General features: G+C 36.9%; 2 protein-coding genes across 2 annotated transcripts; one reads left to right on the plus strand and one right to left on the minus strand.

Annotated features, from left to right (window-relative positions):
• Positions 1–23,760: 23,760 nt before the first annotated feature.
• On the plus strand, positions 23,761–47,202 carry LOC114652135 (cytochrome P450 1A1). The gene is made up of 7 exons (XM_028802350.2): positions 23,761–23,834; positions 29,277–30,087; positions 38,933–39,056; positions 41,745–41,834; positions 41,968–42,091; positions 45,640–45,726; positions 46,262–47,202. The coding sequence occupies exons 1-7, from the start codon at positions 23,824–23,826 to the stop codon at positions 46,542–46,544; spliced, it is 1,530 nt and encodes a 509-aa protein (XP_028658183.1). The 5' UTR covers positions 23,761–23,823; the 3' UTR covers positions 46,545–47,202.
• Positions 47,203–58,513: 11,311 nt separating this feature from the next.
• Positions 58,514–75,551, minus strand: si:dkey-96l17.6 (uncharacterized). The gene is made up of 8 exons (XM_051928571.1): positions 75,463–75,551; positions 74,552–74,744; positions 72,656–72,836; positions 68,926–69,136; positions 68,035–68,195; positions 63,599–63,801; positions 63,065–63,143; positions 58,514–58,633 (listed from the first exon to the last, which is right to left on the minus strand). The coding sequence occupies exons 1-8, from the start codon at positions 75,479–75,481 to the stop codon at positions 58,514–58,516; spliced, it is 1,167 nt and encodes a 388-aa protein (XP_051784531.1). The 5' UTR covers positions 75,482–75,551.
• Between the last annotated feature and the right edge of the window lie 68,628 nt (positions 75,552–144,179).

Consider the following 144,179-nt stretch of genomic DNA (forward strand, 5'->3'; position numbering starts at 1 on the left):
GGCTTTTTGAAGTGAAGCCTCTTTTTAATTTTGTGGAAGCCTGAAATCACAAAACGGACTGTGCAGTCCATTGAAGCAAGGATAGTTCACTGTCTGTCTCCAGAATAGTCACTTGTTTTGTCTATTCCAACGTTCATTTTGTGAGCTGGGGGGTTGATCGCACCCCTACAGGATATGGACGCTCCTCTATAAAATGCTGAAAGACTACCTTCACATTGCTCCTTTGCTTGCTGGGCTTACTTGCGGCTGCTCTGTCACGCGATATGCTTCCCGCGCGGTACTTTGCATACTTAAAAGCCTGAACAGCACCAATCGGTTTTTGATTGATTGCTATTCTCTCTCTCTCTCTCTCTATCTGACATTCTCTGTCTCCTTTGAAGAGGAAGATATGTTTGCATTATTTTAATTGTGAGATGGAACTGTCATCTCTGTCTTGTCATGGAGCACGTTTAAACTTTTGAAAAAGAGACAAATGTTTGTTTGCAGTGTTTGAATAAAGTTCCTGTCTCTACAACCTCCTGTGTTTCTGTGCAAATCTATGACCCAAGTGTGACAAGTGGAACCAGGATGTGCTGACGAAGATGGATCCTTCCGATGACCCAGAGATGATTCTTTTAGCTTTTGAACATGTGGTGACTTTGATAGGATGGGACAAACCAAACTGGGCTGTTATTGTCACCCCTATTTTGTCTGGGGAGGCCTTACTTGCCTTATGGAATGTGCCTCGCGATAAACCCGGCAATTATGATTTCTTGAAGTGGCAGGTTGTTTTACGTAAAACTATGAGCTTTTTGGCTAAAGGTTTTGTGCTTCATGATTGGAAACTGAACATGGACGGTCCCATTCGTGCACAAATACAAGATTTGATTCATACAGTTCATTGCTGGTTAGAGGGAAACGAGTTATAGCGCGTTGTGGAAAAGGTTTGTCATGAATATACTGCTGGCAGGAATACCTGCAGTTCTCCAAGATGAATTTCTTTGTCATGATGTTGAGTCGTTGACGAGTTTGAAGGTTCTCAAACTGCTTGGAGAAAAAGCTGTGGATTTGCTGCTCCTTATGCTGTTCTGCAACCTCTGAGGGATCGCCCTGGGAATGCTCGTCGCATTGAACGGAAGTTAGAGCATCAACGAGCTGTACAACCTGAAAATTGTGTTTACTCAGGAAGACCTCCAGGGGATCCAGCTGTTAATATAGCACCCACATCTGGGGAGGCAGGAGGCCGTGGATATTTTGGCAGTGGAGCTGAACGAAGATGCTTCTGGTGTGATCAACCCGGCCACTTGGCGAGGGAATGTCGCCTATCCCCTGCTCAATTGATGGAAATTAGTCTGGCTGAGGTTTGTTGCTCCCGTTTTCCTTATTGTTCAGATAAAAAGGATGGCTTAATGATCTTGGTGAAGTTGGGGGGCTGCGAGATCTCGACATTATTGGACTCAGGAAGTGACCTTTGTATTGTCAGACAGGACTGTCTTGAAAACAGGTGCCTATGTAACACTGAAACTGTAAACGTACGTTGTGTACATGGAGATGTTAAAGACTATCAGACATTGCTTCTTCCTTTAACATATAATGTTCTGCATTTTAAAGTTTGGTCTGCCGTTTCGGACTCCTGCCCCTGGCCCTTACTGATCGACAGGAGGAATGCCTTTTTTCCTAGACTCATGACCGAATGTCAGGCACCAGTCAGTGAGCGCCCTGTCAAGCTTAGCAGGGGGGAAGAAGAAGAACTGGTGGCTGTTGGGAAAGATCTCAAGCCCTGATTAGATATTGAACCCATGGTGGCTGTTGGGGAAGATCTCGAGCCCCGAGATATTGAACCTAATCTCTCCAGCGAGACCGAGGGAGACACCCCAAATATCCTAGAGCGGCTGGTTGGCCCATCTACAACTTCTCAACTTGCAAATGCCTCCGAACAAGAACCGAGCACTGGCAAGCAGACAGATTTTGTGCTCTCGCAGCATGCCGATAGCTCATTAGAATATGCATTTAAACAGGCTTGCTCTGCTAGTGACTCTTATTACCAAGAGCATGCATCCTGGGGCTTAAAAACCCTGCACTTTCTTGAGAAAGACGGCTGCCTTTTTAGAGTGATATCAGATCATTTAGTGGAGGAATTTATTGAACAGTTGTACCTGAAGTACATAGGGACATTCTTTTGCAGTTAGCTCACTCTCACATCTTGGGTGGGCACCTGGGGGCTGACAAGACTAGAGAACATTTATCGAAACGATTTTATTGGCTGAATATGGGGAAAGATGTGGAGCGATTCTGTACTACTTGTCCTGATTGCCAGATCGTCTCTGCTTATAAACCTCCTCAGGCTTCCCTTTCTCCTATGCCTATTTTGGAAGTCCCCTTCCAACAGGTGGGATTAGATATAGTAGGCCCTCTACCTAAGTCTAAAAATGGGTATCAATACATGCTTGTGTTGGTTGACTATACAACTCGATATCCGGAAGCGGCTGCTTTGAAAAAAGCCAATTTCTCCACTGTAGTCAAAGCTTTGTGTGAGATTTTTACTCGTTTTGGCATCCCTAGAGAAATTTTAACTGATCAGGGCACACCTTTTACTTCTTGTGTGATGAAACAATTGTGTGACAGAAATTGAGTACCACTGTTTACTATCCAAGACTTTAAAACAGATGATCAGGCGAGTCGCTCATGATGATCCGACGTCTTGGGACTCTGTCTTGCCTTTTATTATGTTTGTGGTGTGGGAATTGCCGCAGGCGTCCACTGGCTTGAGTCCATTCGAGTTGTTGTTTGGCAGGCTCCCGAGAGGCATCTTGGATGTTGTATGAGAGGAATGGACAGGAATCGGGACAACAGCCCACGGGCCGAGCTTTGCAGATTGGGTAATTTCGTTGCAAGTCAGAATTTCTAAACTTTCTTCTACTGCTGTGGAGCATCAGCGACGTGAGCAGGAAACCCAGAATCTTTACGATAGGCGCTGTAAGAATTCAAACCTGGTGATCATGTTCTGGTTCTGATTCCATCTGACCCGCACAAATTCCTAGCGAAATGGCAGGGCCCTGCCATTATTGAGGAACGTATGGGGCCGTTGAACTACAAGGTTAGATCTTGTGTCCTCATTCCAAGTATTCCGGGGCATACCTCGATGATGTCGTGATTTTCAGTAATGATTGGCAAACACATTTAGATCCAGGCTGTCCTTGAAAGCTTAAGAAAGGCTGTCTTGACAGCTAACCCCAAGAAGTGTAAATTGAGTATGTATGAGACTCATTATCTAGGCTACTCTATGGGCAGGGGTTTACTCCGACCACAACTTAGAAAAGTGGAAGAGATACTTGCTTATCCACATCCAGAAACGGAGAAACAAGGATGTGCCTTTCTGGGGCTTGCTGGTTATTACAGAAGATTCATCCCTGACTTTGCAAATAGGGCTGTACCTCTTTCAGATCTTACTTGAGGCAGGAAAAACCGCCCTGTTTTATGGAAAGAAGTTTGTGAACGTGCCTTTTGTGATTTGAAACTGCTTTGTCTTCTTATCCGGTTTTGCAGAATCCTGATTTCTCCAAGGATTTTGTTCTACAGACGGAAGCAAGTGCATTTGGTGTAGGTGCCATCTTGTCCCAGGTTTTTGATGGGGAAGAGCACCCTATCACATTTTTGATTAGAAAATTGCTCCCTAGGGAACGCAATTATTCGACTATTGAGAAAGAATGCTTGGTGATTAAATGGGCTGTGGATGTGCTTCGTTATTATTTATGGGGTTGAAATTTCACATTAGTGACAGATCACGCTCCACTTCAGTGGTTATACCGCCAGATGGATACAAACTCTCGTCTCATGAGATGGTTTTTGGGCTTGCAACCTTACAGTTTTACAGTGAGGCATCGACCCGGCTCTGTTAATGCAGATGTCCTGTCATGTCTGTTTGAACCTGGTTTGGAGTGTTGCTTAATTCATGAAAATGTGAATAAAGCTGACGGAGGGGGTGTAAGCTGGGGGGCTGATCGCACCCCTACAGGATACGGACGCTCCTCTATAAAACGCTGAAAGACTACCTTCACATTGCTCCCTTGCTTGGCAGGCTTACTTGCAGCTGCTTTGTCGCGCGATATGCTTCCTACGCGGTACTTCGCATACTTAAAAACCTAAACAGCACCTGTCGGTTTTTGATTGATTGCTTTTCTCTCTCTCTCTCTGACATTCTCTGCTCCTGACTCCTTTGAAGAGGAAGATATGTTTGCATTCTTTTAATTGTGAGACGGAACTGTCATCTCTGTCTTGTCATGGAGCACGTTTAATCTTTTGAAAAAGAGACAAATGTTTGTTCAAGTGTTTGAATAAAGTTCCTGTCTCTACAACCTCCTGTGTTTCTGTGCAAATCTGTGACCCAAGCATGACAATTTGAAAACTAATTGATGCCAGAAACACTGGTTTATGGTACATGCTGCTATTACATGATATATGAAATGTAGGAATGTAAAATATGTGTGAAGGTAGAGGTGTATCTAATAAACTAGTACCTCACTGCATATTAGTAGTTTACAGACTTTCAGAATGTCAATACTATTTTTTAGCTGAATTAAAGAATCTTCCTTCTAACATAGCTAAAAAATATAATAAAGTAAATGTATGAGTATTTTCTATCCTTTCATGAATTTCTAGATGTTTTTTCTCTGACTATAAATATACCACACACAAATCTATTTGCTAGGTTTAAATTATCACTTATGCTGTTGGCATTCGAAATGTCATTATCGTTGTTGTTAATAAATTAGATATTGTTATGTGCTTACTTCAGAGCTACCCTAGTCCCTAGAAATGAATGTCTAAGCAAAGAGTAGAACAATATGTCACTTAAATAGTAACAGTAATCATGATTTATTGATACAGTAATTAAAACATCTAAACATTACCTAAAAGATAGTGTCACACACACATGGGAGACAGCTTAAGGGTTTTGATGATGATAATTACCTGCCAGACCAAGGGTTGGCACTGTGTGCTAATACCTTCTCTTCTTCTCCTACTGCAGAACGGAAGACTGTCAGTCACTCCATTGCTGACATCACTTTTATTATCCATCCTCCTGGACCCACTCCTTCATGCCTCTTGACCTCTTTACCCAGAAAACCACCATCTTGCTCCGAGTTCAAGATTATACTCTGGTCTGCAAAGACAAATCTGCTATTATTGCATGTTTTTTTTTTTGGTTTGTTTCTTGCTATCCAATCATATGGGGTCATCACAGTGGTGACCCAGCTCTTTATCTGTGTTTGTCATATTTGTTACAATAGTTTAGATATTGAATATTTGCAGTGTCTGTTTGGAAAAAGTCTTCTGTAATCAAAGTTATTTCACAGAGATATTATTATGAGTTAAATAAGAATTGTGGGTTCTTACTTGTACTTGCTTGCTTTGTAAAGTGTACTGTGATGGTATGCTCTGTGTTGTGACCTCTATAATTGTTCTAAATATTTTGCATAGAGAACAAGACTCAAAAAGTAAAACACAATTTATTCAAACACATGGTTGTAAAATTGACACATTAATATACCGAATACCAGTGGTTTCCAAGTTCAGTCCTTGAGGTCACCTGTGGCTGCAGGTTTTCATTTCAACAAACTTTTCCTTTAATTGAACTCCTAACTTATTTAAACAAGCTATTATTTTCCATTCTCTTTGTTTAAAAAATTACAAAACTGGATTTCTACATTTTTATTAATAAGCTTTTCTGTAGGTTAAATTGAGATACTTTAATGTTTTTATCTTTGCCTTTTAATATTTTCACCATCCTCATCATATTTTTGATTCCAGTTTTTCAGGTGTCCTGGCCATTATTTACTAATGAGCCCACTGGTGGGTCAGATACTCAAGCAGCTGCAGCCTTTCACCATTCTGTGTTTGTTTGTCTTGGTGTCTACTTTATCCATTAATTGTTAATTGTCACTATTAGAATGCATTTTATGGAGCAAAAAAAAAAAAGTTAATTAATAGGAACATTATAAAATAAAGAGGTTCTTTTGCTAATTTCTCATTCTATTACACATTTAAATCTGACACTAATGTGCATTTTCAAAATAAGGAAAAAGACTAGCTAATTCAACAATAAGATCAATTCAAGATAACGACTGACTGATTGAGAAGCAGTTGGGATAAAAACCTGTTGCCAGCAGGTTCCTCCAGGACTTAACTTGGAAACCACTGCTGTAGACAATGTGTCCCAAAGAATTCCATCAAACTGAACATATAATTTTGTTTCCGTACCCAGTTCAGAGTGCTTTATGACATAACAGCTCAGGCTGAAGTGGTTCATTGTGCCCATTAAAAGAGAAGAAGATTTTGGCTTAAATCTATTTCGAATGACATTAATTTAATGAATGCCTGTCAAATTCTAAAACATCTTTGAAGTATTCCTTGGAGAGAACATGTAATTGTTTGAGATTTTGATAATGTAAGACATTATTTCCCCTTAATTTATGGCAGGCGAGTTAGGGATTTTTGTGCAATTGATTTGGTGCAGGATACCACAGATGATTTTTCATTGCACAATGTTATCTCATCTAGGGCTACTCCAAATATTGCTGTTAGGGGACTGAGAGTAACTTTAGATACAAAGCTATGAGAGACTAATTTAAATTTAACAGTGTTTGGGATTTTGATGTTCATTGGAAAGTATAGAACTATAACACAATTATAAAAGTTTTTTAAGTAAATAAATGAATGACTCATCATTGGAAGGGGATCTAAAATAAGTTTGGAGTCATTTTCTGGTGCTTTACAGAATTAAAGTGGCTGTCTAGCCATCAAAATGATCCCAGATGATCACAGGCTTAAGTACTAAGACTTAATCTTAAAGTTGTTTAAAGTGAAACTTTCATTTCATTTATTTATTTTTTCCTTCAATTACCTTCATCACAATAAGCTCTACAATTTTAGCAACAAACATATTTTATGTAATATGTCCTATTAATTTGCTGAAGATTGAATTCTGAAACTTTTAGTTATTAAAAGTATTCAGAAATGACAAAATACTATTTTTATATACACATGATTATTTCTATCATCTTCTACAATATAAATTTAATACATATCTTTTCAACCAATTTTTCTGGTGAGAGTCACAAGCAGAGGGAACACATGCACATTAGACTTTTCTTTCCCCAGTAACAGTCCTCAGCTGTTCTTGTAATATTCCTGGGTTATCCATGACCAACAAATAAAGATAATATGTCGAGCATGTACTGGGCTTCCACCCAGTCAACAGTGATTGACATAATCCATAACCAATTGAATTGCTACTTAACTTCTCATTGACTAAATATACAACATGTGCAAATATCTAGAAAAACCTGAACATCATTCCCCCACAAAACATGCTTAGATGCTGTTAATGGTTAATGACAGAGCAGCCTATGATCCACTCTTGCAAAAAGGTGTTGCTTTTCAAATAGTGCGCATTATTTTAAGGGTGCTAAATACAGAAAATGTTCTCTTAGTCATTTAATCGAGTTATTATATAGTACCTTACACAATAGGTACTACTGAAATTTGTTAAAGAAAGAATGAAAGAGTTTTGGTGACCATTAGAACACTGTAATTTTATTAAACCAATGATAAAAATAGACCACCTAAGAAAACAAATCTGCCAAGGCACAATGGAAGATTAAATCAGTTTTGCTCACATGCAAGCACCCTACATAATTTAGCACTCGCACTGTGATTTGCTAGAGCAGTTATTGGCAGGTGTCTATTCATCTGTAGCAGGAAGCCAGAGGCAGGTAGCCTTGGAAGCCTTTTTTAGCTTCCAGTGTAAAATAAACTAGTGTATATGCATGGTATATCTGTATATCATCAGTATATCTGTATTTTAGATGGCACATTTCACAGCAAATACAAGAAAATGAATGGCAAGTGCAGTAGTGTTACATACAAATGTTTACAATATAATTTTCTTTTATATTAAGAATATATAATTACTTCATCATATGACACTGACTTAAATAATTAAAAGTGTCTTATGCTTTGTTTTTTCTTGTAAACCCCGCACCTGCACAGATTTTATATATATTTATTTCTTACAGTATTTCAAATACTATACAGCATTAATTCTCTTAGTATTGCCTCACCATCTCCATTCACATGGTGTTTTCCAATTATTTGATTAATAGATTTTGGAGTGAACTGGTGCAGATGAGTTTTTTCTAGCGCCACTTGAATCTAATGTGCTAAGCACCTATTGTGATGGTCCATTTCTGTCTGTCTGTCCGTTTGAAACAACTCATTCGCCCTTGGACCAATTTTATTAAAATGTTCTAATTTTGTTTTAAATTTCAAGATTTCCCTTTGAAAACCATTGCCTCATTCATCTTAACATGAAGAAGCATTCTGTATGACTTTAACTACGATTTAGTGAACTGCATCAGTTTTATCTTGACATCAGTTACACCAACTTGTGTATTTTGTATATTTTCCCTTTTTACACCTCAGATAGTTGTTGCTGACAGCAAACTGATGCCCCCAGTACAAGTTAATGCAACACCAGCAGACTGCGTGAGCGGATAGGAAGTCACTGTCACTGGCTGATTATATATACATGCAGCATGCTGCCTGTGTTTGCACGGCTTGAGCACAAGCGGAAGAGAAGCTGTGCATCAATACCTCAGCCCTCCCAATAGTTTAACTCATAAGAAATAAAGTAAGTTAAATGATCTGTTCTGTCATAAAAGTATAAAATGCAAGCAAGGAAAACTAAAAGTTTTCTGTGTGCATATGAATAAATAACCCTGGTATTTGTAAGTCAAATTGTACAGAGTAAATAAACATTTACTTATTATTAATTTTACACTAACACAAACTCACACCTACATTATCTGAAGATTAAAAACATAAACTATTTCACTGACACTATAATTTACTAGGGTGACCAGATGTCCAGGTGACAGGAACAGTCTTGATTTCACCGCTGTGCACCCCAATGAATAACTGAAAAAATATCAAAATGTATCAATTTTGACAGGCTATCGATCTAATAAAGTTTGTTAGTGCTACAAATGTCATCAAAATACATTTATAACAGTGCTCCTGAAACTCCAAGGGGGAACCCCGCTTGATTAGTAAATAGTATTAAATTTAAACAGCATAGTGAGGAGTACCAAGATGCATACTTAAACAGTCAGTATACTGTAATTAATTTCACTTCAACAACTGTGTGCAGTCATATGTGTTTACTTATGAAAGTGTTATTTTTTAATGCCATGATCTCTCTCTGATGATGATTAGAGGCATTAAATAAATAAAGCTTTATGTGTGGGCATACATGATGGACCATGGTCTAAGTTTGGGACTGAAAATCTGGTCACTCTATAATTTACCATCAGAGTGCCACATTTCCTTATAAAGGTCAGCTCCTGTAACAAAGTTTGCCTTTCACTTCTGTTATTCTGTAATATTTGCAATAACTGATTAGCTTTGCAAATTCCATTTCATGAAAATTACAACAGCCAGACATGATCAAGCAAAGAAGGAATTAATTACAAAAATGTTTATTTATTTATTTTTTTATTATTATTTAGGTTATATTAATTGGGGATTGCAAACTGTCACTGTGTGTGAATATGGTGTGTGTGTGTGTGTGTGCCTAAGTGCATGTGTGAGTGAGAGTGATCCTGTGATGGACTAGAGTTCAGTCCAGGGCTATTTTTCACTTTTTGCCTAACCCTGGCGAGATAGCCTTTGGCCCCAGCAAACCCTGAAATGGATTAGGAAGGTTCTAGGACCCACCTACTGAACTCAGCCCATTAAGGACTACAGTGCCTGCATAGCCCTCAAATGTACCTAAATTTTATATGATACAAACATTTTCTAACTTGTTTTTTCTCTCTATTATAGTTACTGACCAGCACAGTTCATCACACATTCCATCAAGAGAATGAGACCATGCATAGGGTAGTAGTTTAGGAGGACAGCACAAATGTAACTTAGCACAAGTTAGCTTCTAGATGTGTGAGTATTTACTGTGTACTTAATTGTGACTTAATGTTAACAAAGAATAAACTCCAATCCCTGGACTGTGTGTCTCTTCTGATCAAGTAAGGAAAGAGTTGGGAAAAATTTGCATGAACATAGCTTCAGGGCTACATGGAATCAGCCCCAAAGTGTTGAAAACATGTGCCAGCCAGCTCTGCAGGGTCTCTAGCATCTGTTCTCTCCTGGATCTTGGTCTATCAGACCAACAGACAGAAGTTTGTAAGGCTGAAAGACTGTGTGTCAAAAATGGTGTTTTGTAAGACTGGACCACCTCAGGAAACTGTCCTAACTCCTTTCTTGTTTACGCTCTACTCAACAGACTTGTAACACAATACAAGTGCTTGCCATCTACAGAAATTTTCAGATGACTCATCCATCATAAGCTGCATTAATAATGGAGATGAGTCAAAGTACAGGAAAGTTGTGGAGGACTTTATCCTGTGGTGCACGGACAACAGCCTGAAACTCAGCATCAGCAAGACAAAAGAGCTGGTGGTGGAAAGAATCCTCTGAGACTAGTTAATGTTCAGGGGGAGGATGTGTAAATGGTGCAGAGCTACAAGTACCTGGGAGTTCACATAAACAACAAACTGGACTGGTCTGTACAAGAAGGGTCAGAGCAGACTGTACTTGCTAAGGAGACTCAGGTCTTTTGATATGTGCAGCAAGCTACTGGAAAGTTTGTATCAGTCCGTAGTAGCCAGTGTGATGTTCTACTCTTCAGTCTCTTGCGGAAGCAACTGGAGCTCAAAAGAAGCACAATGCCTGAACAAACTTATCAAGATTAGATTGCTATCATTTATAAGAGAAAAAGAGAAAGCTAGCCAGATAGCCTAAATTTTATGTTTTTTTTGGTTGCCTTTTATGTTTATATTTGTATTCATTTATCCATTTTCTATAATGTTTGTGTTATTAGTAAATTGCATTATTTTTAATAATAAAACAAATGGGTTTGAGTTATTTTGGGCAAGAGCAGTCTAACATCTGCTTGAACCCTACTGAAGATACAAAGATATAAGTGGTTATGTGGCACTTTTTGTGGACAAGTACAAACGTTTGTAATCCCATCTCTTTGTTCTGCACACTGCATTGACAAGCAGAACACCTGCATTGAAATGCAATTGTGCATCAATGAATTTTAACTACAATACTATATACAGTATTTTTGGACTGGACTATCACTGAATGCCTGCTGAATGAAAAAAATTATAACTTGTTCAAATGACAGACTTAAATATTCAATATTTTTAAATAATTAAAAAATCTCCAGGTTATGCAGAAATTACAATTAAAAAATACATGAATCAAAAGGAGTACTGTTGATATAAAAACATCTGAAATGTAAAAGAATCTTTCTGTCATCTTTAAAACTGTGTGGGGTGCGATCATTCTCAATTGCTTCATTGGCTTCCTGTGGCGTATGATTAAGGAGCTGCGCCCATGGAGACGGGACTATATATATAGGTCGGCAGCAGGAAGGGGGATAGATGGATCAAGGAAAAGAGGAAGAAAAAAGGAGGTTAAAGGACATGAAAGAGCAGTCTTAGCAGGAGGATCTGGCCACCTGGAAGGAGGAGACAGCACGAGCTGGGGCCCCGTAAAGAAGCATTTGGCTGTAGCGCTCTAGGGGCTAGTCCACCCCACTGAATGTTTGGATGGAGTGGGGTGAGCAAGGCAGGTGTCCTTCCCAATAGATCTAAGGAGCGACTACGGGAGCACGAAGAAAGAAGGGAGGAGAGCCGACCTCGAACAGTCTGGCCGTGATGCCTGGAGGCAGCCAAGACAGAGGTCGGCCGAAAGGAGCTCGTTGCTGTTGGGACTCAGCCGGCTATGGAAGCAATGGGTGAGCCGGGGAGAATGAAAGGCGGAGGTGTGCCGAGATTGGGATGACAGAGACTGCATTTTAACTTCTGATTTTAACCTCAGATTTTTAAGAGTCATTTATTTATTTTTATCCCAACATTTCACTGTTTTTATGGATTTATTTATTTATTGGAACTGTGGAGCACTGCACTTTGGACATTGTTTTGATTTTTATGGTGTAATAAAAGCACTTTGGCACTTTTTGAAAATATCCCCTGGCTTCATTAGAGAATTGTCCTCATTTGTCAGCTCATCTCGGTGACATTACTGACGGTGTCGGGTTCAGGGCTCCCGGAAGGACGATGGGAGCGTGTAACGAGCCCACATTGTCACAATGGCATCACACATCAGCACTCATTGCTCATGTGTGGTTAAGACACTCAGGCTTAACACCAACCTTTAATAAATGAGCCTAAAGACACCATCAACACCCATGGTCATGTTATATCATTTTCTAACCCATTTAATCCAGACCAGAATCATGGAAGGGGCTGGAGCCTATCGAAGCTAGCACAGCACATAAGGCAGGCTCAAACCCTGGACAGGGCACCAGTCCATTGCAATGCAAACAAACACAAACACAAATACTAAGGCCAAATTTAGCATTGCCAATTCACCTAACACGCATGACTTTTGGACAGTGGGAGTAAACCGGAGCACATGCAGACATGGAAGACCTGGGATGCAAACATGGGTCTCCTTATTGTAGCAACACTACAACTGTACCACCCAGCAGCCAATGATGCATGTTCAAAAGCAGAAACAATGACAAAATAAGAGAGTAATGTAAAAAAAACAGGTTCAAATGAACAAACTCGCAATCTAACCAGTGGAAAACACATTATTTGACACTATTATAAATAAATTAAAATATCTGATTTAATATTTAAAATATTTGGAATTAATATTCCTCAAGACTAATAATATGGCACTGGTTTCACATAATTAATAATGATGTCTGAAGTCCTAATGTGCTTTGAATTTTCCCTGCTAAAGGTATTTTAATAAACAGATGAAACTGTTGTCAGTCCCAGACAGGACCAACTCTGGATAGGATGCCAGTTTAATACATGCAGGCTCTGCATAAACACATACAGGACTTGGAATTAAGACAAATTTCCTGAAGCTGCGCTTCAGAACGGTGCCAATATGCCATTTTTGGTCAATAACTCACCCAATTACTAGTGCAGCTTTTCCCATTGTTGTTGTATTTGTTGTTCGTTTGTGTATTGGCTAACATGTGCATTAAACAAATAAAATAATTCTGAAATAACATTATTTAAATACTTTTAAAATAATTAATCTATTCATGTCGTTGAATTTTATTATCATGTTTGAGAATGATATGCTAAAGTATATATTCATGGTATTGTATTGAATTTGGCATCAGCATATATTTTGTTTTGGTGAAATGTGTAATAACTACTTTTTGAACTGAAAAATAAAAACACTTGGATTGCTGTTGACCTACTGCATTATTTATTCTAATGTATATTATTAGGGTAAGAATATAAATAGGAAATATTCAAAAAACATCCAAATGTATTTTTAATCATGGAATTAATGTGAATTTCCCCTTGGGATTAATAAAGTATCTATCTATCTATCTATCTATCTATCTATCTATCTATCTATCTATCTAAAAAACATGCCATAATTAAAATCCACAAGATGGCGCAAAAGACTCCTAAAAAATATTACTGCCTAAGCTTAAATGTTTAATGGGCCTAATAAAAGTAAAAAATGCTTGATGTATGTATTATTTATCAGGTGTAGTCTGATTGTCTGCTTGCAGTTTTTATACATCCGTAACATTTATCATCTATTATATTTGAAGTGCAGTCCCACCTCATAGAACGCCAAAGTGCACTTCATCAATTATTCCCACATACTGAACCCCACATACTGATTTGTCAGTACAAGACTTTCATCATGCCCTGAACACCACATTAATATTTTAGTGTGCAAGGAAGCATTTTTCCTTTTGGGTGGACAAAACAAATAAGATTAGTCCTAAAATATGTATCTTACAGAGTCAGTAGGCTCAAAAGCCAACTTACTGTATAAAATTCCAAGGAAATTGCTACCAAAATTCAAAATATTACTTAGCTGGCTTTAGAATTTGCAAAGGTCTTTAGCATAAACAGTACCAAGGTTTTCAATTCGTGCACTATTACATTCAGTTTTAATAATTAGCAGAGAGAGGATGTGCAGCATTGTTTATAATGTCACTAAGTTTTACTTTAATTTTCTCCTTTGTTACTACCTCCAGGGGGTCCAGAGTGTATTCTATAACTGAGTCAGCCCTTGTAACTAGATTGTTGATTTGGTGGACTTCTCTTGAAGTGATGCTAACAGCCCAGCACAACACAGCATAGAAGATCACACTGGCCATCGCAGAGTTATAGAAGATGTGAAGTATGTCACTTCCCACATTAAAACAATAAAGACATCTAAAGAAAACAAGTCTGATCTTCCCTTTCTTATATAGTTCCTCTATGCTTATCATTGATATGGACCCATGAGTACTTGTACAATTGCATCACTGCTACATCCACTCCTTGAATAGCGACTGGACATTAAGGCTGTTTGATATGGTGAAAGTCAGTAATCAGATGTTTTCCACTCAACATCTCATTTGTAGAGAAAACCCTACAGAGATGTGAAAAAAATGATAGTGATCAGGTTGAGGTTTGAATTATGTCTCCTGGAGATGGAAGGTAACACTTTCAACTACTGAGCCACAATTTAATATACAGTACTTGAAGTGTAATAATTCGCATATATGGTAGACATTCATTTTTTGCTGTCTTACTGTCAAGGATTCAGATTCTTTGACAAAATGAATAACAAATTAAAGTATATATTTAATCCTGCTTCAGTACAAAATAAAATCTTTACTTTGAAATTCTTGATAATATCTAACCCTTAATTGGATTTTTTATTTACATCTTAAATTACAGTAGTGGCTCTGAGGGTAGGGATGTGCTCCAGCAATTGGAAGGTTGCTGGTTCGAGTCCCGTAAACACCAAAAAGTGACTCTGCTCTGTTGGGCCCTTGAGCAGGGCCCTTAACCTGCAATTGCTTCATCCTGGGTATGATGTTAATCTCCATCCAGCACTACAAGCAGGTCCTCCATCTTACAGGGAAAACTTGGGGGTTGGTGGCAGGAATGGCACTCCAGCCACCAAGAAAAAAAAAACTCACACTGTTCCGGTGTGGTGCTGAGGTGTCAACCATTGCACTCAAATCCTATTCCAGGTAGTTTGTTGTGTGGCGGGTGAGGCAACACGCAATCAGCTTATGCTCCCAATCTCTCCCATAAATTTTAAGTCTTAACTTAATAGAAAGAGCCGTCAATAATGTGTCATGCAAATATATTTCCTTTAAAATGCCTGAAAATAATTTAGAACTCACTACTATACTATGCCTTATAAGAGTCTATCATGACAGGTACTCTAAATGATGAAATGACAAAATAGGAAAACAAAGTAAGCAAGGAGCTCATTTAGAGACATAACCACTGATTAGTAGTTCCAGTAATGCACAATGTCAGCGACACTTCTCTTGGCAGAATTTGAAGTAGCTATCTTCTATCCCACGTTACAATAAAGCAGGAGTTCTTAACCTGAGGTCTGTGGACCCCTAGATGGTCCATGTATGGGTTTCAGGTGGTCTGTGAGGGTCAGATAAAAATTAACATTTATGTTTAAGAGTGTTTCTTTTAGATTGTTTACTTTAAAGTTTAATAATACTTTGTGTATGTCATATATGTATGAGACAATCAAATCTCGATAAATAAAGTACATTATATTTGCATGCAAAGTTGTGTTTAAGGGCAGAGTGGTGGCTCTGAGGCTAAGGATCTGCACTGGCAATCGGAAGGTTGCCGGTTCGAATCCCGTAAATGCCAATAGAGACTCTGCTCTGTTGGGCCCTTAAGCAAGGCCCTTAACCTGCAATTGCTGAGCGCTTTGAGTAGTGAGAAAAGCGCTATATAAATGCAAAGAATTATTATTATTATTTCTGGGAAAGGGGGTCCGTAGCTTTCATCAGATTCTTAAAGGGGTCTGTGACTCAAATAAAGTTAAGAATCACTGCAATAGAGCATTAAAGTACACAACACTAAGGAAGTTGTTATACATAATCTCAGATGATTCGGGTATGCGTTCTCAGTCCTTTATGCGTTTACACAATTGACAACACACGCTGAATGTTCCTTGAAAGCATTGCCATAGTAACTATCAACAAAACATTACACAAACAATAATGGTGTCGAAGAAAGACACAAAACTAAATCAACATTGTTAAACCCAAATTTCAATAGCAAAATTAAAATCAACATATTTGAAAACCACAACAAGGAATTAAATAGAACATAAAACACTAATAATATGGTCAGAAATAATATAAAAACAAAAATAAATCACAACAACAAGGAGAAGGAAAGCTTTTAAATCTAAACAATTGGTCAGCAATTTCAGGGACAGAGTGGGTTTGAAGGTGATGTTCTACTTTATATTTCCAATAGTAAAAGGCAGTAATTCTTAAACCTGGAAATGATGATAAAGCTCAGCCCAGGAGTAATCTGAGAATGTGATTTATAGTTGTCACAATGTAACAGGAGATAATAACATTTCGATCTTTATAAGTTTGTTTCTATTATTTATTTATTTTTTTTCCCATTTTTTGAATCACATGAGGATCACTTCATCTGCTTCTCCATTTTCAGTTTAGTTTTTGTGGTGTCACATTCAGTATTTCTAAGTTTGTGTCCTATGCACACTTACAGCTTGTTGTTGTTGTGGCTGTATAAAACAGAATGAATCACTGCGAGGAGGGATGATGAAAGAACCAAGAGATGAAATCCAAATGGAGCAGGCAGAATTTAAACTCTATGACCAATATAGGAGTTTGTACCAAACCAGGCAAAAATCAGTAACACAAAACCAAAGAGCCAAGGCAAAATCTACTGTTAAATAGAGAGTAAAAGTTAAAAGTCTAATAAGGTCAACTAACAAGTGTAACCATAAACAATATGGTCGCAACTATGAAAGACAGCCACAAAATGGCAGTGACTATGTGAAATTTTTATTAAATTGAATTACATCATCATCATAATAACAAATGTTCAGATACTTGGAAATAAAAATATTGAGATTCAAAAGAGGACATAAATGATTAAGTGTCATGTCATGCTGGCCATCTTATGTAGGAGTGAGTCACATCCACACACATTGCCTGAATTTCAAATGGAATTTCTTTTCAAGGCAGTTTTTGATTTTTAGTTTAATTTTGTTTTGTTTAATTACTTTGAGCTAGTAACTATGTTTTGGTTGATTTCTTTGACATTCTTAGAATTTGTGTAATGACTTCTGGATCATTTATGGAATGTTAAAACAGTTACAAAAATCACAAATTGAGAGTTGAGTCAGAGGCAGCACTGGGACAAAGGCTCATGTTGTTCTATTAACTCATGTGGGACTCCTTGAAATGGACATGAAGAGTAAGGACACAAGAGTGCTCTTCTCCTTTTAATCCATTAAGTCAATTACAGTAAAGGCATTTAGATTTTTGGAAGGTGTAATGACATGCTTGCTATGGGTTGGGCTCATTAAGTTCCCCCTTTTTAAGGTGTTTCTAGGGCCCACTGTATGAAAAAATATTTTTGGTAAAAGAAATTAAGAGATAAATTTAAGGAATATTAGTGATAGTCTTTTGGAACAGCAGGAGGTGGTTACATAACTGCACTTGTAAACAGCTATGAAATTGCAATGTGATAAGTTCTGTGATTAATAAAATTCCTCCATTCCCCAATTTACTAAACCATTTTTAGTACTAGGGTGTTGTACCATGTTAGCCAAGGGGCCTGAGTTGCCTCGAAAGCTTGCATATTGTAATCTTTTTAGTTAGCCAATAAAAGGTGTCATTTTGCTTGGCTTTTCTAAACCATTTTTTAAAATTTTATGATCACAGCCAGCCAAGGCCTATCCCACCAGCAGCATGAAGTAACTAAGGACATGATGTCATTCAATGGCCGAGCAACTATGACAAATAATTTTATTCATTTCAATAATATACAGTACCATAACATATCAGCTATACATTGTACCATTGTTAGAATCTTTTTTCCCAGCCTGTATGTAGCAGGCTAAATCATGATTAGTTTGAGTTGTTTACTTATTTTCAGCGTATGGGCATTGCTGCAATCTTCCTTTGATGTATAATGAAAAGTGAAGTCGAACTATAGAAGTATGTATGAATTGTTGAGTCATTGGGTTCTCTTTGGAATATCTTGTTCTGAGTAGACAGTACTAGTTCTTTGTGTAATGGCATACCTTATAAATTTAGCTGACTATTTCTATGAACATTGCATTTCTTTGTGAAAACACATTGATGTAACATTACTCATAATAACAAAATTTATGAACATGGATTTCATTTTAAGGGACATTTTACTACAAAGAGGTCAGCTTTAAGATTTTGACTCTGCTGATGGTGCTTGGCACTTCATTCATTAATCCTGTTAAATTTGAAAATTTTATTTGCCATTATTTAAATGAACTAGTACTAGGGAGTTGTACCGTGTTAGCCATTATGAATGTTGAGAAAAGCCAAGCAAAATGACACCTTTTATTGGCTAACTAAAAAGATTACAATATGCAAGCTTTCGAGGCAACTCAGGCCCCTTCTTCAGGCAAGACGAGGCAACTCAGGACCCTTCTTCAGGCAAGAACATCTTGCCTGAAGAAGGGCCCTGAGTTGCCTCGAAAGTTTTAATATTGTAATCTTTTTAGTTAGCTAATAAAAGGTGTCATTTTGCTTGGCTTTTCTTTAAATGAACTATAAATGTATTATTAAAGGTTTACTGGTAATTCAGTTTTCCCATTCTCCCATCTTCTATATAGTGTTTCCCATCTTTTACACAGTAAAGGATATTTTCAGTGCTAAACCCCTTGATTTTATTCCTTTCAATATGATTCTTTAAAGGTACATTAGATATATTAGTGTGCCATCTAAAGCTGTTCCTGCCTTGTACCTAATGCTGCTGGGATAGGTTCTTTGATTAGAATAAGTAGGCTCTAAAAATTTATAATTGAAGGAAAAAACCCACATGATGCTTACAGTACTTGTATTATAGCATTCTCAAACCCACCAGTTTAGGGCTGTGCATTGCAGAAGCCTATCCCAGCAACACGGGGCAAGGAAACATCTATGTTTTTCACAGGGCCTACTCACTCACACACTAATTTTCACATTCACATACTGTAGGTTCAATTTAGAGTCAATTAACACATTAACCACATCTTAGGGAACATGCAAACAACACACAACATCTCAAGCATTGGATTAGAACTCTTAATGATGTATTTGGGACACACAAACAGGAAAAGATGGTCTCTCATCTTATCCAATTACTCTATTTTAGTGCATCCTAATAAGTTGATGTGTCATCTATGTCATGGTGTGGTACAGTAGCACTTGTTTTGACATCGTTTAGTTGTTATCTGCCAATGTAGAATTAGATAATACAGAAAAAGGATCAGCATAGATAAAAAAGTGATCATGCAAATTTATGTCTGTATTGTTGTGGAAATTTATCTGTGCTTGAATATAGCTGCTTTACAGCACTCCACGTTGACAGCCTTATCTGTATGTGGTTAACTGCTTGTTAGCTTGGCCCAAGCAGACCAAATGGTGTCTTCAGATCTGTGCTACACCTGAACTAATCACTAAAGCAGGTGCATGCTCAATGTTCTTTCTGACGTCTCTTCTTAGGCAATAACCCCTGTAGAAATGTGGCAATCGCACACACTAGGCGCTCTTATCACTATACTTTGAGCATTTCATCATGATCATTATTTGGTTCTCGCTGTTAATTATTATGTTTATATGAGTGTTAGGTATATCTATTTTATAGTGCCCCATGTATACAGCCTTTTCTGCATGTGGACAGCACAGAAGCACAGCACACAAACACAGAAACTTAATAGCTCTGTAGAAGCAGACCAAATTGACCAAACATAAGCTATACCTGTGCCAAAGCAGATGCTCACTCACGAACTTCTTTCTATTGAAGATGTCCCATGTCAGCTGCTAACCCCAGTGGAAATATGGTAATCGTCTACAGCAGGTGCTCTTAACAATATACCTTGATGCAATCAAACCATATAAAATCAGTATTATATTAAAGCAAAATTAATTAAAACGGTAAACTCGATGATAGCAAAAGTAGGAAATGTATTTGAAAAGAGTCTTAAAAGGTTGGGAAATGTATCTGAAAAAGAGTGTTATTATAAAACCAGTAATGGCGCAGTGCACGATAATGTGCAGTGAATACACGTGACTTGAGCATTCATAGTTTTCATACTCTCTCTCTGTATGTTTAGCATTCATTTGCTCAGAGGTTGATGCGCTTGCTGGTTCCTGAGCAGCTCTTCTTTTCTCCACCCTAGCGGCCTGCTTCTTCTCTTCTTTCTTCGGCATCTTTTCACATTAAAACTGATTAAGTCAGTGTTTCTGTTGCAATTACGTAGTACGTTTTCCTTAATTTTTCACTTAAGCTGGCACTTAAGTCTTCAATCTGCCTCAAAAATGATTTAAGATGAAGAGGTAGGGGAACTGACGGCAAAAATGGTAGGGATGAGAACGGCGCCCGTACTCATGCACCACACTGCTGCCCACTGCCGAGAGTTGATTCTGCAATAAAATAAAATAAAAATAAAAAGGGGAATATCCTTGGAGGTCATTCATCTCCCCGAAAGCAGATGGTAGACGTCACGTAGTATATGTGTACCAAATTTCAGGACAATAGTTCAAACGGTTTTTGCAAGCTACAGGTGATTTAAAATCCTGGACAGACAAACAGACAGCCACAGTAGCGTATTATATAAGAAGATATTTATGTAAAAAATACAGAAGATATAAGTTGAGTCTTTTCTAGCTGCTTCAAATTGTTGTTCAGTCTGCTAAGGTCCTGCCAATTTCTTTGGAAATTTAGACTTCTTGTCTGGGTGATGATATTCTCTCTCCTGTTTCTCTTCTTTTTTGTTCTCTTTCTTTGCGCAGTATATGACAGACTTTAAAGGGCTCTCTTCCGGTAGATTTAACAATGATTACGTGAATAACTGATCTGTTTTTGTTTCTCAGGCTGATTGTCCATTTTGATACTCATTGCTTGTAAATAAAGTTGATTTTGCACATTCCAAGGAAATTAACCAAAAGATAAAAACTCAGATCAACTCAGATGAATAAAGATGTCAAATACCTAATATTCTACACTAATATCAGTTAGAAGATACAAAATATCAAATACAGATTTTAACTGTATGTTTGAAAGAGTTAAGAGTTTAAATAAATGGCTAGCAATCTTGAGTTTTATGGTTTGTTTAAGTAGTAGTAGTGTGTTGTATTGTGTTAGCCATATGAACTATACATAGCTCTCCTCTCCTGCTAAATGAATCTTATCCTGGAGAAGTCTATTAATTTTTTACATTGAAGATGGCCCACTTAAAGGTTTACCAATGCTGTCTTAGTGCTAGTGTCTATATAAACATGGGGAACTCCAGTTTCTCTATTACAGGTTGTCTGATGAAAGGGACCTGCGCTGCCTTGACAGCTTCCATATTGTAATCTGTTCAGTTGAGTCTGGGAATACATGGGAGAATTAAGACAAAATCTCAGGGGATTTTAGGAAAAACATTCAGACTCTATACAAACACTGACCAGGCTGAAACCCTTTGCAGCTGTGAAGCAACTGCACTAACCAGAGTCGAAGGCCTGAATGACAGTTTGGAATTGTCTTTGTGGAGAAGATATTTTGTCAATTTGTTTTTGCCAAAAGAAAGAAAGTTTGTGATGTCATTATGATTTTAATCAATAGTAGAGCTGTTGTGAAAATTAGATGTAGTATTCATCTTCATTAGTCACACACCACACTGTGTACACATGTATAATGTTCATACGACAGAAATGCCTGATTTACAGAAAAATGTCTCACCCAACGTATTAGTGAAAGAAGTCAATAAAAATCACAGCTTCAATTCAAGATTATGTAAAGAGATATAACGATTTTTTGTGGAAAATATTTTTTGCATTAGTTCACTACAGGGCTCATATTTTCACCTATACCTAAATGGATTTTGTGGCTTAAAATATATATATATTTCAAGACAGTGGCTGTTTTTAGCTCAATAATTTAAGGAGAAAACCTTGTTTTCATGCTAAGCTTGTTGACCAAACATATATTAGCAATCTATCCAAAAAGATCTATGCGCCTAAACCCACTTTTAACAACAGTAATTTCCATCCATCCATCCATTATCCAACCCGCTATATCCTAACTACAGAGTCATGGGGGTCTGCCAGAGACAATCCCAGCTAACACAGGGCGCAAGGCAGGAAACAAACCCCGGGCAGGGCGCCAGCCCACCACAGGGCACACACACACCGCAGGACACACACAAACACACCCACACACCAAGCACAATTTAGGATCGCCAGTCCACCTAACCTGCATGTCTTTGGACTGTGGGAGGAAATCGGAGCACCCGGAGGAAACCCACACAGACACGGGGAGAATATACAAATTCCACGCAGGTAGAACACGGGTCTCCTAACTGTGAGGCAGCAGCGCTACCACTGCGTCACCGTGCCGCCCCAGTAATTTCCAGCTACATTTTAATCATTTTAATCACTTTTATAGCATCACAAGCTTCAGGTACCCTCCATAAGTATCCTTGTCTTTCCTGTGTCTTTAAGGGTTTAAATATTTTTTAGAAAACATTTTAGCATTGGTTTGGTACACTGAATTCATCTTACATCTCAAAGAATTAGATCAGAAGTAATGGCTGTGGGTACGGAGTGTAATAGTGCCCTGTCAAGGGTGGTGTCCTGCCTTGCACTCTACAATCCTTTGTTGGAGTAAGTCACGCAACATAATATCACATAACATTTCAGACCCACTTAATCCAGTTTTGGGAATGGAGTTGACAACTTTATGTATAGATTTTTAAAAAGCAATTCTATTTTTTGGTATTTGGAATTGGTATGGTTTTATAGGAAAGTGTATCTGTTCACACTGGACTAATATACCTGGAACATTTTATCTAATTTGTCTGTTCTTTGACTTGGAGATTGCCATGTATTAAAAATATAAACTTTGCTTATGAAATACCTTTAAAACATAAAAACTATTATTGTGTTAATGTTTTACACATAAAGTTTATACATATTTGCTGCCTCCCTGCTAAATTAGCAAATTTAACTTTTCCTTGTTAATCGCTCAAGTGTAAGATGTCATGGCAGAGTAGAGCTTCGATGAGAATGTTTAAATATTTTGCACCCTTTAAAGGATGCAGATATTGTATTATTATTATTAGAATTTGGTTGACGCCTTTGTCCAAGGCGTCTTAAAACATTTGCTATACATTAGGTTACATTTCTTTTGTTTTTTCAGATGGAGCACAAACAAGTGAATTGACCTTCTCTCTCATTGTCGGTAGTTTGATGTGCATACGATGATCTGTGGCCTTCTGCCTCAGTGGCGCACATTTCAAGTAAGCCAAGTTAAGGTGTCCCGTTCACACACTTTCAAAGCAGGAATGCCACATCTAGCGTGCTTTATAATGTCGAGGGAATTGTATGCCGTGGAGAGGTGGGACTCTGTAAATGATTTGACCATAAACGGCAGCACATCAAAGACAGTTGCTAGCAAATCCTTCTCAGTTTTTATCCGTTGACAAGATGATGCAGCCAATACTGTTCATCGCACCCCCTTTGTGGGAGCTGGAGCCAATCTCAGCATAATCGGTGACAAGCGGTAGCGAACACACACACAAACACGCCCACATTCATGACTAAAGGAACGCCCATTGTCTTGTAAGAATTGCGGAGTTCCTTAACGGTGGGTGCAAGTCGGTCTTTGCGCTGCCTTCTGTTTCGTCTCCCCATTGCATATGAGGGATAGGTAAGTATTAACACATATGGTATTAACCCTGGATTTTTAATAAAGTTTATGCTTTGTTTAATATTTTTTGTAACTAACAACATAGAGTAGTGCATAAACGCAGACCACGGTTCTGTGTGGGTCTTATTCAAAGGGCAACACATGTGAAAATATACATTTAAAGCACAAAAGTACTTTAAAATTTAAATCACAAAATGGAAAACAAGTAAAACTGGTTTGACGAATATTAGTACTACTGTACATCTAAACTCGCAATGATACGCCCATTATGCATTCTATATTAGCTTTAATTAGCATAGTTTTCCTTTGTTGTTATATTGTGATTACTTCACACAAAACAGACGTGAACTGTAATCTTGTACAAAATCTGCCCCGCGGTGCCTTACGTGTCGTCAACCCTGCTTACTTCACTGTAGGAGTGTGACAATTTTATATGGCAGCAGGTTGAAGACTCGGCGTTCCACGCCCCCAGTGTGAAAGCCTGCAACTGAAAAATTCTACTTCCGGCGACGAGCACAACTTGCCATGTTAAAAGTACTGCCATAGATAGGGTGCCAGTCCATTAAAGATCCCATGTCCGGAAACATACATTACGAGGAGCTCAAACAGTGGCATTGCACTTGCGTGGGATTCCACCCCCTGTGTTTGGATCCATAAATCAGCAGCGCAAACTACTGTGCTACAATTTCTGAAGGTCTAAAGGCGATTCTTTAAAAGAAGTAATAATGGAAGATACTTTTAAGCTGCTCATTCCACTATATTTGTTGTAGTTGTTTTCTAAGTGAAAACTATTTTTTTAATTGCTTTCTGGCATGAAAATCGAAAACTCCAAATATTTGCTTAGACACATTATTAAGAACATTAAGTGAACTGTAGGAATTATGTACAAGAATGCAAACAATCAATCGATCCTTACATCTTTCCATTATCACCCTCATTTAGTGCACTGGAGGTTTCCGGCGACAGAGCACAATGCAAGTCTCATAACACACAGAGCACCGAGCGCACGGCTGAAACCAGCTAAAATCAGCAAAGTAATTGTTCGGTTTGCGTAATTCCAACTGTGTGTCACATGTTACGGAACAAACTAAGTTCAAAATTTAAAGCTAAGCACGTGTAAATTATTACATTTTTACACTGATTTTTTTTTATGTTTCAATGACTTATCATAAAATGTTTGTTAAGAGTATTCTGATTATGCTTTATCCAATACTCGTACTGCTTTTGTCAAACCAGCTTTTTGTTTATTTATTGATTGATTTATTAATATTATTCATTTACAAGGAAGGTTAAAGAAGATGAATAATTAGCATCCGTTAAGCCTCCAATTGTTTCAATTTAACAAGAAAAAAAAAAAATTTGAATTTTAGGCAGGCCTGTTTCTTGAAACATTTTCGCAGGAATCTTATTCCCTTTTTGAATGATCCATTTATGTGTTTGTAACATAACATGGCATTATGGTTACCAAACAGGCGCCTTGAGCATCGGAAAGGCACTACAGTATATAAAATGCATTATTATTATTATTATTTTATTAATAGATGTACTGAATTATTTTTGTATAATTTAGCCAACATCTAGTAACAGATTAACATTTGTGTAATTATATAATGATTTTAAAACAGAAATGATAAAATGAATAATAAAACAGAATAATCAAAATAGTTTAAAAGTGCATTGGTTATGAATACATCATATGTATTTTAACAATGTATAAAAATTGGTAATTGAAAATAAAACAACTTAAATTTAAAAATACTTTAAATATGTACTAGGGGGCTTTGCCCCCTGCTCGCTCCGCTCGCCAACCCCCGTATTTGGTTTTCCAGATACACACTTTGAAGATTTTTTTTTTCTTTGAATTGTTGCTATTTCATTAGTTTCACTTTTATTTCAGAACTTCTGTAAAAACAATATTTGTAATCTTGCGAGTCCCAATATGCTGAATCTTTTTAATGAGGTCAGGATAGGTTTCTCTGTTTGGAATTTCAGCACAGACAAAACGATCTACATCATCAGCATTTAATAATTTTTTTTTTTTACAAAGTAAAAAAGTAAGTAGAGTTCTGCATTGGACTCCTGTCTGTAAAGTCATGCTATTTTCCTCTCACAGTTCCAAAAGTACATGGGGTTACCAAGGTGATACCCCAGCTTTTGTCTAGGTTTTTGTACAAGGGCTAGACAGAACGTTTTTGACTCCTGGTGTAAATTTAGGTTTTTAAATAAGCAGACAGATAAATATATATACATTAACAAAGTAACCAATAAATGCATGCGCGGTAAACTCCGTTTTTGGAATTCTCAAGATTCTTTATTTGTCACATGCATAGTTATAAAGGACAACACGCAGTGAAATGCATCCTGATCCGCGTATCAAAAACTGTGCAAAGTTAGAAGAATATCAGTTAGATTAACAAAAAGTCACAGATAGAAAGATAACAATACAGTAATCCCTCCTCCATCGCGGGGGTTGTGTTCCAGAGCCACCCGCGAAATAAGAAAATCCGCGAAGTAGAAACCATATGTTTATATGGTTATTTTTAGATTGTCATGCTTGGGTCACAGATTTGCACAGAAACACAGGAGGTTGTAGAGAGACAGGAACGTTATTCAAACACTGCAAACAAACATTTGTCTCTTTTTCAAAAGTTTAAACTGTGCTCCATGACAAGACAGAGATGACAGTTCTGTCTCACAATTAAAAGAATACAAACATATCTTCCTCTTCAAAGGAAACTGAGAGGAAAGCAAACAAATCAATAGGGCTGTTTGGCTTTTAAGTATGCGAAGCACCGCCGGTACAAAGCTGTTGAAGGCGGCAGCTCACACCCCCTCCGTCAGGAGCAGGGAGAGAGAGAGAGAGACAGAGAAAAACAAAGTCAAAAATCAATACGTGCCCTTTGAGCTTTTAAGTATGCGAAGCACCGTGCAGCATGTCGCTTTACGAAGCAGCTGCACACAGAAGGTAGTAACGTGAAGATAATCTTTCAGCATTTTTAGACGAGCGTCCGTATCGTCTAGGTGTGCAAACAGCCCCCCTGCTCACACCCCCTACGTCAGGATCACAGATAGTCAGCGCAAGAGAGAGAGAGAGAAAGTAAGTTGGGTAGCTTCTCAGCCATCTGCCAATAGCGTCCCTTGTATGAAATCAACTGGGCAAACGAACTGAGGAAGCATGTACCAGAAATTAAAAGACCCATTGTCCTCAGAAATCCACGAACCAGCAAAAAATCCGCGATATATATTTAAATATGCTTACATATAAAATCTGCAAAAGAGTGAAGCCGCGAAAGGCGAAGCGCAATATAGCGAGGGATCACTGTATAGTAGAACATAATAAATAAGTAAAATTATGTGAATAAAGTAGAATTAAGTGTTAAGGTGCAATAGTGTAGTAATTATTGTGCAAAACCAAAGTTAGACTGATGCATAGTTAAATGAGGCAGTTTGTTTGTTTGCGCTACTGCGATCTTTACTTTTTTATATTTTCTAATTTTCCTACTTTCATATCCTTTAACTTTCTCCACATGTGTATAGCCCCAAGGTTTTTTTTTTTTTTGAGCCTTTATAATTTCCCTGGTTTCATAGTCTCTAACCTGCTCTGCATGTGTTTAGCGTCAACGTTTGTAAACGTCTCTATGAAGTTCTACTTTGTCTTTTACTCACTGTCATTTAATTCTGAGCCGGATTGGACGTGCTTTTTTTTCAATTCCACTTGTTCCGGGCTGATAATTACTTTCCTTATTTTCTGAATTTGCACCTCGATTATTCTTTTTTGCTCTTTTTTCTGTCCAACGCATTTGAGTCTCTTTTCTCCACGCTTCTTCGTTTAATCGTCGATGTTTCATTTCTACCCTATTCATTTCATTTCTACCCTATTCATTTCTACCGTACTGACCTTATACACTTTATATGCACTGAGAGCCCTGGAGCTGTGTGTACTGCATGACTGCCTTTACACTACTGATTTATTTTTTTTTGATATTGCTTGTAAGTAGGGTGTGTCTTGCAAGATTCTCGTTCTATGTTCCCGTGAGACGCACCGTGGCAGGTCTCTTTCGTCTTGCGGGTCTTTAAATTATCTTCCGAGAAAGATCACATATTGTAGACTATCAGGACAGGGGACAGGATTTCTTTTTATAATAGATAGATATAGATTTCAACTAACATTGAAAGGTATGATTTTTTTCTTGCCAACGTAATGGGTTTCTATTAAATAAAATTCATTAATGTGTTTTAATTTGTTCATGTTTATTATGTTGCTGGAGAGTTGGTAATGTGCCAGTTGGTCAGACATGAAAATAAGAATTTCATTGCATTCTGTGCATACATTTGACAATACTACTATCTAGTCTGCTGTTTTTGAATCTAATAGTCTAATACACTATTAACATTTGTTTCAAGTTATCCTATAGACTGCACCATGGTGATTATTATTTCATATCTTAAATCATGTGGGTATGTTAAAAATATATTTTTTGACCAATGTTCAATGAAGTGTAATGTCACCCACAGACTAATGTTATTCATCCAACATACTGTATTATATAAACCTGCTTTGTCTGAGTTTACATTTTTAGTAGCACTGAGTGAAAGGCAGAAACCAACCCTGGATAGCTGTCGAACATGCAGCTAAGCTAAGTTTACTGTCATGTGTACATAGTACAATGAAATTCTTACTTGCATGTCTTCTCAGAGCAGTTGACAATAATACAATATCAACAGAAGTCACAGACATACACTCAAAATATACTTAGTGCACAACACATACAGTATATAATAATATACAATATATGTTTGCACATTTTCCATTCATACAGTATAATTTACACTGTGTGTTATGTTATAATATTTGTTTGTAAGATTGGCTCTTTGGTGACTTTACAACTTCTGGATAGAAACCTTTGTATCTGCTTGTGTGAGTGCTGAAGTTCCTGTACTGTGTCAGAAGGAAGGCAACTGTGCAGGATGGCAAAGGTCTTTTAAATAAGGCAGCAAGTGTTGTGTATGTCCTGAATAGAAAATATCTTGGATGTGGGGGCAACTAGAGTACCTTGAAAAAAATTCATCCAAGCATGGTGAGAATTGAAAAACTGCACATGTGCAGTGATGGGGCTGGAAGTTTCATCGAACTGAGTCTCCTAGAGTAGCTGGTACAAAATGTTTAGGATTCAAAATATGCTGAACTAAAAAGTTAACTTCACTTTGTAAAATTTTGGCCAAGTTAATGATACTAACCCAACATTCTTCCGTATCACTGTATTCATTTAATGTTGAATGCAAAGTTATATATAAAAGGTGCATGATGAAAACATTAATTAAACTCTGATGTTATAAGCTTGTGCAAATCAGATGATAACATGTCTCTTCCCAGTACTGTTCTGTTGTAAATCATCTTTCTATATATTGGTGCTAGTTTAATCTATTTTCTTTGTTTTACAGGCTCACAAAAAGCACAATGTTTTACATTTCGGAAGTCACTGTTGGCTTCATAACATTTCTGTTTTTATTTTTGTTTCTGAAACAACAAAGAAATCGCATAAAGCTTCCAGGACCATGGGGCTTGCCAATGATTGGAAATATCCTGCAGCTTGGAACACTACCCCATTTAACTCTTGCAAAGATGAGAAAATGTTATGGTAATGTGTTTCAAATACACATTGGTACAAAGTCAGTTGTAGTAGTGAGTGGCTATGAAATGATTAAAACAGTGCTTGTAACGCAAGGAAAATGTTTTGCCAATCGCCCAGATTTTTACTCCCTGTCCCTAATAGGAAATGGAGAGAGTTTTACATTTAGCCTAAAGTATGGGGAATCATGGAAACTTCTAAGAAAAATATTAGGAAATGCTTTAAGGTCTTTTTCACAGGAAAAAGCTAAAAATTCTACTTTCTCATGTCTGCTAGAAGAGCATGCATCCGCAGAAGCTGTAGAATTGGCAAAGGACTTTGATAACTACTCAAAGGACAACAGCTACTTCAATGGTAGGGGTTTGATTAGCTGTGCAGTGGCTAATGTTGTGTGTGCCATATGCTTTGGCAAAAGATATGAACATGATGATAAGGATTTCCATAGCCTCATTGAAATCAACAATGAGCTTCAAACTGCATCAGGTTCAGTGAGTCTGTTAGATTTTATTCCCATTTTACGTTACTTTCCTTCAGCAACATTAAAAGCTGTCCACAAGTTTATTTCTGGCTTAAACAACTACTTTGAAAGATCAATTCAAGAACATTATGATACATATAATGTGGTAAGTAATAGTTTAAAATGTTTTTGTTTTAAAATGTCGGTGTGCAGCTGTATTTAAGCAAATAAACCAAGTTTATTAGATTTTAGCATACTTTGACATTTTAGGAATGTAAATTAAATATGAAGATAGTACTTATTAATTAAATGTTATATAATATTGTTCATACTGTAGTAGCAGTAGTGCTAATATTGACACATGTACAGTGATATTCTTACTTGTATGTCTGACCAGCTGTCAACAGGGCACCACTTGCTGATGCCATGAAAAACAAGTAAGTATTAATATCCATAACTTTTCTTGTGTGTTTTGTATACTACATGCATTTATACTGTATGTATATGTACATACGGCATAAAGCATGTAATTTTTTTTATAGCATTAGAGAGCAATACAAATATAAACATCTTTTCATATTTCTTTACATTAATATAAACTGGACTGTAGTGCAGTGCTGTGGTGCAGTTGTTAGAGCTTCTGTCTCATTGCTCTAGAGACCTAGGCTAGAATGTCTACTCACTCACCGTGTGCAATTTAAACATTTTTCATGCCTGAATATTTGTAGACTTTCTCCAGGCATTCCTGCTTCCATCTGTATTATAAAAGCTCTAAATTGGCCCCTTGTGATTATTGGTGTCTTGTGATGGGTTAGTCCCATCCATGATTGATCCCTGATCTTTTCTCATTTCCTCTAATGTATGCCTCAGCATCTGGAAAACCCCTGCTGAATAAATTTAGTTTATTTGTACCGAAAAGCCAAGCAAAATGACACCTTTTATTGGCTAACTAGAAAGATTACAATATGCAAGCTTTCGAGGCAACTCAGGCCCCTTCTTCAGGCAAGATGTAATCTTTACATCTTGCCTGAAGAAGGGGCCTGAGTTGCCTCGAAAGCTTGCATATTGTAATCTTTCTAGTTAGCCAATAAAAGGTGTCATTTTGCTTGGCTTTTCTCTACATTCATAATGGCTAACACGGTACAACACCCTAGTACTACGTTTATTTGTACCCAAAGAAAACACTCAAGTACAAAGGGGGGACATGCAAACTTCATACAGACATTGACAAAGGCTGAGGATCAAAGCCAGGTTACTTCACTGCACTACTATGCTGTTACATACTTACTGCATCAGGTCTTTGTTTACATTTATTTAATTGTAATGTTTTATCCCCAAAGCAAATAACACATTCACCTAATGGTAACATGTGACCTTTAAAGAAAATTTCATTTATTCACAACTAAGCAGAAGATATGTGCATATTGATGGGTATTTTTCTCATTTGAGTCAGCCTTAAGACATGGATGTTTATTTCTGTATTCTGCACACAAATCCTGGCTTGCCATAACAAATGTAATTTATTTAGGAATATTTAAAGTTTCTCAGTAAATAAACATTTTAATGAACAAAACCTCCACATATTATTTATTTTTGTAGTTTTTCCTTCCTGGATTATTAAAAAAAAGACTTTGTTTCCTGTAGTCTGTAATTCTGTAGTTTGATTACATGTACTGTTAACAAAACATGTAACATTTTTGCAACATTGAAAGAAAGTAAATTAATATTTTATTATAAAAGTTGTTGCACAACAGTTGTTGACTTACTCATTCTGTTTGGCATTTCTTGAAGTAGCCATATTCATAGAATCGGTCACATATAATTTCTTTTAGTGCTAAAACTTCCTCCAAGTGTTATTTCAGTTTAGGAATGTTTATTGGAGGAGCCTTTTGGCAGAGAGGTGAAAATCTGGTCAAAAGAAAAGCAATTCAAAGCCATTAACACGATGTAACCCTTCCTGGATGAGCAAGGACAGTGAGGCAGAGAAAAATATGTTGTAAAGTGGTCATAAATACACTTGGAGATGGCAAAGTGTGTATCAAGTAATGTTTCCAAGTAACATTTAATAATTTCAGACATGTAGTTCATAGCCATTACAGTAATGAATGTTAAATTATAAAATATTCCCAAATGAACAAAACAGTGGTGGTGTAAGAATGTGAACACCATAGTCAAAGCCAACAGCATTATTCACTCTGTATTAAGTATGTTATTAGATTTGCAGGTGTGTAGATAGCAAAGTGCCACATTCTGGCGGTCATATATTGGACCTGATCTGCACTTCTGGACTATCTGTTGCCAACATTTACAGCACTGATTTGGGACTCTCTTGACCATAAAGCAGTATTTTTCACTGTCTCATTACCTATCCCACCTCTTACCTGTAAATGACAAATTTCTTACAGAAACCTTAAAAATATCTGTCCCTCTATCCTTTCTGGATCCATTTCTGATCTTTTACTGTCTGCACCTATTCCATCAACACTAGATAGTTTTGTTGACCATTATAACTCAGCCCTTCACTCAGCATTAGATAAAACAGCTCCTTTAAAACATAAGGAGGTTTCCTTTAAGCGCTCAGCTCCTTGGTATAACTCAGAATTGCGATCTATGAAAGCAGCTGGCCGACGCCTTGAGAGAATGTCACGTAAGACTGGCCTCACCGTGCACATCCAGGCTTTCTCTGACCACCAAAGAGCTTACAGAGAAGCACTAACTTCTGCCAAGAACACCCATTATGGCAGAATAATAGAAAGTGGCCATGATAACCCAAGGGTTTTGTTCTCTGTAGTTAATAAACTACTCGAACCCGCATCTGGTCCAACTACTTCTTCTACTGAAGTCTGTGAGGAATTCCTCCACTTTTTCCGTAACAAAATTAAAGATCTAAATAATTCAACTAACATAAATATATCATCTGTTTATATCTCTCCCTGTTTTCCCACTCCATCCAGCTCCTTCTCTAAGTTCTCACCAATCACTTCTGCGTTTGTTAATAACCTGCTTTGTAAGATGAGGCCGACTACTTGTGTACTGGACCCCATCCCCACCACACTACTTAAATCCTGCCTTCATGCCATAATCCCGACTGTTACAACAATAATAAACTCATCCCTTGACACTGGCTCCGTGCCGCTCACTTTTAAAATTGCTTCTGTAACCCCAATGTTAAAAAAGTCTGGCCTTGATGCTGACAGTCTTAACAATTTCCGGCCTATTTCCCACTTACCTTTCCTGTCAAAAGTTCTTGAGCGTGTTGTAGCTTCCCAACTCACCAATTACCTAACCTCTAATAATTTGATGGAACCCTTTCAGTCTGGATTCAGGGTGCGGCACAGCTGTGAAACTGCTCTGCTACGGGTAACCAATGATTTGCTTATGGCAGCAGACTCTGGACAAACTAGCATATTAATTCTGTTAGACCTCAGTGCAGCATTTGACACAGTCAGACATGACATCCTACTGTCCAGAATGGAGAACATGCTGGGTATCTCTTTCACTGCCCTCCAGTGGTTCAAGTCCTATCTGACTGATAGGCAAGAGTTTGTTAGTCTTGGCAACAGCAGATCCAACTCCGTGCCAGTCACACAAGGAGTCCCTCAGGGCTCTGTCCTTGGTCCTCTGCTTTTCTGTATTTATATGCTTCCCCTTGGCCATATTATCCGTAGTTATGGATTGGGTTATCATTTTTATGCAGATGATACCCAGCTCTACTTCAATGTTAAAAGTGGAACTTCATCAGAGCTTTCTCAGCTCACAACCTGCCTTAGTGAAATTAAAACCTGGATGGAGCAGAACTCTTTAAAATTAAATTGCAATAAAACTGAACTCCTGCAAATTGGGACTAAAATGCAACTTAATAAAATGAGCTCCTTCCCAGTCCATCTTGGCAGTGATCTCATCAGACCTGCCTCTACTGTAAAAAATCTTGGTGTCATTTTTGATTCCTCCCTCACTTATTCCACCCACATAAATCACATTAAGAAACTTTCTTACTTTCATCTCCGTAACATATCCCGTGTTCGCTCCTTCCTCTCCTTCTGTAATGCTGAGAAACTTGTCCATGTTTTTATCACATCCCGCATCGATTATTGTAATTCCCTACTGGCAGGTGCCCCTTCTAATCTTATATCACAGCTCCAGCTTATTCAAAACTCAGCTGCAAGAGTCCTTACTCGAACCAGCAGCAGCAAGCACATCACACCCATCCTGCTCCGTCTTCACTGGCTCCCTGTGTCCTACAGAATCGAATATAAAATCCTACTAATAACCTACAAAGCTTTAAATAGCCTCACACCAAACTACATCAGTGACCTCCTCCATCACTATGTGCCTGCCCGCCCACTAAGGTCCTCTGATTCTGGTAATCTTGTTGTGCCCCTCACTAATCTACACTCTATGGGTGACAGGGCCTTCAGCTGTATAGCGCCCAGACTCTGGAATGACCTACCAAAATTAATCAGGTCAGCTGACTCCATGAATTCTTTTAAAAAAACAACTCAAAACTCATCTGTTCAGGAAGGCTTTTAGCTCTACTTGACTTTATTACCTTTCTCTCAGTTTACTTCTCTGTCAAGATGCCAATGTAACCTGTATGTGTGTGCTAGACCATCAATTATGTTGTCTGTTTTTTTTCAGAATTTACTGTCTTAATCTTCTTTATTTATTTATCTGGTTTGTACAATGCTATATACTGTATATTCTGCCGTTCTTTATTATATTCTGTAAGTGCCTTGAGCATGGGAAAGGCGCTATATAAATAAAATGTATTATTATTATTATTACATGTATTTTAAGCAAATAAAGTAGATAACTACTGTATAACACATGGTAGTAGGACTAGTTGAGTACTAGAGCAAGATATTTTATATAAATTATACGAGCATATGTTTAAAAAATCAAAATGTATGTATGGCTTGTTTGTTCTGTTGGCATTCTCTATGCATTTATGTGTCTGTTAATTATCTTGATAGTTCTTTTCCCTGAGTGATACAATAAAAAAGGACCCTTTCACAGCTTCTGTTGTAACCTGTGTTATTGAACTGTAATTGTATCATTCTGTGTTAATTTTATGATTCTCATTATATAACAAATGGAGGTTAACATTATATTTAGACAACAATGGAAGCAACAGATTTGTTCCCTGAAATGTATAGGATGCATAAGAAACATATATAAAGAATATGATACAAGTTAACAATAGTTTAACCTTATTAAATGTGGAGTAAGGCAACAAGTTTCCTTTTTAGCAGTCTTGTTCATTTGTTGTATTAAACTATTAGCTAATGAACTTACAAGTAATAAAAAAATGTATGCATAGAAGTACCATTAGTAATCGTTAGGTGGTAAATATATTATTACTGTATGTTTGGCTTGCAGCCCATGAATGTATACATAAGTGTCTAAGGCCCCGTCCACACTAATGCATTTTCATTTAAAAACGCATACATGACTGAAAGCGAAGACTTTTAAAAACATTCTCCAGAATTGTATACGTCTAAATATGTAGCATTAGCATTTCGGTGTGGATTTGTGTAAACAAGATTTCTGAAAACTATACTCTAGTATAGTTTTAGTATATAGTATATAGTCTAAAGTTCTGATTGTTTCATGCTTATTTTGTTGTCTCTCCCTGATTGGATTGTGCTCATTAAAACTGCTCCTTCCTTGATTGGTCACATTTCAAGGAAGAAAACATCTTCCACAACAGCAGGGAAAAATAGTTTCTTTCCTTGGTAATTATTATACTTCTTACATATATGCATCAAAATCGCATTTATAAAGTTTGAATGCTGCATACAGTACATGTATAAAAAGCTAGTTACTTACCAGGTGTTGCAGTTTTGTGATAAATTCAGTGGCAGGTGGTCTTACTGTTTGTAGTGTCCTGGATTTTAAATTTATTTTACTTTTTGCCTGCACAAACAAGATGAGCTTAATTTTACAAGGACAGTTAGCATCAAAAGTGTCTTCTCTTCCTGAGTTGTACCAATAATCAGTTGTTTAGTAAAGAGTTGTGCTTTTCAATTGTGTTGCGATTATACTCGTACGTTTGTAAGTGCTGGTGATAAGTAAATACTTATATAGAGACTCCTATAGAATATTGTGAGACATGTTAAGGCTCCATTGTCTATGCAAGGATATTTTTGTAAGTAAAGATAACATATTCTCCGTTGTCTATTTAAGGATATCTATGTATGAATGTGAAGGGAGTTCTAAGTAGAATATTGTGAGGTGACTGACTGTGATGAGTGGGCTGTGGCCCAGGGTGAGTTTTTAAATAAATAATTGTGTGTGGTCCTTCAGTTGATTGTGGGTGTGTGCAGGCACGCGTCGCTCTGAGGTTAATTTGGGTACTTCACTGTTTGCACAGCATACATGTGTGGAGGCAGGAGGATTGGTTGAGAACCTCAATTATACTGCGCATGTAGTCACTTGTCACCCCTGCACCAAATTAAAGAAGTTAGTTAAAAGGAATCTGCACAGGAAAGAGATGGGAGAAAGACAAGGAACAGAAAATAATCAAAAAGAGGCTCGGAGGTTAAAGGACAGAGAGGACAGGAGCGAGTGAGTAGGTGTGACAAGGAGGAAGCAGGGCAGACAGGAACATGAGCCCTGGGAAAGAAGCGTGTGGCCAGTGCTCAAGGGAGCTGAGGTTTGCTCCTGTTGAGCTTGGGAGCAGGAGCAACATGATTACTGCAGAGGGACTCCCAGGGAAGGCCGGGGAATGTCAGCTGGAGTCAAAGGGGTGGAGACTCGGCGGCACCTCGTGGAATGCCATGGGGGGGAGGCGGGTAGGTGACAAGGACATGAGCGGTTTGGAAGGTTGCCTGTGTCTGTTGGCTGACATCTCTCCATGCTGCAAGATCCGAGTAGGATAAGCCGGACAGACATCAGTTTTGAAGGGGTGTACCAGGGCTCAGGGATTTTAAAGGACAGCTTCCTGCATGTTTTTTTAACCTTGTTTTATGGAATATTTATTGACTGTTTTAAACCTCCATGTTCACTTTGACTTTTAAAGGTTTTTTTTTTTTTTTTTGGAGTTTTGACCTGTTAATTTGGATTGATTTTAAATAAAAGCACTAGTCAGTTTATGCAACTACCTCTTGGTTGGATGTTTGTGTCCTCATCTGCCTGGCTCATCTCAACTAAGGTATTCATGGTGATGGGTTTTATAGGCTTCCAAACAAGAGTGGGAGCATGAAGCTAACCATTACAATGACTGGCTTTCACCTGAGACTTTGTATATAGGATTCCTATGTGTACGTATATCTGTATGTGTGATAATCTTAAAGTATGAGAGTAGACCAACCTAGAAGGACTTGGGAAGTCCTACAGAAACCCATGATAATACACTGTTATACTGAAAAATTCAGAGCCCTGTGAAAATTTGATTGTAAGTAACTCAGTTGACAGCCTCAAATCTCCTATTCACTAAGAAAGAGTTCATTCCACAGCAAAATTAATAACAAATTCTTTAACAAAATGGATGGGTGTACAATGCAGCCGAGCTCACAATATTACAGGACAGAAAGAGACACAAAAGCACAATGCGGTAAAGCAAAGATATAGATGTATTTATTTATTTCCTCTGTTTAGTTAGCTTTACAAGTGTTGTTTGGGACAAGTTGCGCTCTGATTGCTGTGGACTGCTTATAATCAATCAACTCACGAATGAACATGGAGCTAAAAACATATTTTTTTCAAGTGTTACTTTAACATTGGTTTTTATTTAATGACAAGAACACTGTTGCCAATTCTGAAGACTGCTACTTTCAACTGTAGTCAGCACATTAATGTGACATGGGAGTAATTTGCTCTGGCTCTTTAAAAAAAATTTTTTCTTTTTCTATATTGTGAACATGTTATCACAGTCCTGCTGATAGTTTTGAAAGGGCATAAAGCGAAGAGGAAACTGATTTTAACAGGGCTCTAAATTTTTGACAGCACAGCCCCTTCAAGAAGTTTGCCGCTGATGTGCCTTTGCCCATTGTAGGTGAAGCTCTTCATCATAAGTGTTTTCTGTTGATTCAGTATGAACAGGGATCCATTTGAAAACAATGTAAAATCTCCATTATGGACGGAGACTTGTTTTTGTTTAAAAAAGTAGCACTGCTGATGTAGCTGAAGGATTTATTTAGAAGATAAACAAACAAAAAAAAAAGTTTGTTGGGGTGGAGGGATACTAGATTAGGTAGATATGATTAAACCTTTTAATTTATTATTTGCATGAAATATTGGAAAATGTATGGCAGCATATAACCTGAAAAAAATAAACAAACCCAAAGATGTATGGTGGAAGACAGTGTATGAATTGTTACTGTTCATGCACTGATAAAAGCATGAGGGACAAAAGAAAAATTGCAAACATGCATCAATAAAAGAGCACCATGAAAAATGCAGAGGAAAAATGTGTGCAGCCAGTCAAGTATTGCTGTACTCTGCATGTTATAATGCCATGAACACAACTTGCAAAATAATTCATATAACACGCAAACAAACACCTTGCACAGCTGGAGTGACAACACACAACCGTGTAAATTATAGAGAAACTATCCTGCACTATTTATGTGCAATCTAAATTCTAAACTAGGGGCCAGCTTAATAAGTGTGAATATGGTATAAATTGTACCTTGCTTATGAGTACCTTCAAGGTTTTGAATGGCCATACATTCGTAAGGTATCATTGAATGGGATCATAAATTAAAGGCATTAGTATGAAGACTGAGGAAGGCAATAAAAAAAATGAAAATATTGTGCTTTGGGTTTAAATCCCTGTCTCTAAGACACCCAGTATTATTTGTGGTCAGTAAATGGAAAGGGAAATGCCCACTTTTGATATATCATACACTGAAACTGAAGACTACTGTACTGCTAGTTTTCTTAAAACTTTAAACACTATTTTGAACTTTCCATATATTTTAGGAACATATGCTGTATAATTAGAATTTCATTACTTGGCCTGTTTATGTTTGGAATATTTCAAATGATTTTTGTTTTTCTTTCTTTAGAACCATATTCGAGATATAACTGATGCCCTAATTAATTTATGTCAAACAAGAGACCCAACAGGGAAGACTGCGTGTGTAACTAATAAACAAATCATAAATACTGTGCAAGACATATTTGGTGCTGGTAAGAATTACATTTTAAAATTTGAATGTAAAAAGCATCATATGTATACCATTTAAGCATAAGGTGCAATATTAAGGTCTTTTTGATTCAACCCTTTTCTAATTGTTTGTATTTACATTTTTATTGCACTGTGGGATATTGATACTGTGCAACTGCCTCTGAGTGTAAGGCCTGGTCACTGTCTGTGTAGAGTTAACTTGTGGCTCTTAAGTGACTAATTATGCACGGGAATGTGTGTGTGCTTATGCCCTCTGACAATCTGACACACCATCTTTTGGCATGTGCAAATGAATAAGAGCCTAGACATCGGACATGGTATTTAGAATAAATGTATATGACAAAAAGTGGAGTTACGTTGTCCGTGAGTATAAAGTACTACTTTGTTAACCCTGCCCCTGAAGCTTCCTTAAAAAAGTTGTAAGTCTTTTGAAAAGAAGTTGATCGATAATATCATTGTATGTTTTTTATTATTGATTTTGCAGTGGAGTGAACTAAATTTGTGAAAAGTTAAAAAGTAAATATAACGGCATAATGTAAAAACAAAATATGACAATTCATGGAAATAAGCACACAATCTGACACATTTTTTTATAATCCGACCACAAGAAATAACAGGCATGTTATAAAACAAAAGCATGCTTTTCTAAAGAACAACCTGTTCTTTACTTCTAGGTAGTAACTGAAGCATAATGTAAAAAACAACCAAAGGCAGCAGCTTCGTAATTTCTATATGCCGTATCTATGCCTATACCCAATGTGCTGGATTGTATTGTACCTCGGCTGCAGTCTGAGGGTTAGTTATGAGGGTCAAGGGGTAACTGTAAAGGGTACACGTGGTATAACCCAGTAGCCATGTCAGTAGCCATCCACCACTAAAATCCTAGTGTCTTTTCTTTAGACACACTGCTGAATTGGCTTAGTTGAATATATTGTAGATACTCACAGGGCACGTTGCCAGAATATCTGTAAAAAGTCCTTAGTGACTGCAAAATCACTTGTATGTTTAATACAGAGAACCTGTATGCTAATTGTACCGAGGCTCCAACAGACTGGGTGTATGAATGGGTATCTGTTACAACCCATTGGTTAAGGTAAATAATATGTTAGTGTTCAGTTCATGAGTAGTTGTTCAGAGACACAGACACAAAATTCAGTGAATCTTCTTCTGGGTAGGGTTCTTCTGGTTTTCTTTATTGCAGTCAAGCTGAAAATGCTTTTTATGAGTGATTGTATTGGTCACTACAGAAGACACTAATCAGGGTTCTGAAAAGAACCCTTCAGCTGAATGAGACTAGCAGCACACATTTTAAAGATACTTGATTGCTAAGTGTTCATTCAGTGACAGTTGAGCTACAGAAGCCTTTAATCTAAAATTTGGTAGCCTTTGCTCTGAAACCAAATGCATAGTGTATTACAGTTTTTTCAGTTACAAAGGAAAAACAAAGACCTAGCATTTCTGGAACCAAGAAACTCTTAATGTACGAGTTTCACAGTCTGAGGAAGAATTTTACTTTTCAATCCTGTTCCTCTTTACTATAATGTGAACACAATATCAGGGACAAATTGCAGAGCACAAAACATTGCACAAAGTATGACACCTTCTGTCAGGCCCACTCAAGGTACAGTATACTGTACATACATTAAACATCAGAGTGAAAAATGAGTATAGTAAACACAAAATTTTATCAGCACATACAGTATTTTAAAAATGTTTAAAGCAGAAACATCCTGTCTTTACAGTCAGATAAAACAAAGTGTAACCTTTTGGGCAAAAATCCAGTTACAGTGACTATAAAATGTTCTCACCCCCTTGGATGTTTTTACATTTTATTCTTATACAGCACTGGATCACTGTGGATTTAATCTGGCTTTTTGATGTTGGTCAATAGAAGAAGGCAGTTAAAGCAAAGAGATCTAAATTAATTACAAATGTAAAACAATAAATAATTGAGTTAAGTTAAATCATTGTAATCATTTGGTTTAAGCAGAGCCCTTTACCACTGTGTGTGATGTTTTATAGGAGCTAGAAATGGTCATATTTTCAAAGTTAGTTTCTTTGAAAAATTTAAATTAGATGCAGTGAACTTGGTGATTGCTATGTTTTCCTTTGATCGATTGCTACCAGAGATTCTGCCTTGCATCCACTGTTGCCAGAATTTTCTCTGGATACATAGAACTCTAAAATTGAAAAAAAAAAGCTTCAGAATATTGTTGGTTGATTTTGATATTATTAACCTACTGATAAGAATATTTATGGTTGAAGTTGCAAATTATTTATTTTTAAGGAAACAATATATAGAGGAGTGGAGAGTTTAGATATCGTAATTCCTCAAATTTAGGAACTGTCACAAGGCAATAGCTATTAAACTGAAGATCATTGCTTATTAACAATTTATCGTTTTTACATACTGGATTAGTGTTCTCTACATTCTGTACCATATTTATCAGCAAAAGTATTTTTTGAAACAAGTTTGTTCTTCTCTGAAAGTTACCTACTTTGCTTTCCATAACTACAGTAATTGTTATAAACATATCATATTTTGCAGCCTAGGCTTCTAAATGAATGCTGACTTCATTCATGATAAACACTAGCAACAAATGAAAAATGAAAAACAGCTGTCAGTCATAGTGGCGTCTTTTTATTTAATGTTTTGTTACACCTGTTTATTTTATATTTTTGTTGCACAGGTATTGATACAGTACCTACCGCTCTTGAATGGAGCATTCTTTATTTGATTACTTATCCAGAAATTCAACCAAGAATACAAGAAGAAATAGGTAATAAATTAGTTTGTTGATGAAACGACACAAATAATCATAAAATAAAAAGAAATGCATAATTGTTATATCTTGCTCTAATTGTGTTAACATTCAAAGTACAGAATGAATAATTTTGTTCTTGTTGAAACAGATACCTATATTGGATTTTCTAAACTGCCCAGATTTGAAGACCGACATTCCATGCATTTCACTGAAGCATTTATCAATGAAGTTTTTAGACATTCTTCATTTGTACCATTTACAGTTCCTCACTGGTAAGTTTTGCAGAGTTCTATATGTACAGTATATATACAGTCGCAGGGCACATTCCTAAAATGCCTAAATGTTTAAGTACTGTAGATATATTTGTATGTTTATAATAAATAATATGTGTTAATATATTGAAAACCAGTGATTCGGTAACAGATTACTGGAAGTACTCATGCCTGCCTTTCTTAGTGCAGAGTGACATCTTAAGTATTGTAAATGTAAGGTGGATAGGAAGTTTTTAGTTGTATAATAAAGTTAAGAGAGAGGTTGGGACCAGGCGCTGATAGCGTGTTGCCATCCCCACCACACGATGAACCACCTGGATTGGGACCAAAGTGCATCAGGTGACACCTCAGCACCACACTTTGGAAAAGTGTGAGGTTTTTTACAGTGGCTGATGTGCCAGTCATGCCACCAACCCCCATGTTTTCCCTGTAAGTTGGAGGACCCGCTTGCAGATTAATGTTATACCCAAGACAAAGCAATTGCAGGTTAAGGGCTTTGCTCAGGGGCCTAGCAGAGTAGAGTCATTCTGGTGTTTATGGGATTTCCTAGAGAGATCCCTAGCCTCAGAACCACCACTCCACCCTAGTACAGTTAAGAAAGATTTAAAATATTTTAGAAGACAATAATCATTAAAGTGAAAATTATACTGAAATATATTCTGAATGCAACGCTACAAAAGACACCAGGTAATTATTATAATGTTATACACTTTAAAATGTGGTGAAGCAACCAGGTATTTTCCTGATATCTGACAAATTCTCCAATTAATTTATAAGACACTCTCCATTCAGGAGTAAAGTTGTTGTTGTACAGTAGATATGAAAGTAAAATTCTGCAAAATAATAAATGCCGTAAGCTGTTGACATTAATAAACAATGCATCTAGGTAAAATTAAACAAAAATAATGAAACTGTGATATGTTTTCATGCTTTTGTTTTGCAGCAAATTTATTTCTTCAGTGCTATAAATGATTTATCACTGCTATAATGAAATTGCAGAAAAAGATAAAAACATGCACATATGAATTATTATTCTCACTGCATTGATTGGCCACTTTACTAGGGAAACTTCAAAAGCAAGATAGTGCCCTATTAGTCACAGCAGGCATTCAGCAAGGTTTTTGAAAGAGGAGGACACAAATACCAGCCCATGTTGACTCTATTGTGTTTCATAGATTTATCATGTTATAGGTTTGTGGTTCTCTACTCTGATTAGCTTGTTCTAACTCATCGCACTTAAGTTCTGCTGCACAGTTACATTGAACTCTTCTGACTGGCAGCACTGTTGCATCACACAATTTTCATTGTTTTATTCTTGAAAACATTCCAGGACATCCTCAGGCTTGTGGCATTGTGCATTTTGGCACCTAAAAAGTCCTTTCACATACAAGAGCAATGCAGTGCAATGCACTAATTAATTTCTGACCACAACACAGCTATTGATTTAATGCATTTTGAGTGGCAGCCCATTCTCCATACATAGGTAGCAAAATGGATCTGATATTTCCGGGTTTCTTTTAATCCTGAAATCATGTCAAAGTTGTCATTCCTAAGAGGTCATTTAACTTCGGCCAACCAACTCTAAAATCACTGATATCATAAAACAGGAGCTATATAGAAAGGCACATAAAATATATTGTTCAGTAAGTAAGCTTGTGGAAAAGTCCCAAAAGCTTAGTGAACACCTAATGCAAGATTTTTTAACTGTTATAAGAAGGTGCCTTTAATAAACATTTGTGCATATTATAGTCTGCGCTTTATATGTGAGGTTCATTTTAAAGCTGATTGACTGAAGCTGAATGCTTCTCCTGCAACAACAGCTATGAAGCTGTTTCAGGAACAAAAGAAACCCCACATTATCAGATTGGCCCCAATAGCCCGATTTTGTATAGAAACCTCAGCAAGATTGCTGTTTCTGATACACAAGCAGACATGGTTTGGTGCCCACTAACTTAAAAAAAATACTTATTCTTACAATATTGTACCTGGAAAACAGATTATTTATCAGTTCAGTGCTTCCATCAAAAATAATTGATATAGCTGGATGAATAAAAATAAATCAGACCTGCAGTGCACAAGTACAAAGTGACTCACTACAAGAAATGTCAATGTTACGAATAACATAACAGATCTGCTTTTTGGGCCACATGAGGCATTGATATTTGTTACTATAGACTGCTTCCACATTCTTATTAAAAGTGACTTACAGTTGAGTTTATGATTGCCCCAAAATATTCACAAATTTAGATGGGTCTGCTTGTCTTTTAAGATTGTTAATTTTAGAAGAAACACCACTCACAAGAGACAATCATTTTAAATATTTATTGATTTATGTTGATTAAAACATACAAAGAACAGAATTAAAAAAATACTATTCAGATTTCTTTAATACAGTTTATAATACGCAGAAGAAAACAAATGTCTTTCAGCAGTTTGTTCAAAAATCTGAACATGTTTGCCGTTTCACATTTATTGTAATACTCTTTAACACTACTGAAAAGGCAGGGATAAAGAAAAACAAATTTGATTTAGACTGTAGTGTGCTATTCAGAGAAATGTAGGCAAAATCAACAATGATGTGCTAAGAAGCCCCTCTGGGGGTCTTTTCTCCCCATTACTATCAGGCAATTCAATGCTTCCTCCTGCTGTAATTGTTAAGTTCATTATGAAATGTCAGCTCACCATACATTTACTTATTTCTTAATTGATTTATTGATTGATTGGCTGTTTTTTTTTTGTCCTGTGAATCTGTTTCCTTGTTATTTTTATACTTTTGCTGCTGTAAACATCTGAATTTCCCCATGGTATTAGAAAAGTTTATCTAATATGAAATGCCATCAATGTTGTAAGCGCCACCTGGTGGATATTTTAAGTGAGCATAGCCATTTCTACATTGATTTTTCTCAGAATAAAGCCATGCCAGAATCTATACAAACATGAGGAATTTAAATAACTACATCTGTGCTAAGCCTTTTTGAACTTGCTTCAAATTTGTAAATGTTTTTTTATGATACAATGTATTTCTAATATGTTTTTTAATCTGTTAATTCTGGTGTGCTGTGGAACAATTTGTCTTCTACAACAAACGTCATTGTTAGTTCAAATGAATTTTTGTTGAAGACTTTACTGCACTACATGAATAAACTTTAAATCCTATTTACAGTCCATTCTTTAATCATTTATGCCATCTTATGTGTGGCGTTTATGATTACACCTCATTGTACATGTAAAGTAGACAGTACTCTATTAATTATATACAGTATCTATTTTTATATTCATATGGTGAATTATTTACGGTCATTTTTTATTTCTTTTTAAAATTGTGTATTCATGTTGCATTCTGAATAAGTAAATATTTTTAAAATATTACCCTACTATGAAAAATTACTTGAACGTTTTTATACCTGGTCAAATTTTGTTACAAGATTCTTTCACTGACTGGTGGCTAGAAATTTACAAATAAACTGACAGTTGAATTTAAGAATTAAATCTGTTTCACATGTATTTCTTCAGTGTTTTCTATTCTTTTGTACTTTTTTGTTTTACAGTACAACTGCAGACACATTTCTAAATGGATATTTGATTCCAAAAGACACTTGTATCTTTGTCAACATGTATCAAGTGAATCATGATCGGTAGGTGTAAAGATAAAGTGCAGCTGTTTTTATTTGTAAAACATTTTCTTCTTATTTTCAGTTTCATGTTTGTATTTATACTTTTATGTTTTTAAGATATTCTGCTTGGTGTAAGATGCAAAACATAATAGGATATTTTTAATAACTATTTTATTAACAAGATTTACATCTTTTCAATAAATACATAATTACTAATTTATTCACTAAATAACTGACGATATGTACTGTATACTTTTTTCAATAAGTTATTAGCATCTTACAGTAGCTGATTATATCTGTTCTAAAGTTAATTAAAGAAACATATATTCAGAAATAATTAAATATGTCTAATGTACTGAGCTATATGATGTAATACACTGTATTTTATTAACAAGGTTTACATCTTTTCAGTAAATACATAATTAGCAGGTTCGGAATATGGATTCATAGATGGTATTTATCATACTCCTGCGTAGTGGCCAAATTTGTTGTAACATTAATTAACCGGATGTTTTGTAATGAAATCCATTGTTAATTTGTTTTCTGTTTATTGTAGAGACTTGTGGAAAAACCCAGAATTATTTATGCCTGAAAGATTTTTGGATGAACTGGGACAACTGAACAAGGAAGCTGTTGAAAAACTGTTGTTGTTTGGAATGGGAGTTAGAAAATGTATGGGTGAACAAATAGCTAGAAATAAAATATTTGTTTTTCTCACAACGATACTGCAACAAGTAACACTTCAAAAAAGGCTTGATGATAAAATTTGCCTTACACCACATTATGGGTTGGCAATGAAGCCAGCACCATTCTGTTTCAGAGCTGTATCTCGAATTTAGTAAAGTCATGAGCCATAACTTCACTTATAAGAATGTTGAGCCAACGCTTTTACTGACGACAAAAATGTGATTATATTTTTGAATCTTTACTATATTATTGATTTGTAGTTTTGACACATATCTTCTTTGCCAAGAAGTGTGTTCCCTGACTTTTAAAAATATTTATTACTTTGAATATTTCTGCTGCCACATAGACATATTGGACATTTATACTATATAAAGTATCACTGTTTTTTTAATAAACATACATTTTTGATTTAAATAAATGTGTGTTTTGAGCAATTCCACGCCAAACTTTTTCTTTCAGATATATTCTTATAAATGGTGTGTACTGTACACCTTTTACTTCTTGGCTAGTGAATGTCTAGAATATCTGTTGAGTTATGATATTTACAAAGATATGAACATAGTACAATAGTTTATAGCAACAAAGAGTGACAAATTTGACACGCTGTGTTTATTATTTGATTTAATGTTCAATTTTACACTAATTCAAGTAGAGATTTATGGTATAACTTAAAATGTAAGTTCAACCCTTCTTGACAGATGGGTTTGTTATTACTGGCAAGGCTTGTTTCAATACCAGACACCCTTTTTACCTTTTGTATTAAAATTCACAAAAAATCTAACTGATTTTACCACCTTTTAACAGGTTTGAACATGGTATAGTATTTTAAATTATTAAAAATGAAAAATACAGACACATATATTTTAACATATATATATATATTTATACAGTGGAACCTCGAGATACGATCACCTCTGTATACGAGAAATTCAAAATACGAGGAAAGTATGAGCGAAAAATTCAGATCTAAATGCGAGCATTGGCTCGCGTAACGAGCCACGAGCCAGGCTGTGGGTATAGCTCGCGGCTTAGCGAGGGGGCGTGGTAGCAGTTGCGAGCCGCGATCTGCGGTGTCTGCGTTTCTCACTTAAGTGCACAGGTGGGAAACTGCCCACATCCATGATTGTTCCTGTGGCTGATGGGCTGCAGCTGCCATGTCCTCCCCGCATATATAGAGAAGCACGAGCCGGTTAAGGGGGAGAAGAAGTAAAAGAAAAGAGAGGAGAGAGAGCGCAGGCAGGCAGGGAGAGCGAGTGCAGGCTCGCGTGTAGCTGGACAGTGAGCTGAACAGGCGAGCCAAACAGCTGAAGCAGGACGGTGTAGAGAAGGTCAGATGCATTAAGAGTGTCTCGCCTGTTGCAGAGCCCGCAGGTGAGACGCTAACAGAGAAGCAGCACCGGGGATTGTCATCTGTTTTTTAAAGATTGCATCCTTTTGACGTTTTAACCTCGTGTTAAAGGATTGTTATTCTTGTGTATTTTAAACCTCCACTTCACAACTGTTTTAAGGATTATTTATTTAAAGATTTATTGAATGCTCTACTGCACTTTGGACACCTGTTTTGATTCTTTTAATAATCAGTTATATTATTTACCAGTATTATTTATTAAAGGTAGACTACAGGTATAATAATAAAGGTATAATTTATCAGTGTTATTTGTTAGGAAAATTGATTTTTATGTTTGGGGTGCGGAACGGATTAACTGGATTTCCATTATTTTCAATGGGGAAGTTTGTTCTAGATACGAGAAATTCGCTATACAAGCTCAGTGCTGGAACGAATTAAACTCGTATCTAGAGGTTCCACTGTATTTAGCTAGCATATGACAGTATTGTTTTCACCATTTCTTTCTTAACTCACAGGGATTGATATGTAAGACTGGAAATAAGTATCATCTAATTTGGAAGTTACATAAAAATATTTTGTTAATTTCTAAACTCCAAAACATGAAGAACAAGTAATTTAATTTTAAGTAATGCAATAATCTGTGAGAATGAAATTATACTGCCACTCAATTTATTAGGACATTTGCTGTCATGGGGAAGAACAGCGTGACTTTATAAGGTATGCAAGATTGGTGAGGTTACAAGCATTTGTGTGAAAAGTGGCCCTGGTAAATGTTATCATGAACCCATGGGAGGGAAAAGTTGGATTTTCCCTTTTTCTACTTACTTCAAGACAAATAAATGTTTTATTATATTTAAATGCTTTTCTGGTAAAAACCATTAGTTAACAGAATTACAAGTATGGTCATAGAGTCATGAAAGAAACTAAACCTGTGTTAAAACACTGTCTGGTTTGTTTTGTGTGCAATATTTCAGCATATATTAATATTGTATATTAAACTTTATGCATTATATTAGTTCATCAGTATTGGAATATGTAAGCCATTGTGTTAGAACATTAGAACATTTTTTAACTGACATAATGAACTTTGTGGTTACTGTAAAGGACACTTGATGTTGATGTTATAGCAGAGCTTAATCTTCCAGGTTTGAGTGATCTGTTATGACAGAATTAAATCTGTTTTGTTCATTTTAAATGATTGTAGTAATGTTTGTGGGAAAGGAGAGAAACAGGTCTAGTGTTGAAATCACCAATAATCAAAGAATTAAAAATAAGGTATTCTGTTGATCAATGTGATTGTTAAATGTGAAAGAGAATTACAAAGAGTTTACATCAAGTTGTTTACAGTATATGCTTTCAGTCTGCATGTTTGTGCATAATTTGTTTTAACCCAGTATCTGATTTCTTTTTGGCAATTCATTTCTTTATGTATGTATGTTTATTGACTTTTATATCATGACTGATTATTACATATGTAAGTAAATGTAAACCATCTTCATGTACAGTAAATATCTTTATTTCTTTTGGAACTTGTTTTTGTAACTATTTTGGTGGGTTTTTGAAAATTTATTGAAAAATAAAATTAACATTCATAAACCATCAGTCAAAAGATTGACCATCATTCAGCCAGGGCCACTGTGACACAGAGACGCATCCCCAATGCAACACACAACAAATGAAATTCAAACAGTTATACACGTGCAGCAGCACAATTTCAAATTTAAACAATGCAGCTCCAGCAACAGAGAAAGTAGAGCAAAAGTATTTAAATAAAAGTACTTCCCATTAGTCGACTGCGAATGACAGGAGGTTAACCGTAGTTATGCATTCTCCAGCTGGCTTTTTTCTATTAAACCAAGGATACTGTATCACCAGGAAGAACAAGGCAAGCAGTTAGTGTAAGCAAAGGTTATATGGACATGGTCTTACAAATGGGACATGATATCCCATGGGCCAGTCACTTGGGGCAAACAAAAAGAGCAAACCGGGTTACCAAACATTTTTATTGGCAAAGTTGGTCCAAGGACGTAGCCAGTCATTGCAAGAACTATTTAGAATATCAATTGGTAGGGGGTGTAAATAAGGGAGACTGGACATCTTTGATACCATTGCCTGTGATAGAAGAGCAGGCATTGACACAAGTACTGTACATTCTGATCCTTTGCAACTATGCTATTAGATATCCTAAAGCATTTATTTTAGAGAAGATTAAATCCATGCAGGTAGTGAATGCCCTAGTGCAACAGTTTTCTCAAGTAGGCATTCCCGGGGAAATGATAATGGTGCAGGGAGTAACCTAATTGATTAAGCTGGAATAAGGGACTGAGAACCACACTTTACCACCAGCAAACCAATGGCTTCATTGAGCACTTCAGTGTGACAATGAAGCAAATGTTGAGGAAATGTGTATCTGAAACAGGAGCTGACAGGAACCAATGGCTTCGTTACCCTCCTTTTGCTTGCAGAGAAGTTCCTCAAGCATCTAAGGGACACTCTCCATTTGAGCTGGTTTATTGATGCTACATATGAGGAGCATTGGCTGCATTAGATAGATAGATAGATAGATAGATAGATAGATAGATAGATAGATAGATAGATAGATAGATAGATAGATAGATAGATAGATAGATAGATAGATAGATAGATAGATAGATAGATAGATAGATACTTTATTAATCCCGATGGGAAATTCACATTCTTCAGCAGCAGCATATTGATACAATAAATAATATTAAATTAAAGAATGATAATAATACAGGTGAAAAAAACAGACAATAACTATGTATAATGTTAAATATTAACGTTTACCCCCCCTGGTGGAATTAAAGAGTCGCATAGTTTGGGGGAGGAACGATCTCCTCAGTCTGTCTGTGGAGCAGGACAGTGACAGCAGTCTGTCGCTGAAGCTGCTCTTCTGTCTGGAGATGACATTATTTAGTGGATGCAGTGGATTCTCCATAATTGATAGGAGCCTGCTGAGCGCCCTTCGCTCTGCCACAGATGTTAAACTGTCCAGCTCCATGCCAACAATAGAGCCTGCCTTCCTCACCAGTTTGTCCAGGCGTGAGGCGTCTTTCCTCTTAATGCTGCCTCCCCAGCACACCACTGCGTAGAAGAGGGCGCTCGCCACAACTGTGTGATAGAACATCTGCAGCATCTTATTGCAGATGTTGAAGGAAGCCAGCCTTCTAAGGAAGTATAACCGGCTTTGTCCTTTCTTGCACAGCGCATCAGTATTGGCAGTCCAGTCTAATTTATCATCCAGCTGCACTCCCAGATATTTATAGGTCTGCACCATCTGCACACAGTCACCTTTGATGATCACTGGGTCTATGAGGGGTCTGGGCCTCCTAAAATCCACCACCAGCTCCTTGGTTTTGCTGGTGTTCAGGTGTAGGTGGTTTGAGTCGGACCATTTAACAAAGTCATTGATTAGGTCCCTATACTCCTCCTCCAGCCCATTCCTGATACAGCCCACGATAGCAGTGTCATCAGCGAACTTTTGCACATAAAGGTGGCACTTGAAAATGGTAACTCTGCGGAGTATAATTAAAATGAGGTAAACTTGCACCAGTGTCTCAATTTGTAAAAGGCAATGTGGCCCAAGCACAACAAAAGCAAAAACATTGGTATGATCAAGCTTCTTAAAACCAAACCTAAAAACCTGGACAAAATGTTTTATTGTTATTACCTACTTCTACAAACAGTCAACTAGCTAAGTGCAGGGTGCCTATGAAATAATAGCACAAAAGGGTCAGTTGAACTATGAGGTTTTCATGCCTGACACCTCACTATCAATGACAGATTTTTGCATATTAATCTGTTAAAAGAATGTAACTAAAAGGCTAATACTGGGATTCAGCTTTTCAATCACAGAGTTCATGATGAAAAGGAGCTACTCAAGCAGTTTAGAGACAACCTCTCAAGTCTGCCAACCAGAGCTGGAGACAAGGGGAAATTAAGGATGTTGTACCAGAGAAGTTTGGAGAGATACCTGATAGGACTAACTTGATTGAACACAATATTTTACTTACCTCTCTTGGTCCAGTCCGACAGACATGCAGTAGGGTTCCAACACGTTTGCATCAGACCCTTTGGGAGGAACTGCAGGCCACGATCTGACTTGGGATTGTTGAAGCATCAATGAGTGAGTGGTGCAGTCCCATCGTATTTGTGCCAAAAAAGGATGGGCAGATTAGGTTTTGCTTTTATAAACTAAATGCATTTTCATCATTAGATCTTTATCCCATGCCTAGGGTGGATGAACTGATTGAAAATCTTGATCCTTCAAAGTTTCTAACCACGCTAGACTTGTGCAAAGGATAGTGGCAGTTGCCCATGACCAAAGAAGCAAAGCCACTCAAAGCATTCAAGGCACATGGTGGTTTGTTTCACTTTAATGTGATGCCCTTTGGACTGCATGGTGCAGCTGCCAACGTTTGGAGGCTTGTGGACATTGTTTTAGATAAGATAACATTATAATATATAATAATTCTTGGAATGATTATGTGTGTCATCTTGCAGATATTTTTAACAGGCTCAAACAAGCAGGACTAGTGGTGAATCCCAGGAAATGTGTGCTAGTTCGGAAAGAAGTGTGATACCTAGAGTACACCATAGGCAGAAGAGAAAACAGGCCACAAGTGGATAAAGTTTCTGCTGTTCGGGATTGTCACAGGACAACTATGAAGAAGCAGGTTTGGTCTTTTCTAGGACTAGTCGGATGGTACAGAATGTTCGCTCCCCAGTGTTCAGAACTGGGCATTCCTCTGACTAACATTCTCCACAAGGTGGGCCAAAAAAAGTGCATTAGACTGATAAATGTGAGAAATCTTTTGAAAATTTGATAAATGTAATTCGCAAAGTTCCTGTTTTGAAATGTCCAGATTATAGCTTACCGTTTCATCTACAAAGAAATGCTTCGGGAGAGGGTCTATTAGAGGATGAGGGCGCGCATAGACACCCAATTGTTTGTATAAGCCATAAGTTACTCCCCTGGGAAACAAAGTATGTCACTGTAGAAAAAGAAGCTTTGGCTATTAAGTAGGTGGTGGACTCAATAAAGTTCTACCTTTTAGAACACCCGTTTATCATCAAGTCAGACCATCGTGCATTACAATGGTTGGCATGTATGAGAGATTTCAATGCCAGGGTCTGCAAGTGGTATTTGTCATTAGAACCATACAAGTTTGAAGTTAAGTATGTCCCCGGGGTTCAGAACTGAGTGGCTGATTATTCATCTTGCATCAAGAACATCGAGAGTGTCAGTGGGGGTGTGTGTGATACAGAGACGTGTACCCAAAGCAACACACACAGCTGTAACTCGCACAATTCTACACACACAGCAACACAATGACAAATTTAAACAATGCATTTCCAGCCACCGGAAAAGCAGAGCAAAGATATTTAAATTAAATCCCTTGCTGTTGGTCATCTGTGAATGACTGGGTCACCGTAGTTATGCATTCTCCGGCTGGCTTCTTGTAAACAAAGACACAAGCATAAGTCAAGATACAATTTTAAACATGGTGCTTTGGTTGAATATGGGTATTGAGTTTATTTTTTGGTTTAACGATTTTCTTTACGTTTGCTTTATTGAAACTGTATATTAAGAAAAGAAAGATTATTTTTGTTTTTATTGTTTGCATTTGGTGGTATTGGGTATTTGGTGGTATTGTTTCAGGTTGCAGAAGGTGTTCTCTCCTTTGGAGCATGCAGTTAGTTCCTCCCAGCTGCAGGATAGTTCTAGAGGGAAATGGCATTGTCTTTATAAGGGTTGAGGGAGGAGAAAGTTTTAAAGGTATAGTGTTCACTGAGAGATGGGCTGACCAATCAGTAGGGAGAGAGTGGCTGGCTGCTTCAATGGAGTGTAATTGAGTCATATTAGTCAGTGCAGGCTCCTGAGTTTTCTGGATGTTGAGGAACTAGATTGTTTAAGACTGCATCAGCACCTTATTTTTCAAATAGTATTAAGGTAGTGTATTTTTTACCCAGGATTAAGACTATTTCCTTTGGAGGTAAAGCTGTATTTTTGTTTGCTTGCTTGTTTTTTCCCATATACATAGAACTATTCATCTACTTGAAGTATTTGATGTATTATTTTCATTTATTTTTATTTTTTTGTGTGGACCGTATATAATCCTGCATTAGAATTTCATTTTTCCAAGAACCTGTTGTCATAAAACTTCTGTTTTTTTTTACTTCCACTGCCTTAATGTTTTATTTTCACGCTGCCTATTTCCTGGTCCCGGTCAGGTAGCTTGTGAAAGCTACTACTGAAAGTATATGAAGACAATATTCTATCCTTATTTATAATAGTCTTAGTCTGTGTGTCTGTACTTTGATTATTAGAGTGATTACCAACTAGGGGTAAAAAATGAGCTTTACAAAGACTAGCAAAAAAAGCAAGAAATATCCTAAAACATGGATTTTCCATAATGAGGCACCTCTTAGGGATGCAAACCTTTCAAAGTTTTGTTAAAGTAAATATTTAAAATGTGGTCAGAAATAGATTATGAATAGTGCACTGGTACAGTGTTAGAAACAGTAATGAGCACTATTGGAAAGTAAAATTAAAACCACCCCCATTGTATGCCAGTCAAATGCTTGATCATTCCTTTCTGCAAATTAATGTACAAAATATATGCTTTTATCATGTATTAATCGTCCATTAATGGCGATGTTTTATTTTGATATTGACTGCTCCTCCTTGAGAACATATCATCCAGAGTCTTTGCACTAATACCAAAATTCTCTGTTGAATCCGTCTTTCTTACACTTTTTAAAAAATTGTTTATTGCACCCATAGTAATAATCCATTAAAATTGTGTATTTTAGATAATGACATCCTTCTCTTTCTTCTCTTTTTGGGAAATAATCATCTGCCTTTCCCATCCATTAAGTATGAAATTGGGGAAAACAGGCTAAAAAAAGTCTCACATCTTAAGATTACATTGTGAGTTGAAAAAGAAAAAAGTCACACAGATTTGCTGATCTAGAACATTCATGTTACATTTTACAAGCCTGGGAAAGTTCATGGAAGGCAGACAGAGACTCGCTGGGCATTAGATACATGCAGCCTCATGGAAAATTGGGGTGGGGTGGGGGGGATTATGGAGACAGGCACAGAACATGTCTCTAGAACACTGCAAGAATGAATACAACTTCAGAAAAGCATAAATATAGTTGTGGCTAATTACTTTACAAGCCATTTCCCATGGCCATAAAAGCAGGAAGGTGATTCTTCTGAAAGTACAGTTGTGGATCATTCATTCTTAAATAAACCCGCCCGCTATCGGGCCTTATTCTCATTAGTCATGTGTGTTTTTGGTCTTCCCCTTTTGGTGCACATTACTGTATCCTTTCTTGATTTTGTTGCAGATTGGAAAGAATAATATGCTGCTTAGCACAATAACACCTACCTTATTAGGTTTTCCTCCTTCTTCTATTACTTTGAATATTATTACTATTATATTTTTGGTGAAGTCTTAGCATTATTATTAGAAAACTACAAAATGTCACAAAACAAGTGCCATTTTGCAGTTCAGGGTGTTGTAAAATCATAAAATCGTTCTTTCTGAAACATGAGCTACTACTTCCCGCTTGGAGTCAGTGAGGGATGCTTCATAAGAACTTCTCATGTCCTACTCTGGGGTAGGACAAATTCTTATCCTAGACAGACTTTTAATGCAATTCCAAGGAGTTATTCTAAGATACTTGATAAATACAAGCACAGATCTCTTCAAGGTGATTAAAATCCGCTGTTTTTCTTAGGTATGCTCGTTTTTTGATAATTGGAATGCAAAATTAAATTGCATAATAATATAATAAACTAACCATTTTTCTATTGCCAGCTTCTGCAGCAAAGTCAGATTGCATGTTGGATTTTGTAGAAGCTGTGTAAGCTTTGGTTTTGTCATTGTCTTTGCAGTTAAAGTTAGCACTCCTCTGTACTGTGATGAGAAATTGTTAAGTTGTTTTCATATATGCCATGGACTACAGCCCTGTCCAAGGGATTGTTCCTGCCTTGTGCCAAGTGCTTGCTGGGATAGGCTTCAGCCCCCCACGACCCTGGTATACTTTCAAATTACGAAAAATCGATCATAAAATCATACCCCGACTCATATGCCCATTCAAAAATGTGAAACATTTTTTCTTAACATCTTCTTGCTTCCTTCAATCTCGTACCAGTCTCTCAGACACATCGAATTTTGTTGCAGCAGCGCAGTTACCAATTTTTTTCGTCACTTCAATGTTTTATTTACAGTAAAACCAGCTTTATATATTCTTCTGATCAAACGCTCCATCATAGATAAGGGATACACTTACGATAAAGGTGTATAAGGGTGTGAGATACAAAAAACACAAAACAGTACAAACATTGCTTCGGAATCGTTCAGGTATTACTGTGTGGTCACGTAGGCACAATAGAGAGGTTAGGAGCAATGCTGACACAGCACATTGCCGCACCCACATTAAAAAAAATGTCAGTGTGCTCTGTGGTTACTCTCTTAGGTGGGCATTAGCATATCATAATCCCTTGTACCAATAGCGTGAGTTTTCCGCTTTCGACTTAAAATACCAGAGATTATACTGTAAGATCCAGTTCCAAGTATAAATAAAAATTATATGATAAATTAGTATAAACATTTTCATAAGCATATTTTTGCACAACACAGGGCAACAGTAAACACAAGCAATTTATTTAATGACCTATAAAATAATATAAATTATAAACAGCAATATCAAAATAATCACGTCATCAACACACTCAGAATTGTGCAACAATTTTCCATTGCTTAAATGTCATCTTCTACTGATTGTCCAGATTTTATTTTTAATATTATCTGTGGAGAAAAAAGGAATGTATTTGTGAGTTATTCTTTGATTTGTAAATAAACTGTTCAAAAAAATTAAAGGAACACTTTGAAATCATATCAGATTTCAATGGGAAAAAAATTATACTGACTATCTCTACTGATATTGATTGGGTAATGTGTTAGGATTGAAAGGATGCCACATCGTTTGATAGTTTGATAGAAATGAACATTATCAACCTACAGAGGGCTAAATTCAAAGACACCCCGAAAATCAAAGTGAAAACATGATGTGGCAGGCTAGTCCATTTTGCCAAAATTTCATTGCAGTAACTCCAAATCGTACTTAGTAGTTTGTCTGGCCCACCATGTGCTTGTATGCATGCCTGACAACGTTGGGGCATGCTCCTAATGAGATGACGGATGATGTCCTGGGGGAATCTCCTACCATATCTGGACCAGGGCATCACTGAGCTCCTGGACAGTCTGAGGTGCAACCTGGCAGCGTCGGATGGACTGAAACATAATGTCCCAGAGGTGTTCTATTGGATTTAGGTCAGGCGAGCGTGGGGAGAAATCAATGGTATCAATTCCTTCATCCTCCAGGAACTGCTTGCATACTCTTGCCACATGAGGCCGGGCATTGTCGTGCACCAGGAGGAACCCAGGACCCACTGCATCAGCATAATAGGGTCTGACAATGGGTCCAAGGATTTCATCCCAATACCTAATAGCAGTCAAGGTGCCACTGTCTAGCCTGTAGAGCTCTGTGCATCCCTACATGGATATGCCTCCTCATCGCTGACCCACCACAAAACTGATCATGCTGAACAATGTTACAGGCAGCATAGCATTCTCCACGGCTTCTTCAGACCGTTTAACGTCTCTCACATGTGCTCAGGGTGAACCTGCTGTCATCTGTGAAAAGCACAAGGTGCCGGTGGTGGACCTGCCAATTCTGGTATTCTATGGCAAATGCCAATTGAGCTCCATGATGCCAGGCAGTGAGCACAGGGCCCACTACAGGACGTCGGGCCCTCAGGCCACCCTCATGAAGTTTGTTTCTGATTGTTTGGTCAGAGACATTCACACCAGTGGCCTTCTGGAGGTCATTTTGTAGGGCTGGTAGTGTTCATCCTGTTCCTCCTTGCCCAAAGGAGCAGATACCGGTCCTGCTGATGGGTTAAGGACCTTCTACGGCCCTGTCCAGCTCTCCTAGAGTAACTGCCTGTCTCCTGGAATCTTCTCCATGCCCTTGAGACCATGCTGGGAGACACAGCAAACCTTCCGGCAATGGTACGTATTGATGTGCTATCCTGGAGAAGTTGGACTACCTGTGCAAACTCTGTAGGGTCCAGGTATTGCCTCATGCTACCAGTAGTGACACTGACCATAGCCAAATACAAAACTAGTGAAAAAACAGTCAGAAAAGACGAGGAGGGAAAAATGTCAGTGACCTCCACCTGTTAAACCATTCTTGTTTTGGGGGTCGTCTCATTGTTGCCCCACTAGTGCACCAGTTGTTAATTTCATTAACACCAAAGCAGCTGAAACTGATTAACAACCCCCTCTGGTACCTGACCAGATCAATAGCCCAGACATTTCATTGACTTGATGCTAAACTCTGATTAAAAAGTGTTCCTTTCATTTTTCTGAGCAGTATATAATACTCGAAGCCATTTATATATTTGAAACAAACGTTTTGATCAGTAATACTATTTTTTGAAAATATTATTTATCTAAACATTTCCCATTAATTATGCATTTATTCTTAAAATAAATTGTACTCTTAATTATAGCATTATTGCAATTTTCCAGTATATTTTCAAAGGCTGAAAAACATGCGTAAACAAAACAGCTAATTAAGCAATTATTACTGGAGACTACTTGGTGTAGGCATTAGTTATCTATTCATGTTTCTTATTTATTTCAGATACAGTTAAGTGGTATTTCATTATTATCTCCTTTTTGATCCCATTCTCTTTTTGCTTTTTCTCATTGCCTTCCCAGTCATACAAAGCCAGCTGACATCTTGTGTACTAGTTTTTGCATAGCATCCTATAAGCTGCTCTTCACTCTATATGGTAATGTACACTATTATTCAAGAATATAACCAAAGAAAAGAAATTATTCAATTTACATGTTGTTGCCCATATATAAAAACCGAAGACCAAATATCAATCGACATAAAGAAGACACATCTACTTAGCTGGTGCAGAGGTAAGAACTGCTGCCTCATAATCAAAAGTTTGAGCCTGGGTTCTCCCTGTATTTACTGCTTTGAGTAGTGTGCTACTATTATTAATACTACTGAAGTCTGAAGGCTTCACACGTCATTGATAAGGTTGAACATCTGAAACTCATTGCATGCTTATTATATTATTCGACGCATGTTTCAAAGCAACAACATCTTACATAAAATCACTAGTGAGTACTGTCAGCAACCAAAATGCATTTATTCTTGTGGGGGCCACTTCAGATGGTTTGCTAATATTTTCCTAGTCAGGTGGAAGTAGGTGTTTGGTTAATGTGTCCCTAACAATTTTACAGCATAGGAAGTGAATACATTATTGTTCAGCAAAAGATGGCTATTTTCAATGAGACTATGCTGAAGGAAGAAGAGATATGCCAGTTATTACTGGCTTTAAGCGAAAAAGGGTAGAATGCAGAGTGTCCATGTCTTCTCACATACTACTTCATTTTGTGCAGTGCTATTTGCAGTTTCCTTCCATTAATTTATTGTCATTTGAGCATCTTTGTGGTCTCAGAGTAAGGAATCATACAGGTGGCTTTATCGCCTCACTTCTGTCCCAAGAAACTCCTTGAATTTTGCCATTTGCGGTGGAAATATTCTGTGTGCAGTGCAAAGCAAAAAAGTAATGTGCCTGAGCCATTTCAGGGGGCATGTCCCCACAACTGATGTCATTTTCGTTGTGCAGCCATCACGACCAACACAGACACGTCAAATACTCCTTTCTACTCATGTTTCAATTTCTACTCACTTTATACATTTTCAATCCTACAGCTTGTTTCTGTTTTTTTTTTTAACGTATGTTTTAACAACTCTCTTCAAAGAGTACCGTTGATAAAAGTCAGCCCTAGTCTCTCACTTGAATGTTCCTGAATATCTTTGCCAATTTCTTGAAGTCTTCTTTTTACAACTTTTCTCAAACTTTTGACATCATTCAGCTCCAGTATTAAAAATGAGTGTCTGTTCAAACTAAAATATCCACTAATTCTAGAGCATATATATGCTAGCTTGTATATTTCCATTAGCAACCAGAAAAAATAATTATCAGAAGCAGACCACTGCACAGTTTAAACAATTCAGAAACTACGTTAATCAGACAACTAACAACATCCAACATTGTGGCTGCAAACAAAATTAAGAGGACAGATCTGAATAAGTGGCCTTAATCCTTGAAAATCAATATAACAAAAAAAACATTAAATTAAATTTAGACGTAGGAGTTGATCAGCATTTTTGGAACACAAATGGAAAATATTTCTCCTTGGGTTATAGATCTCTGCCTCATGCATCTATTTGTGAGCTTAGTCTCGTAGCAACTGGGATTTGAATTGTCAGAGACACTATTCTACAATATTACATGGATTCTTGGGTCATAATGTTAAATACTTACTGTAAGTATTTTTATGTTTTACATACATTAAATGATAATTTAATACTGCAATATGCTTCAATTTATTACTTCTTTTTTTATTGACTAAAGTTAAACTGGAAATTTTACGTCTAGTGGCAAAAAATTGAGTATTTGTTATACCTAAAATGGAAACCCCTTTGCAGCTGTATTTCATGTGTCTCATCAAATTTTGGTACACAAAATACAAATCTTTACACTGTCTTAATTTAACTCTGGTTGAATCCTTGTTAGAAGTTTGTGGTGAAGCTGTAATTGGCCATAGTGTGTGTGCGTGTGTGTGTGTGCGTGTGTGTGTGTGTGTGTATGTGTGTGTGCTGTGTGTCTGCTGTGCAATGGACTGGTGACATGTCCAGAGTTTGTTCCTACCTTGCACCCTATGCTAGTTGGGATAGGTTCTAGCCAAGCACGAGTCTGGTCTGGATTAAGCAGGTTAGAAAATGCCATATTTATCAGTTTCTTTTTTTGTCTATTTTTAACTGTTTGTTCTTTTCTTGTAACTTTTTCTTTGACATCTTGTAAAGCACTTTGAGCTACATCTTTTGTTTGAAATGTGCTATAGAAATAAGAAAAACAACAAAAAAACAAACATTGTATATATACAAATCTGAATGTAAAATTCTAGTGCTGACATGTTACATGTGGATTGGACATGAAAGGAAGGCTTTCACCGTATTAACTACATGTGACTCTTATATTATTATACTTCTACTACTACTACTACTACTACTACTACTACTACTACTACTACTACACTGAAATCATATTTAAAAAGGCCCAAGAAAACCTTCATGTTTTGTAGGCTCTGAGAAAAATGTGAGATGAGCAAGAATATTTTGCACTTTTTAATTCTTATCTACATGCAACAAAAACTACACTAGCTGATATGTAACTACAGCCACAAAGTAGAGAAAGGTTCCAATCAACTTGCTGATCTCTGACATCTATGCCACACTGTGACATAAGGAAGCAACTGACTGTCCCAATGTAGTCTGTGGGGAACAGCCCGGACACAGACAGGTAGACGTCATAGTTTCACCCAACGCACGTTTATTTACAATATAGTAGTGCACACAACCCAGTGCCGCAGCACCAATCACCCCTTGAGTCCTTGGCCACAACACAATGCCTCGTACTGTCTCTAGTCCGCCTCCACTCCTCTCCACCAAGCTTTGTCCTTCTTCCTCCCGACTCTTGCTCCTGACTGGAGGGAGGCGGCCCCTTTTATTCACCCCGGATGGGCTCCAGCTGCATCCTGAGGGCCTGTAGCCACACCCCTGTGTGGCGGAAGCTCCAGCGGTGAAACCGGAAGTCCACCGGGTGTCTCCATCTCTCTTCCCCCCAGCACTTCCCAGTGTGGCGGAAGTACTGAAGTCCAACATTCCCAAGGCATCGGGGCACCCCCTGGCGGTGACCACGGGCCCCTACAGGGTTGAGCTTCCAAGCTCCGTACCCGTGGTCCCCAAAGCCACCAGGGAGGACGCCCCCTTGTGTCCTGGAGGAGGCACAAGCCCTCCTCCACTCCTCCTGGGTGTCCCGGCCAGGCATGGATGCCCACCGGGCACCACAAGTCTTTATAAGACCTGACATGGCAAAGGGAATGTAATGTAAAATTTTGGCATTTGAATGTATAAAGGCTACATACTTCATATCTTTTACTTTTCATATTAGTTTAATGGATGTATATGAGATTATATGGTGTTCAAAATTAACAATGTGACACAATTAGTACAACAGAAATTGTTAGATAATGATATTACGTTTATAATTCTTCTTTTATCTATTTTTAATTGTTTTTTCTTTTCTTGTAACATTTTCTTTGACGTCTTATAAAACACTTTGACCTACATCCTTTGTTTGAAATGTGCTATAGAAATAAAAATAAATAAATAAATAAACATTGTATATATACAAATCTGAACTGACATGTTGCATGTTGATCGGGTATTTGAATGTACAAAGTCTACATACTTCATATATTCTGCTTTCCATATTACCTTAATGGATGTATTTGAGGTTATAATTTCAAATTTAACACTGTGACACAAATAGTACAACAGAAATTGTGGTGTTCACTCATAACCCATTAGAATACCGGATCAATTTCTTTTTCCATCTTATAACTTTATAAGTCATTTAACTTACTATCATAAATTGGAGAGTCTTGGATAAGGAAATTAAGTTTGTATGAGCTGGGAGTTGCAGTTTGCTTATGAAAAAGAAGTGATTTTAATTGATGAGAATACCAGATGTGTGTCCAAACTCAAATCGACTATTGTCCAGTTTTAAGTCATCAAATACAGAAGAATTGCAGTTTAACCTTTTCATACAAATTTTACTGTGCCATTGTTTTTTTTAAAAAAAAGAAAGCAGTAGCTCAGGCAAAAACAATTTTTTTAGACACAAAACTTTTAAACAAATGTTCTTACTACAGCTAAAGCTGACTCAGTTCTGATTTTTGTATAATGTCTGATTTTTTTTTACAAGTAATCCAGTTTTCTCAGACAAATGTGACTTAAATACTTGACATTATCTCAGTTCAGGATGTCTCTGAATTTGTCAGCTGATTATGGTAAGACTGAGAAAAAGAAAAACAAATTGTATGTGTTGCTTTGCTTTATGTAGCTGTGATGCTACAAAAATAAAGCTGTATAATTTATCCATTCTAGTAAAGTGCCTTGGGATGGTATTTGATATAAAATGGTTACAATTAAAATAAGTTTTGTAAAGCCACAAAATTTTATTCTGGTGAACAAATGAGCAGCTTCTATTTTTAGATACAGTAATAGTTAATTCTGTTGTCCCTATAATTTATTACCAAAATGTAAAACATTACAGACCATACATACCTCTTTAAGCCGAGCGATTTCCTTACTTTCAATATTTTTCACAGCATTATTGGTTATTGCCTTAACACGTGTGGCATAGCTGAAGACATACAGAAAAACAGCATTTCAGTTAACATTGCTTTATTACAGCACGTAATGTTCATAACACCATATTATACTAAATGTTTGTGAACGTATCCATATTGACATTATTCTGAGAAAAAGTTGCACACTACTGGAAATAATTTTTACTTTTATACTTTTAACATTTATTTACCTTATGATGCACTTTTTAAAATCACTTTAACATTCTTATAATTACAGGTTACTTTTAAGGTGCAGTGCCCCTTGAATTGTGTTACTTCGTATATCAATAAGTCAGACTCTTACTACAAATTTATGTCAGGGCAGTGATCAGAATGTACAATTACAAGACCTAGTAATTAATGGGAATATTTTTATTTGTACGTGTTATTGTTACATAATGTGAATTTCTGAATTCAGTTTCACAAATTAGTGCATGCAGTGAAGACATCTCTTTTTAAAACCACTTACACCAGTGAAATGATAGTTTCTTCTGCATTGTAGTCTGCTGGAGAGATGTTGACAAACATAAGTGTTTTTGCATTTCCTCCCAGGGAGTCTTGCATGAGCTGAGTCAGTTTGTTATTGCGATACGGTATAAATGACTGCTCAGTTGAAAGGGCAAAGATGACATCACTCAGAGCACTTAGCGACTTATTGATGGAGTTTGCTTCCTATAATTCATAGAAAAGTAGACAAATGAGTACTTTAAAGAAATGGGGGTCCTCCCAATATAGATGGTTGAAGCTTGTCACTAAATGTCCTTCAAATTCTTCAAAATGTATTTTTTGAATATAAGCCAGAGAGCTCTTTTCTTTGTATTAACATCAGCTAAATACGTCAACATACTGTGACTTTAATGTTGGAAAAACATCATAACATTTAATTTATATTAAATTCATCTACCCTCTGAGCAGTATGTAGGTAAGAATTTCAGATTTAACCCTAGCTAACAATATGTTGGTCTATTTATTAGCATTCACTCTGTCTTCCTCTGTTGTGTTCTTGCTTTCCTTTATACTTAATCAATTTACTTTCATCCATCTCAAGCATCCTGTCTAGAGTGGGGAAAGCTTTTTAAGTTTTATTTTCTAATATTAAACCATTTCCCTCACTTGGAAAAACAGATGAGGTTACATTTTCTATATTGGTAACATTTTTAGTTTAGATATTACAAAACTGCATCTATTGCTCATTTACTCTTATTCTTTTGGCCTTCATAACACTTATGAAACATAAATAGATGTGGAGTGTGGCATGTTGTCATGACACTAAAATTACTTGTTAATATGAAGGACTCACAGGTCTTATACTAAGTATGTAAAATCAAGAGAAATGTGTCTCAGTTACGCCACCTCATGTCATTCTAAAGTGACGTTTTATTATTTGGTCACATTGCGGAGATGAATTACACACTTTATTGATGCTTTGTTTGCGTTATGAACACCCAAACAAGTGTATGTTAAGGTCTTGTTACATAACAGTAAATAAGTATTAGATACATTTTTGCAGTACCTAAAGTGTTACCTCTATATTGTTATTATAATAATATAGAAAATGTTATCTATAATTAGAAGTATGGATTAACATATACAGTATAGTTACAAAAGCAATTAAGCATTTTGGGTTCTCAGTTACAAAAGAAAATTCTTTTGGGTTGTATCATTTAAATTCTCCTAGGATTTGAGAATGTTCCATCATTAGAACTGAAGGAGCCATGGTGTATTCTGGCAGGGATGAAGTATATCTAGAAGGAATGTGCACTCATCACAGTCACACACTCATCCACAACAGACCATTCTTTAATAACTGTAGCCAACCCACTTTGTCCTCTTTTGAATAGTGCAGGTCAAAATGTATCCTGGCAGCATGCTATGCTAAATCAGAATTAATTCTCCAATAAATAAATTACATTCAATGTATTGGGCAAATAACCATATTTGGTAACTTCAATGGACATCCAAAATGAGCCCTTCCCCATGCCTCTCTGTGAAGTCCTAGAACCACATGGATTTCTACCAGACAATCAGTGAAGATTAGGCTACGTCACATTGAGAGACATCTTGGAATCTGATAAATCAGCAGTGGCCCCAGCATTTCAAACTTCCATGTTATTCTGGAATATGCAAAGTATGGCTGTGCACTCCTATCTACTCCCACACCTACAGTCCTAACATTGAAGATAACAATGGTAAGTTGATGAAACTTGCACATTATATGATTGAATAGTTGTGCTAAATGTTGAGAATGGTGTTATTTGCATAGGATTTCTACACTTTACTGTTTTCCTTCACTAATAACTCAAAGTGAGCTTGATATTGACTCATAAACATACTGTTTTCTTTTGCAGCCATCTATGTGGCTCTTTTACGGAAAGAGGGAGACTGCTGTTGTGCCAGCCCACCCCACCGTCTGTGACAATGAAGGGTCCAAGGAAGAAGACAAAAATGTGGCAGACCCTGAATTCATCCCACCCACCTACAACCTGGCCACTCTGGGCCCAAGTGACATGAGGAAGTGCATGCACCCTGCAGTAGAGGTGCTTGAGGATGAGGATGAAAATGATGATGAGCATGAGGACAAAGACCAGCCGGCACCACAAGCCAAGAGGCCTATCAAGAAGAGGAAGCCAGCAGCCAGGCTAACCACCTAAGAAAAGGTTGACCTGGACAACCCAGCTCTGCCTGAATACCTGCACTCTCCCCCTGACTTTGTTACAACTCCATTCAAGTACTTCAGCAGGTTCTTTGGCCCCCAAATCTTCAAGCATTTAACGTACCAGGCCAATTTATATGCAACCCAAAAGGACCTCAACACCACCTTCACCTAAGAGGTTCATGCTGATAAAACCTAGATCCCTGCCACCATTGACTGATTTTTAAAGATCCAGCCACTGATTGGCCTCCTGATTTAAGCCTTCAGGAGTGAGCCACAGACCCCCAAGCAGTCTGTGGATGAGGTCATGGTTGCCTACAAAGACAAGAGACCTGGCAGCCTGATGCTGTACATCAAGAACAAGCCAGATAAATGGGGCTTCAAGTTGTTTGCCAGGGCTTTTGAGGATGGCTTCATTCATGACATGGTGCTATACCAGGGGAAGACTATTCTGCAGGCCCACAGTGTCCCCCTAATGCCTGAACTAAAGCCATGGGTGCCACCAGCCAGATAGTTTCCGTCCATGTTCTCCTCCACCACCACAGCCAACTTCTTAACCAGCCTGGAGATAGTGTGGTACCTCAAGGACAAGAACTGCAGGTACACAGGGACAACCTGGGACAACAGAATAGGCAAGCCTCCAATCAAGTCCATCAAGGAAATGGAGAAGAATCCTGTCCCTCATGGTACGTGCGACTATATTGCCAGTGACGAATGGATCCTGGCCCTCAGGTGGAAGGACAATAAGATTATCACTCTGCAGTCAACAGATATGGGGGTGTAGCCCATGTCCTCAGTCTGCTGGTACTGCAGTGTTGCCAAGAGGAAGGAATATGTGAACTGCCCTGCTGTCTTCAAAAGCTACAATGCCAATATGGGGGGTGGCGTGGACAAGAGCGACATGCTGGACCCCTCTACCATACCTCCATGAAATCCAAGAGATGGTACATGTGGATGTTTGCATATGCAACTGATGTCTCTGTTGTCTACAGGTGGGACTGCAAAGCTGTTGCTATGGATTGTCTGTTACTAAAGAGCTCAGGGGTGCCAGCAGCAAGAAAGCAGTCACGTCTCACCCTCGAAGAAGCTCAGCCCAGGCAGCCCCAGAACATCTTATGATGTCCCCAAGCCTGTCCAGTGATGCAGCATCCACACCTCAGATGATTCTATGCAGTTTGACCTGTCCCTGCTCCATGCACCTTTCTATACCAACGGCCAGACCTACAAATACTGGAGCAGGAAGGGGGACATCTTGAGGTCAAACATGATCTGCAGGGTCTGCAAGGTCCACTTGTGCCTTAATACTGAGTGCAACTTCTTCATCAAGTACCATGAAGCAGTTGCTTAAGTGACTGATTTGGATTGGAATGGACTTTGATACATTTATGAAATTTGAAAGAAAGCAAGAAAAATGTACCTAACAAGAAAAAAATGTCACCTGTATGTTGTCCCCCTTTAATGCCTGCGGATGTAAATGTATATGCAAAGCATTGCATGAAGTGGATCTACAAAAATGCCAAAACCGTATGTGCATTAGCTACAAGTGTCACCACAGTTTCTATGGCTTCCAAATAAGAAATTCAAGCTCCACTATCTAAGACTGGTGTTTCTCTCTTTTTGAGTTTGTAGCACTGTGATCTAAGAGTGCTAGTTTCAACACTGCAACTGGGGGCCAACAGAGCGGAATGGATAACCAAAATGAGAGACACAATGTTTCTAAGAGTAGCAGTCAACAGCAAAAAACAGTACTTGCTAATCATTGAGGTTTGCTTCTTCCCTGAGCTTTGCCAAAGTTTCACTTTTCCATTTTACAATGTGATCATGTCTCTTTTTTCCTGTTCAGGACACTGTCCCACCTTCAGTCATCCAGTCACCCTATTAGTTACTGGTGCTATTGGCGTAGCTCGTTAATCGTTTCCTCTGCATCCTTCGATTATGTAAAGCATGCTCTCAACACAGCCGAGATCATGTATGTTAGCATAATATTAATTAATATCGATTAAAAAGTAAAAAACATGTCAGATAATTTTTTTTCTATAATGTCACCAAATTTCAATACAAATCCATCAAGGCATTTTTAAGATTTTGGGGTATGTACTTTTTGGGGGGTTTTACCTCTAAATATTGATATATCAAAACGTTCTTTCTTAGAGGCTACCTACTACCCTAGATGTACCATCCTTCCAAATTTCAGCTTGTTATCTAAATGGGAAACAGTGTTTTTGTTCAATTTATATACATATAGATGAGACCTTCAGCTGCTCAAATTTTGCTCCAGTTTTTGCAGCCCTTTCACTTCCTGCTAAATCAACAAGACTCAGCTTTCCGTAAGTTATGCTTCCATTGGTGAGGTTAGTGCTTTCAATTAGGACCCCAATGATTAAATGGGACCGTGAGCTTTCAGCATTCATTCCTGTAAAAAAAAAAAAAAGAGTAGTATAATGACTCATAAACACTCAGGTATAAATATTTCCCTTACAATTGCTTTCAAAAATAATCCATAAAATACTTAGTTTAAATTTGTACACCTAGATTGGCAAGAACCTAATAAAAAATGTGGTATGGTAATAGCACATTGACTGTTGTATTGTTTAAAGATTTTTCCTCAACTTGAAAGAAGACCAGTATTGTCTACACTCTTGTTGACTCAGTAATTAGCCTGACTGTTTTATAGTTCCATTGCCCTGGATTGAGTGATAGTTAATTGGCATCTTTAAATAGTCGGACTGGTCTAGTAAGAACAAGAATGCCTTTGCTCACGAGTCTTATCTGTGAACACTTGAGTGTTATCCATGGGTGGTTCCTGTCTTGTTTCTGTTGCTGTCTGGACGGACTCAACCTCCTAATTTTATTTAATAATTGATTTAAACCCATTTGAAAATGGATGGAAATACTGTAATATTTTCAGATCCATTTAATCTGTGCAGCATCTAGCATAAGGCAGGAAAAAACACGCTAATGTTAAATCTGTTCAACAGTGTTAATAAACAGAAAAAAAATGAAATAGTATAAACATCACAACCAAAATTTGGATTTTTGCTTTCTGTGGTAACAACATATTGTTCTAAACCCACAAACTGTATGGCCACATGCAAAGTACATATAGATTTGGGCAATAAAAAACAATAACGCTTGTTACATACTTGTGGCAGCAATATGTCTGTTGCTGCAGCCTTGTTCAAACAGGGCAAAAAGCTCCTCTGCACTAGATGCTTCTTTAATTTCTGGCCCCTGAACAAACACAAGACCCTTTTTATCTTTCTTGATTTCAGTCTTCTTATTAAATGACTCATTTGGATGTACAAATAGATCCAATAGACGATCATTGTAGAGTTCCAACATATAAGCAGATACCTGTGAAAGGAAAAGCCAGGTGGTCAAATATTTTTTTCATTCAATGCAAGCTGACCTAGAAATGATCACTTCACTTCTCCCATGATGCCCCATTTCTGTGGATTGTGGATCAGAAAGTATATCATAGGGGTAATCATATATATAAATGGAGGTACAAGACAATCATCCAAACCTGCATAGGAGTAAAGCAAAAGAAGGATGAGGAATCTCCACCATAGAGTCAGTTACTGTATTTAATTTTTTACTGTGTTGATAAACAATTAAGACTTTACCATATTTATGAGTTAAAAGTGTAGCAACAGTGTCTTTCACGCCCAAGTGGAACAAATATTTTCTGACTTTGAGAAATTGTCTATATATTTTCAATGATTATATACCAGGTAAATTAGTAAGAAGGGTGCACTTGTCTCTTTCTGCATAGTTTCTCAATTCTGGGTGTGATAGATGATATGCAAACTCTTATATCATCCTTCAGATGCAAGCATGCCCTGTTCTTTGTCTTAATAGCAGTCAGTGCTGACGTTAAAGACTCACTAAGCCAAACTCTGTAAAAATGTCATCATATTTTCCTTTTTTAGATGAAGCTGGCTTATTTTCACTTGACAAAGTAGACACTTGTTCCAAGAAGCTATCTGTTACTTGAAAGTTTTTATTTTTCTCAGAGTAGCTAACTAGCTTCAGTGCGACTGAGCAAAGCAGAGTAATGAGTGATTGACGGTCATGTGATTGACACCAGTATATATACAAAATGAGTGACGTGAATCTGCCCAGTGATATTTATTGACTCTGGACATTATGGAAGTGACTGGCACAAATGTAAGCTTGTGTGCTTTTGCTTAGTGCAAGAGGACTTAAAAGTTCAGTCCTCTGGATTAATATATTCTCCTTTAAAAGCTGATGCACAGGGCAGAGCAGCACAGGGTGACAGCTAGTTGGATTTTGATTGGCTGTTGGAAAACGGTGTTTGTAGGATATGATGCCATCGACGCCTTCTCCACCTCCTCATGAACACGCGGTCTCACTGTCTGGAAAGTTAGTGTGTTGTTTAACGCTTCTTCGCTTTGTTTGATAAACATTATTTTATACATTCTAATTAGATGTCTCATGATGATTTTTAAAAATAATTGAAACAGAGAATAAAGAAAACAAGGAAATCTAGTACACCAAGTAATCAAACTGACAAATGTTACCAGTTATTCTATCATGTATCACAGACCCCACTTTGAAAAATATTTCCCTAAGGAATGGCATGGCCAAGAACCAATACCAAAAGGAAAATGTAAGCTTTTCAGGGTATTTAGGGCTATTATTGAAGTTTTATACTTCATCACTCTCCAAGAGGTCTACTGTTTTGTTGAGTTAACAGGCTTCTAAACTGTGGTTTAAACTCCTCAGGCATAGGCACCCTGATATGAAGACTGTTTAGTTTTCATCCCCTGTATTGAGGATACCAGGCTTCTCTGGCCTTTTTAAATTTCCAAACAGACATAAAGTAGAACTGGGAGTGGTACTGTCACAGAATGTCAAGGATGACATCTTTCCTGTGACGTACAGTACTTCAGCTAGAAACTAACACTCTGGAGAAAAGATATTCTGCTAATGAAAGAGAGGCTTACCAATGAAGTTGCTGGTATATCTAAAACAGCAGGAAAATTCTGTTCAGTTTATTGACTAATCGCACTCTCCTGAAGTGGCGATCAACAACAGAAAGACTAACCCAAGGATGACTCTGTCATTTCAGCCTTACGGCTTTACAACTGAATTCTACAAAGGACACCTCCATTGAAACATAGATGCCTTGTCTCTTGTCCACTGCCCTGAATGCAAGTAAGTATAATTTCTCTATTTTGCTTTAAGTTTTGAGTTGATTTGAGATTTATAAAAGAACTTAGTGTGGCACATGATATACATATGAATTTATAAACCAGATTTTTTTTCTGTGTCTATGCCAGGGGTGTCAAACTCCGGGCCTGGAGGGCCGCAGTGGCTGCAGTTTTTCATTCTAACCCTTTTCCTAATCAGTGACCAGTTTCTACTGCTAATTAAATTTGTTTTCCTTTCATTTTAATTGCCCTGTTTTTAAGGATTCAGCCCTCTGAATTTATTCCTTTCTTCATTAAATGACAGCCAGACAGAAATGAGACATGAAACGAGCAAACAGATGACCAACTAAACTGGGATTTCAAACTCCAACCAATTTCACTCCAACCAGTTTCTTAATGAGAAGCAGATTCTTGCTGTTAATTAAACTTGTTTTTTAATTCCATGGCCTGTTGCTACTCTTATTCCGCCACAGCAGACATTTCCAGAACTGTTGATTTTTCTGTTTTTTCTAAGAACATTGTCAAAATGTTTTGGTGACCTGAGAGATCAACCTTACTGAGATCTTCACTTTTCTTAATTTTCAGATATTGTGTGATGGGCACAGGTGAGCTGCTCGTGTGGCGGCTTGTTTTGTGTCTCATTATTGTTTGGCTGCTAATTAAGGAAAAAGAAAATACTAAGGGTTCTGAGTCAAGTTAATTAAAATGAAGGCTAAAGAAGTTAATTAGCAGCAAAAAGTGGTCACTAATTAAGAAAATGGTTAGAATGAAAACCTGCAGCCACTGCGGCCCTCCAGGCCTGGAGTTCGATGCCCTTGGTCTATGCCAATTTTACTGATTGAGCATAAGCACAATTTTAGTAAGGAATCTAAGCAAAGTTTTACACATGAAGCTGCAGAAGAAAAGCAAACTTCATACAGAAATTGAAATTGACAGAAGCAAGATTGAAAACTGGTCTCTCCTGGAACTGTGAGCAGCAGCACTAATTACTATTGACTATAACAAGTTTATGGCTGTAATTTGTAAATGCGTGTTTCTCAGACTTATAGCACATGTATGGTAAGTTTAATTATTTCATACACACAACATATTTAAAACACTAGTATATGATAGTATATAATAATATAAGAATTGTTAGATGTACAGTAATATATCTTGACCAAACCTATGCACAATCGGAGGAATTTAATTTCATGTTACTTGCAAAGTATATTAATTACAAAGAAACTACTTTTTCCTATCTGGGTTTTTGATGAACCTGCACATAACTCAAAGGCGGAACAAAAAGACATTGAATCCTGAATGGAATGCCAGTGCATCACATGGTACAATTTTTAAAATGTACAAACAACAAGTTGTTTTTTCTTCACACAAAGAACCATAGACACATGGAATAAATTATGAAGTAATCTCAAATTAATTTTATTTTGGAAAATCTAGGTGAAGATGATGGGTGAGCTCATTAAGCTGAATGGCCTGTTCCTGTCACAATTTTTCTAACGTTCTAACTCATACAAATATCAAACCTTACCTTACCATTCCTTTCTTAATTATTAAGAGTAAGACATCATTTTAGCATATTTTACAGTGGCTGTAATGTAAAATTAGTAGAAATGTTTCTTTACTCACCAAACACTATTGTTTACCAAAGTACTCACGTTTTCTTCATATTTTGAGAAGCATGTAACGTTCTTACCTTAAAGTCTGACTTTGATTGGTTCTCATCAATAATCTGAAACATCCTCTTAAAAGCTCTTGGCATAACTCCTGGATTGCTCAGATCTTTGTCACCTATCATCGTAAATGTCTTTCCAGAGCCAGTTTGTCCATAGGCAAAAATACAGACATTATAGCCATCCACAGCTGATTGGATTAGCCTATTGATAAATTAGTTACATGTAAAATAATTATAAACATAAGTAGGATTTTAGTTATATAAAGTGTGAGTACCTCCCACTCTAGATGCTTTTTATAGTTCATAAACAAGCTATCAGCTTAGCCAGTGATAGTAAGTGGCCTAAATGTTTCAGTCCTGTTTAAAGTGACACTTTGGGTCATTCATAGCCATCAACAGGACCAAAGGTTTAAAAAATGGATTAATAATTTTACACTGGCAATTTTAAAAATGTATTTATTGTTACTATTTTGTACAATAGACATCAATAACTTACAAATATATTAAGTCCCCATACATAAGTGTAATGTCAAATGAGTTTTTAGACATTAAGACATCCTTTGCCTATTGTATGGCAATCGCATGCACAACATCTAAAAGCTGCAGAAATGACACACCCCAACAAAACAAAAAGTTTAACACACTCCACTGCATTAAACATCTGTTCATTTTTTTTTATCTTGCTTTCACTTATTTTGGACTACTTGACATAAAAGCAAATTTTAAAGGTTAAATCAATCTCTTCTAACCAAAATCAGCAAGGTTCTTAAAATATAATCCCATATGGACAGTACTTTTATATTCCAGTATCTATATGATACGAACCGATTTCTAAAATTCAATGAATCCATTTCAGGATCATGAAGAGCTGAAGTTGTTATTCTTGTGTTATTTCACATCATTTGCATTTTTGTTCTTCTCTAAGCCACATTTTTGTTCTTCTCTAGCCACATTCAAAATTTGCAGTATTATAGATTCAGAGTAGCAGTGTCAGATGATCTGAGAGAGACAGGTTTATAATGTTATCTGGTTCAGCATTGCTTCTTGCCAAGAATTTTTAAATATCAGTTTTGTACCTTTCCCGTTTCTCTTTTATTATTGCAATTTTTTTGATAATATCCAGGGGCCTCACGTATAATGCTGTGCATAGAATTCACACTATAACATGCCGTACGGACAAAAGCAGAAATGTTCATATGCACAAAAAAATCCAGATGCATAAATCTCTGGCGGGACAGGTAATTTAAACTCAGTTTTATTAACTTACTTAGTTTATCATTGGGATGACTAATGAAAAACAGTCCTTGCACTGTGCTTTGCTGACCAGAGAATATATTTTTTTTAAATTGGACCATTCAATCAGCTCATCATCAGTCTCACTGAAATAAGCAAGCCTTCATTATCTGTATCAGTCAACTGCAGAATTTTGTCTCAGATTTCATTTTGTTCATCTGTCTCTTTTATGACTGGGATTCATTTGCTCTATTCTGCTTTTGGAGATACTGATAGGTTTTACCTGTTAAGCTAGACTAATACTTTTAATGAGCACTAACAGTCAAAGCCAAATGAGTCCTAATGTTCATTCTAAATAGAAATGAGTAAGATTAATTTGTTTTCTACTGGAAAATAGGTACATAGGTAGGAATTTCATTGCCTGTTGCAGCATGTAAATAATAATAATAATAATAATTCTTTGCATTTATATAGCACTTTTATCATTACTCAAAGCACTCAGCAATTGTAGGTTAAGGGCCTTGCTCAAGGGCCCAACAGAGCAGAGTCCCTATTGTCACTTACGGGATTCAAACCGGCAACCTTCCGATTGCCAGTGCAGATCCCTAGCCTCAGAGCAACCACTCCACCTAAATATGAAATATCCTGAACTCAGAATTGTTGTATTTATGGATTTCAGTGTACCTGCTTGTATCCTCAAAAACTTCATCTTGCATGCTCGTGCCATTAAAAACTTTGTCAAACTGGAACTCCTTGAGCCCACGGGTGCTGTCCACAGTTACCGTGTACTCATCGGGACAAGTAATAACACATTTACTTCCACGAGCTACTTCAGATTTATCCAAAGGACGTATACGGCAGAATACTCTGATTTTTCCTTAACAAAAAAAATAAATAAATAAGCGTATATCATTGGAAAACATTTTCAAATACTAGAAAATGAATTACATATTACTCTTGGAAAAGTAAAAATAATCCTAAGAAAAAATGGAACTATTTGAATTGATTTTTCAGCTATGCACTGGAAAAGAAAACCATAAAATGATAGAATGTTATAAGCAGATTTTGGAATTGGTATACTGAGATTTGAGTAATGGAAAAGACAGAAGAAAAAACTATTACTTAAAAAGACTGATGTAAGAAAGCAAAATTAAATTTAACAGAAAATCCTATAAGGAGAATATATAGACTGGACAGAATACTGCATGATTGTCAACTCAGAAAAAGAAAACTGAAATTACAAGCATGATAAAAATTAATGAAGGTTTTAAGGACAGAATACTATTAAAATGTAACAGCCTATATAATCAAAAAATTCTAAAATGCATTGCACAATGATTTTAAAAGAAAATCTTTACATAATCGATTTATGCTCTGATTAGAGAAGATTATTAACTGCAATATTTTAATTTTTACAGAAAAAAAGTGGCGATATATTTTCTCTTAATAATGCTCATATATTGTGAATAGTTTGAGTAAGTATGTAATAGAATTATTTTGTTTTATTACCTTTGATATAATTATAGTACTACAGTATGTTGCATACAGTCTGATTTTCTCTAAATAAAATATATATATATATATATTTATTTCACCTCTCATGTCTTCCAACATGTTGTAATACTTTTTTCTCAAAACTCTTTCAGAATTGTAATTTTCTATCAGCTTTTTATTTTCCTCTTTTAAATTTTTAACCTAAGCAAAAAAAGGTAGAAGGAAGCATAGTATTAGTATACAAAATGCATTATTTTATAATCCCATCATAGTGGTTATTGTCTGCAGCATTCAGATATATCTAGTGTATTGGACAAGAGGAGAGGCATTTAAAAAATGACCAAATTCGACATGGCTATCTTCATTCTGAAGGTCCTTTGTTGAAAAGTGTGTCTCATAACTTTACTCCAACTCTCACAACACTAATTGAGCAAAGATAAGAAAGACAGGAACTTACTGTGAAAAAGTTGGCTTATGTGCACTTCTGAAAATGCATTCAGCAACATTTGCAAAAAAATGTAATTTTATTGCATAAAAATGTGCATTCAGCTGATTGAAATACACTGTAGTAAATGACATTCATATGAGGTATGGTCTAAGTTTGCTGTTGTTGAAGCAATGGAAAATGGGTGTTATGAGTAGTGATATAACAACTCTATCTATAGGTTTATAGGGTCATTATTGGATAATTACCATCACATGTACTGTCACATGTTTGTTTTCTTTACCTGAAAAATATTAATAATCATAATCTTCATTTATACAGCACTTTTCAAGTTGTCCTGACCAAAGTGCTTTACTATGAACACATACTGTATACCAGAAACAAAATAAGTTAACATAAAATCATTGGTTTTAAACGATGCTAAGGAAAAGACAATAAAACGTTTAAAATAATTGCAATTAAAAATCAAGCACGTTTAAGAAGGCTAAACGCTAAAAGTACAGTAGGTATTTAATAAGAAAATAAAAGTTGCCACTGCATCCACTGATCTAATGCCTAGCAGTAAACTGCTGCAAACTCTGGATGTCATCACAGAAAATGCTTTAATCACCTTTGGTGTTTGATCTAAACTTTGGAACAGCCAAAGAATTCACTGACATATACAAGAACTGATATAAATAATCAATAACTTTTTAAAATGTATTCTAAATAGAAATTGAAGACAGTGGCGAGATGCTGAAATTGGGGTGATATGATCACAAAGTTTTGATCCTACAAGTAATATAGCTGCACAATATCATCCCTTTCAGTATCATCAAATGATAAAAAAATTCTAAGCTCACACAATGTCTTAAATCTTCATATAAAGGTCCAGATCTGCAGAACAGATTTAACAACAAGTACAAAGAAAGGTTATCATATATACTCTAATACAGACATCACTGTTAAAAGCATTGATGTGGTAGGCAATGAAATTCCAGGATTATTTTTTTCATTTAAATTTCAATTACCATTGATAGATGGTATTAAACAGTGACAAGCATTTTATTAATTTGTGCTTCATGTGTGTTTAGTGTTTTTCAGCAATGCTATCAACAGTCTGTAAATGTTTTTCATACACAATTTGTTGTACCTCCCAGATGTTCTCATTAGTCCCTATTGTAACTGGATTACTATTTCTGTCATTCATTTTTAAGAGATGTTGTTTTGTTCCCCTGAACCACAGGTGCAAGACACAATGCAACAGCTAGCGCTTTGTCTCCGTGTGCCTGCTGTAAGATTTGTGGTGTTTCATTTACTGATTTATCAAAAGGTTGCTAATATTTGGTGTTATCTAATTGCTTAGAAGTGGACACTTTTCATTTTAGCAGTGTACTAAGCAGTCCTTTCTTTCAGTCTCAATTAACAATTTCTGAGCACCTGTGACCAACCAAATATTTGCCATAATAGAAAAATCAGTTATTGTATTCATACACTGATGACTTTCAGCCAAGACACATTCTTAAATATTCCAACAGATGAACAGTTTGTGGTTTCCACTACTACATTTAGGATTAACATACTTCAAGTAAATTTTTGAATTTGCTTACTGTTTACCTCACTAATCACAAATCAGATTCCTCCAAGCAATAATCCAAAGTTAATAGACAAAATGGACAAATATAGAAATAATTACACAAATAAATATACAAAGAGAAAACCAAACAAAACAGTCTCAATAAATTTCTGGTGACAGTTCCAGTGTTTGGCGGAAAATGGTAATGTTGGCTTATGTGCTACCCAAAGAATATACTGAGTGAGGTCACAACAGGGTCCAAAGGAGATTAAATAATTCTGTTCACCAGTCTGTTACACTGCCGGGGTAGATCTTCCCACACTTATGGATATTGTAGTGGTTCATTAAAAGCTACAAACAGGGACAGTTGTCACCAACAGAAAAAAATGGAAATGGGTAATCATCACAATCAGTCCCTTTCCTTGGTTGGTTTGCTAGTTTATTTTAAGTCAGTCTCATGTTCCTCCACCACAGACTCCAACTGCAATTCCAAAAACAGCTGCATGCATTTTCATTTTTACTGCATGTGACCTTCCAGCATTCAGACTCCAGCATATATTTTGGGAACTGCTCTTTCACTATTATTGCTTACCATTTGTAATAGACAATTAGCGCAAAAGCGTAGAAGATACTGACAATCATAAACCATTAAGACTGTTTTCAGCAAATGTGATGATAGCAAAGTTACCATAGTCCTACTTCCAAAAATTTCATGTTCTTCATTCCAGTGCTTCTCACACTGGTGTCTAGGAGTGTAGTTGCTCAAACAGATTAGACAGTCTGAATGGAGTCACTGTACTGTGCTGTGGAAGCCAATCAAGCACCAGATGCACTTTGCAGAACAGTGCAGAAAGGCAAATAGGGAAGGTGGATGGGGGTGATATTAGCTGCCTGTGGTTAATGGAGGATGTTTGCTGTGGTCCATGCAGTTGGCTTTGTGACTACAGCAGCAGCAGCTCAACAGCAGAGTGCAAAGAATGGCCAAGGAAGGCCTTCTGAGAGCCCTCATACCATCAGCTCTTAGGAATATTCCTACAGCACTTCTACTGTTTGAAATGTAGGACAGTCTTCACTGTCTAGAGCACTTGAAAGGATATGGCCCAGGAAGGCATTGTTAAATAGCAGCTTTGTGATCTTCACGTAGCAGTGTTATTAAGACTTTCTCACAGAAAGTTTCAAAATGAACCAGTTGGACACATACACGTTTTATTTTGGAATACAGAATATCTTCTAAGCAGTGTACTTGGGAAAGTATCACGTGTAGCATATTACTAAAACTATGAAGTCTTTCACTTTTTTTTGTTCACATTTTTACATGTGTTAATAATAAAATCGTGATCAGCTTGGTGCCCTGTGATTCAGCATGGTTGACTCCTACATTGCACTCCACAAAACTCACAATTTAATTAAGCAGATGTGAAAAATGTTCATGGAAGAATGTTTTTTGACTTATTAATACTGAACTCTGACCTCATGCATAAAACATTTTGTATTTCAGGTTTTAAAAATAGATTCGTACATAATGTGCCTCACTATAATTATGTTTGAAGACAAAGCAATTCTTTCTCTGTCACCAGAAAATCAAGTAGCAAATAGTTGTGGAGAGACAGCTACTAGCAGGGTCGGCTCGAAAGCTTATTCAGGCTGGGAATCCCAAGTCTAACCCTGGCCACACAATACAAATCAGTTTTCTTGTATAGGCACAGACTCAGAAAACCAACAAACACCATTTTGTCTTGGAATTTTTTGTGAATGAGGAGACAGTAGATTTAGCTTTTACACATACATTTCACTCTTAAATATTAGTCTCAAGACAACCTCTGATAACGTGTGGAACAATATTTCATAAATAAATAAACCATGTAGTTCTATAATATTTATATCAAAACAAATGTGCAAAAAGCACTGAACCACAAAAAGCAGTTGTCAGTGGAATCCACAGTGCATAGATTATGTTTGAAATTTCAACTGTGAGTCTGGAATCTACACAGCCGCTGTCAGTGTCTGGATGGTAATGCTGAATACTCTTCCACAAAGTTTGAAGTGCTGGTCAAAAAAGACCACATTAAATTTCTTCAATAGACAATAGACTCAAAAAATGTCCCAGTGCCACAGAATTCTGTCAAGCATTTTTTAAAGAATGCACTTAGTGAACAAAAAACTATGAAACATTTCATGTAGCCTATTTAGTCACCCTCTCATCAAAAGGTTTAACTGTCAGAGCACGAGAGACACATGAGAGACGCGCAGTAAAAATATTAACACTAAGAAAAAACAAGACACGTTCATTAACAAACTTATCATGACATATGTGTTTCATTAGTAAAAAAAATAAAATATAACATTTTGTGTAGCCTATTCAGTCATTCTGAGGGAAAAAGGAAAAAAAAAAAGTTAAAATGTGACCATATGCTACACTTCATTAAAATCTGAAACAAAAATAAAATGAATACACAGTAACAAATACCAAAAGCCATACAACATCCAAATATAATTCAAAGTATATTATAAACTTTAAAAACAATCTTCATATACTGTATAACTTTAATCACAAAAGCACCAAACGTATGCACCTCTCATCACATCGCTCATGTTTAACTGTCAGAGCACGAGACACACGCAAAGTCAAAACTTGACTTGAACAATAACATTATATAATTTCACCATTAGTTTATTTCACTGGTGACTCTGAATGCCAGGCAGCAGGCCACCGGGATGGCTCCAGCTGATTGTAAACGTCAGTCCAGCTCTGGCTGCTAGGAATAATATTTAAGAACATTTGTCTAAAATGTGATCTCTGCTGCTGCTTAACTGAAGCAGATATTCTTGTAATGCTCATAGGAGGACATTTGATGAAGTTTTACAATTGGACTCATGTGTAAGCAAAGAAAATTGTAAGATCGTCTTCTTTGAAAAATACTTGAGTAACCAACCTTCCACTTTACTCCCTTGCTCAGGAAATGACAGGTAAGATTTTGATTTACTTAAGGGTCTTTTTTAAAAAGGCTGCAGATGTAAGCTAAAAATAACAGCTAGCCATTTCCTTTCTGCTTTTTCGTTTTTGTAATATCCAAACATGAGCTAGCATTGCCCATTTTAGTGATTTATACAACAATATACAGATAAATTGTTCAACTCTGATTTTAGCTGAAAAAGTACAGACATTGAATGTCTTTCTATTTTAGCCTCTTCTACTTCAGCACTAAACATTTTGCTTTTCCTTTTTAAATAGTTTTCTTTTCAGGGCTCTATCTACAATTGGAATCCGGGCTGGTATGCATAAAGCAATTCAGGGAAGAAATTTGATGCTTGAAAATTCTGAGATGATCAATTTGAAAATACTTACAAGGATAAAACAAAATCTACAGTATGTTGAAATACTTTCAAAATTTAAAACTTTCATGCAGGATGCTTAGAATACAACATATGTTCTTTAATCAAGAAAGTAGTCACCAGTAGATGACTGAGGTAAGGTGGTAGAATCAGAGCTACCTATTTAAATATATATTTAAACATATATTTCTTAGACATATACATTATTTGTTCCTTCTACATTGAGGAATGTAATAACCTCTCCTGGAAATAAATTTTTATAACTATAACTTCTAGCTATAAGCAGAAATGACAAAGTGCAAAGATTGATTCACATCCCACTCACTAATCAGCAGTGTTCATAACTTGGGATGCCATGGCAATCTTGGCACATTTCATATCCCTTAGGTCAGAAATTTACAAAATAAAGCAGTACATAAGCAATTCTGAGTTATACAGATGGACTTTTTGGCATTTCAACATAAAAATAAAGACTGTACAAATTCTGAAAACTAGTAAGATATGATCTGCCCTTCCAGGTTCTCTTGATAGGTCAGCTCTATAGACGTTTCCCAGGAAAACATGCACACTGGTGCAGAAGCTATGGCTGCAAAATAATGTTAACCTCAGCATCAGGGGGCAGGTACAGCTAGAGACGTTGCTGTGCAAATCCATGGAGACATTGTTGGCAAAATGTAAGGACTCTAAAGTGAATGAGCATGTCCTACTACCATAATGACACTGTCAACACTGGTCCCATTCAATTTTTTTGTTCATCTGATTTGTTGGGCTGTATTTGCACTCCTAGAGGGGCTCATATGTTTCACAATTAGATCCAGAATGTTACGGACGCTGGAAGGATTGTGTAAAGAATATGGGTGCAATTTAGCAGTAACCAGTTTCGCAGGATGTGTGAGAGAGGGTTTTTCTTAAGGGGGATGGCCTCACACCACTGATGTTGACATTGCTTACCAATTAATACCTTTCTATCTTTCAAAGATCTACAAAGAATGCTTCTTTTAACACCTTGTCTATGGTGCAAGTCATGGTTCCATTGACAGCTTAACCTAAACTAGTTGTGGACACTGATTTGGAACTTGGAGCAGCCTGTCCCAAGTTAAACATCCAAATAGGAAATATGAGGTTGTATATCTATGCAAAGAGCAGAAATTCAGAATTCATCCAACAAGAGTTCCTGAATAATTTAAACTTTCTTTAATTTACGACCCAACGTAATTGATGTTATGTTTCTTTCACTAACCTAAATAGTCTGCTCATCTTACTTTAAAATTTAAAGGAGCCTCTAAGTGAAGTGGTAAACTGCTTAAAACATTTAACATTAAAAGCACAGACACCAACACACCAATTTGACACGAGTTGTTGGTGTCTTAAGCTTTTGATTTTCCCCAACATTTCTGTACTAGATGCATAACAGCAGGGATCCAAGGTTGGCATCCTGATGGGAATGGCTTATGATTAATGGCACCAAACCTAGCTGAGATCCTGAAAAAGCAGAATTCTAATCTTAGAACATTTAAAAAGTATTTAGGATAGGGAATGGTAGAACTTCTGGGCTCCAGGAGAAAAACATAAAACCTGCTGCAAAAAATGTCTCTGCGTTGGAATATTTTAGTCTTTCGGAAAACCATCGCCTTTACACTTTTTAAAGGGACTCTTATCATGTATCCATGTCAGTAGAGTGTTGTACCGTGTTAGCCATAGATTGATACAGGACAAAGTCATTTCACCCTATTTTCCCCTGTCATGTATCCATGTTGAATATGGATTTGCATTAAGTATAGAAGTTCCAACACAAACACCCAGCCTTGGACATGTACAATGGGAAAATTGATATTGTACATCTATAAAGGTGTTTTTAGAATACCATATTTGAGCAGTGGTAGGCGCAGGGTTCCAATAACCAATTTCTACTTCCTTAATAAAAAGCCTTATCCAAAAAAATTAAAAGAAAGACATATCACACATAAAGGCTACCATGGCACACAGGCAATAGGTACACTGTACCCTGAGGAAACTTTATCAGTTCAGAAAAACAGAATATTATGGGAAAGGGCAATTGTTTTCCATAACGATGAGTAGTCTAGAGTCTTTGGTTTTTTGCATTATTTGGTAAATTTTCTGTAGAAACACAGCACATATGCAGTACTGAACATTGGCAAACAAAAGTTTCTATTAACAGGCCTAGAAACAGATGTGACTCTAATACCCCTTTTTTAGCTGAAATTCAATTGTACATTATACATGTATCTTGATTAAAATTATCCAAAAAACCTGAGGTGAGCTGAATTCTTGTTTTGTTAGATTTTGTTTTTCTCAGTTTTCTTTTTTGAAGTAACTTATTGTATAAGTTAGGCAAATTTAATCTGCTTGATTATATACTGTGTTGCTTTCTTTAAATAAAATTAACAAAAATTATACAAAAAACAGTATATCAGAGTCTGGACCCTCATTATAAACAATGCCATTTATATCCAGCCTCGCTAGGTGACTTTTTTGGGAGGGCTGTCCTAAATTAAGATCATTTTGTAGGGCAGAATTTTGCCTCTATGAGATGGTGTTCAATTTATAATTATTCCCAAGTGTTCAAAATAACATTGGACTTTGTCTACCTAGAAAGACTATGGTGATCTTCTATACTACACTGTTAGCAAGTTGAGTTATTTTGCATAGCTACAGCCTCTTACACCCTGAGCAGCCAGACACTGGGCCGAGTGATCGTTTAAAAATCTTTTGCTATATCATACAGGTGAACTATGCCACACAACAACACAAACATTACCTCGTTTCCACTTCATACTCCTAGTAATCAAATTGTTACACTATCTATGGTTGACTTTTATTTGGGTATGAAATCATATGTGTGGTGTTTCATAAACTGTCACAAAAATATTGAAAACATTAAAGTAATTATTCTGTTAAGAAATATCTTAGTGTTATGTGTCAATCAAAATGCCACAACCAATAGATTTCATCCAATGCAATGAACCCTCCCACCAACTGTGCAAACACAAGCTATAGGATATAAACAGGAAACAGCATTACAGCGCTCTTCAAATTTTTTCTCTCACATATTTCTTCACAAAACAAGAGAAAATATTTATAAGTGACATAACAGTACTTACAGTAGATTCTCCTGATCAAAACATGTTCAAGCACATTATTATATGATGCATCAATCATGAGACATCCTCCAAATAAGAGGAATTGCAAAGCCACCTTTGGCAAGTACCACCTCACATTTATGAGTCATTAGCTCTGACTCAATACAGTAGGTCACACACTCGCAAGCTTTATACCATTGGATGGCAGCAACTGTGGTTTCTACAATGTAGATGTCCATTTATGGACATAATGAGATATGGCTGACAGTGTGTGTAATGACAAAATACACTGTTTGAAGTAGGAGAATAAAATGTAAATAGTTTCATGTAAACGTGTAGGTGGGGTTGGGGGTTACCTGGGTATAAGAGTATATTAGGGGATAGGGTTCAGAGTTTTTATATGATTCACTACTTTATGTGCAATTAAATTCTTCTGAAACTAGATCCCCGTTTGGAGAAGTTTTGGATAGGGTAGGGGCACCTATAGAGCCAAATGCTTAACTATTTATTTCTTTGTGTTATTAACATTGTGAGAAGTCAAGCAAAATGACACATTTTATTGGCTAAAAAGATTACAATATGCAAGCTTTCGAGGCAACTCAGGCCCCTTCTTCAGGCAAGATGTAATCAACACGCTGTTATTAACATGAAACTTTATAGAGGTACAGTAATCCCTCGCTATATCGCGCTTCGCCTTTCGCGGCTTCACTCTATCTATTAAATATGTAAGCATATTTAAATATATATCGCGCATTTTTTGCTGGTTCGCGGATTTCTGCGGACAATGGGTCTTTTAGTTTCTGGCACATGCTTCCTCAGTTGGTTTGCCAAGTTGATTTCATACAAGGCACGCTATTGGCAGATGGCTGAGAAGCTACCCAACTTACTTTTCTCTCTCTCTCTCTTGCGCTGACTTTCTCTGATCCTGACGTAGGGGGATTGAGCAGGGGGGCTGTTCGCACACCTAGACGATACGGACGCTCGTCTAAAAATGCTGAAAGATTATCTTCACGTTGCTACCTTCTGTGCAGCTGCTTCGTGAAGCGACATGCTGCACGGTGCTTCGCATACTTAAAAGCTCGAAGGGCACGTATTGATTTTTGCTTGTTTGTTTTTCTCTGTCTCTCTCTCTCTCTCTGCTCCTGACGGAGGGGGTGTGAGCTGCCGCCTTCAACTGCTTTGTGTCGTGGTTGCTTCGCATACTTAAAAGCCAAACAGCCCTATTGATTTGTTTGCTTTTCTCTATCTCTCTGATATTATCTGCTCCTGACGGGCACTCCTTTGAAGAGGAAAATATGTTTGCATTCTTTTAATTGTGAGACAGAACTGTCATCTCTGTCTTGTCATGGAGCACAGTTTAAACTTTTGAAAAAGAGACAAATGTTTGTTTGCAGTGTTTGAATAACGTTCCTGTCTCTCTACAACCCCCTGTGTTTCTGCGCAAATCTGTGACCCAAGCATGACAATATAAAAATAACCATATAAACATATGGTTTCTACTTCGCGGATTTTCTTATTTCGCGGGTGGCTCTGGAACGCAACCCCCAAGATGGAGGAGGGATTACTGTATCGTTGAAATGCCTGGGAATGCCTCATAATTGTAAAAACTGCCCTGGTATTACTTATACATTTTCTATACTGTATCAGAATATATTTGAAAATATTACTGTGATTGCCTGTTTTTTTTTTCTCTAGTTTAGCAGCATTTTTAAGTAAAGGAATGTTTAAATCTGACACAAACATAGATTCTATCACATTTGAGAAGTTATAGTTAGGGCCACAAGTATTTGGATAGTGATACCATTTTCATAATTTTGGCTCTGTGTGCTACCACAATGGATTTGAATTTAAGCAATCATTATGTGATTGAAGTGTAGAATTTCAGCTTTAATTTCAGGGTTTACCAAAAATATTGTAGAAGTCGTTTTGGAATGTCAGCCATTTTTCTGCATAGCCCCCCATTTTTAGGGGCTCAAAGGTATTTGGACTGTCACACACGAGCGCTTAGGAGACTGTCAACAAGCCCAGAGGTGAGTGAAGGTATAAAGGATGAAGGGTTGTTTGATGGTATTGATATCTCTTTCTCTATCCAGAATCAAAGAAGGCAAATAAGCATTTACCACTTCACATTCCAGAAAATGGCTGTCCATCCACTATTCCATCTTCCCAGTCACTTCCGGCTTCCATTGATGACATCACTTCCGGCCCTCCCTTGATGACATCACTTCCGGCTTCCAATGATGATGCCACTTCTGTCCTCCCATGATGACGTCACTTCCTCCTTAATTATTCAGCAGCCATTTTGTATAAAAGCACCCTCAATCCTCTGTACTTTGTCGAACATCTGCATTTAAAACAGTTTTGACCAAATTGCTATCTTACCCTAGCAATATACGGGGCCAATCCCCAACTCTTTATACTTGTTTTTGTGACTTCTTATCACAATTGGCGTAGTCGGCAAAGATTGAACGTTGTTCCAGGATGTCAGAGGGACAAGATATCAACACAGTTCTAAACACCCTAGTAGCCGAGATTCAAACTTTGAAGCTGGAACTTGGAGACACCAGGACCAGATTGGTGGAATCGGAAGCTCGGGAAGCAGCAGCAGTAAGAGCGGAAACATCACGGTTGGTACCTTCTTTACTTACTCATTTAACAGAAGGGGATGATGTAGAAACATACTTTCTAGTTTTTGAACGTACCGCTAAACACAATGCATGGCCAAAGACGGAGTGGGCATACATTCTGGCACCCTATCTGAAGGGGGAAGCGCAGAGGGCTTATTATGACCTGACTGAAGAGCAGGCCGCCAATTACGATGTTCTAAAAAATTAGGTTTTTAAACACTACGGTGTATCAGCGGCACAACAGGTGAGAGAGTGGAGAGAGTGGAAATTCGACCCCGAAAGAGCGATACGTACACAAGTGTACGAAGTATAGGGTAAAGTGGGCAGATGGCTACGGCCTGAAGTAAACAGTGCCCAGCGTATGGCCGAACTACTGACGGTAGAAACGTTTATTAATGCTCTCCCCGAAAATGTCGCCCAGCAAGTCCGTAAACAAGAAATAACCTCTATGGATAACCTCGTAGAAGTAGTAGAGCGTCATTGGGCGGTCTGTAAAACAGAAGGGTCAGAACGGTTCTCGCGTCCAACCCGACAGGTTCGTGTACCTTATTCTGAGCCCACCCGCCCTAACTCCAATGTTTCCGTTCGGAAGAAAGAAAAACAGGCTTACCTTCCTCGCTGTTTCAAGTGTGGGGAGGTAGGCCATGTATTTACTGCTTGTCCTAATGGATTGTACACTCGTCAAGGGAGAGAGGTATTGTGCCGTCATCAACCCTTTGTCTTGTCCTTATACGGGAGTCATTCTCCTTAATGGGTTTCAAGTTACTGCCATGTTTGATTCCGGGAGTAACATCTCCATTGTTGCTCGCTGTTATGTTTTACCGCGACAGTGGACCAATACTCAGATCAGTCTTCGCTGCATACATGGGGATACCCATTATTACAGTGCCGCCCATTGTACCATCGCGGTGGGAAATGTTATTCGGTCCACATTAGTGGCCGTAATGACAAATCCACCTTTTCCGGTGATCTTGGGGCATGACTGGTCTAACAATAATGTCGGTAAAAACCTGTATTAAAAGAGGGCTTGGTCATGGATGATGGAAACAATTATCCGACAGTCTCCACGCCGTGTTTAAATTCTCTAGTTATTGATAGTATAGTTAACGGAGACGAAGGCCCTTCAGGCACTACGGGGGTGAGCCAGTCTTCCGAAGGACCTGAGGTGCCTGTAGCTCCGCCCCTTGAGGTTAGTGCAGATCCCATTACTGAATTGGCTTCTCAGTTTAAATTTACCCCTTCATTATTTAAAAGAGAACAGTGGAACGATGATTCCCTGAAGTTTGCTAGAAATGCTGTGGTTTCAGTTAACGGACATATATCTGGCGATCCCTTACCACTAATGCCTTACTTTGTCATTCAAAATGATTTATTGTATCGTGTAGCAGAACACAATGGGGAAATTCGTACTTTGTTATTAATACCACTCACTTTTCATCGTCAAGTGTGTGAATTAGCCCACTCCCATTTACTCGGAGCCCATTTGGGGACCAAAAAAACATTGGAACGTATTAAGTTCAGATTTTATTGGCCTGGGATACACAAGGAGGTCCGACGTTTATGTGCTTCCTGTCCGGAGTGTCAGATTCGTCAGATTCCTAGACAGGACCATGCTCCTCTTATTCCTTTACCCCTGATTGATATCCCTTTTGAACAAGTCGGTATTGACCTTGTAGGTCCCCTTGAACCCTCGTTAAGAGGTCATAAATATATTTTGGTTTTGGTTGATTATGCTACACGTTTTCCTGAAGCTGTTCCCTTGCGCTCAGCCACTTCTAAAATAATCGCACGGGAACTCATAGGGATTTTCGCTCGTGTAGGGATTCCCAAAGAAGTCTTAACTGACCAAGGAACTCCCTTCACTTCGGAGACGTTCAGGGAGGTGGCTAAGTTACTGCATATTAAACATCTTAAGACGTCCGTCTATCACCCTCAGACTGATGGGTTGGTGGAACGTTTTAATCAAACACTTAAACAGATGTTACGCAAGGTAGTTAGCGAGGATGGAAGAAACTGGGATCAGTTGCTGCCCCTCGTTCTATTTGCCTATCGGGAAGTCCCTCAAACCTCCACGGGCTTTTCTCCTTTTGAGCTCCTTTATGGCAGACAGCCCCGTGGTCTTTTGGACATGCTAAAGGAAGGTTGGGAGGAGGAGGTCCTCCCTTCCTCTAATATTTTAGAATATATCGCGCAATTACGCAATAGATTGGATAAAATTTGACCTGTTCTAAAGGATCATCTTGAAAAAGCTCAAGCAGCGCAGGCGCGATATTATAATCGCAACACCACCCTCCGGGAGTTTTGCCCAGGTGATCGTGTTATGGTGCTCGTCCCTACTTCCCATTCTAAATTGTTGGCACATTGGCAAGGGCCTTATGAAATTAAGGAACGAAAAGGGCTCGTCGACTATTTAGTTAAACAACCTAATTGTCGACCGAGCGAGCGGGTTTATCATATTAACTTGCTGAAACCGTGGAAGGATAGAGAGGCTTCTCCTACCTCCGGTCAGCCTCGCTCCCTTTTTGTTGAACATCAACCCCTTAATTTCGGTTCTAATTTGTCCTGGGAACAGAGACAGGAGCTGGAATCAGCTATCCTGTCTGTGATAGAAGTTGTGAGCGAACAGCCTGGTCGCACTTCGCTGATTGAACATGACATTATTACTGACCCGAGAGTGATTGTCAGAGAACGCCCCTATCGACTTCCCGAGGCAAAGAAAGCTGAAGTTGAGTTGGAGATCAGACGAATGCTAGACCTGAACATTATTGAAGAAAGCTTTAGTCCATGGTCTAGTCCAATCGTTTTGGTCTCCAATCCTGATGGGTCGTGGAGGTTTTGTAACGAATTCCGTCGTCTCAATCAGGTTTCTAAATTCGACGCTTACCCAATGCCTCGGGTGGATGACCTCCTCGAGAGATTGGGCAATGCGCAGTTTCTAACTACTCTTGATTTGACAAAAGGGTACTGGCAAATTCCTTTAACGTCCTCCGCTAGAGAAAAAAACGCCTTTAGTACCCCTAGTGGACACTGGCAGTACAAGGTCCTTCCGTTTGGATTGCACTGGGCTCCTGCGACATTTCAACGTCTGGTGGATACACTGCTACGTCCCCACAATTCCTATAGTGCCGCCTACTTGGATGACATTATCATCTATTCCGACATGTGGAAGGATCATGTACAGCAGGTTCTTGCCGTTCTTCATACGCTGGTTCAAGCCGGGCTTCGAATCAACCATAAGAAATGCTTCTTTGGTTTGCAAGAGGCCAAGTATTTGGGCTATCTGGTGGGTGGTGGAACGGTTCGGCCACAGTGTTCTAAAATTGATGCCATTGTTAGATGGCCCCGTCCGATTTCAAAAAGGCAAGTGCAAGCTTTCTTGGGCTTAGCGAGTTACTACCGTTGCTTTGTTCCTCGTTTTTCTGAGAGGGCTTCGCCTCTTACGGATTTGACAAAGAAAAGAGCTCCTCTTAAAGTGGTATGGTCTGACGTTGCTGAAGCAGCATTTTGTGACTTGAAATTGGCCCTTACTTCGGCACCTGTTTTGAAATCTCCTAACTTTAATTTTCCTTTTATCCTCCAGACCGATGCATCGGACACAGGTTTGGGTGCCGTGTTGAGCCAATGCATCAATGGTGCTGAACACCCCGTTATGTACCTCAGCCGGAAACTATTGGACCGGGAGACCAGGTATGCGGCGGTGGAAAGGGAGGCTTTGGCTATTAAGTGGGCTGTGACTCAGCTTCGTTACTATCTCTTGGGTCGGGAATTTACTCTTGTGACAGACCATGCTGCCTTACAGTGGATGGCCCTGAATCGGGAGTCTAATCCTCATGTCACTAGGTGGTTTCTGGAGTTACAACCTTACAGATTCACAGTCACCTATCGTCGAGGCTCTCTCCAGGCCAACGCAGATGCTCTCTCCCATTCCTTTGACCTCTCGGTGCAGGCCGCCCGACCCGATGGGTCTGGGCTGAGGGGTGGGGTCATGTCACACACGAGTGCTTAGGAGACTGTCAACAAGCCCAGGTGAGTGAAGGTATAAAGGATGAAGGGTTGTTTGATGGTATTGATATCTCTTTCTCTAACTTTCCAGAACCAAAGAAGACAAATAAGCATTTACCATTTCACAGTCCAGAAAATGGCTGTCCATCCACTATTCCATCTTCCCTGTCACTTCTGGCTTCCATTGATGACATCACTTCCGGTCCTCTCTTGATGACATCACTTCCGGCTTCCGATGATGATGCCACTTCTGTCCTCCAGTGATGATGTCACTTCCTCCTTAATTATTCAGCAGCCATTTTGTATAAAAGCACCCTCAATCCTCTGTACTTTGTCGAATATCTGCATTTAAAACAGTTTTGACCAAATTGCTATCTTACCCTAGCAATATACGGGCCAATCCCCAACTCTTTATACTTGTTTTTGTGACTTCTTATCAGAGGACAAACTTACATAATCAAAAAAATAATGTTTATTTTCAATGTTTTGTTGAAACTTCTTTACAGTCAATGACTGCATGAACTCTGGAACCCATGGCCATCTTCAAATACTGCGTTTCCACCCTATTTGATACTTTGCCAGGCTTTTACTGTAGCTGTCTTCAGTTGCTGCTTGTTCGTTGTTCGCCAAAGTTAAGAAAATTTTCTCACTGTCCAAATATTTATGGACCTTACTGTATCAGACAGCTTTTAGTGAAAAATTGACTGTCCTGTCTTTATTGTTTGAATACTAAGGCTTTATTATGGAGGTGGCTGAAAAATGACCCTAGGGAGTAAGAGGTTTTAAGTATAAGAACTGTAATGCACTTTCCACAACACTGTGGGAAATTGATGTGTTACATTATGTAAAAGACAAAAAAAAATCTGTATTTCTTTGCATGATTTATTCTTTAATTTGGCAAGAATTTATCAATGTTTTTCTAAAATAAGTTTGCTTCTGGGATCCTATGTATGTTTCTGTTTATCTTGTTAGATCACATTAGATGAGAAACTATAATATTAAGGTTTTTTGCATCAAATGGTACTGCACATTGGCTAAGGGGGTTGCAGGTGCTGATTGTGCATTTTGGTTCTTAACTTTTTTTGATAGGTGTCATTGATAGTATTTATGATTGGACTTTTTCCATATTGTGTTAAAACAAAATCAAAGTAGTCTAACCCCATTATTTTAAGAAGTCATGCTAACTGGTTACTATCTAATTAGAACTGCACAAACATTAAATTTGAAAAAGAATTCAGACTTTCATTTTGCTACAAAGACCAAACAGTCAAGTAAAGACATGTTTGCTTTGCCGTCTAAAAGGTATGCTAACCAAAGCTAGGAAGTATTCCTCATTTCTAGTACAAGATATGATATAATAGAAAAAGATGTTCATACATATAAATATACATTATGAATGAGGAATGTACAAAAAAGAAGAGGGATTTATTGTACTCATTATGTGTTTATTTTAGAGATGGTGTTGGGTAGAAGGACATACACAGTTTTATAACTAATAATAAAATTCTGGCTGTTAACAGGTGAATAGCACCATGAGGAGTCTGTATGATATAGCAAAGAATATAATAAGTCCCATATCAACAGCCATAGATTTCAATCCTTCTCTTACTTTAGGTTTCCTAGCTCATGAGGATTAACACTTCATCATATTATTGTTTAATCTCTTTGAATTTAAGAAGCAACAAACCTGCATATTTTTATTGTAATAAAAGATGGCTTTTGATAACCCAAGAATTTTCACAAGGGTCATATTTTAATTTGCATTATTTACCTGGAATAGACATTACAAAATACTAAACTGATTAGTTAATTAAATAGTAGACTACAAACGTAAAGTACATAACTGAGAGCTATTTTTTTCAGACTTCATAAAACATCTATTTTTTTTGTTCATTTATTTATGAATGCTACTGTGAAATAGTATTTACAGGTATAGCAGATTCCAAATTACTAACTATAATTTATTCATGAGTTGCACTGCCATCTAGTGGTTTATTCATGATATAGCACAAGTTAATCTTGGCAATATCTTCTAGGGAATAAATGGAAGTATAAGAAAGGCCAAAAAAGCATATAATTGTCCATTGTATAACTGGTATGATGTATAATACTATTGCTTAAAAAAACACTATGTCTAATGTATATCCAATGAAATGTTTTACAAAAAATCACTAAAAATTAACATTGCTGAAATCTCTCTCCACATAACATAGTATTAGTTTTATGTACATATAATATAGTGCAGGGGTGGCGAACTCCAGGCCTGGAGGGCCATAGTGGCTACAGGTTTTCACTCTAACCCTTTTCCTAATCAGTGACCAGTTTTCACTGCTAATTAACTTTTTCTCCATCACTTTAATAGCCCTGTTAGAAGAGTTCAGCCCTCTGAATTGATTCCTTTCTTCATTAAATGACAAGTCAAGCAGAAATGAGATGTGAAACGAGCTAACAGATGACCAGCTAAACTGGGGCTTCAAACTCCAACCAATTTCACTCCAATCACTTTCTTAATGAGAAGCCCATTCTTGTTGTTAATTAAACCCGTTATTTAATTCCATGGCTTGTTGCTGCTCTCATTCTGCCACAGCACACATTTTGAAAACTGTTGTTTTTCTGTTCTTTCTAAGAGCACCGTCAAAATGTTTTGGTGACCTGAGAGATCGACCTTACCAAGACCATCACCTCTCTTTAATTTCAGATGTTGTGTAATGGGCACAGGGGAGCTGGTCATGTGGAGGCTTGTTTTGTGTCTCATTATTGTTTGGCTGCTAATTAAAGAAAAAGAAACAACTATTGGGCCTGAGTCAAGTTAATTAAAAGAAGTAATCAGTAGCAAAAACTGGTCACTAATTAAGAAGATGGTAAGAATGAAAACCTGCAGCCACTGCGGCACTCCAGGCCTGGAGTTCACCACCCCGATATAGTGTAAGTGTGCATGTATTAAGTTCTGATTTTATCACTTTTTTAGAATCATTAAGGATTTCAGTTAATACAGTATATTTTATTTTGGTAAACCTACATGGCAGGCTGCACACACAAAAAATATTTTTGTGTCACTGATAAAATAGGAGGAATTGTCTGATCTCTGAAGAAAATCTGAAGCACAGGTGACAAAACAAAACAAACACAAAACTATGTTGGTTCATGTCAAGGACCCTGCAGTTATTAGGCAGTATCCCCAGATTAAATCCAATTGACAAATGAACTGAACATCTCTAGATGATCTCTTGAGTCCAGACTCAAAGAACCAACTAATGGAGCAATTTTTATTTAAAAATCTCAGGTGTCAATACTCTGCCTGCATTTATTTTGTTCTTTCTTCTCAGAATTGTCAAGACTCCAGTGAGCATAAAGGTATTGGGGGAGGAATGAAGCAAACAATCTATTAATGTTCTGTTATCATAGTGGAGACTGAAAATTCAATACAGAACTGATCAGAACACATATTCATAATTAATTATCTATCTATCTATCTATCTATCTATCTATCTATCTATCTATCTATCTATCTATCTATCTATCTATCTATCTAATATAGATATAGACATGATGTAACTTATTTTTATAGAAAAATACTAGATATTAAAGCTCTTTTACTATTGACATTACTAGATTAAATGCTTGGTCCTTGATTGCCTGTTGTTGACAAAACAGTTATTATAAAATATGTAAATAGGTAATTAGGACAGTCACTTCAAATGAATTCAGTCATCTGTGTTTACAACCATGTTTGTTTTTAAGGACTTTTTAACTAGCTCCCCATGGTACATTTTGGAAGTATTAAATAAATATTTTATTATAAGGACTTGCATTAATGTTTCATCCTGCTGGCAACAGTGAAACATTGTAGTTTGTAAGAAAGAAACTTTGTAACATTCTTCAAGTTTTCACATTTACACAACAAAATGACAAACCTCAGCCTGGAGTGTCAACAGCTTGTGACCTACACTTTGAATTCTTTGTCTTGAAAATTGACCATTGTCTCTTCTTTCTTCATCACTAATCTGTTAAAATAAAAATTTCCGAGTCTGATTATCAATTTATATGTTTTGTGATTTTTCCCCATTTTTCAGGCTTATAAGTGTTCATAGAAGCTTAGGTTTTTCATAGTGGTGTTGTTTCCCAGCCCATACTCTCGTCACATATTTTATGATCTAAAGACAATGGTAACTCAGGCTCATTTTTGATTTTGCACAATATTTCTGATGGTTTCTGATGACAATTTGTTTTCTTCATTGCTTCTGTCCATCCATTAGTAATGTCAGTTACACAATAGGCTGTCTTTTCTTCTTTCTCAAATTAGTACTACCCTTCCATCCATCCATCCATCCATTTTCCAACCCGCTGAATCCGAACACAGAGTCATGGGGGTCTGCTGGAGCCAATCCCAGCCAACACAGGGCACAAGGCAGGAACCAATCCCGGGCAGGGTGCCAACCCACACAAACACACCAAGCACACACTAGGGCCAATTTAGAATCACCAATCCACCTAACCAGCATGTCTTTGGACTGTGGGAGGAAACCCACACAGACACGGGGAGAACATGCAAACTCCACGTAGGGAGGACCCGGGAAGCGAACCCAGGTCCCCAGGTCTCCCAACTGCGAGGCAGCAGCACTACCCACTGCACCACCGTGCCGCCCCGTACTACCCTTCCCTTAAATTAAAAAAAAAATCTCTTATCTCTTCCTCAGATTACTTTTCTATTCTTTCATAGCAACACACCACAGTCTTTAAACATGATCACTCTCATCTTATTGAATAGTACTAAGCTTACACCATAACTTTTAAGGAATCTTCAACTTATTAATATACAATAAATACATGTGTAGTATGGATTACAAACCTAAATTATTTTTGTGATATATATATATTTAATTATACTTCTGATTGAGCCAACTGTTAATTAATTAATTAATTTTGTTTCACTAAAACTTATGTTTAATGGTTATACAGTATAACACTTTTTCTGTAACACATATTTGAGAACAAATAAAATCTAAAAAACACTATCGAAGTAAACAACAATCTAACTTGATTATGTGGTTGCACCTGCTATAATTGTTCTGGATGTAGGGCAGGTGGTATAATGTCTACATGTACAGCAGCTCAGAGAAAGATAGTAGTCCTATTTCAAAACTGGCATGAATGGTGTACTTTGCATGGACCAGTGCATACAGCATATGCTTGGGTATCAAATGTACACCAAGTAGCGCATATTGCATTCTTTGGCAGACAGAGCTGATCTTAGTTTTGGGGGCACTTGTTGGAAGGACATTGATTAGGGCCCCTCTTTTCCCACACAGATAGATAGATAGATAGATAGATAGATAGATAGATAGATAGATAGATAGATAGATAGATAGATAGATAGATAGATAGATAGATAGATAGATAGATAGATAGATAGATAGATAGATAGATAGATAGATAGAACAGGAAGTTGCTAAAGGAGGTTAATAAAGGCTGTACAGAACAGGCAGGCAAGTAAGCATTAAGTATAAGAGTGGTTTAAAAAGAGAGGCATGTTAGAATGCACATCTTATTATTTTTGTGATACTGTGGGTATGACAGCTGGCAATCCTATGAGGTTATGTCCTTTTAGAGAAATCCAAAAAAGTTTGGTTACAGTAGATTAAGTCACCAAAACACTGGACACTGAAGGATTAACAAGAACATTAACCTTTCAGATAAATCCCATTCTTTATTGATTCTGCAAGATTGGAGGACAAGCAGACAGTGAAACCTCTGAGTTCATGGATTAGCAATGCAGGGTCAGCCTTTAACGATTAGGGGTGTGCTTTTAAGACATGCATTGGGTCCCCTGTTAGGAAAAGATTGAATGCCACAGGATGTCTGGAAAATACTTTTAACATGTTTAATCCCTCCACATATCAGACAGGATAACTCTTAAGGCCACAACACTAAAAAGATTCTTAAATGATTCCAGGAAGACAATTCTGAATGTATCTTGATGCTGTGTGTTCCTCAGTAAGAGCTCTCCACTTGAACTACAGTGCATCCGGAAAGTATTCACAGCGCATCACTTTTTCCACATTTTGTTATGTTACAGCCTTATTCCAAAATGGATTAAATTCATTTTTTTCCTCATAATTCTACACACAACACCCCATAATGACAATGTGAAAAAAGTTTACTTTAGGTTTTTGCAAATTTATTAAAAATAAAAAAATTGAGAAAGCACATGTACATAAGTATTCACAGACTTTGCCATGAAGCTCAAAATTGAGCTGAGGTGCATCCTGTTTCCCCTGATCATCCTTGAGATGTTTCTGCAGCTTAATTGGAGTCCACCTGTGGTAAATTCAGTTGATTGGACATGATTTGGAAAGGCACACACCTGTCTATATGAGGTCCCACAGTTGACAGTTCATATCAGAGCACAAACCAAGCATGAAGTCAAAGGAATTGTCTCGAGGCACAAATCTGAGGAAGGTTACAGAAAAATTTCTGCTGCTTTGAAGGTCCCAATGAGCACAGTGGCCTCCATCATCCGTAAGTGGAAGAAGTTCGAAACCACCAGGACTCTGGCCGGCCATCTAAACTGAGCGATTGGGGGAGAAGGGCCTTAGTCAGGGAGGTGACCAAGAACCCGATGGTCACTCTGTCAGAGCTCCAGAGGTCCTCTGTGGAGAGAGGAGAACCTTCCAGAAGGACAACCATCTCTGCAGCAATCCACCAATCAGGCCTTAGTAAAAGGCACATGGCAGCCCGCCTGGAGTTTGCCAAAATGCACCCGAAGGACTCTCAGACCATGAGAAAGAAAATTCTCTGGTCTGATGAGACAAAGATTGAACTCTTTGGTGCGAATGCCAAGCGTTACGTTTGGAGGAAACCAGGCACAGCTCATCACCAGGCCAATACCATCCCTACAGTGAAGCATGGTGGTAGCAGCATCATGCTCTGGGGATGTTTTTCAGCGGCAGGAACTGGGAGACTAGTCAGGATAAAGGGAAAGATGACTGCAGCAATTTGCAGAGACATCCTGGATGAAAACCTGCTCCAGAGCGCTCTTGACCTCAGACTGGGGCGACGGTTCATCTTTCAGCAGGACAACGACCCTAAGCACACAGCCAAGATATCAAAGGAGTGGCTTCAGGACAACTCTGTGAATGTCCTTGAGTGGCCCAGCCAGAGCCCAGACTTGAATCCGATTGAACATCTTTGGAGAGATCTTAAAATGGCTGTGCACCGACGTTTCCCATCCAACCTGATGGAGCTTGAGAGGTGCTGCAAAGAGGAATGGGCGAAACTGGCCAAGGATAGGTGTGCCAAGCTTGTGGCATCATATTCAACAAGACTTGAGGCTGTAATTGCTGCCAAAGGTGCATCGACAAAGTATTGAGCAAAGGCTGTGAATACTTATGTACATGTGACTTCTCAGTTTTTTTATTTTTAATAAATTTGCAAAAACCTCAAGTAAACTTTTTTCACGTTGTCATTATGGGGTGTTGTGTGTAGAATTCTGAGGAAAAAAATGAATTTAATCTATTTTGAAATAAGGCTGTAACATAACAAAATGTGGAAAAAGTGATGTGTTGTGAATACTTCCTGGATGCACTGTAAATATCTGTTGTATTATATGGAACTAGCTATTCAAAGAAGAAACCTGCCACATGTTAATCAGCAACATCCATATAAAAAACTGAAGCTGGCCTTGACCATTATCTCTATACTGTACCTTTGACACTTGTTGAGTTAATGACAAGATGAATTCAAACTGTGTTCAGGGCAAGCTGAAGAGTAACTCACTGTTCAGTACATGCGGTTAATAAAGAGGGCAATCAATGTATTTCTTGCCCTTTTTAATTATTAAAATGTTTTGGATAAGTTTATTTTACCAAAAAAGAAAATAAATACTAAAACTAACAAATCAGCATACTTACCAAAACTGATTTAGTATCTCTAAACCATCTGAAAGCAGGAATCTATGCTGAACTGTATTAGTTTTCTTTTTTTTTATTATAAAGGAGTGCCCAACTGACAAAATATTGTAGATCTGGAGGGACAAGTCACCCAGTTGGAACCAAGCACAGCCAAGTTTCACAGAAATCCTCCAGCAGAGATAAAAAGAAAGAGGCAGGCAAAGTCTTATTTAAGGTTCATAGGGTCCGTATTGTCACATGTACAGAGTGTGTTGTGAGAACACTGGCTGAAAGGGGATGGTATGCCTTATATGTGCTACAGTATGTGCTTCAAAAGGATAGAGACAAAGAAGACAGAAAGAAAGAGACAGGAGAAGAGAAAGGGAGAGTTTTTGTGGTACTTTGTTAGGCAAGTAGGGAGCCATGCCATTTCATAAACACACACATTTACATTTGGCTTCATTTTACTACCGTTAAACCTACCAACTTAAATTTTTTATTAGTGGCTGTGGCTTAACAATCCAGGGCTGAATAATGATAACAACAACAATAATAATCGTAATAATCACAAAGACTTTGAAAAGGTCTAGTTTTTAAAATGATTTTTAAGTTTCCTGATTTCCAGTTATACTTCAACTGAAGTAATTTAATTAGTCATATCATATCTAATTAAAAACTTTCCACATCATTGATGATCTCTTTTCTGATCCTTGAGCGCTTTGAGTAGTGAGAAAAGCGCTATATAAATGTAAAGAATTATTATTCTTTAATTTTTCAAGTTAGTATATGTTGCCACCATGGCATTAATTCTTTCCTGGCTACAAATACTTCTCTTGACTTTTTTTTTTTATTAGTGACAATGCCATGATATTTCTTTATTGTCTGATGTATTTGACGTACACCTAGTGTAATAAAAATAGAATAGATTTACCTGCTTCAAGCTTACAATTTCTTTTCCATCCTTCATTTTAATTTCAAAAAGTTCACCTCTTGTATCCATTTCATAGTAATTTTCTGAGAAAATGAAATGGCAATCAGTTTAATTTTTTACATTACCCATGTGGAAAATAAGTTCCAGAAAACACTATTATCTCATCTAACCTCATTTCCTTCTCAAACCTGTTTTATCCAATTGAGGGTGGCAGGGAGGCAAAGCCAATCTTGGTAGTTGACACCCTAACCAACAGTCACACTCACACAGGGGTCCACTTTGGAATCAGCACTTAACCTAACCTACACATCTCTGGAGATGTGAGGAGAAAACTGGAGTGTTATTGAACAAGGCTGAAATAATGACAGAACAGGATGGAACAAATATCAGGATACAAGCATAGTCTGCTTTAATTTTGTCTGCAATTCTATTTGATACAGGATCAAAATATTTTTAGACATGGTTAGTAAAACTTAATGCGGTGGGTTGGCACCCTTCCCGGGATTGTTTCCTGCCTTGTGCCCTGTGTTGGCTGGGATTGGCTCCCTCAGACCCCCGTGACCCTGTGTTCGGATTCAGCGGGTTGGAAAATGGATGGATGGATGGATAGTAAAACTTAAATTTGCCAATCAAACCCATCCATCTCTTTTTTATAACACAGTATTCCATTTTGGTTATGAGAAGCCAGAGCCTATGAGCACAGGGTAACAAGGTAAGAACCACACCCTGAACAGACACATTTACAACAACACATTTACAGCCGCTAACCAGCCTAATATACATGTGTTTTGGAATCTGAAATACCCAAAGAAAAATGATACAGACATAGAGAGAATGTACAAACTCCACACAGGCAATGACTGGACCAGACGTTTCGAAAAAAAAAATGAGTAAATTTATTACTATATGGATATTGTAAAACTAATCAATAATATATTTTTTATCCTTTCTGAACTTTCTTATGCCAGAGCTGCAAGTAAATGGAATCCCATTCTGTACTAAAAACATCAAGGTCAGAGCAAGGCTTTTTACATCATTCTAGAGCTCCCAGAAACATCACACAAATGTGCTGTCAAAGTAGACCACACCACAGTAAGTCTGGCAATTAAACTGAATACTTTTTTCCATTTTTACTTTATTTCATAATGTAATAAAAGTTCATTTTAGTTTGTATAGTACTAGTGAACAACAGTGAAAAGGCAGACTACTATACAAATGAGTAATCCATTACAAAATAACAAACTGGGAAGGTAGAGAATACCCATTGCTAAACTGTTTATGAAGAACAGTTAAAGTTACCTAAATATGATGGAATAGTGCCTCCCTTTATGATTTCCAAGGAGATTTGTTCAATAGGTGCTTTATTCTGTAGTTTCTCAGCATTCCTAGGATTATCCATGCTTTCGTCAACCAACTGATCACTGTATACAGAAATACACTTTTAATTTAATAGAAAACACAGTCCATAGTTCCATATTTTTATTTAATTGTTTTTGAATGTCAATATTAAAATATATAGATTATGGTTACAATAAATTGGTCGGTTAACTTCAAATAGAATTAACTGCCTTGCTCTTGATTCTGTCATCTCTTACCTCTTGACTCTAATTAAGTGCAAAATATGGAATGATCTGATACAGCCGGATAATAAATCCTATGCCTAAATCATCTGATCTTGCCCCCCTGAGTTTAGTCATTAATACACTATTCTCTAACTTAGTTGATGGTACACTAATTTCTCATCTCCATATTTTCTTTAATTGAAATAATCACTGTTTAAAGCAGAATGAATATTATATAAGAAGATCAACTTAGTTAATGGGTAGAAAAATGTAACATAAAGCATCTAAAACAATACTATAGATCTCACAAAAGACGAAAAATTGTAGCCGATGCAGATGGTTCTAAGCTACATCAGTGAAAGATTGTTCTTCGATATGATACAAGGTAAATTACATAACTTGTTTTGCAGAGATAATGCTAGATTTAATGTTAGGGCAACACAAGTAATAACAAAAATGCCAGTATTTAGACAGTTTTGAATAAGACGTTAAAAGATGGTCTGCCCCCAATCTCACATTAGCAAGGAGAATCAATACTGTCAAGATGTAAATCTTTCCTAAACTTCTATTTTTATTTCAGAGCATCCCTATATACATCTAATCGTTCTTTAAAAAACTATACTATACTAAGTTTCGTTTATCTGGATTTCGAGATGTCCACACATTCAATAGGCGATTCTGCAAAGACCTAAAACAGAAGGTGGCATGGCACTGCCTAGCTTTCAATTTTATTACAGGGCAGTAAATAGACACACTATAAAGACCTGGAGATTGACACAAATTAATTAATTTACTCCATTCTGGTCAGCAATAAAAATTAAATGTTACAGAACTTCTTCTTCTCTGCTTCATGCCCCAGTAAATACTAATTTTCATCAATATACTGTATTAATAATCCAGTCGTCGACCAATCAGAAAATGGAATCAATGCGGACACACTTCAAGGCTGCTTCCTCAACGCAATAATCATCTTTTTCAACCATTTCAAACCTACACAGTATTTAATCTTTGGAAAACGGTTGGGATTAAGATACTTATGTAATCTGTATTCAATTCTCTATTTGCAATTTATAAACAATACACTTTAAATTTTACTTCCAAATACAGTAAGACAATTTTCCCCTTTTTTCAAATTATAAATTCTATTTAAAAAAAAATCTACCCAATTTTCCACACCTCCCACCCATTTCTGTTCCAGAGGAAATACTGATCAGTCTTGAAGACTCAGACAGCATCACAACAATATATAAAAATATTTCAAAGTATCTTCCCTTCAACAATCCAAGGGTATGGTGGGAAAGGGTCTTTTAATTAGTATCACAGAAAAGGAGTACAAGGCAGCCATACTTATAATATACTCTAGCTCTATATGCATGAAGCACCTAGTAAATCATTTTAAAATCATTCATTGGTCATATTTATCTCCTTTAAAATTGTCTAAAATGTATCCAGGGCCAACCTGGATACCAGCCAATATGCAAGTGTTTCAGTCTAGCTTGCTTAACTGGAAGAATTCCAACCCACCTTTATAACTCAATAGATAACTGATATTTTATATTATTTGAAATTGGAAAAAAACAACAAAGGAGTGGTGGCTCTGAGGCTAAGGATCTGCGCTGGTATCCCGAAGGTTGCCGGTTCGAATCCCCGTCAGTGCCAAAAGAGATCCTACTCTGCTGGGCCCTTGAGCAAGGCCCTTAACCTGTAATTGCTCCAGGGGGCGCTGTACAATGGCTGACCCTGTGCTCTGACCCCAAGGGGTATGCGAAAAAAACTAACAAACACTGTTGTAAGTCGCTCTGGATAAGAGCGTCTGCTAAATGATGTAAATGTAAATGTAAATTGAACTTGTCAAGACTTAATTTAAAAAAAAAATTTAGAATGAGAATTCCTATTGGGGGAAAATAAATGTTTTTTTCCTATGCTGTTTGGGTGGGAGTTGAATTCTTGATTTGTTAGATGTTTTTTGTTTCTTTCCTGTTCTGTCTTTTTAAATTCTCGGATATTGTTTCAAAATTGATTTTGAAGTTATTTGTCATATAAATTCCTCAAATTCTATCTGCTTGATTGTATACTATGTTAATTTTTCAAGATAAAGGTATTAAGAAATTTAAAGAAAAGTTGTATTTTGATTTTTATTAAAAAAATAACATTCCAGTTATAGAATGCATAATATGTGTAAACATAGATGGCAAATGTTTATTTTATTGTCATTTTATGAATACAATATTGATGTATTAGGTGTGGAAATTCTGCATTAAATTGTTGACTTTGTAGTAAGACAGTGGACGCGATACAAACTTTTCTTATAAAACATAAATGGTGACAATTATGATGATGTTGTATATAAAACCCTTTCAACCTATGCTACCACTTGTGAATTGTTAGCTGAATCAGAAATGTTTATAAGTGTATTTGAAGTTTATAGAAACGGTGTATTATTTGATAAATCTGGGGTAAATGGTCAGCCAGTTAAAAGACTGCCGCTTCAGAGGAGCTTTATATGAAGGTCATTTTAATGATTACATACCTATTACTACTACTGATCTTGTTCAAACTCAATATTGGTTACACCAACTATACTATTGCTTATCTGATGATTATCAAATTATCTCAAAAACTATACTAATAAACCTCAAGTGCCATACTAGATATACAGAGAATATCAAACAAAATCAGATAGAAAAATCTGCAGATAAATATGCACAAAAAATCCAGAGAGCAACAGGGTTGTGGTTGCTAAATATATACACAAAACTCCCAAAGTGAACAGACATAAATACAAGTATAAACGTCTAAAAAATCATAGGGCTGCTTTTACTAAATATGTTGCATTCCAGGGCATTTCGAAGATGCTCTATGGGATTAAGATCAAGACAGAAGGCAGACCACAAAAGCACCTGCACTCCAGTATTTATTCATTGTTATAGATATGACCGTGTGACAGGGCACCTTTCTCTAAAACCAGAAGAACACCACCTGTCCCTCACTGTCCTGTCACTGATGCGAACATTGAAAATGACTGATCCCGTTTAGTAAAGGTAAAATAAACTGATGAATTTTATTGATTCATTTCTTAAATAAAAAATGCATGTTGTTACTATGACAAGAGTTAAACCAAAGGCATGAAAGTGCCTTATGCAGTGGATTGGAATGAAAGCCAAATATGAACTTGCACAAAAGTTAATTTATCTCAGTTTTTTTAAAAGCTTACAGTATATAAAAAAAATGGAAAGGCTATTTCCTTAATTTATTCTCAGTTGTATTGAATAGATACACTTTATACATAACCTGATTCAGCTATGATTTAGAAAAGCTTCCAAAGTCAGCAGCTTCTGTCAGCAGTGTTCTGTGCTAGCCTTCATTGAAATTAAACTGAACCGAGTACTAACAAAACTGTTCCATCACTCTCAATTTCCAGTCACAAAAATACTTGTGTAGATGGACCATTAATCATTATGAAGCATATTTTAAAATAAATAACATTTCAAAATAATATCATGATTAATTTTTCTTCACACATTTTACATTTTGATAGTAACATTCATTTATATCTTTCTTTTTTGATTCTTTCTTACACACTCTAAAATTATTTCAAGTACTGTGTAACTGTTTATTTTATAATATGGTATACATCTATGGTCATTTTATATATATATAAAAAACTTGTTTATTGTCTGTGACACAGAATAACCTCCAATATACACGTACTTCACCATCTGGTGTTGGTCTTCCTCAATATTTCGGTATAAGCTAAGAATGGCTGTATTCTCTTCTAAAATCCGGTCTACAAGTTGTCTTGCATCTGGAACTTCAGAATAAAGTAAATGAGCCTGATGAATAAGAAAAAAAGAAAACAAAATTAGTTTAAATACAGTTAACATTTCCTGAGTCTGCTTTTTCCATGACAATATTACAGGAAGTGAGAGTATATATAGTATATCAGCAGCATCATGGACATAGTAATACATCCAGCTTAATTTTGAAATCAGTAGTCAATTGGGAACCAAAACCTATTCTAGCAGCATTAGGTACAATGCAGGAACCAAACTTTGAGGGATAGTCCATTGCCTGGCATACTCATCCATATAAACACACTGGGACGATTTAGAGGAACCATTTAAGCTATCATGGATGAGAACTGAATGTGAAGGTAAACCTGAAGAAAACCCACATAGATACAGTACAATGTGAATGTGAAAACACATGCTAGACAGTGACAGGCCAGTGATAGGCCACCACAGTTTTGAGAAGGGCTGCATCCATGCAATAAACGTTAGAAATGCAATGGTTTAATGGAAGAATTAATGTGTTTGCATGTTTCTTTTAATTTTTTCAGCATGTCATTAATATGCTGATATTTTACAATAGGTTAGAATTACATGTGGATCTTGATGGACTGCTGCTCCCTCTGGGGCAAATACAATAAGATTTTACCACAAAAGAACTGTCAATAAGAGTACAGCTATGTTATTTAAATATTATTTAGAAATTAAATTTAGCAGTTATGTATAATATTAGAGTGCAGTGGTAGCACTGCTGCCTCAGAGTAATGAGACCAGGGCTCACATCCAGGATCCTCCCTGTGTGGAGTTCGCAAGTTCTCCAGGTGTCTGTGTGAGTTTCCTCTGGGTATTCTGGTTATTTTCCACAGTAAAAAGATTTGCAAATTAAGTGGATTGGCAACTCTACATTGGCCCCAGTGTTTATGTGGTGTGTGTGTGTGTGTGTTCACCCTGTGATAAACTAGGACCCTGTCCAAGAATTGTCCTGCTTTGTGCCCTCTGCTTACTGTGATAGTCTCCAGCACCTGCACAGGATTAAGTGGGCTTAGAAAATGATATGGTATAATATTAAGTATACAGTCATTTTATCTTATTCATATATGGAATAAAATGCATATCTGTAATATATAATTACCATTTTATTTTAGATATGAGCATCTTTAATAAGATAAGAAGATAAGAATATTTTTAAAAATTATAAAATTATGTTCAGTCTTGTACAATCTATGAAATATGCTTATACTGTATGATCTGTAAAATTGTGAAGCAAAAAAAAAATTCAGTTCCAGAAATATTCACTAGAGGGAAGCAAAATGCAGCTTTTCAAAGCCTACCTAAAGTAAGCTTAGTGGATTTTCTTCATCGGTTAAAAACAGTTCAAAGTCAAATTCTTTTAAGAATTATAAAAAATTATAAGATTCTTCCTTTAAAATGGTAAATTGTTGTCTATATAGCAACTGTGCTCAATACAAATTATAGTTTATTTTAGTTAAAGTTTGAAATAACAAAAATCTAAGATAAAGCATTATATTAATTATTTTATTATTAACAGGAATGCAATGTCCAAAAGTAGTTGTTAACTCCATTTCAGAAGTATTCAGTTATTAGTATCATGGCTATGGCAAGGCAAATTATCACATAAAGATACCTTATCACTGAATGATAATTTGGCTTGCCATACAGCATCCATCCCTTTTCAGAATCCATTTTTTGTCACAGATTTCGGTAGCAGCGGCAGGCATAAATCAGACACTAACCAATCACCATCTTTTTATATAATATGCTAATGTGGCTGTTCGTTTGTCTGTCCAGGTTTTTAAATCACCTGTAGCTCACATAACCATTTGACTTTTTGACCGGAAGTTTGGTACACATATACTATGTGATGTCTACTATCCGCTTTCGGGGTGATGATTGACCTCCAAGGTTATTCCTCTTTTTATTTTAGTTTTATTTTATTGTAGAATCAACTCTCAGCAGTGGCCAGCAGGGCGGCCGTTCGGCGCATGTGTACAGGTGTCATTCTCATCCCTACCACCTTTGCCGTCACTTTCCCTACCTCTTCATATCTTAAATCATTTTTGAGGCAGATTGAAGACTTAAGTGCCAGCTTAAGTGAAAAATTAAAGAAAACGTACTAAGTAATTGCAAAACAAACACTGACTGAATCAGTTTTGATGTGAAAAGATGCCGACGACAGAAGAGAAGAAGCGGGCTGCTAGGGTGGAGAAAATAAGAGCTGCTCAGGAAGCAGCAGGCGGATCAACCAATGAGCAAATGAATGCTAAACGTACAGAGAAAGAGTATGAAAACTATTAAAGCTCAAGTCAAGTGTATTCACTGCACGTTAGTGTGCAGTGTGCCCTTACTGGTCATTTATACTTTTTCCTCTCATCTAAACTCTCTCCCTATGCTTGTTCATTAAACACTTCTGGGGAATTCTTTCAAACCCTTATTTAATGTCTCATGGCTTTTCTCTTACTTCAGTTTGACTACAACTTCATTCTTAACCCATCCCACTGTAACAATTACATAAATCCTGATTTGACATTTGTGACTCTGAGGCTGTTCATGTACTCCATTGTAGTTTCCAAATGATACTTTACTTATTTACAGTTTAAGCTTAAATGTAATATGTTATTAAAATCTATAATATTTACTATTTATTTTGAAATGTACCCAGTGTAAGATGCCTTGTGGTAGTGTATTAACTTAACAAGTACTTCTTTTGGATGCAAGATGAAACTGGATACCTGGGCAAAACCCCCATAGATATTGTGAGACCTTATAAAGTTCACGCTATCTAAGCTGGGAACTGAAAATGGGTTACTAAAGTTGGGACACAGCAGTGCTATTCACAATTTGAGAATGTCATTTCCAAAATAATAAGCTGTAATTATTACAAAATTTTGTGTGACAGAGGTACACACCTTTTATAAGGGCCTCACCTTTTCAACAAGAGTCCTTAAAAGAACTGCACAAAATGAGTGCTTGTTGATGTCTGTCTTCTCTTCTGCACTCAGCTGTTCTTCACTAAGTAGAAACTTTGTAATCTCACGCTCTTTCTGGTACAAAGATACTTTGAGGGTTTCAAGTCGGGCTTGAGCACCTTGTAGGTCTTTTGAAGTTTCATGTTGATACTTCCCCTTGCAATACATGGCATAAGTGTTACATCAACAGCAAAAGGCCATACAGTGAACATAAATTTCATAAAATGTGCAGATTTGAATTTCATTTTTGGTTTATAGGAACACCATTTCTAAATTTTATGTCTTCTCGCCATCTTAAAAGAGAATTTACATTATTTACAATTAAATAATTATTTATATGGTATAATAGAGATAGTAAGCATATAGAAAAACTGATAAACAGATATTTATCACTATGGCATAGTTTAAGATGGAAATGAATATATCTGGTTTTAAACCCGATCTTATTAGAAGCAAATATTTAAGTTATTATAAGATGGCAATTATATAATAGTAAAAGAAAACACAAACATTTCCAGGTGTTGAAAATTCTGTTTCATATGTGGGACTCTTTCTAACAAGTTGTTCAGAGAAATCATACAAGAGTGCTCCTAAATGCAAAATCTTAATATTAATCCACTATGTTTTGGAACCAACTTAGTTTATTTACAGATATCAAAAAGCAAAGCTCACTTTAGCAATGTGTTCAGTGCAATGAAAGAACCAAACCTTGGACAGGATTCCAAGCACACTCAGCACAAGTCAGTCAAACTGGAAAAATTTAGAGACTCAAGTTAAGCTAACCTGCATGTCTCTCTGGGATGTGGAACTATGCAAGTACGCTCTGAGAAAACCCATGCGGTCATGGGAAGAATGTGCAAAATTTACTCAGACAGGGACTTGAATCCAGTAACAGCGGGTCTAACCTCTGCACCAGTATGCTGCCACAAATACTAGTAACAAATAAAAGCAAATATGTGGTTTATTTTTCCTGTAAAAATAACAAAATTAATCTTATTTTGTGAATTTGCAAATAGCCATTTAATTAAATAAATAAGGCAGATTTTTGAACAGAGCTCCAGGTCACTTCTTTTTCTTTTGCCTACAAGTTTAGTAGCATAAATCTGACTACTCAAGGTGTATCTCCGGATATTAGTATTTTGTAAGGATTTATTAAAAGATGCTAAATTTAAATATCGTATGAAAGCAGTGTTTGGGAAAGTCATTTTTAGAATTCTGCTTAATGTTTTTATTTTGGTCAAAGGAAGAATGTGGGCGGCACGGTGTTGCAGTGGTAGCGCTGCTGCCTCGCAGTTAAGAGACCCGGGAAGCGGGTTCGCTTCCCGGGTCCACCCTGCGTGGAGTTTGCATGTTCTCCCCGTGTCTGCGTGGGTTTCCTCCGGGCGCTCCGGTTTCCTCCCACGGTCCAAAGACATGCAGGTTAGGTGTACTGGTGATTCTAAATTGGCCCTAGTATGTGCTTGGTGTGTGGGTGTGTTTGTGTGTGTCCTGCGGTGGGTTGACACCCTGCCCGGGTTTGTTTCCGGCCTTGTGCCCTGTGTTGGCTGGGTTTGGCTCCAGCAGACCCCCGTGACCCTGTGTTCGGATTCAGCGGGTTGGAAAATGGATGGATGGAAGAATGTAAAACATATGTTGTGGGAGCTGTCAAACTGACAGTTATCGCTAAAAATTTGGTATTTTTTTAGCTGTCAAGTTTTGTAAATCCTTTCAGACTGACCTGGTATTCATTTTACACAAACCACTTTCATAAGACTTCAAATTGAACATAGATAGCAGAAAAAATCTGAACTAAAATTTCTAAAAAGATTTTTTTCTCAGTTCCTTTTGCCATCTCCAGAACTATTCAAATTAGCTTTCATTTGCACTGTGTGATTCCCATTGCAGAAAATGATAAATGAAAAGATTAAAAAAAAAAAAAAACTGTAAATATTTGCAATGTGCCATGTATCACTGCCTGTAGGGATGGGCATCCCCAATGAAAACAGGACAGCTGTAACACAAAATACATTAGGCAGATCAATTATTGATGCAGTAATACAGTATGCAGAGATAAAAGCACATACAGTACAGCTTTTTTAATTGTCTTTTTTTCTAGATGGCTTTTGAAGTTGTGTTTTTATTTTTATTTTTTTTTTAAACCCATAGGAAATCAAATAAGCAAACTGAGTTATGCTCTACTTACTTGATCATCTTGGTTTGAACTTTCTTGCTGTTTTTCCAGTTCAGGATGTTCTAAGCCAATTTCTTGCTTCACTGTTGTAACTGTCTCCAGCTGTGCTAGCTCTGGGGGTTTTAAAATCTCCTGAACTCTACCCAACTCCAGCCTTGCTGCTTGAAGTTCCTGTAAAGCTGAGACACACATTCAGGTTTAAATGAAATGGATCATTTATGCACTGTACATGGATGGAGAAACAGATACTATATTTTGTTGTTTCTTATTAGTGATAAAGAATACATTGTAAATAGTAAACATGTCACATTTATACAGAATATGTTATGAAGTAACTGCATTAAAGAATGGTCTGTTGCAGTAAGCAGTGCAGTGACACCACTACTAAAACAGAGTGACTGTAGCTACCTGCCTATAAGAACATTACTAATGTTCAGCATGCTAAGCCTCATATTTTTCTCCTCTCCGCATAGGCTGATAGAAAGTAACCATTCTTATTTGGTCCAGAATTCCATAACCTTGACAATGAATTTGATAAATCAGGTAGAGTAAGTTAAAAATACAAATTTTGATGTTCTTTAATTAAAAATGCAAGCATGAAATTTCCAATGCTGCAAAAATTAATGCTTTCTAGTGAACTCCAGGCCTTTAATAGATAGATAGATAGATAGATAGATAGATAGATAGATAGATAGATAGATAGATAGATAGATAGATAGATAGATAGATAGATAGATAGATAGATAGATAGATAGATAGATAGATAGATAGATAGATAGATAGATAGATAGATAGATAGATAGATAGATAGATACTTTATTAATCCCAAGAGGAAATTCACATACTCCAGCAGCAGCATACTGATAAAGAACAATATTTAAATTAAAGAATGATAACAATGCCAATAACAATGCAGGTATACAGACAGACAATAACTTTGTATAATTTTAACGTTTACCCCCCCAGGTGGAATTGAAGAGTCGCATAGTGTGGAGGAGGAACAATCTCCTCAGTCTGTCAGTGGAGCAGGACATTGACAGCAGTCTGTCACTGAAGCTGCTCCTCTGTCTAGAGATGATACTGTTTAGTGGATGCAGTGGATTCTCCATTATTGACAGGAGCCTGCTCAGTGCCTATTGGGCACAGCCATCAGCAGTGTGTCTGTTTGCGGAGATGTGTCAAGTGTCGACCTTGTTGAGAGGTTTACTTACCTTGGCAGCAACATTCATGTCTCAGGTGACTCTTCCTATGAAGTCAGTAGACGGATTGGGAGAGCATGGGGGATTATGAGGTCGCTAGAAAGGGGTGTGTGGCGCTCCCGATATCTATGCAAAAGGACAAAGGTTCAAGTCTTTAGAGTCCTGGTGCTTCCTGTCTTGCTATATGGTTGCGAGACATGGACGCTATCCAGTGACCTGAGACGAAGAATGGACTCCTTTGGTACTGTGTCTCTTCAGAGAATCCTTGGGTACCGTTGGTTTGACTTTGTGTCGAATGAGTGGTTGCTCATGGAGTCCCGAATGAGGTACATTACCTGCATTGTGAAGGAGCGTCAGTTACGGCACTACGGCCATGTGGCACATTTCCCCGAGGGTGGTCCGGCTTGTAAGATCCTCATTGTTGGGGACCCGAGTGGCTGGACCAGGCAAAGGGGTCGCCCACATAACACCTGGCTGTGACAGATAGAGGGTCATTTCCAGAGGGTGGGACTGGACCACGTGTCTGCCTTTGGGGGTTGCAAACCGGGATCCCGAGTTGTTTCGTCATGTACTGGGTGCGGCAACGCACTGTGCCAGTGCATCCTCTCCAACTTGACTTGACTTGACTAGTGAACTTAAGCCAACTATAGATAAGCAGCAATATTTAGGTTAACATTCAGACTTGATTTTAGTCAGAATCTTCCTAGCCAATGCTGATCTAACTTTGGACCATGTCTTTGGCATGAAGGTATCAACACACAGATTCAAAGGAACATTTCATAGCATAATCAAAAGATACTTGAAAATGCCCATCAATCTGGGAATGTACTCTCTTGGGACTGATCTTCACCTTGTGTGGAGGGGCTTGTTTACTTCAGGGATTTCTAGAGTTGTGTTACTTGGAGATGTGTATTGTTTATACGATCACCCAGGCCAAATTGATGTACAGGAAGGGGTAGACAAAGAACACTCTAAAAAATATCCTTCTTGTGAAAGTTTTCAGAAAATATAAATGTAGTTTGCCTAGAAAAAGGATACTGGGATCCAGTCTTGGAGCCAGGCTTAGCATTTGAGTTCAGTGGAATATTCCTGGTACGCAGGTGACCTAAGTAGCGAAACTGGACACAACGTGAAAAAAACAAATGGAATTGAACTATGTGTTCACCACTGAAAAGGTAAAGAATTAGAGTTGGGTACAATGCCAGTGAGCTATTAGGTAATACTTGGATGATTCCAAGCATACAAGACCTTGACAATGAAAACTGGCTCTAAGATACAGAACATAACCACTCTTGGAAAGAGCAGGGCTTTGTGTTGTTGAATAAAAATATCAGCTAGACATAGACAGGCTCACCTCTTTACACATAGCATTGGCCCTGGCACCATCTTTTCTCCTACTCTTGAACCCTGAGAGAGGGGTCCTGGGCAAGTGCAGAAACATGCATGTAACAGCTGGATGCTGTATAGTTTAAATCTGTACTGGTAGACAAAAGCACCTCATTGCAACTTTGAAATGCAGAGAAAAAATGTTTTCTGTTGTTTGCATGCGTTCACAGAATTAATCATTTTAAAAGACTGTGTGATTTATTATGAGAAAGGATACCGACTACTGATGAAGTATACCTGCTTGGAGACTTTAACACTCATATGGAGAATGACTGAGATACCTGGAGGGTTGTGATTAGAAGAATGTGGCCTATCTGATCTGAATCCAAATACTCAATTATTTTTGATTTCTTTGCTAGTCATGGATTTTCCATAAGAAATATCATTTTTAACATATGATTTTATATCTGACAATAGAGAATCTTGAGCCAAAAATACAATGATCAATTCTGTAGTTGTATTACTCCAAACTGAGACCAAATATTCTGGATACACAGATTACCAGAGGTACTAAGGTATTAACTGATCACCACTGAGCCAGCTCAAATGGGCACAGTATCTTTTTCAGTGGCCTTTAAGATCCAAATAAATTGTGCTAGAACTAATGAGTAGATGCTCAGCTAAGGATGAGTTCAAGTTTTCATTAGTAGAGGAAACTGCAAAGTACTGTGACCAAAAGAAAGCTGGTCTTTGTCTTTATATTTTCCAGATTGCTCCAAAAGAAATTCATAAACTTCCCTTTGAGATCATGAGGAAGTCTGGAATACATTGATAGAACCACAGCATTCATTAAGCTCTACCAAGGCTAGTGCTCATAATTCCACTTTCATTAAAGGACTGAGCAAAACTGGGAAATTTGGCTGAGAAGCAAGGTGAAATCCATTGCTCTCTACTAATTCAGTATTTATGGAAAAATGAACATACAATTAAAAAAAAATGTAGTCAACAAATACTTGAGTACAGTCTTATTACATAGCAAGGACCTTAAACCAGGACTGTTGCATTATTGCTATTGTATGGGAAAGTTTTTCTGTGTCAGAATCTGAATACCATGACATCACCGAAGGAGAAATGTATTCTAATATGCGTTATTTTTCAAGAAATGACCAGGCCATCCAATAATGAATCTGATGCAAAGATGACTCACTCAACGACAGAAAGATTTAAAACACAAAATAAAATTTATACCAAACTGGCAAATTTAGTTTTGGAACAGCCTAGCCAATGTCAACAGCTAAACCCCAAAAGGATGTTGTGGCAGAGCCTGAAACCTCTAATTTTGGCTAATGTACAACAAATTCCACTGCTTTGAACTAGTCCTTCAAGAAGGAATGAGTTGAATGACCTCAACAACACTAAGAGGGTATACTCCATAACTACAGGAAAAGTCTAATTGCAGATAATTGCATTAAAGAAGACATAAATGGTAATGGAGTTCAAGAGACTGATTACATTTCATGCAAGGCTTTGGCTGTCGCATAACTTTCCATGATAAATAAGTGAAATAATTATCAAAATGTCATTTTGTCTGTTAACTTATGGTCTCTTTTATCTATTAGAATTTAAACGAAGATCTGAGAAAAATCAACATGAAAAATATCTATTACAGAAAAATACCAGACTAAAGCAAAGACTTCTTCATGACACTGTGCAATTCTACTTTAAAAAAGGCAGTCCAAGAACAATGTGAATGCTTAATAATCTAGTCTAAGAGTATTTGGATTTTTCCTCTGGAACATTACATTTCTAACTGATGTATAGTGATATAATTTATCTTTGACCAAGATTCATCTGTGTACCTCACCTCAGCTACTTCCTGTTTGTTTGTGTTGACCATTTTGTTATTCACTTATTTGTACTGTTTAATCCTTAGAGTTCTGTCTAGTACCAATGGGATATTTATATCTGACATTTATGTTTGTAATTTAATACTGTTTCATATTCATTGATATTTATTGCTATTGTTTATTGCTTTGTGAATTATTTTGGTGTAACATGTATTATTTGTATTATTTTGTTGCTGTGCTTTTGATGTTTTTAGACCAGTGGCCCAAGCACATTTTCATCATACTATAAGGTGTAAAGACAATAAATTGAACTTAATTAAAGTACATTGACACTTTGCTTTTCCATCTATATTTTGATTCAGTGCTTGAAAGTAGGCCAGTGTTAGACATTTGAATTCAATCACCTCACCTGTAATGGATTTCAATAGTGAATCTCCTGATCGTAAATATGCTGTAGCTATGACAGCTCCAGTTTGCAGGTCAGCAACCCTACTTCCACCCTGTGCTGCTTCACCTTGGGACATGACTTTGCAGAGGGGTAGGATGTGTTCCACTCTGGCCTTGGTGGTCCTTTTGCCACAATTTTCTTCTCACTATCTTCCCTTTTTCCTCAAGATTCCTTTACTGTGGCTGCCACCCAGACTGATTTGCTTATTTTTCCTGGATTACCTTAAATTGCTGCTAGGTTCAGCACTTCATCTGTCATTGCTGAGCCTATAGAATGTCTCTGTTTGCTGTATCAGTGACTAATTCCAGATTGTCCTAAGTACCTGAACCTTATCCTAACTCATCTCTAATGGTCACAAATAATTTTAGACTGGCCTTTTTGGCTGCCTCCGCTGGTTTGACCTTGATTTTCAACCCTGTCTGATTCTTGGGATCCTGGTCTATCTAAACATCTACCTCACCAGCTCAGTTTGTTGTTGGTCACTATATGCAGGTCTTGTTTATATCTAACACATATGTGGCAAATAATCAGTTTCATAATAAACCAATTAAATTGTACTGGTATAAACAAAAGTGAAAAAAGCAAACTTAATTATAATGGAAATAATACAAATTTACATTTAAAAGTGAAGAAATAACATAACTGCTTAATTCTTAAAACAATTATGATCAATACTGGGACTGTTAGTAGTTATCTCTAATTTAATTTGGAAATTTACATTAAATTGTTTTTACTCTAATTATCCAATCTCACTCTGTCAAGTAATATTTCAATATTGGCCAGTCCAGCTTTAAAATTTTACATTTAAGATTTTTCTGTTTTATTACTAGTGTTCAGCACTCCTTCTCTGGTATTTTGTTCAGATACTTAAAACTGTCTGGCATTAACTTAAATACCATATGGAAGTCATCCATTCTGACCTAACTACATACCTAGTCTATTGTAATGCTGCAGACATTTATCTCCAAATGTGTAAAAACATAGCATGTATGTACTGTGATCAACCTAATTAAACAATTATATTCATAACAAAAAATGTAAACATGATTAGTTCAACTTTTAATCTGTTTTATTAGAAGTAGATCGTGTTACTTACTTGATGCTTGATGGGAATGGAGGAGGTCTAATCTTTTGGAAAAGAGTTTCATAATCTTGATCTGAAAATTATAGGCATGATTCTATAATAACATTTAAAAACATATAAAAACAAATTTATATTGCCTGCTGATGAAATGTAAACCTGTACCTTAGACAAGAAGTCACCTCCATGAATAGCTGCAAATTTGTTATAATTTACATTTGAAGCGCATTCTCCTTGGCTCAAAAACATCCTCCACATATTAAAGAGTATAACTATCTTTATTTTGCAATGTAATGTACTAAAAACAAAAAACAAAAAAAACTCATATTGTTTATTTTTTTAGTCTTCAGTAGTGTTTCAGTGGACAAGTCGAGCAAGCAGGCTACCTGCCACAACTCTGGACTTTATTGTAAATAGTTACTTATAATACTCAACCTGAAATTATATTTTTTGTGTCTATTTCTTATGGTACATTTTCTGTGTTTATATTTTTTCATGGATAACGCCATTCACAGAATTCCTGACACAGTTGGCTTCAATACAGACCCAGCTTGACCAACAGAAAACATTATCAAATCCTCCCAAAGAAATATTTTTGGCTAAACTATTACTAAATATAAATATAAATATTGTTAAGTGAACCGAAAATACCCACATGAATGGCGGACAAGCATATCTTCAGTCATTGGTCATTAAGCCACAAATGCAGTACTTTCAGGTTTTTCATCGACCTACTGTATATGGAACTGCATCAGTGAGTTGAGGTTCTGCTTTTTGAATCACCTTGGGTGTACACAAATATGAGGCATTCTTTCTACATGATGTTTTCTTTAACTTTTAATCTCTAATTGTAGTCCTCTCTCAGACCACACTCTCCTATATTGATATTACATAAAGTGCCATGGTATCCACTAAATGAGCTATTATTGGGCAGGACTTCTAGCCAATGAATGAGTAGGGAGGCGGGTCTTCAGTTCAACAGCTTGACACTATAAGAATTTGTTTCTCTGTCATGCACAAGAAGTGGTTAATTTAAAAATATTTCAGGCAAAATACATTTATTTGGGATGTTATGAGCACAAGACTTGATTTCTAATGTTTGAATTTTGCTTCATAAGTTATTTCAAATTATTCAAGGATGTTTTACTGTTGTTCAAAATGGGTCTCTATTGATGCCCATTGTATCAGGAATTTTGTAATCTTCATTCTTCATGAGAGCATGATTTCAAACAATATATGTAGGTAACTGAGTTTAATTCTTATGATATTATGATAATAAAATTACTGGGTTACCACAAAGTATGGATGGAAGTCCAAACTGGGGACCTTGGAGCCAAAGCCCGTTAAGTAAACTTAAAGTCTGACATCAGTTAAAGCTGTTTTGATTAGTTCCTGCTCCCATTGCTGCTTGTCACTAAAACTATAGAGCACATTTCAAAAATGCTGTTTTTGACTGAGATCATTAACTCCTACCTTACAATGCATGGAACTAACATGTCTGCCAACAGCTAATGTATTGGACATTCTTGGGTAATCCTGATGAGATCTGGAAATCTGGATAGACACAGTAAATCACTTTTGAACTAGGCATTTTACTCAAAGTGATTTGTATTTAAAGGGATTTGTATATTCAAATCCTGTAAATGCCAATAGGGACTCTGCTCTGTTGGGCCCTTGAGCAAACCCCTTAACCTGCAATTGCTGAGCGCTTTGAGTAGTGAGAAAAGCGCTATATAAATGCAAAGAATTATTATTATTATTATTATTAGAGAAATGTTATAAGCTATTGTTTTGTTGTGGAATCCCACCAGACAGATTGTGTTGTGATTGCACAACAAAGAAGTGCACCAGAAAATGCTTCGCTTTCAACGCCTAGATGCAGAAACCAGCAGACAGGAGTTCTTCTATTGCTCACAGTGTTAAAAAAACTTTGTCATCCAGACGTTGTGAGTTGGCCATCAGTAGTTACCACATTGCAAATATCTGGATTGGGTTGGATCCTTGTGTGATTAGACTTAGAATATCTTTTTGAGACAAAGAAGCATGCCTGCACTTGCACTGAATCTGGAGTGGAAGTTGTATTTTCACAAAAAGCATGTTAATTTCCATTTTCTGCTCTACATAAGGCGAAGACGGATCTGCAGGTAAGCCTACTCCTGAAATAATCCAGCCACTGTTCAGCTGCCACAGTCTTGATAAAGAAGAAAAATATACCTGTGTGTATTTCTATGGAGTATGGACATTTCAGTTTACTGACTGCATGGATGTCTACTACTTGCCAAAGACATATGGTGTTTTCAATTTTGTAATGTACTCCAAGTTGCTAATTCCCCCTACTCTGAGAAGCATTTGCAGGCATGGATTAATGACTTTAACATCAAGGTTCAAGACTGCCTTAGCCACTGGCTGGCAACTCAAGAAGTTTATGGTCCTTTGGTCTGTGCAACAGTTCGATAGCTTTTCAGAAATTGATCGTACTGATACCTATTCTACTAACATTGTTAATTGTCTACCTATGTTAGATGTATGTATCCACTAATTCTTTTGTAAAACCTCAGACCAATTTGTGCCAAGTAGTACACAGGATGAGGGCTCAATCCTTCACATGAATAAAGAAAAAGAATTGCACTTCAGTGTCAGACTGATTTCTTGGGGCAGGTAGTGTCATTTTGTGCAGAGGTCACATATCCAGCAGTGGGTGAATTGGACATCAGAGCTTAGAGTTGGTAGCTTCTTTGTATTACTAGAGCTTTATGACCAGCATTAATGAACATTGCTTGGCCCCTTCATCATGTAATGAGAAATGGGCAGGACTTTCAGTAGAGAGAGTGAGTGAGAGAAAAAGAAAGAGAGAGAGAAGCTATAGGAGACATCTGCTGCTTAAACACTTTCATGGGTGGCAGCAGACACAATGGATTCTCTCACTAATGTTGATGCAAACGACAATGTTCATACAAGATCATGTGAAATCTTTCTCATATTTAGACCTATTTAGGATATTTACAGCTTGTTCTGACTCTATCAACCCTTGATTTGGTATAGTGTGGGCATTAACTGCAGTAATATATTTCTTGTAATCTACATAAGAACATTTTGTCTTGCTAAGCAGTCAGACCCTTTGTATGCATGAGTGCATGAGTGTTACAACATAAATGCATGTGCTAAATAATCAACAATAAAGATTATGACATACATAATCAATGATACTCTTTTTCGTCAATGGACTGTGTTTGGAGATAGTATATTAGTAAAAAATGCACAAATGATTTTATCTAAGTAATGTATTTGCTCTTTGCGGGATTTTTTTTTTCAATTGCATAAATTATATAAACAAATATATTAATCCTGGACATACTAGTTGTTTTGAAATAAATGAGCATTTTTAAATAATATATAATGTACAAGTAAAATATTCTTAAAAGAATCATAACCTTTTCCTTTTCCCACTTAACTTTTTCAGCTTTACTTTCTTCACAAACAATTGCTTTCTCATTTTTCAGTTGTTGATTTTCAGTCTTAAGATTCTGTAAAAAAGTAGACACATCAAATGAAATCTTAATTGCACACATTTATATTTAACAAAGTTTGTTTTTGTAATACAGTACATTTGCATTTAAATTCAATTATACTATTTTTTTAAAGTTCTCTCCCCAGACCTTCTCATCAAAGACACAACATAATATAGATAATTAAACAGAAAACAGAAAGATCTGTTTTTATTTGCCATGTACATGCTCATTCAAGATTAATTCCTTTTGATACAGTGAATTGACTATTGAACACTCAAGTTTTATAAAACATACAAGGCAGCTCTTTTTATTTACTTTTTTACTTTCATGATTTTTGATCATAGTGGTCCCAAAAACTCTACATTCCTGGTTATTCGTCAATGGTTTCATTGAAATAACAAAATTGTGGTGGATTTTGGTTTATATTCAAGGGTTAAGAAAGATATAAACTTTACGCTGTGCTTACAAGCAAACATCTTTGTATTAAAACATGCAAAACCCGAGGGAAGAAATAGTTTCAAAGACTTAAATGACAGTGGCACATACATTCTTCTCTATTGATCAATTATACAAACTCCTTTTTTCTTTTTGAAGCTTGGTTTGATAATGTGCTGTATAATTATGAACAAAAAACTTGCTAATTACATTTCAATTCTTCTGTATGCAACATATTCATATGATTGCTAGAATTTATTTGTTTTAATGTTTTATTAATGACTCCAGTGTTGTGGTTTAAAAAAAAAAGAATAAATAAGCAAATTAATAAAATCCCATGGCTCAGCTCTGAATATTTGACTGTATGCACACAAACTTTATCCCTCAAAATATTCTTTGTATTTGATTTCAAGTAATATATAAGCATTCATTCATTTTACATACCCACTTTACATTACAAGGCTGAGGAAAGCTAGAAAATATCCTTTGAGAACTGGTTGTAAGGAAATAACTAACTCTGGGCAAAAATATAATATGTTAATAATAAAAATGAATATCTCATATTTATTTTTTTAAAAATGTCCAGTGTTGTCCCTACTGTACTTATCTCTGCCATGGTGATGTCTGGCAAGCAAGGAAAAAGAAAAAAATAACATGTATACAGGTTTGGTTCATTGCCACCTCTAATTTCTACAGCAAGTGTACATGGAGTAATACAGTAAGTGGAAGATTGCTATCTGGTATTCAAGAAAAAAAAACAAGAAAAATATTTACTAATAAATAACTGTGGCAATGACCTCTTATTAGGGCTAAAACTACTTTTGATTATGAATGCATTTTCCACATTTGTTGAGATGTTCCTGTTTAGGAACTTGTTGATTTTATGATTTAAAGCTAGCTATTACTACTCATTGTTCATTGTTTTGAAAGATTAATCCTTATTATGGAGAAACAACATCCTGGCTTGGATACTATCTGTGAAGTGTTTGCATGTTCAGTTTTTGTCAGCAACTTCACTTTTCCTCTGCAAGAAATATATGTTGTGTTTTTTAGTATCTCTAAAGTAGAAGCGTATGTGGGTGTGTGCATCATTTTGAACATCTTAGATTAGTTTTTTTCCCCTCATCCTATGTTACCAGTCTAGGCACTGAATCGCAGTCACCTTGCACTTGATAACTGGGTCAGAAAATATGTGACAAGAAATACAATGGTTATTTTTACATACCAATCATTTACATAATGGCGGCTCTGGCTTGACTGTTGGCTGGAGTCCCTTTTATAGCATCCTAGGAATGTTAAAAAGTGTAACACCTAGGAAGCTGGAGAACATCCTTTGGTTCCCCTAATTTTTAAAAAGGTGACTAACATCACAGTTTTTCAGTCCACAGGCACATCCATGCAACATACTAGAGACTCATTAATGAAGACATCTCAACAAGATATATAACCCCAATTCTGCAGTCCTGATATTTCACAATGTCTCAGTTATTACTGTAATCTCTGCCCAGTGCTAGATTCATATATGTGTGATGTTGCCCACACTGCCTCTCATATGGAGAGAAAGTCTGCCAAGTTTAGACTTTCTCAAAGCAAACCACTCTGTCCACTACCAGGTCTGTCAATGCTTTTATTGAGGCTGAAAACTTCTTAAAAAATTTTGAGAACAACTTTAATAACATCCAGATTATTCTTCCTTCCAGTTTATAAACTATTTCAGATTTGAGGCTATCTGTCTCCAGCAAGCAAAGTTAACTTTGTGAATAGACTAGGTTTACTATTTGGGAAATTCACTGTTGAAAAGTTATTCCTGTTCTACCAAGAGAAGAAAAGTGACAAGACAAAAGCCTGGGGAGTCTAGTAAAGACATGAATGAAATGATAAAAAGAAAAGGTAAGGGACATGAACACCACTTCCCAGTCCTTAACTAAATGGACTGCATTAGTCCAAGTCAGAGTAGGGAAGCTGGGTGAAAAGTTGATCCAGGCACCTGAAAGTTCTAAATTTAAGAGATTATAGAAAGAATATTTCCAAGTGAGCAGAGGGCACAGTTCTGAATATTTCCAGCATGTAGGTAATTACAACTTTACTTCCAATGAAGCCAATATTGTAAGCATTCACTGAACAGAAGAGAAAGATAAGAAGGAAAAATCCAGTTGTTAAGGAGACAGCTAGATATAACAGGGAAGAATTAAATAACGGGAGTCAGCAACATAGGGCCAAAGAGAAGCCACAGAAGGTGCAGTCCCAGAACATTTGGAGGATGGTTCCAAAAGCACTTAGAGAGAGCAAAGTGGCATATAGGATCTGGGGTTAGGGTTATGTCCATTTGGTGGCAGGCTCCTGAGGTAATCCCATTATTTTTGACTACTCCCTTTCCTCTTCTTTCTCCAGTTTTGCTAATTGGTTATTAACCTCCACTTACATCATGTCACTTATTAATACATCTTCACTATAGTTCTCCTACATTTGGATGCCTGAAAGTTCATAGTCAATACCATTACCAAAGGGTGTTAAACCATGAGTGCTGAAGAATAAGAGGTAAAGATCTGTTAGTTGTTTGAGCTTAATGAGCAGTTGTGAGAAAGTGTTTAAATACACATTAATTAATGTTATGCTGTAATTTGTTAATAAGACGCATTTGGGGTCAACATTATACAGAATCACATTGCATAACTAGAAGCTGAAAAAAGCAGTCATATGAATTATTGGTCTAAAAGTCATGTCCTAGTCTGACACTCTAAGAGAACAAAAACTCTTCAGTCTTGAACAAAGATGACTATAGATATACAAAATCAATTTCTTCATTGTTCTCAAATGCATAAATTAGGCTGACACAGTACAAATTTTTCAGTTCAACAATAAAGTTTAAATAAGTTTAATAGGTACTCAAGGACAACAGTAGAAACGAATATACTGTTTGTGCCTTTGAAATTAAAAGATGCATTTTTGTACTAGGGCTTGCAGGAATCTAAAACAGCAAACTACTAGATGATTTATCTTTTCACAATATAAGTAAATTCTGGTATTCCAGAGAAAGCAAATGAACACAAGATGTTGCCTATCCTTGAAGGTACGTTCATTATTCAGGTACTTGGAGTTTTATAGTAAATTGAATTTTCAAGTACTAAAATCTTGATTTGTTGATCATAAATATTCCTATAAAGATGACTTTTTTTTTATTCTTAGATTGACTTAGGATTAACCTCACCATTCATAAACGTGAGTACATAGCAGTGGTTTTGCATACATCTGAATGGGGACGATCATTTGCTTCCTGATTGTTTTGCAATTTTATATTATTTTTGGTGCATACTATTACAGTAATCATTAGTAGTGGGAAATACTGATATGACAATATTTTGGTTATAATATGTATTATTTTTTATTATGTATTGTAGTTTATTTTTGGACTTACTGCTTCAAAATATTGTAAGATATTATTCCTTAATTTATTCTTATGTGTGCAAAAATGTTACCCATTAAAAAACTTTAATTCAATTCACTGTGTTTACATCATTTTAAATAGAAATTAAATTAATTGGAAATTAATTTGCTGTAAATTTCTTAATAATCTGCACAATAAAAATGAGAATGCTTAGTTATAGTGCATATATAATCTTGTGAGGTGAGCCCTCATTTTTGTAGTATGCTTGTCAACCAAAAACTGAGACTTGAATGTTTCATATTTATATTTAAAATATGTACAGCTTTCGTTTGAATATACATAAACATATAATTCTGGGAGTTACATCGCCATATTTAGTGCTTCTCACTTACACACCTTTTACCAAGCGGTTTTTCACAGAATCTTTTTTGCCATTAAACACATATTGAGTCCAACAAATAAAAGAGGTGAGGTGAAAAATGACATCTGTTTTTAAAACACGATGGATAAAACAGAAACTCCACTACCATAGCCCTTTGAGAAAATGTAAAGACAAAACAAATAAGAAAATAAAGAAAGTGTCAGAAGAGTTGTGATACTAAAGAAGCTGAAAGGAATAGCCAAAAAAGTCACCAATCACAGGGTAAGCAACCTTAACCAAACAAGCAAAAGACAACCACATCTTGAGATGGAAGACGGATGTCCTATCTAAAGAGCGGGTTGTTTAAAAAAGGATTCCAGTAATTAGGAGAAATAAAATCAGGGAAATTTAAGTGAGACACTGGTGCCAATTTGACCATAATAGTGCCTGAGGAGAAAATATTTTTGCAATAAATTATTTATTGAACTTATGATACTAAGAAGCAATACCTGTTCTGCATTTCTTGGGTTGTATTTACTCATAAAAGATCAAATTAATTACCATTAAAAGAAAACTTATCTTGAGATGCTTCCCTGAATGTTTTCTTTTTTTTTTCTTAATGTTTTTTCCTCCTCTGATCGAAGAGTTATTGTATTTCATTCCTGAGGCAAATTGACTGGCAGAATCAAAGAACTCACAGCCAGAGGACATGCGTGAACACTACAGCCAAATGTGGCAAGTACTTTCAAGTGGGCTTTCTTATACACACAATTCCGATTGCTCTACTGTGCACAACTAGATAAAATGATACTCAAATCTCAACAGGAGAAAGTCAAGCCAGCCTCTTGTTGAGAGGAAGGATTAAGCCAAGCCATAATCTGTCATTTTCCTCCAATTCAAATCAAAATGGCTGCTTTCTCTCTCTGCCCACTCCCCATTAGGAACAAGAATATGTACAGTTAGGTCCATAAATATTTGGACAGAGACAACTTTTTTTCTAATTTTGGTTCTGTACATTACCACAATGAATTTTAAATGAAACAACTCAGATGCAGTTGAAATGCAGACTTTCAGCTTTAATTCAGTGGGGTGAACAAAACGATTGCATAAAAATGTGAGGCAACTAAAGCATTTTTTAACACAATCCCTTCATTTCAGGGGCTCAAAATTAATTGGACAATTGACTCAAAGGCTATTTCATGGGCAGGTGTGGGCAAGTCCGTCGTTAAGTCATTATCAATTAAGCAGATAAAAGGACTGGAGTTGATTTGAGGTGTGGTGCTTGCATGTGGAAGATTTTGTTGTGAACAGACAACATGCAGTCAAAGGAGCTCTCCATGCAGGTGAAAGAAGCCATCCTTAAGCTGCGAAAACAGAAAAAACCCATCCAAAAAATCGCTACAATATTACGAGTGGCAAAATCTCCAGTTTGGTACATCCTGAGAAAGAAAGCAAGCACTGGTGAACTCAGCAACGCAAAAAGACCTGGACGTCCAAGGAAGACAACAATGGTGGATGATCGCAGAATCATTTCCATGGTGAAGAGAAACCCCTTCACAACAGCCAACCAAGTGAACAACACTCTCCAGGAGGTAGGCATATCGATATCCAAGTCTACCATAAAGAGAAGACTGCATGAAAGTAAATACAGAGGGTGCACTGCAAAGGTGCAAGCCACTCATAAGCCTCAAGAATAGAAAGGCTAGATTGGACTTTGCTAAAGAACATCTAAAAAAGCCAGCACAGTTCTGGAAAAACATTCTTTGGACAGATGAAACCAAGATCAACCTCTACCAGAATGATGGCAAGAAAAAAGTATGGAGAAGGCGTGGGACAGCTCATTATCCAAAGCATACCACATCATCTGTAAAACACGGTGGAGGCAGTGTGATGGCTTGGGCATGATGGCTGCCAGTGGCACTGGGACACTAGTGTTTATTGATGATGTGACACAGGACAGAAGCAGCCGAATGAATTCTGAGGTGTTCAGAGACATGCTGTCTGCTCAAATCCAGCTAAATGCAGTCAAATTGATTGGGCGGCATTTCATGATACAGATGGACAATGACCCAAAACATACAGCCAAAGCAACCCAGGAGTTTATTAAAGCAAAGAAGTGGAAAATTCTTGAATGGCCAAGTCAGTCACCTGATCTTAACCCAATTGACCATGCATATCACTTGTTGAAGACTAAACTTCAGACAGAAAGGCCCACAAACAAGCCGCTGCAGTAAAGGCCTGGTATAGCATTAAAAAGGAGAAAACCCAGCATCTGGTGATGTCCATGAGATCAACACTTCAGGCTGTCATTGCCAGCAAAGGGTTTTCAACCAAGTATTAGAAATGAACATTTTATTTCCAGTTAATTAATTTGTCCAATTACTTTTGAGCCCCTGAAATGAAGGGATTGTGTTAAAAAAATGCTTTAGTTGCCTCACATTTTTATGCAATTGTTTTGTTCACCCCACTGAATTAAAGCTGAAAGTCTGCACTTCAACTGTATCTGAGTTGTTTCATTTAAAATTCATTGTGGTAATGTACAGAACCAAAATTAGAAAAAAGTTGTCTCTGTCCAAATATTTATGGACCTAACTGTATGTCTTTGATAAAAATATAATAGAAGCTGTCTAACTATAAAATATGAATGGGGAATACATGGAAGTGATACGCAACATCAAATTATCAGTCTGAAAAATACATCAATGTTGCATATTAATTTTATTAATTTTGATGCTGACTCTAAATTTGATGTTATTATTTAGAAATTTCAAATGGTAATGCTACTTTGAAAAATACACAAAATTCTAATTTGTCTAGTCCTAATTTTTATGTGTTAAAGGTACTTAATTTTGCAAGTGACAAAGTTTGCAAGTTACATGCTTCTTATCAAGCTATGTCTTCTTTTTAAAATTGTAAAAATCTTGGGCTAAAACAAGAACAAATTATTTTTTCCTGAAATTTCTGCAGCCTTACTAATTTAGCTATAGAAAATATTTCCTCATACCATATAATTCTCAAGCCCATTTAATCAATTTCCTGCACAGGGAATCAAGCCATCTCAGGGCAACCTTATGCACGCCAACACTCACACATGAGCCACTTTATAACTGCCAATCAACCAATCACGTACATCTTAAAGAACATGAAAGAATACATAAAAATTGTTCACATGCTTTTTGTGAAGATTGTCTTGGAAAGATACTAAACAGTCCGAAAACCTCCACTGCATACTCCCAGCAGCCTTCTTATTTTCCAAACTGACTTCCACAAGTTTCCCACAATTTTTAAAGAAACTGACCACATAGCCGGCCCTAGGGCTAAGCGAACAAAGCGACCTCTTTGGGCCCACAGCTAGAGGGGGCCCACTGCGCCCTCAGTATCAGTTTGTTTCGGGCCCGAAATTGTCTAGGGCCAGCTCTGCTGACAATGAGATGCACGTCCACTTCAGAAAAAAAATGAAAAGAATACTTTTTTGGACTGACAGAGACACTTCACTTCAAAGTACAAACTTTTCAGAGTATACATGGAGGTTTTTGAATCAGAGAGACAAGCTAAAGGAAATTAGATTGGCACTGCAAAAAGATTCTATTTCATCACTAGAGCCAACACATTAATATTTTACGTAAACCAAATTAATTAAAAGCGCAAAAAATCAAAACCAGAATATCAGAAATGTTTCTCACAAGTATTAGTTACAGTATGTGCATATCTGGGACGAAGAAGATCGCAGTGCTGCACTGAAATTTATTAGCTCGTATCAGTAGGGTGAACAATATAAACCAGGCAAGATCTCATAGTAACCATGTTAGCTCATAGCGGATTTCACCGATACAAGTAAAATTTTACCAAAAAATGTTAAATATCCTTGAGCAAGAAGTAACATTTAAACTGGTACACTGGTAAGTTATTTCAAACTCAAGCAAGCTTTAAAACAATAAAATCAGTTTCCCCGATTCTAAACATTTTATCCATTCACACAGAAAAGGAGAACAAATTCAATGCACTATGTGTGTGCTTTTAGAAGCAATGAATTTGTTATATATTGTTAAGTTTTCATAATGTATACAGTATAGAAATGCATGACCTTAAAATGTATAAAGAAGATCTTGGATTCATTTTTTTTCTTTTGTTTTCTTCTCTCCTTTCTCCTGACTTGTTTTGTTGATATATTGTGCCGTAAAATATACTGCTATACTGATTTAATTTTACCTCCACTTCTCGCAATTAGTTAGTTATCTGGACTCAGTTCTTGAGCTGGTCACTACCTATGTGGAGTATGTTGTACCGTGTGTTGTATGGGTTTGTCCTCAGTACTTGTGTTTCTTAACGCACTCCAAAGATGTGTATATTAGTTTAACTGGTGACTCTGTCATTTTGACCTGATGTGACTGAGTGAGTGTATGATCATAAGTAGGCCTGTAATGAACAGGAGTCAAGTCCAGGTTTGTATCTTGCCATATTCTCAATGCTGCCAGGATGGTCTCTGGCTTTACTGCCAGCCCTTGGTCAAATCATGTGTTAAATAATCGAAAAAAGGAAATCAGTTACTATATACTGTGTTAGACTTTGTTTCCATACAAAACACAAAACACTGTACCTTAATTAACTTTTCCCAATTACTAATCTTCTTTTCTACTTTTCCTTGCTGCTGTTCAACCATTTTCTTTAAAGCTTTTACTTTATTATTGTAATGATCCCTTAACACCCGTATTGTTTGTTCCTGCAAAAATGAAATATTTATTTATTTTACTTAAAATAGAAGAAACAGATATCACTATAAATGCAAAGTATGTGTAATCACATATGACATTAAACACATGCACAGCCAATCAATTATTTGAGGTTCAACAATGAGTCATGGAGCTATTGTTTGAACATCTTTCATCTGAAAAAAAAAATAAAAATAAACACACACACCACAAAAGGGTGGGTAGCCGCTGCCTGAAGTGCCTAAATAAAACTTTGAGCTTGGGACGGACTATGAAAAGGACAAATATGTAACATTTCTTTCTGGGGTGTGCCGCTAAATAAGGTGAAGCAGATTTTTTTGTGATTAATAAAATGAGTAAGCACGACTTTTTTCATGACATTCACAAACAATATTTCTGGTCTACTTTAAATTTATCCGATGGTTTCACTAATTGTTGGTTTCTGTTTTTTGATTCAGTTATGTTGAAGTTTTATTTAAAGAATTATTTAAAGAGATTATTTTCAGGCGGCACGGTGGCGCAGTGGGTAGCGCTGCTGCCTCGCAGTTGGGAGATCTGGGGACCTGGGTTCGATTCCCGGGTCCTCCCTGCGTGGAGTTTGCATGTTCTCCCCGTGTCTGCGTGGGTTTCCTCCGGGCGCTCCGGTTTCCTCCCACAGTCCAAAGACATGCAGGTTAGGTGGATTGGCGTTTCTAAATTGTCCCTAGTGAGTGCTTGGTGTGTGGGTGTGTTTGTGTGTGTCCTGCGGTGGGTTGGCACCCTGCCCAGGATTGTTTCCTGCCTTGTGCCCTGTGTTGGCTGGGATTGGCTCCAGCAGACCCCCGTGACCCTGTGTTCGGATTCAGCGGGTTGGAAAATGGATGGATGGATGGATTATTTTCATACAATCCCAGTTCATTTCATGTATTGTACTCAAATTGGGCTTCATACAAAATGCTTTGCTTTAAAAGAGACAAAACAATTTATCAGATTAAAGAAAAATAATCTGTCTGGTGAACAAGAACACAACTAATTCCTTTTATTTCTTTGAGAATGGTACAACTACAAAAATTATGAACAAAGTTTTAGTGTTAGATTTGTCTCCCCATGGCCCTAATTTGGAAAGGGCAGTGTTGGGCAACCTGGGCAACCTATTTTCAAAAAATGTCACTTAAATACCTTTCTACAAGAAATTAGTAACATATTTGTTTGCAATGCACAGATGGAGTAACTTTTCAGACTACCTTTAGAATACCTCCTTTATTATGAAATTTTATATACAGTCTTAATGCTTAAACTATACCAAATTATTAAAATAAATAATAATAATAGTCATTGCTTTACTATTTCAGCATTCTCTTCTTATTCTTTTTAATTATAATATATGTTTGTCAAGTACATTAAGATAATCAAGTCAGCAAAGCAAAGCCTGTTTAAACATTTCTCAATACCAAGAAAAACATTCATATTTTTTAAATGCTCAGTTCTCAATTTATTTACATAAGAGCAAAAAGGAACAAATGGCAGAATGTTTGTCTATCAAGAGAGATGGGGCCTGGCGAGGACTGCATTACAACCCCTGTTCTTTAAAAACTTACCTGGCATTGTCTATGTGAAGTTTGTGCATTCGCCCCAAGTATTATGATTTTTTTCTGGCTGCTCATTTTTGTTTGCAAATCATAAAGATGTGAGTTTTAAGTTTAGTGGTAAATCTAAATTGTACCTTTGTGAGTCACTGTGTTCTACAATAGACTGAAATCCCACCAATGAACGGCTCCTGCACTATATCCTATTTTACCATTTATATGTTGTGGCCACTGTAATACCTAAATGGATTGAGGATGACTCAAAATGGACAGATGAATAAATAATTTCGAAGGCAAACTTAAAGCTATAAAGATTTATTTAAAATGCAACTCTCCCTTATATACAATTTGACATTTTCCTTTTCTTTAATTCTTCCTAAATATCTGTTAATAAAGTAATTTTGTGTTTACTTTACATGTATTTAATTGGGATTTTGTTTAACCTTAGCACTCTCCTTGACTGATTTCCTAACCTGAAATTAAAATGACTTTTCACATGACAGCCTTTCTGCAGACCAGATACAGAGATGACTTGATTGCCTGGTTGTGGTGAATCTTTCAGAATGACAACTTCCTTTTGATCCCAGGTGGGTATTAAAGGAAAATCCAGTCACTGTCTTAATAGTAAAGTCTTACATTTGAGTTTTTTTTCCTTTAATTTCATAATTTCCATTAACTGAAGATTATCTTGGGATCAGGTTTACTTCGGAATAGTTTTACAGACCTTTTTAATACCTTACATGAAGAAACTAAGGTCTCTGACTACATCATATTGTGTAAAGTATCCCAGCACTAAGGAAAGCAAAACTGGACTGTCACAAAGATTACTAACCCTGGCACTCATTCCTGATGTGATGAAATGTTTTAAAAGATTTGTTCAGCCATACATAAAACCAAATATTTAAGATTGTTTAGAACATATTTAGTGTCTACAAGGGATACCATATTCTTGCATTTACCTGTATCCCATCCTGGCATATCAGGATAATAGAAACTCATGCTACTCTTTACAGACCATATCTCACAACCTGTGACCCATTAATGTCATTATCATCTGGGGCCTCATGCATAACGCCAAGCGTAGAATTCACGCTAAAACATGGCGTATGCACAAAAGCGGAACTGTTCGTAAGCACAAAAAAATCCAGATGCATAAATCTGTGCATTCGCCAACTTTCCACGTTCTTCTGCTCCATAAATCCTAGTCAGCGTGAAAAGTAATACACATGCACGCGCCTGCTGCCACTCCCCAAACTCCTCCCAGAATTATCCCTCTTTGAATATGCAAATCAATATAAGTATTCCTTAAGCTCAGCATTCTGTGAAAAGACAATGGCAAAAGCAGGGGGGAAAATAGAAGAATTTCAGCGAATACCAAGTGGAGGCAAGGAAAAACGTTCTATTTGTTGGTTTAAACGGTGGTATAAACATCAAAAGGAAGTAGATCGAATGACATAGAGTGTTGGAGAAACTTGAAAGTTCAAGTTCACAAAGTCGCACAGTGCCCAAAATAAAAGTTGTCAGATATCAAAGTCGCTGTGAAAAGGTGAGTCGTAGTCCACCGTCTGAGTGTCATATGAAAGCTTATTAGGGTACAGAGAAAAGAAAAAAAAAAAATAGGGACACAGTGGGGAAAAAAGATAAAAATGTCAACTTTAATCTCAAAATTCCACTTTAATCATATAGTTTATTTTGTCATTAAAGTAGAACATCATAAACTTCATCTTAAAATTGTTTAATTTACTAGTTTCCCAAATCCCATCGTAACTAAAGTAACACGTTAAATGCGTTGTTTTGTATATGTTCTTCTATGTGCTCTATGTTTGTGAATCACTATGTGCTTCTTAAACGGGCCTTCTCTTCCTCCGACAGGACACAGAATCCATTACATTCATGATATTACAGCTCTCTGAATAATTTAAATACTGAGATGTATACTTGATATCATTTTCATGATGATAGGAATTAAAGCATGTATTAAACATGGGAACATGGTGGTGCAGTGATTGTTCATGCCTCATGCAAGATGTTTGCTGCGCTGTGTGCGATCTTTGATAAAATAATTTATTTCAGCAGTACTGTCTCTTTCAAACGTACTAACCTGTCTTTCCTTTTCTTTCTCCAAGTTACCAATTGCCACACAATCAGCTCTGTAATAGATGTTAAGCCATCTATAAGCTTAGAACGCCAATTCTTCAAAACTTTTAAGGAACATCAAAATATCTTCGTAGTACATGTTTAATTATTCTACCCATCTATCCTTCCAGTGTCGCGCCAGCCCCAGCAAGAATACAGGAACAATCCCTGAACAGGGCGCCAGCTCCTTGCAAGTGCTGCGACACTGTGTCCTCACATGTTTAATTATTAACAATATAGATTATTTAAATGAAGTTAACGTTTTATCTGTATAATGTAATAAACATATTTTGCTGCATTTCATCTTAATAATGATATCGTCATCATATGCGTCATAGTTCTTGGGATGAAACTGTTTCTGAACTGCGAGGTTAGTACAAGAAAAGCTCTGCAGTGTTTGTTGCATGAGAGCAGTTCAAATAGACAGCATAGCCGAGGCAGCGTGTGCTTGATGCTGTATACCGGTAATTCTTTTTCTGATCAGCTGCTATAGTGCTGTGATTCAACACTCAGAAACAGTGATATAAATACTCCAAGTGGTGCAGTGAGAGTAATATGGAAAAAGATAATCCGCTGTGGCAACCCCTAATGGGAGCAGCTGAAAGAAGAAGAAGGTGCAGTGAGAGTAACAACACTAAAGCAGCTATGGTATTTGGAATAGTTTGGCTATTTCGTGAACCATTATATTGTTACAGGTTAATTCAAATCAGATGCCTTAAAGTAATAAACAATATGCAGTTAATTTCAGTGTATATGATAAAACCGCATCAGGGATGTGGATCTAAAAAAGAAAGGGAAACCACACTGGAACAAAAGCACTGCTTTGACGCTGGGTGCTGCCAGTTTGCAAAACCGAGCAGAGAACTTGCGTACGTCAGGGTTTGAGCTACTGTGAAAATGAGCGTGGCTTTATGCCAAGTTTAGGTTTTATACATCGTGATTTGAGCATGGAAACGAGAGTACGCAACATTTTTGTGCGTACGCACTGTTTATACATGAGGCCCCTGGTCTTTTTTCTTTTCTTATTTAGCTGTATTGGCTCACGATAGTGTGAGGTTTACTTTAATAATAAAATTATAAATATTTGTATTTTTGCCATTGCTCTTTTGTTATTTTCACATCAAATCACATTTTTTCTGCAGAGTTTTCTCCTAATTAATTGTATCCTTATGCCATCGATTAACGATGAGTGGGGTAGATGCCAGAGTAAACGACACTGAATGCTAAAAACCTAAGGCTAATTTAAAATAGCATGCATGTGCCATCTCACCATGTGCAAGTCACACTTCTATAACCTTCTGCATCTTATGTAGAATTCACACCAGGACCCATGGCTGTGGATGAACATGAGCAGAGCAGACCACTTCATACTGCAGTCCAGACTGTATCTTACATTGGCATGAAATAATGCACATTCATCTCCTGTGGCTGTGGTTGAACATGAGCAGAGTGGACTGCTTCAGACACACACCCACACAAACACATTCACATACACACACACACACACGTCTTTTGTTTATATATGTCTAACATTATTGCCATATCTCTCTCACTTGACTGCAAATATGGTGGGTAAATTTTGATTGTACTCTTTTCATGCTTCCTTCAAGTAAAACAACAATTTCAGCAAAGTCTAAGCTGAATATTGTTATATTTTAATATAAAGTTCAAATTTTGTAATTGCTGGATACACATCAAAAAACAGAAACTGAAAAATAACAGCTTGCTTAAATAAGGCAAAAGTCCAACTAAAAGTAAATGATGGTTGAAATAACCTGCAGCCACAAGAACATAAGAATCACTGTATTGGATCCTATTATTGCAATAATTCTGATAATGGAATAGCAGATGAAAGATATAAAGTGAGGCAGATATATTAATAAATGTAGAATAAACATCCTGTTTCACAAAATTTAAAGAACAAAACCAAAACTACGTTATTTTCATATCTTACTGAACAAATTAAATATTCACATGAGTTAAAGAGTCTTTGTACTTTGATAGATACTATCAACTAGAGCTTAAGGGAGATCAAGAGATGCAATTTAAGACATTAATCAAACTGTTCATTCATTCAACCATCCATCTCCAAAACCCACCCAACTGTTCATGTCTTTAAAAAAATGACTATTCCCTACATATCCTTTACAGTTTACATTAAAATTTTATTAAGAACCTGTTTCTTTTGGGCTGTAAAATGCAAACTGTCCTCGAGCTGCTGTATAATATTTAGGTGTCTTGTCTTCATCACTTGCATTTCTTCTGCAATCTGTAGTAAAAGAAGTAAAAATTACACAATTAGATGTTCTGCAGTTGCTTCATGAAACACTTCTGTGTTGGTACATTGGAAAATGGTCAATTGGTTATTTGGTGTTTCAAAAAGTTAAACAAAGAAGATGTATCAGAAGAGAGTGAAATTTTAAGAAAATATACTGTATATAAAGCATTCAAATTGTACCAAGATTTAAATTAATAATGTTATTTTTTTCTTTTCTTTCCTAGTGCCTGTTACTTTTTTCAGGTAATATTTATATATTTCTTCTTTACCTTATGTCTTAAAATGGCATCATGGATTGCAAAACTTTTTTTTTCAATTTATACTTGAAATTACAGTATATACGTACAGCAAAAACATGATTGCAAGTGTGTCTGTCATGTGATCAGTATATTCCTTCATGCTTACTGTATATGTGACAGGTGCAGTGTAATCCTGTTGCTGTTTAACACAGATAACTAAAAAAAACAATGTAACATTAAAAATCTCTGATGGCCTTAGCTGGCTGAGAATTTTCCTCTTTGGCTTACTGATCACTGTAAAGTCACTTGACAATGAAAGTATTCTATTTCTTCTGTGTATAATCCCAAGTTAAATATACTCTTTGACATGCTTTACTTATATTGGCACATAATAAGGCACATTCATCACTTACTTCCAGGGCCGGCCCAAACCATTTTCGGGCCATAGGCAAGGTTTGGTCTGTGGCCTTGACTAGCACAATGCAAACTACCCCTCCCATTTCTTTATTATTACAGAAAATACTCAGTAGACAAAGAAAAGTCGTGAGCCTTCATTATAAATCAACTCCAAACATGGGTGTCCTTTATTTACAATGACTGGTGGAGTCCTACATGTTCTTGTGTATGCAGAATGGAAGACTGAAGAAATATAACAAAAAGCTTCCTTTAATCAGCTAGGTTCATTTACATATAATGACTACAAAGCACTTCAGAAACACCAATCAGCATATAGATAAATGGTGTAGTCCAAAAACACACCTTTGTATTAAGTATTACATAAAGTTCCAGAATAGCTAATCATTAAGAGTCATAGGTGAATACCTGTTTAAAAGAAACAAAACTTCTTATTTATAGACTGCTATAAGAGAACAAAATTGAAAGATTAATGCTATATATTATCTCACTTTCTAATTTAAATGTACTGGTACAAATAATCATTGATGTTGACCGCTGTACATGGATCCTCTCATGAAAATTGTATCAACTAGACTTTTGCAGTCTCTATTGGCCATAGAGAGAATTGACTTTGATTGCATTTTTAAGGAATCTGTAAGGAGAAAAGTAAGACAGAAAAACCACATAAGGTAGGATTGCTGATTTATTAATTATTATTCTCTGTTTCTTTTCTAGTTGTGTTTTCTATTGTTTTTAAACCTGGTGATAGGTGTTGGCCTATGTTGTTTTGTTGAGTTAGGATGTTCATAGCTATTAACGCTATTGTTTGTAGCTGTACAGAATCAGTCAGATATACCTGTCTGCTGTCTGGAAAATGAATGGTTTGTAAATGCTTTACACAAAGATTGTTCAGTTTCTCTTACCTTACTATGCAGTTTTCATTATTTGAAAAAGCTTTGTGTGGGCATTATTAAATGAAATGGAGAATATGTAAGAGCTAGTTACTGTATCTTCATATTTTTAAAGGGTATTCTAACTTCGAAGTAAAGTCTTAGCTATCAGTCTTCATATGTTTGGCAGCCTTTCAGCTCAGGGCAACTTTAAACTGACGCAACCGAATATTTATCATACAGTTAATTCTCTGGAATTCAAGTTTACAAGACAGGAATACACTCCAAAAGGCTGGCTAAGGTGTGCTAAGAAAGTCCTTTCATAAACTCTTTTTTTAACTATTTCAGAAAAATTCTGAAATTTATTGTGACTGTCACTACAATCTCAAAAAGATTGTCTTGAGCTCTTTTGTTGTTACTGCAATTGTCTTCCTTCACTGCATATACTGTAGTTACATTGAATAACTTGACATATTAAAGCATTTTGCAAATAAACTAAGACTATAAATTAAAAAAAGAATTGACATTTTTTCCAAATGGATTTTAAGGTATTTATTCATAATCATGCTTAATATTCTGAAATGATCTTGAAACTGTTTTTCATTATTTCAGTGGAGGAGCCATCTCTCCATCACATTCTTCAATCTGTTGTCCATCCATCCATCCATTTTCCAACCCGCTGAATCCTAACTACAGGGTCACGGGGGTCTGCTGGAGCCAATCCCAGCCAACACAGGGCACAAGGCAGGAACAAATCCTGGGCAGGGTGCCAACCCACCGCAGGACACACACAAACACACCCACACACCAAGCACACACTAGGGCCAATTTAGAATCGCCAATCCACCTAACCTGCATGTCTTTGGACTGTGGAAGGAAACCGGAGCGCCCGGAGGAAACCCACGCAGACACGGGGAGAACATGCAAACTCCACACAGGGAGGACCCGGGAAGCGAACCCGGGTCTCCTAACTGCGAGGCAGCAGCGCTACCACTGCGCCACTGTGCCGCTCAATCTGTTGTCTTGCTTATAAAAATAACAAAATGATTATGCACGCACTGATGTAGAAAATATTGCACCAAAAAAATTTAAAATTTTCTACAGTGGGTCATGCAAACAGTATAAATATTATTTATGGGGCATTTTCACCTATGGGTAAATGCAGTTGTGCTAGCTATAGTATACAGGAGTGTCCAAGTAGAATATCCTCACATTCAAGATGATGGCTGGAAAACCAAATTAGGAGGTAAAATGTTTTTTTACTTAAACTACACATTTAAGTGAATAAGGAAAGAAATGACAAAGTAAATAAATGATAAAAAGCTCTCTCATTCTGGACCCTACAACATGGATCTTGAACCTCATTCAGTAAGGTTGCATGCCTACTTTTAAAATCCTACAAGCACTCTCTTTCTCACCACACAGCTTTCTTTCTTTTGCTCTTGATTGTGTGCCATCCCAAAAACTCTCCTTCCAACACCAATCCGTAATTATGTAATCCTCTGGTTTGAGACAGCTATAAGTCCCACATTAGAGTCATTTCTCAGCTCAAATCATCCCCAGGTTCAAGAAGGATTCTTAAACACTCCTTATGGGTTACAGATGCTTCTGCACCAAGCATCCATGAGCATACAGTAATTTTTAAAGGACCAGGGGCCTCATCCATAGCGATGTGTGTAGAATTCACACTAAAACATGATGTATGGACAAAAGTGGAAATGAGCGTATACACAAAAAAATCCAGATGCATAAATCTGTGCATACGCCAATTTCCACATTCTTCTGCTCCATAAATCTCAGTCAGTGTGAAAAGTAATGCTCCTGTACGCGCCTGTCGCTCCACCCCGACTCCTCCCAGAATTATGTCTCTTTGAATATGCAAATCAATATAAATAGCCCCTTATGTTTTGTGTTCTGTGAAAAGACAGTGCCAAAAGCATGGGGAAAAAAAGAATTTCAGCGAATATCAAGTAGAGGCAAGGAAAAACACACTATTTGTTGGTTTAAGCAGTGATATAAACAACAAAAGGAAGTTGATCGAGTGACAGAGTGGTGGAGAAACTTAAAAGTTCAAGTTCAGAAAGTCGCAGAGTGCCCGAAATAAATAAGAAGTGGTCAGATATCAAAGTCACCGCGAAAAGGCGAGTCATAACCCAACATCTGAGTGTCATATGGAAGTGTATTAGGGTACAGAGAAAAGAAAAAAAATGGGACACAGTGTGAAAAAAAGGTTGAAATTTCCACTTTAATCACGTAATTTATTGTTTCATAAACTTCAATTTAAAATTGTTTAATTCAATAGTTTCTCAAATGCCATCATAACTAAAGTAGCATGTTAAATGCTTCGTACTCTATGTACTCTTATGTGTGTGAATCAGTATGTGCTTCTTAAATGGGCTCTCTCTTACACCGACAAGATAAAGAATACATTACATTCATGATGTTACAGCTCTCTGAACATTTTAAAAACTAAGATATATACTTGATATCATTTTCATGATGATAGACATTAAAGCATGTATAAAACATTGAGGCACGTTGGCGCAGTGGTAGCGACGAACTGGTGCCCCTTCCAGCGATTGTTCCTGCTTCCCACAAGATGCTTGCTACCCCGTGCACGACCCACCAATAAAATAATTTATTGCAGCAGTACTGTCTCTTTCAAACGTACTAACCTCCGATTCCTGTCCTTCTTTTTCTTTCTCCAAATAACCAATCGCCAAACAATCAGCTCTTTAATAAATGTCACAACATCTGTAAGCTTAGAACACAGATTCTTCAAAACTTTTAAGGAACATTGAAATATCTTCATAATACGTGTTTAATTATTCCATCTACTGTATCTATCCATCCAGGGTCACACCAACCCTAGCAAGCATACAGCGCGAGGCAGGAACAATCCCTGAATGGGTCGCCAGCTCATTGCTGACATTGCGCCACCAAGTCCTCACATATTTAATCATTAATAATATACATTATTTAAAGTTTAAAATGTATCTGTATAATGTAATATATATATATGTATCTGTATAATGTAATATATATATATACTTTAATGCATTTCATCTTTCTCAATTGACTTAGAAGCCAGTCGTCATCATCTGTAAATACATGCTCTCAACTGAATTGAATTTCTTTATTGTTATTGTATGGTACAATAAGATTCAATATGCAAATCCTCCATAAACTTATTTTCCTATAAAATGGTAAAATAACAACAATAATAATAATATGATAAAAAAGCAATGAAAAATATACAATATGAAAGCATAAGTGGTTGTGCAATATTACAACTGTAATGCAAGTTTACAGTGTGGTAATTGTACTTATAAGTACAAACAGTTCTACTGGGAGCACTTGATGGACTGATTGCGTGCATTTAGAGCTCTTGGGATGAGACTTTCTGAACCGCGAGGTCCGTACAGGAAAGGCTCTGAAGCGTTTGCTGAATGGGAAAAGTTCAAATAGACTGTGCGCATGGCTGAGGCAGTATGTGCTAGAAGCTCTATCCCAATATTTCTTCCCGCTCTTGATACAATCTGCGGTAGAGCTTTCCGATCAGCTGCTGTAGAGTTGTGATTCCACACTCAGATACAATGGGTTAAATACTCTGAGTGGTGCAGCTATAGTATTTGGAATAGTTTGGCCATTCTTTGCACCATTGTATGGTTACAGGTTGATTACAATTAGATGCCTTAAACTAATAAACAATATGCAGTTAATTTCAGTGTATTTGATAAAGCCGCGTCAGGGATGTGAATCTAAAAAATAAAGGGAAACCACACAGGAACAGTAGTACTGCTTTGATGCTGGATGTCACCATTTTGCAAAACCGAGCGGAGAACTTTTGCAAAACCAGCCTGTTTGACCTGCCGTGAAAATGTGCTTGGCTTTATGCCAAGCTTAATTTTTATACATTGTTATGTCAGTGTGGAAACAGGCGTACACAACATTTTTGTGCGTATGCACCGTTTATACATGAGGCCCCAGATCTCCCAGCCAGCTACTTCGCTGCCCACCTTAAAGCACATGATGGTCTTTTCCCTACCACTCAGTGCAATGCATAGCAATGCTGAAAATGCATATGTGTGTAGCCTGGAAATATTTTTTGTCATCCTATGGCCCTGAAGTTGTCATTATAGAATTCATGAAGCACTTTCTAAACACATTTGTATGTTTATTAGAGGCAGTTAACATTTAAGAAAAGCAATACTTGTTCTCCTTAATGTATTGGCACTGTTTTTGCAATGAACACAGTGTTAGATTGAGTCAAGAATTTAAGCTATTGTTCTTTTAAAACATGACATAGTTCTGTTACTCATTCCAAAAGCCAAGACTTGTAAAATGAGTGATAATTTATTGGATGATAAACTGTGCAGATTTTGAAAGCAGTGAGCTTATTGTCTTTGGGTGGTCTCAGTTGAAGAAAGAATGAGATCAAGTGAAGCACTTGCAAATTAAGTGTTTATTATGTGGTCATCTAATGAAATACTGTATGATTCTAGATAACTAGACCAGTGGTCTTTTCTGCTTTTGTTATTATATGTATGTTCTTTGGAATGCTTTGGATTGATAGCACTGATTTATTTTCAGAATTTTTGAGAGGTGTAATATTTGTAGCTTATTGCCTAAAATGTGTAATGCTCTTGATATTTTTTTTGTAAAGAGAATTTGAAAGAGAGAAAAAAGGAATGTTTTCTTTGTAAGATTTTCTTGTTAATGAAGAGATTCTAAGTGTTCAGACAGATAGAGTAAGATCTAACAAGAAAGTCAAATAACAAAATCAGTGTGTAAACCAAATTATGATTCACAAAAGGAATACTCTACCCAAAAATGATATATTTTTTATATATGTAACATACCCCACGGTGGCACGGTGGCGCAGTGGGTAGCGCTGCTGCCTCGCAGTTGGGAGATCTGGGGACCTGGGTTCGCTTCCCGGGTCCTCCCTGCGTGGAGTTTGCATGTTCTCCCCGTGTCTGCGTGGGTTTCCTCCGGGCGCTCCGGTTTCCTCCCACAGTCCAAAGACATGCAGGTTAGGTGGATTGGTGATTCTGAATTGGCCCTAGTGTGTGCTTGGTGTGTGGGTGTGTTTGTGTGTGTCCTGTGGTGGGCTGGCACCCTGCCCAGGATTGTTTCCTGCCTTGTGCCCTGTGTTGGCTGGGATTGGCTCCAGCAGACCCCCGTGACCCTGTGTTCGGATTCAGCGGGTTGGGAAATGGATGGATGGACATACCCCATTCAGTTTGTAGTGATGCCTGAGAAAAAAATGTAATCTTATGACTTTGTGCAGAACAGAAAGAAAAATCTTTTATGATATAATAGAACCCAGCAATGATTAATTCTACACAATGGCAAACAATGTAAAAACATCCATGGAAAAAGAAAAAATTCAATTACTGGTGTTGCATAATCCACATGTTGGTAATCCAGTTGTGTGCTGAAAACATCTAAAACTCATGCATTTTTTCCAATATACAATATCATTAAATACATACTTCAGGAAAAATCAGCACACATTCTAAACAGGAAATGCATTCCCATAACTCTGTGCTTTTCAATTAAAGTCAGGACGTTTGACCAATGAATGAACTGGAAAGGTGGATCTCAATTCAAAAGCACAGTATTATAAGAATATGTTTTTTGTTTGTGATGTGCACTGACTTCTTTGGAAGTATGCGTTTAACAATTTTTTAGCAAAAAATTAATGTGTTTTGCAGGTTTTGAGCATACAACCGGATAGCTGACTTGTGGATTATGCAACACGAGTAATGAAAGTCTACATTACGAATGTACTGCCATTTCTCTCTGGCTTTTGACACTTAAGCTTCATAAGCTACCAATGTGCATGGCTAGAGTTGCAATACTGTTTCTTGTAGTATCTATTTCTAAATTACAAAAACATTATTCCTGAAAACCCGAAATACTGAAACCTGTAGTGTTTGATATAGCTTTTCTACATGTTAAAACATTTATTGGAGTCAGTTAAACATTTAATGCATTAAGACTATTGCAGGCTCTGCAATTATTTTTACCTGTGGCCCAGCTTTATTCTGCGTTGCTCATTCAGGGACAACACTCTTTGTATTAGGACTACATTGCTCTCTGGATTTAAAAATCCAGGTTGTAAAGTGTTCTGCCATAGGAAATTGTTTTTATTATGTGCACATTTAAAATTATATTTCATCACATTTACTATATAATGTAAGGCTCTAAGTGTGCTTACAGTATATAATGGATGTATTATGGTTAAATTTGAATTGTGGGGTGGTTTCTAAAGTAAAAGCTGATTGGTTTTGACTGGCTGTAGTGGCCACTTCATGGATGGGCTTTGCGTGAATGCAGTAGCATGGTGTATTTTCCTTTAAGCTGCTTAGCACAGTGGTGATTGTGATTTGATGATGTTTTCTCTTTGATAATGGCCCTGTTTTGTTGTACTTTTCTCATACTGTTGCAGAAAACAAAATTAATTTCTGTCTACATAAAACTATGACTGCAGGTGAAAGAACTTTAGTTTTGGGACAGGCCATAATGCTTATTACGGTTAATGCCAAGCCTATTGAGTATTGTAGTTAAATATTTCTGTACTTTAAAAACTAAACTTTCTATTATTTGTTTGCATCAATGCAAAGATTTTAGTGCATACAGAATTGCAATTTATTTAAATACATTTTTATTGCGTTAAATTATATACTGTATTGCAGGCATGTCAAACACGCGGCCCCCGGGCCTCATGCGGCCCACAATAGAAATCTGTGCGGCCCGCATGACAGATCCTAGTTAGCACTGAACTTGTACAAAATGATTACTACCGTTTGTGATTGAATCATTCTGCATCTTCGGTGTTACTTATTGACTTTTCTTACTTCTGCCTTCTGACAAAACCGCATTTTCCCATGGTATTACGGTACCGGAAACGTCATCTGCTAGTATAGCCACAAGCCTTGACCAAAGTTAATGAGCCGCAGCGTCACAACTGAAGTGCTAGGCTGCAGCAGGAATGCCCTTAGGCATGTGCAAACTGTGCACCAGCCACAGTGCCGCCAAATCGCAGGGGCCACCACGCCAATATATATCGAATATAAAACAGAAAGAGAAAATAACGACACAGCTGACAGCAATGTGGGCGAAAAACATTCTGTTTCTTGTTAATTAGTACGCTGTATTTACAAATGTCGCTAGAGTCGGAGCAGTAAGCTATATGTAGTATTATAATGTTTTGCCATAATGATAATATCATGGGCCGCCACTTGGTTTTCAAGTTACTAACACGCGTATATAGAAGCGTGTCATGAGCACGAGGCGGCTATGCAGTGTCCGCAACGGATGTGGCCATCCGCCGTGCATAAGATACCGTATTGACATTGCCAGGCGAAGGGGCCACCGATCCTTTCTCTGCCCAGGGCCGCCACGAGCCTAGAGCCACCCCTGCTAAGGCTACACTACTGACTGGGCTGCTGAGACTGGCCACTGGGCAGAACTGACCATCACGAGTAGTAATAGCCCGCATATTTTCACGTTTTTTTGCTCTACTTTCATGTAATTTTGTGCTAGTATTGTAACGAACAGTTAGTGCAGACTACAGCTGAAGATCTGAAGTGGACGCGAGAAGTTGGTGAGTTGTTTATTAACATATTTTTGTGATTTTGAGTTTGTAAAATTATTGTAGATCAGGTGGCTTTTTGCATATCGGCTTATTTTACAATATAAACTTTGAAGTAAACTTAGTAAAGTAAAATTTGATTTTTGGAGGATTTGTTTTCCAATTTGAATTACTGAGCAATGAATTCAGTGAGCATTTTCGTGATTTCAGTTCACACAAACATGCAGGGCATTGCGCTGTTCTCTTACAACGTTGAGAATGAGCCTGAGAATATCCAAATGAAATTGATTGAAGTGCAGTCAGATTCTATTCTGAAGGCAAAATACAACGAAGTTGGTGTGCCAGGCTTGTATGCTTACCTGCCACCCTCGTATGTGCAGATCTGTAAGTTGGCATCGAGAGTATTGTCAATGTTCGGAAGCACTTACCTTTGTGAGCAATTGTTTTTGTTAATGAAAGCTACCAAAACCCCACATCGCTCAAGACTTACCGTCGAGCACCATTCATCCCTCATAAAAGTTGCAGCTGCACAAGATTTCAAGCCTGATATTGATGAACTGGTTACTAACAAGAGATGCCAAGTGTCGGGACAAAAGAAATAAATCTCACACTGTAAAGCTCCTATATAAGCAATGAATATAATATAATGAATATCAATCATCAAGACACTATATAAAAGCGGTCATGATTGTCCTTCCGTCCCGTGAGTGCAAAGCGTAGCGGTATTCCGCTTATCACAGACTTACTACTTGCGGTACGAAGCGACACGATGTGAGCAGAGTTCTGGTGCTCCCATCGTTCCCTTGTTTTTGTGCGCGATGCACTGGAAAAATAGACAAAATTATGTCTCTGGAAATAATTAATGTTGATGGAGTACAAATGCCTCACCGCGTAGTAAATATCAGGGGAGATGGTGCTTGCTTATTCTCATCTATAGCTTATTTAGTGCATGAAACTCCGTCTTTAGCGATACAGATTTGGGCTGACATTATACGACATGTTTTAAGTAATTGGTCAAGGT

This window comes from Erpetoichthys calabaricus, chromosome 5, assembly GCF_900747795.2.
Source record: "Erpetoichthys calabaricus chromosome 5, fErpCal1.3, whole genome shotgun sequence".
Taxonomy (NCBI): Eukaryota; Metazoa; Chordata; class Cladistia; order Polypteriformes; family Polypteridae; genus Erpetoichthys; species Erpetoichthys calabaricus.

What these genes read in the sequence shown, in the direction of transcription:
- LOC114652135 (XM_028802350.2), top strand. An exon ending in GCAAGACATATTTGGTGCTG is followed by an intron (nt 39,057 to 41,744) that starts GTAAGAATTACA and finishes TTTGTTGCACAG; the next exon opens with GTATTGATACAGTACCTACC. An exon ending in TATCAAGTGAATCATGATCG is followed by an intron (nt 45,727 to 46,261) that starts GTAGGTGTAAAG and finishes TGTTTATTGTAG; the next exon opens with AGACTTGTGGAAAAACCCAG.
- si:dkey-96l17.6 (XM_051928571.1), bottom strand. An exon ending in CAGACATATTGCTGCCACAA is followed by an intron (nt 68,196 to 68,925) that starts GTATGTAACAAG and finishes TTTTTTTTACAG; the next exon opens with GAATGAATGCTGAAAGCTCA. An exon ending in AAATCGCTCGGCTTAAAGAG is followed by an intron (nt 58,634 to 63,064) that starts GTATGTATGGTC and finishes ATTACCATATAG; the next exon opens with AGTGAAGAGCAGCTTATAGG.